Source organism: Scophthalmus maximus, chromosome 12 (genome assembly GCF_022379125.1).
Source record: "Scophthalmus maximus strain ysfricsl-2021 chromosome 12, ASM2237912v1, whole genome shotgun sequence".
NCBI lineage: Eukaryota > Metazoa > Chordata > Actinopteri > Pleuronectiformes > Scophthalmidae > Scophthalmus > Scophthalmus maximus.
The window spans coordinates 18,895,001-19,015,000 of NC_061526.1; the positions used below are offsets into that span (position 1 = coordinate 18,895,001).

At 43.5% G+C, this 120,000-nt stretch overlaps 5 protein-coding genes across 11 annotated transcripts; 3 read left to right on the top strand and 2 right to left on the bottom strand.

Moving 5' to 3' along the window:
• The first annotated feature begins 2,260 nt into the window (after nt 1-2,260).
• Nucleotides 2,261-51,194, top strand: col7a1l (collagen type VII alpha 1-like). Of its 4 annotated transcripts, none has more exons than XM_035610233.2 (109): nt 2,261-2,578; nt 7,030-7,230; nt 11,007-11,187; nt 11,509-11,668; nt 13,006-13,099; nt 14,880-15,053; nt 15,417-15,580; nt 16,205-16,334; nt 16,418-16,534; nt 16,675-16,830; nt 17,269-17,385; nt 17,498-17,644; nt 17,733-17,852; nt 18,361-18,519; nt 18,942-19,055; nt 19,225-19,374; nt 19,823-19,960; nt 20,383-20,529; nt 20,950-21,069; nt 21,729-21,875; nt 22,229-22,498; nt 22,631-22,770; nt 23,338-23,461; nt 23,735-23,878; nt 24,015-24,202; nt 24,543-24,623; nt 24,813-24,830; nt 24,915-24,941; nt 25,100-25,165; nt 26,127-26,207; nt 26,291-26,317; nt 26,585-26,629; nt 26,757-26,831; nt 26,923-27,018; nt 27,109-27,135; nt 27,301-27,354; nt 27,540-27,611; nt 27,703-27,762; nt 27,994-28,029; nt 28,123-28,167; nt 28,365-28,400; nt 28,524-28,568; nt 29,264-29,335; nt 29,429-29,461; nt 29,931-30,002; nt 30,137-30,196; nt 30,313-30,348; nt 30,775-30,855; nt 31,160-31,195; nt 31,369-31,413; nt 31,962-32,033; nt 32,260-32,295; nt 32,557-32,583; nt 32,775-32,813; nt 32,901-32,963; nt 33,219-33,248; nt 33,394-33,447; nt 33,550-33,582; nt 34,097-34,162; nt 34,350-34,394; nt 34,530-34,565; nt 34,652-34,678; nt 34,754-34,825; nt 35,023-35,085; nt 35,335-35,352; nt 35,442-35,477; nt 35,571-35,609; nt 35,704-35,739; nt 35,825-35,959; nt 36,162-36,260; nt 36,677-36,880; nt 37,365-37,472; nt 38,319-38,363; nt 38,803-38,874; nt 39,256-39,306; nt 39,451-39,552; nt 40,152-40,205; nt 40,330-40,380; nt 41,698-41,751; nt 41,835-41,888; nt 42,017-42,055; nt 42,125-42,646; nt 42,794-42,829; nt 43,469-43,495; nt 43,609-43,668; nt 44,024-44,149; nt 44,308-44,379; nt 44,527-44,562; nt 44,689-44,748; nt 44,879-44,923; nt 45,049-45,084; nt 45,600-45,635; nt 45,817-45,873; nt 46,306-46,377; nt 46,504-46,575; nt 46,680-46,715; nt 46,809-46,889; nt 46,990-47,043; nt 47,134-47,187; nt 47,310-47,372; nt 47,463-47,525; nt 47,664-47,780; nt 48,439-48,516; nt 48,793-48,846; nt 48,935-48,983; nt 49,411-49,644; nt 50,185-50,256; nt 50,738-50,911; nt 51,044-51,194. In XM_035610233.2, the coding sequence occupies exons 2-109, from the start codon at nt 7,155-7,157 to the stop codon at nt 51,061-51,063; spliced, it is 9,069 nt and encodes a 3,022-aa protein (XP_035466126.2). In that variant the 5' UTR covers nt 2,261-2,578; nt 7,030-7,154; the 3' UTR covers nt 51,064-51,194. The 4 variants fall into 4 exon arrangements, with proteins under 4 accessions (XP_035466126.2, XP_035466151.2, XP_047192447.1 ...); XM_047336491.1 differs by having other exon boundaries at nt 2,264-2,578; nt 50,735-50,911; XM_035610258.2 differs by lacking the exon at nt 35,335-35,352 and having other exon boundaries at nt 2,263-2,578; nt 50,735-50,911.
• Nucleotides 51,195-53,231: 2,037 nt separating this feature from the next.
• Nucleotides 53,232-55,205, top strand: ucn3l (urocortin 3, like). Its single transcript, XM_035610402.2, has 2 exons — nt 53,232-53,555; nt 53,798-55,205. The coding sequence occupies exon 2, from the start codon at nt 53,806-53,808 to the stop codon at nt 54,307-54,309; it is 504 nt and encodes a 167-aa protein (XP_035466295.2). The 5' UTR covers nt 53,232-53,555; nt 53,798-53,805; the 3' UTR covers nt 54,310-55,205.
• Nucleotides 55,206-56,780: 1,575 nt separating this feature from the next.
• copg2 (COPI coat complex subunit gamma 2) lies at nt 56,781-63,584 on the top strand. Its single transcript, XM_035610344.2, has 24 exons — nt 56,781-56,925; nt 57,459-57,511; nt 57,619-57,699; nt 57,817-57,888; nt 57,985-58,064; nt 58,371-58,446; nt 58,562-58,654; nt 58,813-58,899; nt 59,019-59,176; nt 59,287-59,420; nt 59,565-59,632; nt 59,741-59,929; nt 60,136-60,231; nt 60,397-60,640; nt 60,729-60,804; nt 61,023-61,126; nt 61,309-61,434; nt 61,523-61,591; nt 61,701-61,882; nt 61,981-62,110; nt 62,267-62,364; nt 62,507-62,645; nt 62,837-62,935; nt 63,198-63,584. Exons 1-24 carry the CDS (start codon nt 56,889-56,891, stop codon nt 63,326-63,328), a joined length of 2,622 nt encoding a protein of 873 aa, XP_035466237.2. The 5' UTR covers nt 56,781-56,888; the 3' UTR covers nt 63,329-63,584.
• On the bottom strand, nt 63,459-69,760 carry mest. Its single transcript, XM_035610387.2, has 11 exons — nt 69,110-69,760; nt 68,289-68,368; nt 68,112-68,189; nt 67,797-67,933; nt 67,620-67,678; nt 67,154-67,194; nt 66,940-67,010; nt 66,744-66,845; nt 66,546-66,622; nt 65,985-66,048; nt 63,459-64,126 (listed from the first exon to the last, which is right to left on the bottom strand). The coding sequence occupies exons 1-11, from the start codon at nt 69,261-69,263 to the stop codon at nt 64,009-64,011; spliced, it is 981 nt and encodes a 326-aa protein (XP_035466280.2). The 5' UTR covers nt 69,264-69,760; the 3' UTR covers nt 63,459-64,008.
• A 1,366-nt stretch (nt 69,761-71,126) lies between these two features.
• Nucleotides 71,127-112,692, bottom strand: atp2b1a (ATPase plasma membrane Ca2+ transporting 1a). Of its 4 annotated transcripts, none has more exons than XM_035610296.2 (22): nt 112,589-112,692; nt 95,498-96,004; nt 88,307-88,504; nt 87,808-88,065; nt 87,523-87,648; nt 86,502-86,666; nt 85,843-85,881; nt 83,961-84,116; nt 83,590-83,804; nt 83,054-83,296; nt 82,721-82,962; nt 81,859-82,096; nt 81,136-81,315; nt 80,964-81,051; nt 80,768-80,874; nt 80,443-80,634; nt 79,729-79,942; nt 79,414-79,625; nt 79,214-79,321; nt 77,885-78,073; nt 77,212-77,301; nt 71,127-74,475 (listed from the first exon to the last, which is right to left on the bottom strand). In XM_035610296.2, the coding sequence occupies exons 2-22, from the start codon at nt 95,688-95,690 to the stop codon at nt 74,053-74,055; spliced, it is 3,876 nt and encodes a 1,291-aa protein (XP_035466189.2). In that variant the 5' UTR covers nt 95,691-96,004; nt 112,589-112,692; the 3' UTR covers nt 71,127-74,052. The 4 variants fall into 4 exon arrangements, with proteins under 4 accessions (XP_035466189.2, XP_035466178.2, XP_035466199.2 ...); XM_035610285.2 differs by lacking the exon at nt 112,589-112,692 and adding an exon at nt 105,130-105,286; XM_035610315.2 differs by lacking the exon at nt 112,589-112,692 and adding an exon at nt 105,130-105,286 and having other exon boundaries at nt 74,289-74,475; nt 77,118-77,301.
• Nucleotides 112,693-120,000: the final 7,308 nt, after the last annotated feature.

Here is a 120,000-nt window from a genome sequence, read left to right on the forward strand (position 1 = left end):
GGGTGAGATTTATGTCGGCCCACTTGGAGTAAAGGTGCAATTAGCTGTGGCAGGGCTAGTTAATATTCCCTATCTGAGCACCCCCGACACATCCACAGCACCTTTTATATCTAATCACACCTGCTGCTAAAACACAGTCGGGACTCACTGGCCCGTGGCGAAATTGAGCTCAGGACGCTATCAAGACTGTAAATTGGTGAATGTTAGTCAAAGTTATGTCCCTCCCTACCCGCGAAGTGAAATCACGGTAGACGGCAGTGCGAGAGGGCTCTCTCGATGTCAAGGCCCATTTTACGGCATCGGGAGCAAATCACGATGTTCAGAAGGATACACGCCATCACCTTTGACTGTAGTGAGAATGGTCCTGATTGATGCATCCTCCTCAGTTTCCCCTCTAACATGTCGAGGTCAGTTGCAGGGCAGCGTGTTGCCCAGACAGGCCTGAGGCCAAACTCAGCATCACTAATGTCAGGATGCACCTCTCACGCCGATAGATTCCGCACGGAAGTCCCACGTTTTTTCTTACGTGACTGGCGCTGCGGTGGTGCCCCAACCGTCAAGAAGAAGACTCGACTGGGAAGAATCCTTCCACGTCGATGTCTGACATTCAATTTCACTCTGGCCACATGTAGTTTGCATTTACAACCCGACTGCTCTTTGACATGTTCTGCACTGCTCGGCTGCTGCCGACATCTCAACGTGCTTTGGTCACGTTCACATTAAATCACAACGTAAAACAGGACAGATAAGAAAAATGTGTGAAAAGGACATTTTGCCTGCACATTGTAAACCCATGAAAACAGAGAAATATCCCTGAGATCTTTCACGAGTGCACATTTGAAAACCAACATACTGCAGTGCTGCTGTTTTTGTAGGAAGTACAATATCTATAAATTGTTTAGACATTACTTTCCATTTTATGCAGATATATATTTAGAGGGAGTGGTGATGCATATTCATTTACCTGTGAAACTACTGTTTATTTTCTGCAATGTCTTTTGGAGCGTATACAGTATGTGTATATACACATTTAAACGGCTTGTTGTGTACATGTTCGCAGCCTTCTGCTCCAATGTCTCACCTAGTCCAAAAGGATTTGTTTGGGGGACGTACAATAGCAATGCTGATGTATTATATATTATTATATGTAAATGTTTATTTCGTGAGGCAGCAAATAACGGTTTCAGATGCTTTGGTGTAATTGCCTACGTACTAAATGTTGTTGTACCGTCTCCCTTTTCCAAACAGTCGTCCAAATCTACGCCTCAGTCAGTGTGTGTGTGTGTGTGTGTGTGTGTGTGTGTGTGTGTGTGTGTGTGTGTGTGTTTGTGTTGAGATATAACATGTCAAGACTGACAGCTGGCTAAACCCTATTAAACTGGTCACCACATTCCTGGGGTCCACCATTAAAAGGTGACCCAGTGGCCCTCAATACACACACACACACACACACACACACACACACACACACACACACACACACACACACACACACACACACACACACACACACACACCAACTGAGACGGTGCTTGTAAAACACAGCAGATTTATCCTCCTTCCTCTCCCTTCTGTTTGGAGTAGGTGTTTGCTCTACAAGCTATTTCGTTTGGGTTTATGTGCGTGTATTCAAACCTTTAATACAAAGGTATGTGTGGAATACAAGGGCACATGCTGCGACAAATTGACCGTGGCTGTGTTTGGTCTTTATTTGATGCTTTTCGTAATCTAACGTTGAATGAACTCAATATTGTGCGAAGGCAATTTAAACCGTTTTTTCTCTTTTCTTTTTTTGAAGCCAAACCTTTGTGTTACCATGTTAAACAGACACAGACAAACTGAACAAGCAGTAAAAGACCGGGACCTTGAATATTATTCGCACCGACATGCAGAGTTTGCATGTTGTGGCTGTTTTGTGGAGCCAAGAGAGTCTCGGCGCTGAGGGGAGATTCAGCTCACAGTTTGAGTGAATGAGGTGATGTCAGACTTGGCCTCGGACTATTTTACATCATTCTACTTCACTGCTTACTCCGTTACCCCGAGGTGAGAGCCTGCCTGTCTGTGTCTGCGCCCTGTGCACTACAGTACACACACACATGCGCACACACATCCGCTGTAGCACAGTAGTAATGCATTCCTTCGCAGGGTCAAAGTTCATCTGTAACCCCCACCTCTCTTTCTCTCTCTCTCTCTCTCTCTCTCTCTGAGCCAACAGGTTGCAGCAGCTTCACTCCCACTCCTCTCCCCAAACTTTTTTAGCACTTCGGCGGAGCCCAGAAAAAAAAACCCTGTCTGTGTCATTCAACCGCTCTTACACACACTCCAACACACCTACCTCCTCCTTTCCTCAGACGCTGACAACTGGATACACCCGTTGCTTCTCACGTACCTCTCCGAATTGCATCACTGATGAACACGCTCTCCAGCAAAAGTTTGATTCTTCTTTCTTTTCCTTTTTGCCTGGCTTGGATAAAACTTTCCTTTTTTTTTAATATTTAGGGATCATTTTTTCCCTCTCTCAGCCCCTGAAGGGATCGCCTGGACTGGGAAGATAACGATGATTCACTTGTCTGCGGTGGTAAGTGAGAATGTGTGGGCCCATTAAGGGCCAGAGTCAAAACCCATTACTTTAACTGCACTTTAATATGGTGCTTCATGGAAGAGTTTAGAATACTTGACCGTCCAGATACCCTTGTTGCCGCCTAAGTATCTGGACAAAGGCCAACACTTTTTATACCGGGCCGTTACTGCAGCTCCTTAAAGTACAATTTTTCCTGAAACAGCAATGCTTCTGTGATATTAGTTGTTGCTGACTGCTTCTCTTCTTGCTGTGTCTTGTTGCTTTCATGTGATAAAGTACAGTGATACCTGCAGCTGTACCATTCCATTCAGAGCATGCAGTCACAAATTTACACTGTGCAGTGCGGATATGCTGCAGTTGATGCAAAGATTTTACACCTCCAAATTCAAGAGGAGCATAAAAACAAGATGTCGTGCATTTTACATGCATGTCCGCTCATGTGTTTATGAATAATAAGAGCATACCAGGTTGTGTGTGAGAGAGCACTGTCCGGAGAGGCAACTATGCGGGATGAATTTTCATGAATGTCCCCCCCCTTGCGCAGACTTGTCTGACTTGGTTGATTGCAAATGCAAAGATATTAAGGCACAGCAGCCTTGCAGATCGTCAGCTGTGCGTGAGCGCATGTGCATGTGTTCGCAGTGCAGATGCTGATGTGTCAGTGAAAAAAGACCAACTATCATTCATTGTCATTCTGAACTGAGTGTTTGTGTCTGCCCGTGTGCCAGTTATCCCACCTAAAGGGATAATCCCCGCCTGTGAGGTGGTGAGGTGGAAAATATCCTCACGTAGAAATAGCTGACGTGCCTTCAGATTTGCAGAGCACACCATGTGTGAACGAGTGTGTGTGTGTGTGTGAGAAGAGGAGATAGGGAACAGAGTGGGACTATAAGGCCCGGAGACCGTTATCTTTACTGTGTTACATTATTTAATCCTCTTGGGGCAGCGATATATAAAGGCCTTGGACACAATAAACACTTTCTCCCTGATGATGCTGGCCAAAGAGCTTATGATCCCAGCATGGTGTTAGTGATGGATCCAGTCCTGTGCGTGTTGGTTCATCATCAGGTCAAATTTGTATATACCCAATAATTTGGTTTTTGACCAAATACCTCGCAGAACTCATTTCCCTCGTCCCCGGTTGCTGACACCTTTAACTAAGATGGTGACCATGGTAGCGTTTTAACTGCTAAACATGATTATGTCAGCATTGTCATTGTGATCTCAAAACACTACTTTGCCAAGGAATAGTCTGATAGAGCCACTCAAATAATAAATGATAATACATCCTTTTCTTGCAGGTGGGTCATGCTTTAACTTGCTTTAAATCTTTTTGGATAATTACAGAAACACATTTGGGGCCGAGCTTAAACCAAAACTGAATTATTTATGCGCATAGCTGAACTTCAGGATTCCCTGCTTGCCTCAGGAAACTTCTTTCACCTTTGGATAACACGAACAATAAAAGCTCCCCTAATTGTTTCTCAGTGAAGCGATCGTGAAAAAAACCCCTCAGTTTCTGCACACCTGCTGCGTTGCTGCTGAACATCGATGCAAACCCATTTGAAAATCCCGCTGTAGCGTAGCTACAAGATATTAACTGTGTACATCTGCACCGGCTGTCAGCCATGATGATAACACACATTTGAGGCGGTCCTCTTCTGCACTTGAGTAACGCCATGATACATGCAGAGACAGATCTCAGATCTGCATTGGTATGAGAGGAGGAGAATGTAGTCTAATGCCGTGTTGCATTAGAGTTCGAATCCAAATTGGTTTGCATTCATCTGCTTTATTTAGATGTCATTGTGATATGAATGTTATAGTTGAAATATGATCTCATAGGGAAACATTGGAGTATCGGTGAACAGCCTGATTAATGGAATGTGAATCATCGAAGGCCAAAGAAATCGCCTCTGTTTTCATCTCATGTAAAGCAGTCGTGGGAAGGCAGATCTCGCTTTGATGTGGGATGCTTATGAATTTGCAACACCACATGCCCGTACAGTACACACACACACGCGCGCACACACACACACACACTTGGTCACACATGCCCACTCGGTAGGGAGACGTGGGGGTTAGGAAAGTTAATGTAAAACATAAGAGCACGAACCATTTCCCCCGATCACAGTTAATGCGTTGAACATGTTGCTCTCGGATGGAAGTTCCTTCATTTGAAATGGGATAATCCGTTACCGCTGCACAACTCCTTTGCCGCCGCCGCCGATTTAAGTGCTTGATTTACTCTACATTAATTGCGCTCACTTAACTCAATGCTGTTGCGGCTGACCCCTTTTTTGTTGTTGGTACATTTCAGTGGCCATCATCGGAGTCTATACCTCCATGCTTGCTGTTTTGATGTCCCCATCCTAAGGTGCACGTCTCCGTGACAGATAATGTGCCAGTGAGGCGGCTGCGGCGTCTCCTTGGGACTGAATCGCCTCCTTTCAGTGCATTATGCCAAGTCAAACGCTGTAGCTCCGGGGGCTCACCTCTTTCATGCTTCTGTATCCCTGAGCGTTACTGTACCTCCATTTACTCTTGTGGACAGCTAATATGCTGCCTCCATCTAGATGCTCTCGCTCATCCGTCCGCATGTCCCCGTCCTGATGTTCTTTCTTAGAGACACCGCCGAAGATAATCTCCGTTCACCCGTCTCCTTCACAGCCACTGCTGATAATGTTTGTTCTGAAATATCCGTGGAGAGGAAGCCAAAGTACAGCACAAAGCGTCTTTATGTGTAGCCTAGAAACAATGCTTTAAAGATATACATGACCACTGTCAAGAAGAGATTCAAACAGCCAGATTTTGCACCACAGATAAAAGTCGTGTATTCGTGTAATTGTTTGAAGGATTCGCCCACATGCAAGGTGGCACAAGCATCCGATTCCCATGGTGCCTTTTCCTCGCACAATTTTGCAAGGGTGTCACGGTGCCCTGGTCGAACGTGAAACACCAAAAACAGACACACGTACACAAAACATAACAGAGGGCAGGTGGATTCTGTAATAAGACACACTTGGTGCCAGTATTGCAGATTTGCCATGGTGGTAGAAAGTCTCGGCCCACGCTTTGATTTTAATGTGACGTTAGAGATACGGGTTAATCCGATTAACCTTTCATTTTTGACACAAAGTTTGACTTTAAAGTGGCCCAGATAAAAGCATGGCAGCCCTTGTGATCTGTCATTTTCAAGTCAAGACGGAAGTGGCAGAAAACCATTCTGTGGAATGGCCAACAGAGGGCGACGCCACTGGTTGCAGAAGAAGTTCCATAGAAGTCTATGACAAAATGGTTCTGGTTCTCACTTGATTTATCATGTCAGTAAACCTTTTCCTGAGGAGTTTTTTGGTCTCATTGAGAGTAAAATAGACGATGAAGCGCGGCATTCATCGGGGCATGGATACAGTGTATCTTTGAGCTTATGAAGGACATTTCCATATTGACAATTTACTCTGTTCACATGTATAAACGTGCGTGTCTGTGGGGAAAACAACCCTGACAGTTTGTTCTTTGATTTGACTTTGGAGAAACGAGTGACTGAAATGGTTTGATCCCTTTTATAAAAAGGAAGCGTTCATATGTCTCTCTCAGACAAGGCATTGCGTCACAGAAAATAAATTACAATTTCCTTTACTGACAGGCGCCAGGTTCATAGATCTTTGAAGCCCACCTTTCATTGCACAAATGTACCGAGCGACAGAAATAAGGCAAAGCACTAAAGGTACCTTGAATTTCAATCGCCCATCTCTGCGATTGAAATTCAAGGAACCTTTAGTTCAGATCAATGAGCAGTCAGAACGATTTCAACAATACGCTGGGTGGCGTGCAGCCAGCCCAATCATCAGTTTGGGTTTGGAAGAGGCTCTACAATAGATAACTGGGGTATTTATTTTTAATGTCCACGTTTATTTACACTTTCCAATAACAGCTTTTAATAGCTGCCTTCACACTGGACAGTTTAAAAGCCTTTTTGATTATTTTATTTACTTGGTGTCATTGGAATCTTTTGTAAAGCTGCAACGATGGGAGCGAGTACAACATTGTGCCAACCCAGATATACTGGCTGCAATTAGACCCAAGAACCCAAGGTAGTAAAAGCATTGAAATTATATTCAACTGCTAGTGGATAGTAAACAATGCAGCTGTGTGACACTCCGTCCAAGTTGCATTAAAAAGTTTAATTTGTAATGTGTTATAAAAGTTGTTAACTTGGACAGAAATAAATTACATGTTAAGTGTGCTTTCAAGGTCCTGTTACCTGTTTACAAGTCCATAAAGGTTAGTCGGAGCTCTGAAGTGAGATGTGATAACCACCTTTGCATATTATTCGATTTAACAATGTGTTCCTGCAAAAACAAAATAGCCCATGTCTTTTTTTTTTTTTAAATCTTTAAGTGATTTTAACGACTTTTCCCATCCTCTGTTCACCTGTTTACTCTCAGATATAAGGGAAGAACAGTTGGAACTGATGATCGAAGAGAGGGATTGAGAAGAAGGGGGATTCGTGAAGAGAAGACTTGGGAGGAGGAGCGGGTGATTGACGGAGGAAGAGGAGGGGAGGAAGAGCATGGGCTGCTCCTCTGTGTGGATCTTTCTACTGTTCCTTTCTCTCTCCCATCAAAGAGTCACAGCACAAATTGAAGGTAATTGATAAGACTCCTACACCTAAATGACACACACACACACAGTTAATCAATGTGCGTCTAATGTTCTCTGTACAGCACCATCAAACTTTTCCCTACACTTTTTCACTTACTCGTTCACTTGCGTATTCATGTATTCAGTGAGTCACCTTTTTCCTCACTTTGTTCCGTGTTTTGCAGTCATCCCCTCTCCGGAGCGAGTGTCAAACACTACCTTCTGGCGCCGTCCGTTGCTTAATTCCGAGTCAGAACCATATGTCTGATTGTCAGAAATGTGCACGCGTCTATGAATTAGGCGACTCAGATGCTCGGGCCAAAGAAAGGGCAGATTCTCAACGAACACGGCCTGTGCGAGTGCTCCATCATTAAATCTCCACACCTGGATTGGTACACAGGGCAGACACTCGCCCAGCTCCGGCTACCATCCAGACTGTGTCTAGTCAGGGAATTCAAACATCTGCTCGCCTCATGTACAGCACAGCACTCTGTCTGCCAGCCTGTCAAACCCATCCCCTGGATACAGACCCTTCGCCTTCGGGTGCTATTGGATGTCACCGAAAGGTCAACGAGCCAATGAGAAGTTAGATTTGCCCCACCTGGAGAGTGGTTGGCAGAAAGTGATTGGCAAAGTTGTCGGGCAGAATAATGGACGGATAAAAATAGAACCACGGACGTATTTGAAGCTACAGCGCTTTGCCGCTGTTATATCGACAGCACTAATAAAAAATGGCATCATATGGTTTTCAATAGCGAGAAGGCGGGCCTGGTCCACTTTCAATCAGGACAACTGACAGCTTAAAGCTCCATTCATCAAGTTGTTTTTTTTATAGTAGAAATGACTCCAATGACAACTGTGCGGGACCCCCAGAGAATCATCAGAGCCGTGGAGCTTTTATAGCCTCTTTTGGGTCAGTGCTTTTTTTGCATTACCGCCCACAAGTTTATTCAGTCTGGGACACTTTCTTCAACCCCATTTCCAGAAGGAGCGAACAGCTCTTTTTTGCAAATATGCTCTGGCAAACCTGCAGTAAACAAGCAACACAGATGAAACGGGTGAGTAGCGGCTGAAAAAAGAGTCAGGTGACCAGTTAAAAGAGCCCAATATTTGGTGGCGACCAAAACAGAAGAAATGAATGAAACATGTTGCTCTGCATTATGCTGGAGTAAATGGGCAGTTGTTTGCTCCCATGTTAGCCAACAACAACTTTTACAAAGGCGGTGGGTTTGTCAGCTTGCTGTGGAGTTCTGCTGCTCCCAAGTGGCCTATAGAAATAATGGATATTCTTTAAAAAAACAAAACAACTTGAATATACTAACTTAAGAATGTATGAATGTTTCCACAAAGGCTGATTGTCAGAGGACCATGCACAGGGCCCATACGCAGGTTATGATTATTACAGTAGTGCATTTTTTTGTTGCGAGATAGAGCTTTCACATTTTTATATGACAATACAAGTTATTTTTTTCCAGCAGCTTTTGCTAAGTCTACTAAGATCAAACATGCATATGGCATGATTTGAATCATAATCAAACACTCCGGAGCCTGCCGTTTCTCAAAAAAACTTCACACAATAAACCAATAGTGTTCAAAAGAGAAAGGCGAAGTTTAGATCAAGAAATTCACCTTTGTGTCTATGTTGACAACTGTACACAACTGTACTGGGAATAATAATTCAAGAAGCACAAAACTATCTCAGTAAGTATCTCAGAAAGATTTTCTCAGTCAACTTTTTAAATCAAATCAACGATGATGAGACAGTACGGTATAAACCTTAAATATGCCTTTTCATAGTTCAGGCACAACATTTCAGAATCTGTCCCGCTGGTTTACCTTGTCTTACCCAGCCGAAGGCTAGTAGTAGAAAATTCTGTTTCTTTTATGTGCCTTAGTTTTTAACTAAATTGTAGACTGCATGACAGTCAAACCAGAAACACAACATTTGCCTGTTTACATCCACCGGCACCGACTGTCCCATGAAGGGAAGAGAGTGTGGCACTGGGGACGGATCCAGAGGGAATGTGCATTTGTCACATCCACATTGTCAATATTTGCTCTTTCTATCATTTAATATTTATGTGCTACTCCAAGAGTTTGTGCTTCTCAGCAAATGGCTGCAGTTTCTTTTCCCTCTTTCTTCATTTGTCTGGACATCTGAACCTGCCGGCCCCTTTGAGTTTCTCAGACTCTCTGATGGTTTACATCTTTTTTCCTCTTGATCTTGCTGGACCTAATTGCAGTCGTGCATCATTATTTCTGAGACCATTTCTCTCCTGGCAGACATTTCTGCAGCATACGCTGAAGCCACTGAGCTACATCTAATGCGTAAATCAATGGCGGCCTTGCACAGAGGTGCGCACAACCTTTGCGATATCAGCATAGATAACCTTCAAGAAAACCGTTCCTAATCCCTCAGCATGTGCTGCCGCCTTATCTTACGCATGTGGTTCTCACCTGCCAGCCCAGACAGACAAACTTCTGGATAATTGATCTTGTTTTCTCCCTCGGTCTGTGTCGGTCTGACAGAGACAAACCTCCAGCTGCTTCTTAGCTCAGAGTCTCAGCCATATTTTATGTGCTTTTACAGAAATCTCCGGAGGAGAAAATGTATCCCAGGAAATGGAACGGCCACATGTGCACGCCAGGGCGGTTGGCTGCCTACATTAGAATCAGCTCAAGATGGAAAATCAGGAACATTGTTGTATCCTGTGAATTGGCATCAGTGGTTTTAACCGTGTTCTTTGCATCAGTGGTGAATCTGAAATTGCTGAATATATGACACTGAAGCTTCCATGCAGGCAAAGATAGAAACTTTGCACCAGAGAAAGACCCAAGAAATTGAATTTGCGATGATATTTTGTTTCCTTGGTGCGTGGCCAGAGATGTATAGGTGTGTGAGGGGGAACATAACGTTAGGTCGCCACGGGCTGGAGACATATGTCGCCCGCAGTGAATCCTGGGATTGCGGCCAAAAGAGGGAGGGTGAGATAACGGAGGAGAGAAAGCCTGATAATGAAATAGACGACGGCGGGGAGCGTAGTTACCACTTACAGAACAATCAGCTGCGCCTATCTCTTATTCACCAGCCTAATCAATGCTGTCGTCACCGTGGTTTATTGCATATGCAATGCCAGAATATTGATTCTGTAGGCGTTTGCAGACACAGCAGATTTCTCTCTGGAGTGTATGTGTTGGAATGCATGCAGACATGTGCATCAGGGGATGCGAGAGCATATGTGTGTGTGTGTGTGTGTGTGTGTGTCTGACTTCTTCTTAACGCCATATTAAAAAAAGGCATCTGGATCCAAATGCGGCAGATCTTGATGTTAAACGTGTTTGTTTGCGTGAGCGAGGAGACTGACCCTGATTTTGAGTTTACCTTATTATTCTAAGCGTTCCTCATCGCTCTACTAAAGTTTTATTGCTGGAGTGCTCGGAATATTGATAGTCTCTCTGGCTCACTTGTGTCTCATTAAAAATGCATGAGGATTTGCGTGGTGCTGTGGCTACATGGCAGATGCAAATGAAAGGAGAGCCCCTGCACACGATGGAACAGGACTGCAATCTAGTGGCCGTTGTAGGAATAAAACATCTCTCTAAGTTAAGTTGCCAGCTGGATCCTTAAACCTTTAAAACCTTCCATTTGAATACCAAAGCAAATTCTGCATTTTAGTTTAGATTACATGCCTTTCAAAAACGCCCCAAAACAGGCATATCCTTGCTCCTCCCTTCTTTGTATCCATGCACACACTAATTCAAACCCTTCGTCTTCCCTCAGCATGCAGGACCGTGGTGCAGGCGGACATAGTTTTTCTGGTGGATGAGTCATGGAGCGTGGGTCAGAACAGCTTCTCCAGTGTCAAAGGCTTCATTTCCGCCATCATCTCCTCCTTCCAGGACAGTGTGCAGGGAGCCGAGGGGGTCCGCTTTGGCGTCACTGTCTTCGGGGATGTCCCGAGGTGAAGCACGCCGCATACACTTTTGTGATTCATCATTATTAAACCAGGCATTTTTTTAATAATGTACCTCAAGTCAAAAACTCAAATGAAATTATTTGCTCACTTTCTTTTTTCTATCAGGGGTATATATTTCTTGGTCTACAGTTTTTATGCCCACAATGTCTTCACCTATGTTCATTGAATCGCTGCATCCTCACAGAATTCTGCACTTCTCTATACCTGAAAATCCCTTGAACTGAAATGATCTGGGAGAGCAAATAGAGTAAGTTGCTCCATCGTTTCCACATGATCCAGTTTTCTCTCAAATCTTTTTCCGCGCAGGATGCGGATTGCTTTGACAGACTACAGTACACTGGAGGAGGTGCTCAGAGCCATCAGAGACCTGCCGTACGACGGCGGATCCAGGAGGCTCGGCGATGCCCTCAAGTTTCTGGTCGACCCCGTTTTCAGCCCTGCCATCAGTCGGGATCATGCCCCAAAGGTACAACCCTTCATCCAGTGAGGTGTGATAATGTGACAGACCCATCCGGGGGGGTAACTGCCTCCATTTGTCATACCGTGATAGTTCTGTGTCCAATAACTATCCACCACAAATCTTTTGTATGCGCCGAGAAAACCGAAGGGTTTTAATCTCACATGTTTGTGGACACACAGTCAACAGGGGAAACCACTGATTTGAGATTACAACCCACAAACACTTTCGCTTCCAGCTGGCCGGCAATATGCGTGTATCTTTCCCACTGCGAAAGCAAATGACTAGTCAGGAGTGTGTATTTGTGCTCCACAGGACATAATGGAAAAACAAACCAAACGAACTGGTCCCCTATTTTCACACTACTGTGAGTCTGATTTAACTATCTTGTTATGTAGTCGGAATACAAATGGAGAGTGTGTCCGATAGAAAGGTACAACAGATCTTGTTTGGGGATGACTTAAAAAAAAAGAAAAAGAATCCATTGCAGATTCAGTTGGCTGAATGGCTGTCGACAGGGGACGGCTTGTGCCAGACTCACTTTAAAAAAAACTGATGGTTAGGCACTGACTGACCTGCTTCGTCACTGGGTCTTCAGAATTAATGTGTGCGAATGAGTCAACAATAATCCAAAGGATATAGTCAGAATTCATCATCTCATATATGCCTCTCAAATATCCGAATGCACTTTTGTTTCCACAGCGTTCCGTTGCTCGCAGCCACAGTCCTCCGACAGTCTGCTGCTGTGGTGTGGTGTCAGTGTGACACAGCTGGTTAGCATTCCACTCGTCTCTCTATCGCCAAGTGTGCGAGCGAATCGTCTTGAAGCAGCACACTCGATGTGGGGAGGCGGAGAATTGAGGATTAGGGCCGAGATATTAAATTGTGCAACCAGAGCGCATGCCCCAAAAAAAACTGCCTCCTCCATTGACTGATCGGTGAACTTTCAGTGAACTGAGAAAAAGGTTCCTTGATGAGCAAAAAGATCTCTGGCATTCGCGAGCCAACATACTTGAATTTCCATTTGATCTTTGGTTTTGATTCATTTCAATTTTGTGTTTAATTATGAGCTTAACTATGTCGTACTATAGCATTACCATATCAGCATAAAAATGTTTGCCAGGGTGCTCCCTGCGATTGAATCCTCCAGTGGTGTTAACTATAGGGAAACCTGAGGTTAAAGGTGGAGACAAAGCTAGTAAAACTCACCCTGCTTATCATCTTGATATGTCAGGATTGCATATACACTACTGTATGATAGCGTCAGGAACATACACGTTGAATGTATATATTATGTTGAATGAATTCACTTACAGTGTGTACACTTCTGTGTCCTTTGTGCACAGATTGCTGTTTTGATCACCAACGGACGTTCGGACGACCAGGTGGATGCCGCGGCCAGAGCTGCAGCAGACAACGGGATTTCTCTCTTTGCAGTCGGTGAGTGCGCGGGAGGTGCTGGCATTGTGAATTCCTTCGCCATCCCCACTGCAGCCACCTCCTCAGATTTTATCTGCGCTCTGCTCTGGCTTATCTCCAGTGTTTGCAGCTCAAAATTCATGTCCTGTACATTTGAATTCATCGGATTCGGCGTGGGTATTTGTGAGTATGTATGAGATTATTGTTTTCCGAAGTGTCTGAGCTAAACTCATGCAGGTGTATGAACCAGAGTCTTGTATGTACTGTGGACCAATCTGATGCCAATTTTTAAGCGGGTACCACAAAAAAAAAGGGCTGACACAACCGTTCACACCTACAGGCCATTTAGAGTCGTCAACAAGGAGGAAGCTGGAGTAGCCGGAGAAAAAAAACACTCAGACACAAGGAGAACATGCAAAACTCCACCCAGAAGAGTCCCAGACGGTTGTCAGATGAAACCCCAAACCTTTCTAGTTGGTAAACTGGTAGATTGTTGGTCAATTTCCATTCGTAGTCGAGATTATTTTAAGGTTTCGCTTGACCCCGACCGGAACAAAGCATCTTTTGTCTACATTTCTGATTAGTCCATTTATGTATTAGGAGTATGTATGATATATCCGTGATAGGCCAATATCGGCTGATAAAATGTATAGACTCATATATTGGTCCGTCGTTGATTTTCACCGTATGCAAACATGAGCAAACATGACAGCATCTACTTAATATGAATGTAGGAATAAGCGAGTGATTAATTCAGTTCCTGTACTGTATATGTAAATGTGCACTTTGTGTCACTGTGTGTTGTATCAGCAGAGCGACTCCGGCGTACACCTTTCTCCCTGCTCATGAATACCTACGCTGCTTCACTTACCCATATCTTTCCCCCTCTTTCTCCTACACACACACACACACACACACACACGCATGAGCACGCGAGCCCGCGACACACTCCCCTCGACCGGGAGCAGTGCAATAATTACTGCTCATTAGCCGATGGTGTGCTAATTGCAGCCATCTTTCATCAGGCGATTCCGCGTGTCCCCCGTCTGCACCTCTGACACAGAGGCCTGCTCCTTTCGTTCATCATTCCCACGGAGAGGCTCCACGTGTATCTTGTGTACTAGTGTGAAACCAGTGCTTGTAGCGCCTGTGTAGCATGGAAGAAAAAACACAGAGTTTGAATATGTGTGCCTGCATGCATGTTATGTACGTACAAAAAAACCCAGCGAAAAGCACATTTATCTCATCCGGGGGCTGAGGCCAAATCACTTGCGAATAAGACTTGCAGCACATCTGTTTATGCTAACATTTCATCTTTATTAAACACAACCTTTCTTTATCTGGGGTCCACTTCCCCTCGCTGGGGCCTGACAAACACACACACACACACACACACACACACACACACACACAATAGCGTAACTTGAGATAAGAGCCAGGAGCCTTAGAGTTTGTATGACATGCATGTGCCTGGGTATCTTTCTACAGCTTTTCATGGTTTAAAAAATAAATCACTGAAAGTGAAACAGCTCCACCCAGTGATGTCCGTGGGAAAGTATGTGAAGAAAGAAAGAAAAAGGAAAGATTCCACTTTACTGTTGCACTGTAAATCGGTTGTCACATGGTTTATAGTGCATCGATCAAGTCAAATCAAGCCTTGTCACATTTTTGCTGCAGAGTACTCATTCTATTAGTCTTGACAGTTTATTTAGATATCAGTGGACAAATCATTTAAAGGTAACTTATAGCTGTGTCTTGCTTTGTCCCCCGTTGTCTCCTTCCTCGTCTGTCCTGTGGCCAGGCGTCCGGGGAGCTGACGAATCGGAGCTCAGGAGGATCGTGTCAGAGCCACACAATGAGCACTTGTTGCTGGGCACTGACTACTCTCTTCTGGAAAGCATCCTTCCCAAACTGTCCCGCAGAGTTTGTGTCACAGCTTCGGAGCCACCGCGTCCCGTGAAAACATCCCCCCCCGGTGAGTTGCTGCCCTCGGCCTGCACATGACGGGACCAACTTGCGTTCACAAAAAACTCGAGCTTGCTGATTGCTCTGGTCTTCGGGCTGAGCCGCCCTCATACTGATAGCTGTTTGCATTTTTATTCTGATGAATTGCATTTCATAAAGCATATAAAGTATTATAACAATGAATAATGGTTTCATTTTATTTCACACTACGCTGGAGCTTCCTCACCAAGATGGATTTATCTTTCAGACAAGCTTTATGTCCCGACCGACATTTGCATTTTTCTTTTCCCCTCTGCGTTTCCCTCGCTTAAACCTTCTTGTATATTTTGTTATATTTTCTCATCCCTCTTTCTTCGCCTTCTCCCACTTCCAGTTGAAGAGCGAGTCGTTGGCCCCAGAGACCTGCAGGTCAGTGAGTTGGCCCACAGCTCCCTCAGACTGACATGGAGCCAGGCCACAGGTGACGTCACCGGATATCGCCTCCTGGTCACCCCTCTCACCTCCAGGGGACACTTCCTCCCCCAACAGCAGAGACAGGTGAGGGACTGTGCAGATGCATGCTGGTAGTCGTGATCCTGTTGAGCTGGACTACAGCACAGCATGGAAGATGTAATCATTTTGGGGGCTTTATTCGTTTAACTATTTGTAGTGGGTTTGAGTATAGATACAGAATGACTTTTCATACAAACAAAAAAGAATATGTCAGATCCTATAACTTGCTATATTGACTGATATGGAATTTGAGGGTTTTATGGAGAGCCTGACACATCTATGATTCCTTCAATACTTTTTCTTTCCACTTGAGAAAGATTGATTGTGTTTGTGAGTGTCTGTGTTTGTGCTTGTATACGTGCACACAAGGAATATTTTTAGTTCCTGCATTATAAGGCTCCACTATGCCACGTGATATAAATATCAGGGAGAAGTGGGTATTGGTTAAACATAAGGATTCAGTTGGTTTAGAGAGGTAAACACTTATATGAGAAAGTGGGGAAGTAAATATATATTTGCTTAGGACAAGATCAATAATTTATTCAAGTACACTTTTCTGGAGAGTATGTCTGTGTCATTCCATTTCTTCTACTCTGATTCCATCCGTCTCTTGATCATCATATTCACTTTAAACTCCTCTTTCCCTGCCGTTTTCTGTGTGTGTGACAGATTGATCTGAAGTCAGATGTGAGCACAGCCCTTGTCACAGACCTGAGTCCTAACACAGACTATTCCTTTACCGTCTACGCCATCTACCCAAATCTCATCGGGGACTCTGTGACAATCACCACTCAGACAAGTAGGTGTCAGACATCATGCATGCTCGTGCACAAATATGCTATATGCATGCGCACATATATTTTCAAAGTCTCCCTCTTTTAGCCCTTTTGCCACAGGTGTCAAACTTCCGTGTTATTGAGGAGGGCTTGTTCTCTCTGCGCCTGGGTTGGACGCCTCCTTTAGGGAAGCTCAGCGGATTCAAGATCTTCATCCCAAGATGTAAGCAAACATCACACCGTGCAGCTTTTATTATCTCAGTTATCTTCAGTTGCTTTTTCACCACAGAACCGGAGAAACAATGTGTTTGAAAGGTATATTCTCCGGGTATTGATTTGTTTGGATCTATGGTTGTTTTGCAGCAAACCGACCAGGATTCACCTATGAGCAGCTGCTTCCCGGGGACACCTCTTCTCATGTGATTGACAGCCTGGAGGAGGATAAGAAGTACACTGTCAATATTTATGCTGTTTTCCCCGAGGGACCGAGCAAGCCGGTTTCAATAGTGGGCAAGACATGTAAGTGTATTGGCCTAAATCAAAATGCCATTATTATGTCATTTCACATAAAGAGGGATGCAGACCCAAGTTTTTCACAATTAAGCCCATTTATTTACAGATTGAAACATTTTCATACCTCAGAACAACATCCGCCATGTATCAGTATGAAACAAGATATAACTCAAGAAAGCCAAGGTGTAGTACCACAATGTGTCCACAGCAGGGTGATGTTGCAAAGGCTAGAAATACCAGTAAGCTATAGGTCCAGTCCGTTACATACAATAAAACATTAATTTATCACCATTTCTGAAGGCTGCGTTTTGATATGGACTGATAGAGATAGGTTCTATTCGATATTTCAAATAGTTGATCAAATATCAGGTAACGCAATATTGGTTTCTGTCACAACTGACAATTGGAAATAGTAAATTTGTGTGGCTGGTGTGTGTTCAACAGTAAAGCTGATACCAGTTCATCAGTTCCTGGTCCAAAACGCCACCACAGACACCGTCCAGGCGAGGTGGGCTTCGGTTAAAGGTGCTTCAGGATACCGTCTGACGTGGGCCTCCCCAGGTGCTGTGCAAAAATGTTTCGTCTGTGACCTCATAGTATGATACCATCAGACAGAAGGATGCGGCTAATTTATGGCGTGCATCCATCAAAAGTCTCTTGTTATGTCTTTTAGATGATCACATTGAGAACATCAACCTTGGGGACAACTTCAACTTCTACATGATCCAGGGCCTCCGCCCGGGCTCCGAGCACACCGTGACCATCAACCCCATCTTTGGAGACATCGAGGGGCCCGTCACCAGCGCCAAAGTCAAGACATGTAACTAGAGTGCTTTGAAGAAAATACATGTATGAGTGGTCAGGAGTATGAAAAGCAGAGGAGAAATGACCTTTGTCCCCTGTGACAGTGGAGAGCAGCGCAGTTCAGACACTGAAGGTTGCCGCTGTGACCACCAGTTCGGCCATCATCTCATGGAACAGTGTCCCAGGAGGCACGGGGCACAGACTCGCCTGGGGACCCACCCCAGGTAAATAATATCTCAGAATGTTATCTCGGTTTTGTCTGCAATTGCCAGAGAGAGTTTTTCTTTTCTTTTTAACTACCTCAGAGATAGAATCAGTGGGACTGAATTTGGGTGTCATCTTGGTAATAATGACAGCTATGTTATTATTTTGTCAAGTTGCAGAATAATGAGTAACCGTCAAAGAGAAGAAGAGTAAAGGGCATACGCGTGCTCTTCTTCTCTCATGTTGCCCAGCTCTTTTTTCTCCCAGTGACGGACTCACTCTGCCGAGAGCTTTTGAAATGACACTGCTTGTACAATGGACACATCTACTCCACCCGGCTGCCAGGAGGAAGTGACAGATGGCATGGGGTCTCACGTTGATGCAATACAAATGTTGGGAACAAAGCAGGGGGATGTTGAGTCCAGAGAAAGGGGGGAAGTGACGCCGAGCCAGAGTTCACATCGATTGCAGATCATTGGGGAATAATGAACTGCAACTTTATAATTCGTGTTGATATTGTGTTAACAGAGTTCACTGGTCGGGACCGTCCCAGGCAGTTGGCTCTGAATGGCAGCACCACGGAGTACCATCTGAAGAACGTAGCCTACGATACGGAGTATGTCCTGACTCTCTATGTGTTGTTTGGATCCCTGGTGGGGCCTGGCATCACTGCTACCTTCAGAACTTGTGAGTACTCGTAACCAGCAGAGATTTGAATGGACGATTGACAGTTTTCTTGTTCTTTCTGTATCGCGTAATGTCATTCAAACATGATGATGTACTGGTGAAGTTGTAGTGTTTCGCACCTCCGTGTTGACTTTGCTTGGTTGAGAAGTCATGTGCCCATATCAACCACCATCCCTGTTGCTGTCACTTTGTGCCAGTGAGCACGAGTTGAACAATAACAAAAATGTCCAGAAAAGCTTTTGTTTTGACTTACCTTCTGTGCCATAAAACTCAACAAGTGTAAAATACTACATCTCTTGCAATCAGAAAATGTCAATAAAAAAGTTTTTACATGTTTTGTTAAATGTGTCTGTATGCGTCTTATGGCATCGACAATGTATTTAGAAAAAGCAACTACAGGCTCTCGATGTTTCTCTTCTCAGCTCCTCTGGGCTATGTGTCCAACTTCAAGGTGACGTCCTACACCAGCACCTCCATAGATGTGGAGTGGAGTCCCATCGTAGGAGCCACTGAGTACAAACTCTCTTGGAACGCAGGTAGTGTGTTCGACCTTGTTTTCCTCTGATGCCCTTTCCAGGGCCTGTAAGTTTTAACAGGTCAATAAAACAAACATTCCCTCTGCCCCTTTAAAACCTTTATATGCACAATTTGCATTTAATACCAGTTAGGTTTATGCATGTGTCTCTGCAACCCCATGCTTTGCAGAGGACAGCAGCCCCCAGTCGCGTTACCTGGACCGCAGTGTTCTCTTTCACCGTCTAGAAGACCTGAACCCGCAGTCCACCTACACAATCAACATCTGTGCTGTGTACGGCAACTCGGAGGGACCAGACATCTCCTTGTCTCAGCTCACAGGTACGGAGCAGAAGTGAGGTCTCGCGGTTTTATTTTAAATATATCATGATTCATCTGAAGATGTAAATGGTTCTGTGCAGCTGTGCACCCCATGGTAATTAAATGGGTAGGGACAGCGGAGTTCCTCATCCCGTGCCGCGGCAGCCTTCTGGCATTTTTGTCTGACTGACAAGTCATGTACTTTGGTTTTCCCATTTTAACCACACTTCCTGTTGCTGTCACTTGTGGTATGTATCACTGAGTCCAAGTCAGCAGGGCTGCTATCATTTTATCACTGTCACCGTCAAAGTGTGTGTGCCAAGTTTATTACACTGACAAATGGTAGGGTGTGTGGGTAAGGCCACACCAGCTCAGACAGGTCTTCTTCTCCCTTGCAACATGCTTTAATGATGGATGAATATTATATCAACTGACAGCTTATATGGTGTGTGGTGGGTTTTTTTCCCAGCTGCTGTTTCAGACTCGGAGCCAATCCAGGCAGTGAGGGGGGTGAAGGTTGGGGACATTGGAGTCAACTTCTTTACCTTGTCCTGGAACAAAGCACCAAGGGCGTCTGGGTACAAAATCTCCTGGATCCCCTTCCTGGGTAAGCGACCACATACTGTTATATGCTTAACCATGTGCGCTTACAGCCTGGGAGTCACATACTCTACATGCATGTACACATGTTGGCGCATGCATTTACTGAAGCCATCTGCAGATGCCGAATTAAAGTTACAGAAAGACCAAGGTTGACTTTTCTCTTTATTCAACATAAATTGACATTACAACACTTTGACACATGTCGGATTACGTTATATTTATTTGTATTGTATTGTACCTCCTTGGATATTTGCATAACTTTTCAATTACAGCAGCTTTTTACTCCCATTTGCATAATAGGACAGTCTCTCAGCTCACTGTTTAAACACTTAAACTAAAAGGCTCTTTGTTTGTAAATGAGTGAACAACAGTGTTGTTTCACTCTCATTATGTCTACATGCTGGGTGACATTATTCCCTGCTGTAGGGGGTGATGAGAGGTCCCACGTGGTTTCTGCTGCCTCCACCACCTTCACCATCCGCAACCTGCGGGAGAGCGCAGCTTATAAGATCCAGGTGTCGTCCATGGTGGCCAACAGGGAGGGAAGCCCAGTCCTGGTCACTGCACGCACCTGTGAGTCCTGCCTGCACATGCAGACATTTTCCAACTCAAGCCAGGGAAAGCAAAAAAAACATTGTGTTTGTTGAGCAGCTAATGATTGCTATCAGCACGGATACAGACCTTATTAAGCCGACGGGTCGTCAGTCAAATGCAAAGGACCCTCATTGAAAACAGTTTCATAATCAGTATCATTATCAAATTCAGCGTCTCCTGTATTTGTTTGTGGCTGTAACAGAAAGCTGCATGCTCGATTTTTGGCTTCACATCACTCCCTGATCTCTTTTAACCTTACGTAGAAATAATCCCAATAATTTCCACATGACGTCGTTAAAAATTGTGACTGACATCGGTATCGGGAGAGAAAAAGTCGGAATGGTGCATCCCTAGTGTTCATGTTTAATGATTCCTAGTATGTTCATGTGTGTGTTTCAGTGGATCTCCCCAAAGTGAATGACTTTGCAGCTCTGAACACTACAGACAGCAGCACTGTTCTGAACTGGACACGGGTGGCAGGGGTCTCAGGTTACCTTCTCTCCTGGAGGCACATCTCAGGTCAGTGCTACACCACAACAACGTTTCACCTTTAATTACGTTAACATTCATGCAATTTCCAGCCCAAAAAAGTGTAATCTTCACGCTGTGGAGATTTGATTCCATTGTGTATTGAGCCCCGTAATGAGCGCTGATTTGTTTAAAGTGATATCGGTTTTAAAAAATCAATATTGATTTGGATAAATTCCAAGCACTGTTTGAGTGTAGTGGGTCTCCCAGGGTCTGAAGTGGAAAGAGCCCGACACGCGTTATTGCAATGCGCATTGAGTCTCAACATAAGCCCACTTTTGTAGAAAAGGGAAAATCATGCACAAACTACTATTCAAGTTTTATCATGCATGCAGAGTTTTTGCAAGCTCACATTTCTTTAACTGGGAAATGGCTGTAATTTTAGTAATGATGCCTGCGCTACAATGGCGATAGATGAAATAACTTGTTGCTGTGTTCACTTTGAGAACGTTCATAACTGAACCATCTTAATGCATAACATTTCTTCCTTTTCTCAAATTATTTGAAAATTGCTGTTTCCATTCTTTACTATTGAATAAAATGTATTTTAATAGGTAGGCATGTTTTCTCAATAGAATATTCCTGGGATCGTAATCAATAGAAATATGATTTCTCTGCAACATTACGTTCTTCTTCATGTGTCTTTTCAGTGCTGGAAACTAAAACAGAGACCCTGGGTCCTGGTTTTTCCTCCTACAAGATCAGCGATCTCTTGTATGGCAGAACATACATTTTCACCATCAGACCTTTGTATGGAGAAGTGGAGGGGCCTATAAGCGCTGTGTATCAAAAAATATGTAAGACGTCACTTCAAATCTTTAGAATTTTGAAGATATTAAGCAAATAACACAAACGCTAAATTTGCTACAGCTGTTCCCTCTCATTGTAAACTGAATTGAAAGCACATGCTTCTTTGTAAATGCATACATAAATAAAACAAAGAAATATTCAAATAATTGTCAGTTAAAATCAATACATCTTTGACACCTTAAAGTGTTGTTATTATTAGCTTTAATGGATAAGATATTCCTTAATCTTTAATGGCCCCAATAATTCAGGAAAGACCTTTCTCACAAAATTAGCAATGATAATAAAAAAATATGTTATTTAGGTTTTTTAATCACTTGTGTTATGGCTCTGTGCATCTCAGTGGGACCGAATCCTCCAGTTGTAACAGCCCAGTCCGTGCGAGCAACTGTGGCCCCCCATTTCCCCCGTATCACGACCGCCTCTCGGACGGCCTCCTTCAGGAACACTACCATCGCTAAGACAGCCAACAGGACCACACGGCAACCGATTGACGTGCCACCGATAATAACCATAACCACCGCAAAACCCCCAGCTCAGCCAGGTGACACAGAGGCCACAGCAGGGGTCCCCTCCACAATCAGTGCGGAGGCAACGACTTCCCCACGACCAGGTATTTCAAACAGAAGACCAAGCTGCCCTGTGGTTTATGCAATAGATATTCTTTTATAATTTAAAGTTATGTATAGTTATATGATCAGTGATGTTTACCTGTTTTTACGTGTTTTTTTGTGTGTTTTGTCAGTGTGTGGTAAGACCAAAGCAGACATAGTGTTCTTAGTGGACGAGTCCTCCAGCATCGGCGCTAATAACTTCATCAAGATGAAAGACTTCATATTCCGGGTGACCACCTACTTCCCTGTCATTGGGCCTCAGGGCACACAGGTTAGTCTTTCAGTGGAAACTTTTCTTGTTTTGGCTCAAGGTCTCTTTGGCCGGAGTGGCAGGAGAATTACAAATTCTACAGATTACAATGATTATGTAAATGATGCCTGTGAGGGACCAAACTGCACCAGTGGGTTGTCTGTGCAGCCCAGTTCTGTTAGCAGGAACACAGTGTGCATTTCTTGGTCTTTCTCAAACACTGGCAGAAAGGACAAACAAGGCACAATGCCACACGGCTTGTGATGAGACTAATGTTAGGTTTCAGGTAGTGGTTGGACTCCAAAGAGCGTAAACCAGGAAGCAGAGACAAAAATGAGCTTAATTAAAGATCTAGCAATAGGATCAGAATATGAATACAGAGGCTGCTTATTAATCCCAACAGCTGAGTAACAAGTGGCAGCTGAGGAATATGAAAAATGATGTGTAGTATCTCTAAAATGGATGAATGAAATTACAGTTTAAAGTTTCCTCACATTCAACTTTAAATCATTGTAACAGCTGTGATGATGATGATGATGATGATTATGTTAGAATAATGTGTATTTTTTTCCATCAATTTTCTCTCAGATAGCCGTGGTTCATTACAGTGATGAGCCTCGAATTGAATTCAACCTAAGTGACTACAAAGATAGAAACTCCGTGCTCAGGGCGCTCAGGGCGCTGCGCTACGGAGGTGGCAACACCAAAACAGGTTAGTGACGTTATCACTCACATCATAAAAATTTTGGGATATCATCGACAGGATGAAACAGGATGAAGTTGAGAAGAAAGGAATGCATTTGGTTGAACTTTTTCTTAATTTGGGAGCCTTCAGAGCTCACGAGACTTTGCTCCAAAACAAATTAGACTAGTTCACAAAAAGTGGGGGAAAAAACAAAACAGAGAAAAGCAGCAAATCTCCACGTTTGAGATGCCGCACACTTTTATTCAAATAATCATTTGTTTTTTCCCTGTATGTCCCTAGGAAAAGGCATCAGCTACGTTCTGCAGGAACTGTTCCAGCAGTCTCTTGGGATGAGGCAGGATGTGGCCCATGTTCTGGTTCTGATTACGGACGGCAGGGCCCAGGATGATGTGCTGCCACCCTCCAGAATTGCCCGTGCTCTTGGTCAGTCAGTGTTATCTTAAAGAATCCAAATAGTTAAGGAAGGAATTTTAGTGTATCTAAAATGTGGAATGGCAGTACACGTTCATCTATGTCCCGTCTGGATTATCATGTCTTGAATCTGTCTTTCTCTCTGTAGGTGTCAGCGTCTTGGCAGTTGGAGTCTCTAATGCAGACATGGATGAGCTGAATAAAATAGCAGCACCCACCAGCTACAAGAACATCTTCTTCTCCCCGACCTTCGATGACTTCCCCGCCATAGAGCGAGAATTCATCAAAAGCATCTGCAGTGAGGAACTGCTCTCTGAGTTCAAACAAGAGGATGAGGTAAGACAAAAACCAAAACCTCATTATCCTCTTTCTTTCCTATTTCATTGAGATATTGTTGTTCAGTCTGACTGAACTGTAATCAGTTAACCCATCACCCACACCACCTCTGCAGATGGTTGGGCATTCATGGTAACAATGTATTATATCCAAATTAAAGCAATCACTGTTTTAATCTGCACACACAGACTCAGTAGGAGGAAACGCTTCACCAGGTTTGACGTCAGCTGGCATCAAATCAGCTTCATTAGACAGCCTTCTCTGCTCCTACAGTGTATAATGTGTCAGTTGGCCAGTCCAAAATTTATATATGTTCCCTTTTTCTCGTTTCCATTTACAGTTTGCTCAGTTGGACACTCCCACCGAAGACCCCGAAGAGCTGCTTAAGCCTCAGGGTCCCTGCCCCTCCCAGTGTGTGAAGGTTGGTTCTTAAAGAATAAAATCCTAGACGTGAACATTTAAAGCAATGTGTCTTTTATTCATCTGCATCCTGGTTCACACTTCATCGATGGGTGCCAAAGTCAATCTGAACCTTTGACATACCCGCTTAATGACTTCTTCCCCTCACTAATAATTGGCTATTAATGATGTTAATCATTTGTTTTCACAGGGCCAGAAAGGTGAAAGGGTGAGTTAACTGAAACATGTTAAAGATTAAATGTATTCATAATATTCATCTAAAAACTGGACCAGTAATTCTCTTGTCTTTCAGGGGGATGGATCTGGTCTTGGGGGTCTGGTATGTTTGTTTTTTTATTTCTATGAACTCATAAAATAATAATCTGTTGGAAGAACCTTTCCATACATTGCCCACTGCCCTTTCTATGCCCTGCATCGTTAAATACAAATCACTTTATTATGTTTATTAATAACTAATGGTCTGTTTCATATATTTAGAAATTTAGACAAAGCCCTGGACAGTACGATCCTTTCACTTCTTCCAAAGGAGAAAGAGGAGAGAAGGTAAGAACACACACACGCACACACAAACACACATTTTATGCACTATCATCATTTACGTCTGCATCAATAGATTACGTTTGTTACTATTGCCTCACCTGTTGGTGCTGTTTTTAATGGTAACCGTACAGTCGTACCGCAGCATATAGTCTTAACAAAACACCACAGTTTATTACACAAATATTAACAAAGTAAACTCCAGTTTGTTAAGATCCACCCAGTGATTTCCAATTATTAAAGATACAATTACGTCCTGTTTTGCTTTAAAGCTCATTTAAATCTTCCAAGGTTACTTTTAAATGTTTTTTAAAAGTCCTTACTTTGATTAGATTCAAGGGATGGAGCAATGGGGCAGATGTGCTCAATTATATTTTTCTTTTTGTACATTTTCATGAACATAAAATATAAAAACAGAGGGAATAAACAATAACCATTAGACTCAACATAAGGAAAATGCAGTCATGCTAAAGCTAATGCCATAACAGCTCACGGTTTCCTGTTGTCATGTCAAAAATTAAAGGTTTATGAACGTCTCATAAATAAATGTAAGAATACAGCATCATCATCATCATTATTATCATCCTGCTGAAACATACATTTGTAACCCATGTTGACCGATGTTTTTTGATCTACAAACTTTGCCTGGGTTAGGGTTAGGGTTAGTGATTTGGATTAAGAGAGTGGATTTGTGTTGTTGCTGTGTTGTCGTTGTTCAGTTCTGAGGTTTATAGAAAAAAATACCAACAGTCTGTTAACTATTACTCATCCCTCTAATCAGATATAGCAAATGTTAGCGCAAAATGTCTTCATTCATTCTTTAATCTTCATTGGTCCTGTATATCAGATTACTATTATCTAATTATTACTCATAACCCTGCAGAGACTGTATGGGTCAGTGTGGCTTTGCTGTTTAGGTGTATTATTTTATTTTTCCGGCTCCGAACATGATATTTTAATTTGACAGGGACCTTCGGGAACAGATGGTGTTCCTGGGTTGCCTGGACGACCAGGGAGAACTGGACCCCCAGGTTCTGCCGGCCAGCGGGTAACTGAATTCAGAAAAAATAAACTTTATTTCATTTTTATTTGATTTTGAAAATAATATTAGTTGTATGTTTGTTTTTTCAGGGCTCTCCTGGCATTCCAGGTGACATGGTAAGATCAAAATGACAAATACATTCTCTAAAGTTAACCCTGTGACTCGTGCTTATGTACCTTTTGTACCTAAGTACCAGTTTCTTCTTCACTCTGTGGACCATCAAATAGCAAGAGTAGATTTATATATGTCAAAATTCACCTAAATTTAACGAAAAGGTCACATTAAAAGAAGACTGGAACATTTTAACATTGTGATCTATCAGAATTCTGATTTTTTCTGAGTTATTTGTATTTGTCTAATAATCAAATTTCTGTCCATGACAGGGTCGTCCTGGAACCACTGGTCCAAAGGGACAAAGAGGAGAGAGAGTAAGTCCAATCAAAACTGATCATTTCATTTTACCTGTAGACTCATTTCCTGTTCATTGTTGCAAAGAACAGGTCGAACTCCCCTATTGTGAATCCACCTTAAAAGTTTCTTCATGGTTTAATACAGGGAGAGCCTGGATATGTTATCGCTGGCACGGACGCAAATTTTGTCCCTGGACGAAAAGGAGAGCCAGGATCTTCTGTGAGTGCTTAGGAAATAACACACACACGGGGAGATTTTCAAAAATGTGGATTTTTGGACAAATTAAAAAATTATTTACTGCACGTTACAGGGTCCCCAGGGTCCTCCTGGTGTACCAGGGATCAATGGCGCTCCAGGCCTCCCCGGCCAGCCTGGACCTCCAGGGTCGCCTGGAATTTCAGTCAAGGTAATGTTCAAACTAAGCAGAAAAATAAACAATTTGTAATATGTTATTATTCAGGAAATGCATATATTTGGGCATTTTTTCCCTTTGTAGGGAGATCCTGGAGAGCTGGGAGCAAAAGTAAGTATGGAGGCTATCTTTAATGTACAGTAAGGAAACCCATGACAACTTACTTCAATTTTACTTTGACGAATTTTGTCCTCCTTTTTATTTCGGAATCAAATCTTTAGTTGTATAATATGCATTCATTTTGAATTTGATAATGCTTTCATTATTTTTGGAAAGGGTTTACGTGGGAAGCAGGGCGTGAACGGAGACAAAGGAGAGCCAGGAAAAGATGTGAGTGCAGAGTTGATAATATTCTCACTTGTGCCAAAGCACATTGCGATACACAAATAAAAGATTATTCATCATTGCCTTCTGAAAAAAATAATTTGCATATTCTTAAGTATTTTCCTTACTTCTTTGTTCTTTCTTTTATGTCTCCCACACATGCACACACAAACATATGCAAACTACTGTAGGGTGCTGCAGGTTTGCCTGGTCCCATTGGAATAGATGGGGTACCAGGATTATCGGGTCAGAAAGGAGAGAGGGTAACGTTTGCACTTGACCTTTCTGCTAAAAATACAAACAGACATCAAACAGAACCTGAAAATCTGACCTGATAAATTCCTTCTTTTGCAGGGTGAAGAGGGCATTGGCATTCAAGGTATTCAAGGTCGTCGTGGAGAGTCAGGAGAGAAGGTACATCACCTTAAATACAGAGTATAATCATTTTAATTAGAATAATAAAAACAGTCAAAAGCTCATGTCAGATAACCAGGACCTCAGACTGTGATGACAGGACTTCATTTTTGCTTATGGCCAGATGAATTTGAAGGCAGTCCCAAGTTTGTTCATGCTTTCAGCTACATTGTAGCATTAATGCCAAATCCCAATTTTTGTTTCATCATTTTTATCCGTTGTGTTATGCAGGGAGATATTGGCTTAACAGGACCAGTTGGCCTAAAGGTACCAAAAATTACTTTCAAAATAATGTATGAATTTGACCAAAAAAATAAGAGTTTTAGATGGATAATAATGTTATGCAATTCATCTTTTCAGGGTGATCATGGAGAACAGGGCGTCCCAGGGATCATTGGACCTCGGGTCGGCACTTTACCATTACCCCTACTTCAATAGCTTGCTAGTAGTTCCTGCATGCTATACTCTCCCCTCAAATGCATGTGAATTACATCCTGCTCAGGCTAATGAAATGAAATCAAACCTGTTTAACTGAGGCTGACTACTGTGTAGAAGTCAGTGATGAAAGGATTTTAGAGCCAGTGATTTATTTGTACCCGCAGGGAAAGAAGGGATTCAAAGGGGAGCAAGGAGACAAGGTGAGTTCATCCAACATGCGTGTCCACTCTCCCTTCAGTCTGAAAAGATTTGCCTTATTATTTATATGATAAAGTGAAAGAAATGGTCTGATTCAGACAAAAATATATATATTTTCTTTTTAGGGAGAACAAGGAGAGATGGGACCAATAGGACCACAAGGACCGACAGTGAGTGAGGATTACACAATATACAGTAATTATATATTTATACATTTTAGCCACTTAAGGCGCTGAGACAAAATATTGGAACACTGGGACACATGGGAATGTCTCACTAGCTTCCACTAGCTCACGTAAGCATATTAAAATCCATTCTCTAATGCGATAACTAAGGACGCCTGACGCGGATGCAATATTTTTATCTGGGATCAACTGTTTTCTTTCTGCATTCCGACATTTAGATTGATAAATGAACAAATGAGGAAGCCCTTTTGTTCCGTGTTCTCAAGATTAGGTTCTATCACAGATGGTTGTGATTACATACGACAGGGTGAGCCAAATTGTCAAGCCTCAGTGGGTGTATCTTTTGCAAATGGGCCATTCTTTTCTGCTTCATTGATTTTTAATTTCAGACTCCATAGAATCTTGGAGGAGATGATCACCAACAAAAAAGCGTCTTGAGAACCATCGTCCTGTCTTTTGTAATACAGGATTCATTATTTCAAATTCAAAAAAAGTTCGGCTTTGAGGATTACAGCGAATAAAGTACCAGTGTGTGGACGACAGCACAGTGTGATGGATAATGTTTTAGGATATTTTAGAAGTTATGATAGCTTACAGGCCATTATAGGCCATAATAGATAACTATCAGCCTCAGTCATAATAGAAATAGAAATATTTTATATTCCCCATGATTTTCCCAGGGATTCACAGGGCCTATGGGGTTGAAAGGAGATGATGGTCCAAGAGGAGCCCCTGGAGACCCCGCCAAGGGTGTAAGAAAATTGTTTTTACTCATTTAAACTCAAAAATAGCAACACATGATACTGTGCATTCAGTCCTCTTTCTCCCCCCCCCCATCACAACAGATACTAGGTCCAACTGGAAAAAAGGGTGTCAGGGTAAGTAACCAAAGGTAGTTTTATTTTCGAAAAATGACTGAAGTTTCCCCAGAGAGATGTAAACTAATATCACAACCAGGCTGTCGTGTCATCTTGTTAAAAGTTGTCACGTCCTCACATGTGTGTCTAAGTTGTTCTGGCTGCATTTATCTAAATTGGCTCAAACTAAGTCACTCAACCAAGGGGAAGTAATTCTCCTAATGATTTATTCGATGGAAACATTGTTAATTAATTGTTTGGGGTATTCTTGCACATTCAGACTCAGTCCTCAGGGTCTGCTTTTGTAACACAATTAAAAAAAAAATTCTCTCATTAGCCTTGTGGGACTGAATGCTTCCTTGAATGGCACATTTTGAATCCCAGTTCACAGGGCACTATTTAAAGTGAAGAGAGTTTTGTTTCGAAACCACTGACCGGAATCATTGACTGATCTTTCTGCGCATGCACGTGCATATTCTCTGTCTGTCAGGGAGACATCGGCCCAGTCGGCCCCACTGGCCCCCAGGGGATAAAAGGTGAACAAGGAGGCAAAGGAGAAAAGGTCATTAGTGAGGAATGCTGTACTGTACATCACACTTTAATTATTTTCTCATTCATTACAGCAGATAGCCTTGAAATACAGAAACAATTCATCTGAAGATAAGATGTGGCTATGGTTTGTTTTGATGTGTATAGGGAAGTCCTGGTTTTGGGATTCCAGGACAACAGGGGCCAAAAGGAGAGAATGGCGAGAGGGTGAGTCAACTGAAAAGTGAAATTACTCGTTTCACACTTAAACCCGTTGGTTGCTGTGATAGTGAAGCAGGGAACAGATGTCTGTTACAATTATATTTATGTTTCCTCATTTACAGGGAAATGTTGGTTTGTCTGGAAAACCAGGGCCAAAGGTGAGTGATAACCGATCAGTTTTTCTTAATCAATTATCATCTGACTTTGCAGTTCTTTGTCATTTTTTTTTTGGACCTTTTCCATTTCAAGTTCACACTCGCTGCTCAAGTAAATCCTCTGCACAATGTCTGCCTAGCTGATAAACAACACAGATGCACAAAGTTAGCAATTATCTAGTGAACATAGTGGAACATTTAGCAGCCAAAAAGCTACCAGGGGTTGTTAAAGACCAAAGCATAGCTAATGGTAACAGAGAAGAGAATACTAATGTTGCTTCATGGCCACTTTATGTGTAAATAGACAACTGATGGCCAACGCATACCACTTTGGTTGTGTAAAGGATGTTTTGGTATATTGTAGTGAATGTCCACAAAAACCTTTCACTGAGGTTGTCGATGTTACAATGACTTTTTTTTCTCATTCAGGGATATGATGGCTTTAAAGGTGACAAGGGGAATATTGGGTTACCTGGCAATCCTGGAGAACCAGGATTAAGAGGTAAAGATGTAAGTAAAGCCTGGGTGGTTGCCACAGTAACAATAGACATTTCCTGTAGCACAAGCATTTATTTATTTAAAAATGTATTTGAAATGAATAACATCAGAAGAATGAGCATAGTATGAATTACGACATGACAGGAAAATGCCAAGCTATGCCGATGACATTGCATTCAAATCCCTGTGAATATTAAATGTTAAAAAGTTTCTAGTCTTTTGAAAAATATATATTTTCTCTATGTGTTTGCACAGATGGCAAATTGTTTGTAATATTGTAATATTGGTGACAAACTTATGTTGGTTTTGTCTGTAGGGTGCACCTGGAACGATAGGAGGCCAAGGAATTAAGGCACAGTCAGCATGTTTACTTGATGCTTTTCGGGTTTTTTTGTTGGTCTGTGTTTGATCATTTTAACATGTTGCTTATGGAGTAAGCTGAGCAAAAAATGATAAATAATTATTACAGCCATGTGTAGTTTTAAAAACTAACTTTAAGTGATACATTTGTGTCGTCCTTCACAGGGTGATCAAGGTCCACCCGGAGAACCTGGTGACAGAGGAATCAGGGTATTTTAAAAATATTTTTCAAGATTATAATGCAGTAACAAAATCCAAAACAATTGATATATATAAAAAGGCCAAAAAAGCATAAAATAATTACCAAGAGGTTTAAGAGGCCGCCTAGACATGTGAGATAATGATAATGATAATGACATAATATTGTAAGAACAAAATTGAAACATCAGTTTGGTCAGAGACTTTGGCTGGATTGGTGCAATGAGATATAAGTTATATTTCCATGAGATTCACTGTCTGTTTATTAAGTATTTGTTTTATTCATATTGCATGTTGAGTCCCTCTCATTCAGTTTAAGAACTTTTACTCTGAATAATGCTGTTTAATCTCATTCTCAGTTTATACCTTAACCAGAATTTACAGGCTCCACTGTATTTGTGGACGTATGCTGAGAAACAATAAATCTTGCAATCATACACACATTTGCTCACTGCAGTGTTTCAGTCTGCCTATTTATAGTTCTATATTTTTTATGTTCTGTAAAACCCTAAAGCAAAAATATATATCCCCATATCAATTTCACTCTTATGGTTAATCAGGGTCCACTGGGGTTACCAGGACGACCAGGCGACCCAGGAGATAAAGGAGATACTGGTAAACCAGGGCTGGCAGTAAGTTCTTTGAATTTGCCCACATCTTGAAATAGATAGACTTAAACTATATATTTACTTTGTTCCCTATGCATAGTATTTCTCCATTGAACAAAACCTTACTGCTACATATGTGTGAAGGGAATCAGTAAGTTTTGTAGAATGGATATAACCTTAGAATGCTGCAATAATTCATCTTAAATTGCATTAATCAAAGATAAGGTGAGATTTCTTTCCTTTTTTTAAGGGCACTGATGGAAAGACAGGCGACAAAGGAGAGCCGGTATGTTTGCACTCATCTCTCTCATTGATGAGCATGTTTATTGTTTCTTCTGGTTGACCACCTTCTGATTATTCTTCTGTGACTTAAATAGTGTATTCAGTAATTAACTTTGGCTTTTGGTGTGTGCCAGCCCTCAGTGCCCCCCTGCTAATCCTCCTTTGTGTTGTAGATATGGGAAGTGTTTAGCAGTGTGACATTTTACCTTTTAACTGTTTTTATTTTTTGTGCTCCTCTTTCGAACCTGCTGTCGGCGTCTCAAAGGGAAAACCTGGACCTCCGGGAGCACAAGTAAACAAATCTTGATTGTCATTTCTGACAGCTTGTCATCAGTTCAGCCATGTTTGAAAGAGGCGTTTGTTGTCACAAAGATTATAAAGAAACTTCTCTCTCCCATAAGACATGAGGTGATTGATGTGTGTTCTCAATCAGATGAAATTGTTTTTTCTTTCGTTTTTCTCTTCATCATTTTGTTCCCCCAGATTGTGGCAGACAACAGTATACTGACCAGGGTGATAAAGGTAACCTTACAAATGACAAACAATATGTTTGACTTTTTTTCAGTTGTATTTTTATTAGGGAATTGAAATCCCTCTCCCCTCTTCCAGGGTGAACCAGGACAACCTGGTCAGCCTGGTTTGAGAGGAGACACAGGTCTGCCTGGACTACAAGTGAGTAGCCTGTTTCACATTAGTTATAAGTTAAAGATATTTTCCATGTAAACTTCTTCACAGACTAAACAATTAAACGTATAATTAAGAAGATCATCAGCACATTATCAAAAAATAAGGGAAATAATGATTTTATTATAGCATATTTAGTTGGTATTTTTGTACTTGGTCTGTTTCCAATCTCTCAACTAATCTGATTGGAGTTCCGGCTGCATGAAACTCTATTCCGTAATCTCAATATCTGTCTCTCCACAGGGTCCAGAAGGCAAACCAGGATTATCTCTGGTATGTGTGTATCTTTTGAATAAGTTCATTCGTTACAATTAGTGACTTTCAGTTCTTAATTTTTTTTTAAAATGTATTCATTTGGAAAATGCTTGAGTCCAAAGTGACGTGTGTATGTTGAAATATGAAACGTTGTTCTTTGCAGGGTGGATCTGGAAGAAGTGGACTTGATGGTCTACCAGGGAAAACAGGCGCGAAGGTTATAAAAACTATTTATGTGCCTCATTAAAAGTATCCTGTGTGAATGAAACTGTGTTTGAATTTAAGAGCTTACTCACAAGATGTTTTATAATAACTGCAGGGTGAACAGGGACAAAAGGGTGAGCCTGGTCCGGTGAGTGCATCAGAGATATTTCATAACAATGTACTGAATTCAATTATACTGTCTTATGCATAGTTAACAACTCATGTGGGGAAAACTGTTTAAACATGATAAACAAATCAAAAATAACTGATTATGAAGGTGACAGAACATAAAATCTTCTCATTACAAAGTCATGTGAATTATCTCACCGACACAAAAACATTTATGAAAAGAAAAGGAAAAGCAACAATGCTGTTGTGATCTTCTAATGTTTTCTTTATCAGTTGCACATGCACTTTAGACCTTTTATTTCTTTGTTGTGATGAGTTGTATATTCAGTCTGATGTAGTGTCCCTTCTATATTCTCGTCCTGAAGAAACATTTTTCTAATTTTCACTGAATTCTTGAGACAAGATATTGTCCGTGTTTAATGTGTGTGTGTGTGTGTGTGTGTGTGTGTGTGTGTGTGTGTGTGTGTGTGTGTGTGTGTGTGTGTGTGTGTGTGTGTGTCTGTGTGTGTGTGTGTGTGTATGTGTGTGAGCAGAGGGGAGAGAGAGGAGACCAAGGCCGGGTGGGGATTGCAGGAATGCCTGGTTTACCAGGAACTCCAGTGAGTATCAATTTGAATGACAGTGCTTATGGTTCAGACATTACGTCCTCGTCCTTATTCATTTCTTAAGGTGACAGGCAACATTAAAGCCACAATATAAAATATAGTGGCTTTTTATGTTGTTTCAGGAACATTTAGCATGAGCCTTCTGTTTTTTCAACGTAATGATCAATCCTCTGCTCTTTAGGGGAGAGCTGGCATCGATGGGAAGAGGGGCCTGCCAGGAACAGACGTGAGGAACACTTTCATCTAACATTTACAGCTGTGTGGCTGTGTGATACCAGCTGGATCACTACTACGCTAAATGTGCATCTTACTTACATTTGAAATATGTTTAGGCAAATGGATATGTATTTCCCTTTCACAGGGAGAAAGTGGATCAAGAGGAGAAGATGGCAAAAAGGTCCTTCAATTGAAAACATTTATTTTATATAATTAAAATATCTTTTCTGCTATTTTTCTTAATACATGTGTTATTCACAATTCCAGGGGGATAGGGGAGACCCAGGTGCAAATGTAAGTGGTTTTGATATTTAAAAAGAAAAAAAAATCTTGAGTTTGCAACTTCAAGTGTTTTTTGTTCTTTCACAGGGTAAAGACGGTGGTAAGGGGGAACCAGGACCTCCGGGTTTGCCTGGCAGACAAGTGCTTGTCACACCAGAGGTAAAAATATCCACCTGCATTTCATGTATGGTAAAAAGGTTTCTCATTTCTCAATCAAAAGCGTAAGGGGTAGATTAAGCAATCAACTCAGGGTTGGACCTTCCATAGTTATTACTACCTCTAACATTAAAATCATGTTCATCTTGACCTGCCTCGCCGTTTTAGCTTCACTGATTTTTAAATGGATCCATTCACAGGGCGCCACCATTGACGAGGTCCGACAAGCATTCCCGATCCCAATGGGTCCTCCAGGAGCTACCGTGAGTTTGATGCTAACTTGAAACATGCTTCTACATATTCATAACTCACGAATTATGGCGCCTCATTTCAGCTGTTGCGCGGTATAAGTTGTACTTTGCCTGCGTGGTGGCTGAGCCATTATTCAGTGATGGCTATAGTTCTTTAATCATAGGTTGCAGTGTGTTGTCAGAGAACAGATGTGGCAAGCTTAATGTCGTGAATGTAGGCGCATGTTCCAAAGTCTTTCTCTTCTCTTTCCTTGTGTTTAGGGTTCACCAGGAAAAAAGGTAAGGTGGCAATGACGGTTAAACTAGGGCAGATTCAAAAAAAAGCAAATTTATATATATATATATATATTTGCTTTTTTCTTTTGCAGGGTGATCAAGGAGAAAGAGGCCTGAAAGGAGAGAAGGTACAGTTGTGCTGATATGTAAAACCCCTTTAAAAAAAAAACACATGTATATTGAAATGTAAATTAAGTTAGTTTGCTTTCATGTTTTCCAAGGGTGATGGCGGAGCACCTGGAAAATCTATTGAGATGAAGGTGAATACAGGATTTAGTGATTCATCTCCCGGCATACATGTTCTCATTTTGTATTAATACGTCTTTGAGCAACATATTTTTTCTTCTTCTTTAGGACATTGAAATAATGTTTGAAGCCTACGGCATAAGGGTGAGTTCTGAGCAAAGCGCTGTATACACTTTGGAGTTGACAGAATTTGAATGTATTAGTAATAAAAACTTTTTCTTGTTCTCAGCTGCCCTTGCTGAAGGCTTTGATTGACAGGCTGCTGCAGGAGGGGATAGAGGAGCTGCTTCATGTGCTCGTCACCGCCAAGAACACAAAAGAAAACAAAGAAACTCACACATCTAACGTCATCACGGAGTACACGGTGCGTAAACTCCAGCGACAAAGTGCACGTGTTAGAGTTCATTAATAGCAAGTGATAAGTTCATGCAGTAGTTTTAGTGTGGGAAAGATGGATTTTAATAAACAGTAAACGAGGTAAAAACAAAGGTTTAGATGTTGGTCTCTCATCCCCGCACTTGAGAAACACAGGTTGTCAGAATTAAAAGAAGCTTGTGTTTCAACAGAGTTCAGTGCAGTTCGACCTCACCAGCCAGCCGCTGTTAGAGTTGGACACCACTGAAGACCCAGATACAGATGAGCAGCTTCCGGAGTCATTTTCAGTAGTAAGTGACCTTAAAATCCGGCTACAACAGTCTTAAATCCTAAATCGAGAGGAAAACGAATCATCCTGTGGAATGCGACTAATGAGTTTTTTAAATAATACAGTATTTTCTTGGATGGCATGTGAGTTTTGTGGTCATTTAGTCCTTTTTCATTTTTTTTTCTTTCATATATTCTTTCTATATTAACCTTTTTAAAGCGTATATCTTGAAGATTTTCCTTCAAGTTTCTTTTTATTGACAAATAAAAAGTGTTTCTTCTCCACGTGACTGTATCCGTGATGCCATCTGCATTTCTATACAACCCAGTGTGCACTGTATATTGACATTAACGTGCTTTAACCTAAAGTTGATGTTACTGCCCCAGAACTATGCTTTTTTCCCCCTCACGTCCACAAACTCTGTCTTTCGATACTCAGGAGCCTCTTAATGAAACTGCAGAGGTTCCATCTTTAAGGACCATCAGTGCACTGAACGAAGAGCAGGAGCTCGACAGGATCGAGACCAAGTCAAAGGGATCCACAGGGATGAAGATGATAGACGGGGACAGTGACAAAGTGTCCTCACTGAAAATGAATCTGACAAAAGTCAATTCCACTTTCAATTATACTACGGCCCAGGAGGTAAGGATGTCTCACAGTAAATAATGGCCACATCAAATTCGCAAGTCCACCAAACAGTTAAAAAAAACATGTTAAGCATGTAAGACATTTTTCTGCATGAGTTGATAACTGTCAGTGAACACAGTGGGATATCACAGTGCCTTATATTACTGATAACATCTTTCCTTGAAACGTGGTTTCAAGTCATTTTCTCTTTATCTTTTTTTAGTCATCCTCTCACAATGCCGCAGACATTTAAAAAGATTTTTAAAAGAATAGAGAATTAATTTCATTAAAAAGTCAATCTTTAATCTGTTGGAGCAACTGCCGATAACAATCCTTGCTGAGGGGCAAAGAGTGCAGCCACAAACTTGCTGGAAGTCAAAGGATTTGAGGTTGATTTTTGGCGGCTAAATATTGGAGGGTATTGGAAACTTGAAAATAATTGAAGTTTGAAGCCTTTTTATTTCAAATGTCCACAAACTCATTAAACTGCGGATGTCAGACGGTTTCAGGGCTAACGGAAACTGTGGTGGAGAAAGTTGTCCTCACTCAGGAGGACTCTCTGAAGAAGAATTCAGGAAAAAAGAAGAAAAACAGGGAACGTGGGAAGGTAAAGTTTCCGCGGTCAACTTTTTCGTATAACTTGGTTTGCCCCCTGACCGATTGAAGACGAGCATGAGTTTCCTTTTATTCATTAGATATAACACATTTTATATTATGGTTCTTGGTTGCCTTTGACATTAACTTACATTCATGTGATTAAAGGACCATACCAGCGGTTCACTCTCCATCTCCTCCAACTGATTTCAGTTCGGGCCACTAAAATATGAAAATTAACCTTCGGAGGCTTGTAATTTGCTTGACATAGACACAACAGCCTCGGTCCATTGTGATGGATTATCTCCCACAAAAAAAAGTCTTTATAAGCTTATTTTGATGTCTAATTTCCTTCTTATCATCACCATTATGTGGAAACAACAATTTCCTAAAGCAAAAGAAAACAGATTCTGCCATAATCCTGGATCACAGTCTTGGCAAAGAATTATATTCATATAGCACATTTGATTTTGGGTGAACTCAATTAGCTTTATATTAAAGTGCATACAGCATCCAGATAATAAATTAGAACATAAGGAATGAAATTTCCCCAAATTATCATAATTAATATAAAGTATATGCAGTTTCTAACAAATGGGTTGAAACATGCAAAACTGCCGGTGTGGTCCTATAAATACAAATAAACATTTATTTAAACACTAAGTGCTCTGAAACATCTTTATTTAAAGGTGCTGCATTAGTTTTTGATAATCATTAACTTCCCATTCCCCCTTTAAATATTTCCTCAAACTTACAGTATCATAACTCATAGTTTCATACTTGATCATCAACAACCTCTGAAGCATGGGAAACCTTTATGTTGTTGTTTTTTCTCTCTGACTGTGAACTTCTTAACCAGGGCAAAGGAAATAAAGGAAGACATAAGAGGCAGAGACACCGCCTGGTAAATGTCCTCGAAGGGGTCACGCTGGACCTGTCAAACGTCGCTTTTGCCCCCAACTTAACATAAACCAACTAACACAGCCGTGTCTCCCTGCAGAACTCTAACACTGGCTATCGCTAACATGACATTAACATATTATCTGTGTACAAATAACTGCTTTATTATTAAAATGTGTCATAAAAAAAACATTTATCAAAATATAAGAAACAGAATTAACCAGTTACTGTTTAGATGGTGTGGCTAGAAAGAATAAAAGCATGCATTTGTCTTATTGATGTTGACGACTGCTCTGATAAACTGGATGAATGGGCTGCTTTGTATTCGCTTTGCATTGTTGTCTTCCAGTCGTCCACGCAAAAATGATAAATGATGATCCTTGACAGTATCTTCCTGTAACAATTGTCCTTTCCCTTTTTCTTTCTTCGTTCTTTGTGTGAAGACAAGCGAAGAGCAAGGAGATGAAGAAGAGGATGAGTTTTATAACGGTGAAGAATACGGTGATGAATACGAGGTAGGCAGCTGCCGCGGTGAATGACTAATTCGTGCACTGTGGGAAACTTCAATTTCAGCGATGTTTGATGACATGGCGTTGTTATAGATTTGGAGCGTTGTGGGTGCCTTCCTGTTAACAGCCCTGTCAAATTGTCTGTTTTCCTTTTTTTTCTTGATAGCAGCATCTCAGGGGACTGAAATATATCTGTGCCCACATAAAACACTGGAGCGAGTTGATTATTAACACACCCACTACCTGAATTGATCATTAGGAATTAATTAGTTTGCCATTACAGTCCACTGCATCTGCTCCGCGCATCAAGGACTGAGTGTTTAAAAGTTATGATGACATTTTTTTTTCAAATACAATCTTTTTTTTTCTTTTTCTTTTTTGAAACAGGAAGAACTTTCCCCACATGGTAACTTGCAGGAGAGCAGAGACGACAGAGAGGTAATTTAGCCTCGTGCAGCATGACCTCATCTGTTTCAGCTGGATTGTGTATGAATGCTATGATTGATTCTTAACATAAAATATGTTTTTTTTTTATCACACTGAACATTTAACCGCCCCTTTGTGTTGTTTTCATTTGTGTAGGTGGAACTACTGCCCACGCACATTCCTGCCCAGTTAGAAACATCCTCAGACCCCTCCCGTCTTCATCTGACTCGCTTCTCAGAAAGAGAAACAGACGAACAGGTGACAGTGCACTTGACGTATGCAGCACAGTATTTGTCATACTAAAACAAATATGAAACACATAAATCCAAGTATTTGGTCCACTTAAGTGATCAGCAGTCGCAGCCCGACAGATGGGGAGTTTTGCCAATACCAATATTAGGGTCTGAAAAATTTCTGATACAGATATATCGGCCCATATATATGTTGCCAGTGATTTTTTAAATGTCATTACCAAACCCTCATGGCAAGGACATGTAAGGCTGAGGCTTGATATTGGTCTGTCAGCAATTCATATAAATTTGAACCTAGCACATGCCAAAACACCACCAAGAAAGAATCCAACTGATTAAAAACCCAGATAAATTCATCAATATACAATCCGACAAAAAAAGGGAAAAGAAAATCAAAAATCAACATAGCAATTGCTGTATCTCCAGTGCCCACAGCAGCCTCAGTGCAAATGTCCCTATAGCCGGAGACATTCCGGAGTATGATTTGGAAAAGGTAACCTCAGATTTATAATAAACTAGAGCTGGACGGATTGAATCCAAATGTACATTGTGTACATTTTCTCAGTTTTTCTAACCTCCCTCCGTGTGTGATTGTTCCCACTCTAGGCTGCGCGGACGACCACAGATCCTCCCTATCAACCGACGGGGGAGGTGGAGAAGGTACTGGAGGCCGGTGACCTCGTCTGTGCTCACTGGCAATGTCACATATAGCTGTTATTCTACTGAACGTTTGAAGCGGTGTTTTCACTTCGCATGCTTATCTGCCCTTTATTGTCCCGACCAGGGTGAAGTGTCACTGCCCACACCTCCCATCACAACGGAAGAACCGGACAAGGTAGAGTTTGGATTTTAATCTGTCCAGCCTTGAATCTTGCATGCTTGGGAATGCAATTCTCTTTTACTCGCACTTAACTCGAGAGCCCTGAAAGTGATGGACGAGTGCTTGAACAAAGTGAAGGATGGGCTTCACTTTTACCCTGTCGCACTATTGAGTATCCCTTGAATAAACCAAGGATGCGTTTAAATTAAATATAATAAGCACTTGGCATCACATTTCAAGACCTCATCTTCTGTCTGCTTCCTATGAAAATTTCACCAGTGCAAAACAGTGCGCATGTTTGTGTAAGACTAAAGCAAACACAATGGGGAAGATAACAAACCAACACAGTTTTCTTTTTTTAATTTGGGGGCATTGTCAAAGCATGCGACAGGACAATTTTTGAGCCGCATGCTTTGAGCATGATTTCTCCAAAGCTTGTCTGAATAAGAATGAGAAAAAGTGAATTACTGACCAAAAACAATTAAAAGAAAATACTTCTCTCTCTTTTTTTAAACAGGATTAATTCCCAAGGGACTGTGACTATAGCGTGTTAAGCATTCACAAGAAAGTGCACACACACACACACACACACACTACATGGACAGTGTGAGTAAACTGTGAACTGTGTTGCTGGCGGGGAGCCCTGAACCTGACCAATGTTTCATGAGCCGCGAGACGTTTTTCACTCAGCGACGATGTCACTCGCCCAAAAGCAATGGCCAAAGCTAAAATAGTTTTTCTTGTTCCCTCTAGTGGAGCTTTACAGAAAAACCGTTAAGATCTGAAAACTGTATTGAGATTGTTGTGATTCTCCAATGTGTTCAGTGTAAACACCAGTGTAGCCTCTACTTTTACTTACCTTGTCGGCAACTCCTTATTTATTTATGAAGACAAATATTTCTCTGTAACAAATAACAACAACAGTAAGCGCTCTCAAACACGTGCCGACACTCTAAATACATATTGCCTCGTGTCAAATTGTACTGAAGATTTATTTATTGAAATATGCAAAAAATGCTTTTGTTTTTTCCTTCAGCAAAAATACTGCCAGTGATATTATCCACAATACAACGGCACTATGAGCAGTTTCGTAGCCAAACACTCTTTTCACTGGTGAAGTTTTCCTCTGTGATCACATTGTTTTGTCTGTGTTTAATCACACTATGCATGTATCCTTCAGTAAAAAAAAAAAAAAAGTTACAAGAACCTTCTCAGCAAATCTGTGTCTTTCTTTCTTATCATTTTTTACCATCATACATATCAAACCCACACAAAAAATGTTCACAACTGTTGCACTAAACACGCTCGTGATCGCTCTGGGGCACTCAACAGGTGCCTCTATCTCAAATGAGGGTGAGAAGAGGCGCCCCCTGGTCTGACTCCATGGTAAGTGCCTGCTGGTGTTATAGAAGACAGATTGATGGTGATTTAAAAAAAAAATGTCAGTATAATAATTTGGTACGTTTCAGGCGTTCATGCCAGGTGCCCCGGGCAGAAGACATTGGTCCAAGGAGGTGCAAAAAGTAATAATTTCCACTAGATTTACCCTCTCACATGACTCACATTACACTTGATAAAATATAGAATAAAATAAAATGTCCTAGTCACTGTGAACCACATATAAAATTAAGCTCTTTGTTTTCAATTCCAGCATCACTCCTCTGGAGCTGCAGGTTACAACAGCTTCAATGTAAGTCTGCAGTATAATCAACAACACCGACAAAGACCACAGGCATTAATCCATATCCTTTTTTTCTAGAAGAAGCAAGAAAACGCTGATGTTCACACACACACCAGGAGGGAGAGGCAAGGAAGAAGAGACAGACAGACATACAGTGAGACGGAGGGAGGGATTCATCCAGAAATACAAGGTGGAGGAGACGAACAGACTGAAGCTGAAGGAGTTGAGGAGTGGGAGCAAGATGGATATACAGGAGCAGTCCCCGATCCGGTCTACGACGAGGAGGAGGGGAGCGGAGACTACGACTGGGATGCCGAGGAGGATGTGGATCGAGAGAGGGAAGCGGAGGAGGAGTTGGAGAACCTGGAGAGGGAGAGAGAGAGGGAGAGGTTGGAGATGGAGAGAGAGAGAGGGGAGCTGGAGAAGGAGAGGGAGGAGATGGAGAGAGAGAGGACGGGACAGGATGGGGAGAGAGACTTGGCCAGGGAGAGGGAGGAATGGGAGAGGAGGAGGATGGAGGTGGAGAGACGGAGAGAGGGGCATTATGATGAAGAAACTGGACAGCCATACCCATACCCTCCAGAGTATTTTTTACTGAAGGTGAGGACACATAAATAAGCACACCGTGTGATCTTAACACACTCATTATATATTAAAATACTCATTCACACTCACTCGCCTTTTGTTTCGCATGAATGTCCAGTTTGATTATCAAAAACATACAATACATTTCCCTGTATGTAACAGGGGCAACCGGGGGAGAACGGAAAACCAGGACAAAAGGTGACTCGACACGAAAATAAAAGTTAAACGTTCCATGTTTCCATTAGGGCTACTGTACATGTAGAAATAAGCACATACGGAAAATTACAAATTACATTTTCTTGATACTGGGGTTGAGGCAGATATCTAAAAAAAAAAAAAGTAAACACCTGGCCACGTAAAATCAAAACTCTCCATGGCAAGGTGAGAAAATATGTTTTGTTTTGTAATGTCCTGTGAACCGCTCCTTCCACAAGTACGACAGTCGCCATACACGAAATGTTGCCACCGGTTCATGAAAATATCATCGCCTCCCTCCCCACCCTACCCACGATGCATCAGTGGATGACATCAGAGCTCGGGGAGATCTTCTCTCTCGTCTCGCCTGTCAGCCAAGCCGGTCGAGTCCGGGGCCTTTGATGTCCCCTCCGCTCTATTTCGGTTTGACTGCCAGACAGTAGATTAAAGCAGACATTAATAATTCCCCTTGTTAAACATGCTGTCAAGTCGGCTGGCTGCTTCTCCGGTCTTTCTTTTTTTTTCATGTCAGACTCCTCTGTGTTTGTTTCGTCGTTTGACAAGAAAGAAAAGGTGTGTTGAGGTGCATTTCAACTCTCTGACGGATTTTTAATTTTTTTTTTTGTTGCCCTCACTTTTCAGGGTGAAATTGGTGAAAAGGGACAAAAGGTAAATGCAATGTTCACTCACAACTGAGCTGTGATCGACATGAATCTCTTAGTTCGGGGGTTGAGGTTTTATATTTTTTAATGTGTAGAATGACAGTTGTTTTGTGTGTTTAGGGAGAGCCAGGCATCGGCCACCGAGGGCCAGAAGGCCAGGCCGGTCCTCCAGGACACAAGGTGAAATGGGCCCCCTCCTTCCTCCTGATTCAAAAGTTAAACATTTTACTAAGCTTACTTATAACGTTCCCACTGAATCAATTAATCTCACAGTCTTTTCCATCCCATTCACTTTGATTGACATTGTTTCTCACTGCGGTTTTAATTTAGTGAATTTAATTGGCTCAGTGACTCAGTCGCTAATTTAAATTTTCGTTTGAGCGTTAACCACGACAAAAGGAAAAGGAAGGACGTTATTCGAAAGCAATTTATTCAAGAGTAATAGAAGTGCTGAGTAATGACATCACGCATAACAAGTGACCTTTAACTGAATGTTTGTCTTTCCAACTTTTTACTTCTCTCCTCTCTCCCTCAGGGTGAACCAGGTGAACCGGGGCCTCCAGGTGCTCAGGGCATCCAGGGTATCCTTGGTAACGCAGGCATCCAAGGTTCTCCGGGCCATAGGGGTCCTCCAGGGGACCCAGGGGAACCCGGCAGAGAGGTGCATCATCATGTATCATCTTTCAAATTGCCATTCAGCTCTCTTCGATCGAGTAAAATCAAGCGGCGAAAATCTGTGAAAAGATGCTTTGTGGTGCAGACACAGACATAGAAGATCATGTGTAAAGGAGACGTAAGATGTTTTGTGTGTTGATGCAGGGGGAGCGCGGTAAAAAGGGGAAGAATGGATCACCTGGAGCTCCTGGACCTCGAGGGGGACCAGGATCTCACGTGAGAAAATACAAATCATCTAAATGATCTTTAGCAAACATACTTCTAGAAGTATGAACTTTCCCACCTGCAGTGTTATTTTCCATATCTGATTGATTGCCTGACGGAGGTGATGGTTAATGATATTTCTATCGTCTCTCCATGAAGGGTCCTCCCGGTTTATCTGGAGTAAAAGGAGAAAAGGTGCAAATACTGAGTGTAATGTGATATTTGAGAAGCGCCTACTTTTATTGTGTTTGGTCCATGAATTCAACATTAGAAAAAAAAGAAGTTCATCATTACTTTATGAATTCTTTATTCTCTCTTCAGGGTGACAGGATTCCAGGAGAGCCCGGTGCCAGGGGCTTGGCTGGTGTCCCAGGCAGACGGGTGAGCTGAGCTCATATATGTCACATGTTAGATGTCTCAATCTGATGACACAGGTCAACCCCTTTAAACAACAACAATCAGTGATGTTGGTGGATTGTGTAGAAAACGTTGCATATTTCTTATCTTTCAGGGTGAAACGGGTCCTCCTGGTGTTAAAGGAACTCTGGGGCATATAGTAAACAACTTTTCAAAACCATACAACTGAGTATATAATTAAGTTCAAGATGATCACAGTTTTCACTTCTGTTCATGAGAAGAAAACAATCCTTTTCTTTTACTTCTTTATTTTTTTTTCACTAGGGCCACAAAGGCTTGCGGGGCAGCAAAGGTGAAAAGGTGAGGTGTTATTTACCTCCTTGCTTCATCTGCCTGTATGTCCAGAATCTTCATGGACATACACATGCCTGACCATTACGGTTGTTTGCGTCAACAGCGAGGTATGAGGTTTGAGTGAAGAGGCCGACGTTGACATTTGAATGTCGAGATGCTCTTGCAGACTCCTTTCATTTCTAAGATAGCGGTTTCCATTAATTTTTATGTGCCAGGACATGTCGATAGGAGCGATGTCAGTTGTCCTTCATATTTTTGTGTCTTCACAGCAGACTTGTCGCTGTGTGGTTTATTCATCACACACCTTGCTGTCAAATACCACTAAACCGGCCCTAGTTTCTTTCAACAGCCTTTCATTACGTCTTATCAAAGGTGGATCATGTTAAACTGGATTAAATTGTAATTGAAAGGATACAATAAAATGATGCGGCGGCATGGCAGCACGAGATATAAAGTAATCTTGTTGTAGTGTTGAAATAATCATGTTTGGAAAGTTGTTTTAAGATCATGTTTCTTTTCAGGGAGACCGCGGCTTACCTGGAGTCAGAGGAGAGAGGGTATGATCATTTTCATGTTGCTCCTTTGGAGAATCTGAAAGTATTTAGTCTTTGCACTGATTTGTCGCAGCTGATTTGGTACAACCGGGTATGTTTAGAAGTACACATGATTCGCAACTGTATAAGTATTTCCACATAAATCCACATAACGACTTATTTATTATTTAATTCCTTCCTCAAGGGGAGTGTGCTACAAATCCAAGGACCCCGTGGATTCAAGGGTTCCAAAGGAAATCCGGTGAGATAAATGAATGAATGAATTTAATTCTTTATTTTTTTTTTAAGACATTATACTGCAGGGCAGGCATTACATACATTACAAAAAATCATTGAGGATTAAATCAGGCTCATTTCCACTGTGGTCCTCTAGGGCAGTTAACACAGGACAAATTAACCAAAACAACAATTAGATAGAAACAAGTCAGATTACAGAAGACAGAAATAGCAGGCGCCAGGGTAGCTGAGACAACACACTCATATTTGATGAGTTGTTGTCATGCATCCTAATGCCAATCCAAAATGAAATGCTAAAACAATCAAAGGCTATAAATTCCAAAATCTACATTTGGAATTAGGAATAAATGCTTTAATAAACACAAATATATCTGTCTGAAAAGACACAAAGTAGACACACAAAGACAGACGAAGACGTGAGTACTCTCTTTTTCAGGGTGAGCGAGGTCCACCAGGATTTGATGGCGACAAAGGAGAAAAGGGCGAGGACGGTCCTCCTGGAGTCAAGGTAATAAAACCGCAGAGGGGAAGAATCATCAGCTTGCCTGATACTTAAATCTATGATAAATGGGACTGTATTTGTGAGGCTGAACCAAAATAAATCACTTTTATAATTTATTTATAAAATTTAAAGGGCTTAAAGGGTGATGCAGGCACCAAGGGTGCATTAGGACGGTTCGGAGCACGAGGACCCGTGGGCCAGAAGGTCTGTAATGTGTCATTTGAACATGTCGACACTGCAGCAACATTAGTTTTAACATGCAATACTTTATAAATAAACTCTACGCTACACTTCCTTCTTTCCTACAGGGAGATCCAGGGGAGCCAGGACTCAATGGAGTGATGGTAGAACAAACAAACATTCAGTCATTTTTAATGCACAACATTTTGGATGTAATGTTCAAGGGATCACAAATCACATGCACGATGTGATTTAAGGGTCGCAATGGGGATCACGGAGTGGATGGGGCCAAAGGGGACAAGGGAGATGTAGGAGAGCACGGTCAAAAGGGTGATCAGGTACACCGAAAAACATTGTAAAGGCAACAGTGATCATTTTCATTTAAAAAAATTAAATATCTTCCCTTTTTTTGTAATTTGTTTTTGGTATGTTTCACAGGGTGATGCAGGAGAATCAGGCTTACCAGGAGACGCAGGGGAGAAAGGAGAGAAGGTGGAGATCAGCTGTTGCACTGATTGTTTGTCCCTCGTGTTTGGTTTGTTGAGTTTCAGTCACATCCTGCTGTGTTGCCTCCTCTTCCAGGGTTTCAGGGGTTTACCTGGACGCATCGGGAGCTCAGGCCTGGACGGAGAACAGGTTCGGCCTTAGTTATATTCTGATTAGACCAAATAATAATAATAATAATGTCACCTGAAGAGATTGCATCAGTAATCTATATACCTCTATGCATGTGACATGGTTGTCATGGTGATATACAGGGAGATATGGGGTTACCCGGCGCCCCTGGTATACCTGGTCTGAATGGACTCACAGGGCGCAAGGTAACGTGTCCACACATTTCAAACATTTCCAAACATATTCAATGTTGTTTGTGTTTTTTGTTGGGGGTTTTTCATGATGTGAAATTTTAGGGTGACAAGGGAAAAGAAGGGACCAGTGGAGATGATGGTGATCCGGGAGTCAAGGGCGGAAAGGTGAGTATCACTTCTCATCAAACATTGAACTTGTACTTTTGCGTTGTTTTTATTCATTATTTTTATGTTTTTGTATCTTCCACTGCACACATCCACATCCATGTGTTTTTTATTTTATTTTATATTTGCTTAATTCAGGGTGAAGCAGGTTTCTCAGGTTTCCCGGGCTTTAAGGGTTCACCAGGGAGTCCAGGAAGGGATGGAGATGAGGGGCCACCAGGACCACCAGGTCCTCGTGGGGACACTGGGTCTAAGGTACAGTATGCCACACTTAGTCCATGGAATTCACATATCATTGATGGGTCAGAACAGCCCCCCTGTACAGAAATATGTACAGGATATATCTCTACAAACAAATTGAGTGAACCTCTCACTCACACTCCCTCGCACAAAATTACATTTTTGTATTCAAAACGTCCAACTAACGAGAAAGGGGGAGTGAAAATGTGACAGAACACGGAGAACAGAGGGACGAGCTGAGCCTGATTACAGTCATCACCACGTCTGTGTCTTGAGTGGCAGCATGCGGTCTGCACACTGCTGCAGAGGATTCACCACAGAGACGTGTCCTTAATTAACACACACACGCACGCACGCACGCACGCACGCACACACACACACACACACACACTAAGTTTATTTCTGGCTGCAGCTTTCAAGTAATATCTTACTCAATTAGCTCCTTTCAGCTGCAATTACCAGACTCAGTGTTGACAGACAGTGGCTGGAAAACCTCTAATGGGAGGATGTACCTAATTGGTCTGTCTTTCATACTCGTTAAGAACGTGATGAGATGAGCTGCCATGGATATGTATTTTTGATTCTTTCTTGTTGACGTAGAAGTGTCGTATGTAAGAGTTTCCGAACTCACAATGCGTTTGCTCTGCGTGCACGGTGATCCTTTGACCAACAGGGGGAGAGGGGCAGGAGAGGAAGAGTGAAGCCGTGTCTGAGGGGAGTGTCAGGAACACCGGGACAAAGAGGAGATAGTGTAAGTCTCACATCACCATTCAGCTCAATAAATACACTTCCCACAGCAACTTTCTGATAGTCACAAAATCTTTGTTTGAATTGCTTTTGTAAACATGAGGACGTCAGAGACGTCAGACCAATAGAGCTGACAGGAGACTCACTGAGATACCTATCAGACACAGTCTGTACACATCCACACAGTTCTGAGAAGATGTGCCATGAGTCAAAATAAGTAAATTCACCCGTGTGGGTGTACCGCAGATGAATGTTGATGTGTAAATGTGTTGCCTTATAGGGTCTGGTGGGAAGTTCAGGGGCAAAGGGGGAGAAGGGAGAGCCGGGACTGACCGTAAGTGTATATCACACAATCACACGCACACATATTTAAAGATATAGTGAATGGAATGTCTTTGAATCTCGTGTTTCCCTGTGTCAAGGCTGAAGACGTGAAGGAGCTAGTCACCCAAGAGGTGGCAGAAAAGTGTGGTAAGTGTGTGTGTGTGTGTGTGTGTGTGTGTGTGTGTGTGTGTGTGTGGGTGTGTGGGTGTGTGTGTGTGCGTGTGTTGTAGCACTCCTGTGGCAGGAGCAACATGGCACCCGTGTGTGTTGTGCCATCTTTTATGTTCTCTCAGAGGAACACACACCATGGCGCCAGCAACAGCCGAAGCCATTCACAAACACGAGACTGCAATTAAGTGGGACGACTCACCAAGAATACAGCGAATCCACGCGCTTTCCAGACACTCCGAGGATAAAATTGCGCTCATGGTCGAACTTCAGGGTCTTAAAAACAAATGGCTGCCAACTTTGTCACTGAATATTCAACAGTGTGTTGATGCAAAAACACAAAGAGAAAGAGAGCTCACATTAAAAACAATATTCTTGTGTGGTGTTCTTCCATAACCTTTTACAGGGTTAGAATATAAGTTCATGGTGAAATCTGTGGATCCAGATGGAACAGCCACAGTGACTGACAGTAAAAATGAGCCGGAAGATGTCGCGACGCCCCTCTCTCGCGACATCCATGAAGGGGCAGGGGAAGTCGGTGAACAGGTGGAAGAGGAAGAATATGGAGAGAGGGTGGAGGAAATGAGCAGCCCTGCCCCTGTGATCCTCGGAGGAGAAGGGATGTCACCGAACCGCACCGGTAAGAAAAAAAGGGGATTTCATACTTTTTCGAAAAATGTTCCAGTTCCAGTTAAACCCCCGACAGATTCGTAGGCTCTGACTCTGACCTAATGAGGTCATGGCTAAATTATAGTGGAGATTGGATAAGAATCTGCAGGTCACGATGCCCTTTTCTCTTCACTGCTCTGTACTCACTTGTGGTAAAATGTCCACCAAACCCTCGTTAATACGCCTTATTTAATACATATTGGACACATATCAGAGAACATTACAGTTTCCTTGGACACACATTTTCCTCCCCATGTGGCCACCGTCAACTCTGGTAAAAACAAAAACATGGTTGTTGAAATCTGTAGAAAAGAAATTGTTCTCTTCCCCGATTTTTCCCATTGTAATTTTTTTATCTTAATTCTCTCATACTTAGGTTGTAGATTTACGGTAAATTAAAAGACGTTTAAACGCATCTCAATGCCCGTAGCTTTCGGTCAGTGTTGGTCCTTCTTGGTCCTTGAATCTCCCGACCTATGAACGCTCTCAGCGCTTTTGTTCCTGGTTTCAGATTCTCCTGACAGAGAGACTGGGGAGTGGGGACGGAGAAAGAAAAGGAGGGTATTTGGAACAAACACTGCTGGTGAGTGGCCAAGACAAATGCTTTTCTTCTTCTTTTTTTTCTTATCTCCCTCTTCCTCCTCTCTTCTTGCCCCTTTGTTTACCCGCTCTGTATATCAAGACTCCGATTTATTTTTTCCCCTGGTCTACCGCTTCATATTTCATGTATCATCTATGAGTAATGAGTTGAAATCATTAAGAGCTCAAGGTGGGGGAGACAGATAAGACCAAAACTTAATCCGTGTCCGTTTGACTGTGCGAGATTTCTAGAGGCATTTTCATAAATAAAAATATGAAGTGGGAAAAAGATCTGAAGAGTCGCAGCGAATGTGGAGAATTAAAGCTTTTGCTTACCTCAGAATATATGTGAATAAATGAATAGCATGCAAGCAGCTCAGTTGATGGTTACTCATTATATCACATACTCAGTTCTGAAAACATAATAAATCTAAAGCATTTCAATTCACTGGACATCTATGACTTTTTGGCCTCACCTGCAGCAGACCGCTGCCTGGAGCCCTTGGCAGAAGGGGCCTGTTCAGAATACGTCCTGCTCTGGTACTTCCACCCTCGCTCTGGGGAGTGCAGGCCGTTTGTGTACGGCGGCTGTGGTGGCAACCGAAACCAATTCTCCTCGAGGCAGCAGTGCCAGACCTGCTGCGAGAAGGAGAATACAGGTAGATACACACATCAAATACACATTGTGTGTACGACATTGGTTCTAAGGTACATGTGTGCATGCGGAGATACAGTAGATGTACACGTTTCACAGAAAGATAATACTCTGTTCACCTTCCTCACTTTCACAGGCACTGAACCCTGGAGATGAAGCCAACAACCCCCCGAGAGAAGATGCTCATTTTTGTACATAACTGTGTTGATTTTGATCAATGTTAGAAAAATGTGAATGTCAAAAACATTGTTATTTTATGAAATATATAAAAATCCATCTTTACTGTTGTGGTTTGTCTTTGTCGTGCTTGTATCTTCGCTGCCCACGTGTCTCTATATCTTTTTATGTAACGCTCCCGTCACCTTTTCTTTTTTTTTATCATGTTTTGTCAGTTGCCCTGCATCGTGTGTGGTGTGAAAAAATAAGGAGCTGGTAGCTGCCTTGCCTATTGCCACCTCCACCGCTACATATGTTCCTTCGGCAGGGGGCGTCCTGGGTCAGGCTGGGAGCCAGACGAGAGGCCAACAGGGGCCCAGCGAGGGAGATCACGCGGGAACTGGTTTCCAGGTCTCTCCATCAGACCCGTGCCGCAGCGGCAGGGGATTCCTGCGTGGGCGTCGATGTGGGGGCAGCACGAGGAAGGGGTTTTGGTTTTTTTGTTGTTTTTTTTCCCTCTGGCAGTGCAACACGACACAACTAAGATTACCAGCTTTTCATTGAGGATGATGTTTTGAGAAAAATACTGTGGCGTGTCCTTTTAAGTTCAGTGTTTTCACATAGCACCAGCACCGCCTACGTCTATCAGACCCCAATGCTCTGGTGACAGGACGGTCGAAATCCAAGGACAAGTTCAGACATCCTTGTTTGTATGAAGTGAAAGTACCTCAGGCCACTGATAGATATTCTTTTACCTATCAAAAGTCAGAGTCTGCACCAGACCGAATTAAAATGTGCGGAGAAACAAATGAGTTCCTTCTCCCAAGTGACTAACAACAGCGTGATGAAGTGGAGGAGGAGCGAGTCGCTGCGAGACCGACTGCAGAGCAGGAGCCGAGTGGGAGGACGTCTCATCGCACAGTGTGTCACGCACTGTGACTGCTCCCGCTGTGAAGTCGCCTTAATCCCACGGTGAAGTCGCTCATTAGAGCCGGACCCACCACCCTTTGATCCCCTCGCTCCCTCCATGTCTCCATCTTCAGTTCGACATTGTTCTGTCCATCACTGCGGGTGGTTTCCACGCTGTCTGCGTTGAGTGTACAATCGGTTGTTCACTTTTAATTAAAAACACAATGTTCCCCGCATATCCTCAGATATCTGTCGTCTCTTGACGTAACTATATATCCGCCGTGAAAATCATACATACTGGGTACAGTCCTCAGACACAATTATCACGTGGTGTCATCAAAGTGGTACACTTTCCACAACTTTTTTACCATAAGGACCATTCTTTCTCTCTTCCACTCCATCACTATCTCCCGCCCTTTGTTTCACTGTGACAGCACCACACGTCCCTTCACCACGGACCTACGCACTACAGAGTCATTTAGATCTACTTAGTTTGAAATTAAATATTGTACAAATTACTATGCGGTCTTCATATTTCAGCTCAACGAAGCTGGGCTGTGTCGGTGGAAAGGGAGAGCAATGCAAAAGTTGTTGACGTCTTATCACTGCCGCATAAAGCCTTAGTATATTTCATCTTTATGAACCCGGCATACAAACACTTATCATAATGTACAACTGTATTGTCTGCAGTCGAAGGTAATAAGTTGAAATGGTTTTGACAAGGAAACGCATCACATCCTCACATTTGAGAAAATGATTGACACTGTTGCTTTAACGATGATTAACCATCAGTATACTTTAGATGCCAACTAATCGTTGTTTAGTTGGCAACAATCCTTCCCCTTAGTAATGTGGCCTCTTTTAAGTTCGCATACACAAGTGTATGCAACCTTTTTCTAACCACTGCACACTGCAATGTCACAATACATCATCTTTATAAAAACACATCTGGAATAAAGATCAACAAACGTGTCGGTTGACTGGAAGGGTGGAACTGTCCGTGGTCCTGAATGTGAGCTGTCCAGTCGTACAGTCCTGCAACGAAGCTTGTCTCTGATTTCAATATAATCTTGTGCGTGTGCGTGTGTGTGTGTGTGTGCGTGTGTGTGTGTGTGTGTGTTTGTGTGTGTGCGTGTGCGTGTGTGTGTGTGTGTGTTCCCCCGATAGGACGTCACATTTACCACCTTTTTTTTTTTTTACAGAATGTATCTATTCATTAATTAACTTCTGTACCACTACATCACTGCGTCGCAGCCAATGGGAGACGTTCACAGCGAACCAAAGTGCCCCACGGGATGACGTCGTCGCTGGCGCACGGGCTGCGGCGCGGTGCCTCGTACTAAATGGATGCGCGGGGAATGGACGAGCAAGACGCACAGCCGGTCAGACCGTCTCTCTCTCTCACACACACACACACACACACACACACACACACGCGGGATTTCTCATCATCACACTTTCACTCGTGAGGATTTTCTTTTTTGCCTGTTTGGGGTTTGTTTTTTTTTCTTTTTCTTTTTTCTTTGCAGGGATACGTGTTGTGTGACCTCTATAACTGTATTCTTTATTATAGGACTCGAGTGGTAAGTTGAACTAAGATTATTGCTTGTACACATTCGTGACACAATTGATGCTATTGTGGCCCAGAATGAAGACTAAACTTTCCAATGTAACGACCCCCCCCCCCCCCCCCTGAAAACAATATCTTAATCCAAAACTTGGAAGAGAGTGTGTTCGGCCGCATGATGGACACTTTGATACACTTGTGTCTTGAAGTAACCGTTTGTCTCCCCTGCTCCCCGTCCACCGGGGGCGGGTCCCACAGGACACAGCATGCTGTCATCCCTGAAGACCCTGCTGCTGCTCTCGGTCCTGTGCACGCCGACCTCCGGCCTGTGCCTCCGCCTCGACCACGCGCGCTCCGGCCTGCTGTGCGATGACCGGATGGCCGCCGACGAGGACGAGCGGGGCTTCTCCCCCGCGGACGGCTGGGGGTCGCTCCTGCAGTCCGCGGAGTACCTGGCGTCCTCCTCCTCCTCCTCCTCCTCATCCTCCACCTCCTCCTCATCATCATCCACCTCCTCCTCGTCCGCCGAGACCAGCCGAGAGAGAAGGACATCGAGTCCCGCGAACTACCGCTTCATGAGCCGGACGAAGCTCAGGGGGCAGATGCTCCGCAACAGCAGCAAGGGGGACCGGAGGAGCAGGCTGACCCTGTCGCTGGACGTCCCGACCAACATCATGAACGTCCTCTTCGAGGTGGCCAAGGCCAAAAACCTGCGCGCCAAGGCGGCGCAGAACGCGCGTCTCCTGGCGCAGATAGGACGCAGAAAGTGAACCTGCTGGACAAACTTTGGCCGCGCACGTGTTGGCCTCGTCACTCAGACAGTTATGAATTTCCTGTTCACTTTTAAAGTCGTTGTGTTGGTTTGTTTCTCCGGGACAACGGTGTTTAAGTATCCACTCCCGCTCCAGGTAAAAGAAGCATTTCTGTTATCGCGGTTTCTCAATTGCGCCAATGCGAAAGATTATTCATCATCCTCTTTGCTCCAATCAAAACACTGGGAAAACAAATCCGTCCATCAATCAGTTGACTTGTCCACGCTCTTTGCTGAAAAAGTTATTTAAGTTATTCGTCTTGAATCGAGACAAAAACAGGTCAAGAGCAACAAGGAAACATTTGAGTTATGACAAGAATGGATGAGAAGGTTTGCATTGTAAACAAGTAAAATTCTAGCACACTCTGGATGGTTCATATTTCTATAATTAATAGTATTGTTATCATAGTTATTGCAGTGCAGAAATACCATTTCTGTCAAATGAATGCTTAATGGGTTTAGTTTCCCCCAAAGTCATCCAATTTAAATCTTGGACTTGTGATTATCATTTTTGAAATTTCCTTTGCAAAGGACCAGTGAAATGTTTTTGAAACTGTTGCATTGTCATCACATTAGATTTGATATGATTACACTTATCTCCATGTTTTTTTTCTTGTCCTTGCTGCTTCATTTGCGACTTTATACAGATGGTTTTGTTGTTCCCGAGTTCACATGCAGGCGCCTGTGACGATTCCCCATTTCCTAGAGTGCATAAAACACAGACCAACTGCAAGCTGGTGATACATAGTAAAAATGCAAAATGCATGGGAATGTAAGTGCTCATCAGATGTCTGTTATTTTTATACAATTCAAAATAAAGGATTATTTTTCCTCAAATAAAGCAGATGGAACTAAGTGCAGTACACTTGCCTTTTCTATGCAGCATTATGAACAATGGGATATATAATTTTTTTTAATTAATTTACTATCCATAAAGCTTGAGCTTCACTTAAACACTGGCATTACCAATATTATCAGTTGAGATTGACTTATCATAGATATATTTCTATCGATATATATACAAGTACCACTTGGTCACCATTCTTCATGACCAAATTTAATTGATCCAAAAGTTAAATCATACAGTGTAATTATGTTGAACAAAAAACAAGTGATCCATATTGTAATTTATATCACTATTGCCTTATATATTACCTTATGATAAAAAGTTATGTTTACTCAAACAATCTTGCAGGTAAGGCAGCTTTGTGGTTCACAAAACACGACGATGTCGCCATCTTGTGGTCAGTTGGTATAACTACATTACAGTTTGTGAATCAGATCTGCAGGTGCAGCCCACAGGACCGAGTCGTGTTGAGGATTTGCTCTGTTGCCCTCGGGCATAGAGGCCAAATGTTCTGGGCTCCAAACAGCCAGGGGTTCACTGTGGCAATCAAAACTACTTGCATATTTGCCTGGCAATATAAAGCAGCACAATATAAACCTTAATGTACAAACATGATGGAGGCTACTTTACATTCCTCTGTCCTGTCATGTGTCAGGTTTGGGCCCACAATGAATTTGTGCTTTACTTGCATAAATTAAATGAGACAGCAAACCTGTGTCAGGGCTTTGTCTAGCATACTGCAACGGGCGTGGTTGTGGTCTGGAGCTTTCAATATAAGAAGGAAGCTAGATGCAACAGGAAACACATGACACAATATCAATAAAAGGTGCCTACACTGTGCGTCCTTTTCATCCTTGGCCCTGGAATATGAAAATATGTTGGTATTTTTACAATGCAAGAGAAAAGTTCAAGTCCTTTTTATTTTTGCTAAATATCTATTTAAACTGTGTAAACTTTTTTGATAAATGTAATTTTGGCTAAAGGACACTAAAGCTGCTCTGCGATGACCCTAAATATTTAGGACTCAGTTAGGATTTATGTATTTTGATTGCATAAAAAAGTTCCATTCGTTTGGATTACACAGATTTAACATTAACCAATAAACTACATGTTTGTTTTGCATTTTAAAACAAATTGGATTTATTGATATAATAAATCCAATTCATATAAATATACAAATCTGGTTATTGTGTATTATTTGAGCTTTTACATACATCCCACTCTTACTTGTTTAATTTATGTTTGACTGACAAATATGCATGACAATTATTTTATCGTTTTGTTTATGTTAAATCTGTGTAATGCAAAAGGATGGACATTTTATATGCAATTAAAATACATCAATCTTAAATATTAAGCCTAAATATTCTGGTGCCTGGTGAATAGACTGTGAGTGAGTAAGAAAACGTTTTAATAATTATTATAAATGCTAATAAAATACTTATACTATCTAATATTATTGATAAACTATAAGACATAATAAATACAAGTCTGCTGTACGTCTATAGTAAAGTAAATCAATTGTGATGCAGCAGCGCCCCCTGTCGGTTGTGGTACAGACATGTATGTTCCGTCGACGTGGACCTTCCAACCGGAAGTGAGTTTTCACTTCGGCTACGTGGAAGTAGCTTCTCCCGTCGCCGAGGCTGAGAGCATCTCCTGCCCTCATCCGTGTCTTTCACTCCGGAACAATGATTAAGAAGTTCGATAAGAAGGACGAGGAGTCCGGTGAGATCGCCACGTTATTATTTCTCGACCTCGAGTAGCGGTTGTTTGTCAGTGTAGAAGATGCTGACTCGGATTTGTGTTCGCTGTGCAAGCTAACGCGCTGCTAGCCAGTTAGCTTACCAGCTGTCAGGAGAAATTAACCTTAAATGTCCAGCGTGACTCACAGGTGAATTCATATTTATGCGGCATGTGTTTAGGCAAATTTGGTAGCAGAGTTGCCTTCGCAGTTCAACCATTGACAAAAATGTACATGTACCGCTCCACCAATGATTAGCTTTAGCTAGCTGTACTAGCATCGCAAGCTGGGAGGGCAGAGTCAGCTGGGTGTTGTGACCTGAGATATTCGATTCGTCAGCTCAGACATTAAGCTGTTTTTTAGTTCTTCTTTTTGCACCAAAGTCACCTACACGTGTGAAGCACGAGTCAGCAGACACCTTTGCGTCCCTTACGCGTGTTTGAATGCCAATTCAATGAAGTAATGGGTCAAAGGTGACGTTCACAGAAGTCTGACCCTGTTGCTTTTTCACATTTAGGAAGCGGGTCCAACCCTTTCCAACACCTGGAGAAGAGTGCCGTGTTGCAGGAGGTAGAGTAAAGTCCGCGTCCTGGTTTTTGCTGATCACATGTTTTGCACAGAGAAGTAGTCAAAGAGACAACACTCTAATCAGTATTGTCGACCCTTGTCGTTCACAGGCACGCATTTTCAACGAGACCCCCATCAACCCGAGAAGATGCCTCCACATCCTCACCAAGATCATCTACCTCCTCAACCAGGTGAAAAGCTCGATTGATTAAATGTGAAGTGGTTCCTTATTGGCACGTGTTGTGGTTGGTGTCAGTCCACCCATCTGAAAACAAGTCGGTCTCACTCCCTCGTCTTTGTTTACTCAGGGTGAGCATTTCGGGACCACGGAGGCTACCGAGGCCTTCTTTGCGATGACCAGGCTCTTTCAGTCCAATGACGTAAGATATCACTGTCATCTTTTTCATTTTCAGATTGCAGGTTCTGTTTTGTTATAACACAAGTATTGAAAGTTTGCTCTCTCGCTTCCCTCCTAGCAAACCCTGAGGAGGATGTGCTACCTTACCATCAAAGAGATGGCCAACATCTCGGAGGACGTCATCATCGTCACCAGCAGGTTTGTACCATGACGTGATCACATTTGCATGTAAAGAGTGATCTTTTTCTTGGCTGATTGAAAGGAGACAGTTTTCCCACAGTTTGTTCACATCTATTGTTTCAGTACAACTGTAATAATCCGGTAACACCAGGACACATAAAGTGACAAAAGTTCTTCTTTTGTAATCTAATCTGCATGTGCAAGGTGTGTTTGACTGTTCATATTATTACCACGGGGAGCAAGGCTTCGTGAGTGTTGTGATACGTTCACCTTTCTATTTGAGGTCACAGTGTTTTTGTCTTTTTTTTGTGTGGTACTTTACAGCCTGACCAAGGACATGACAGGGAAGGAAGACGTGTACCGCGGACCTGCTATCAGAGCCCTCTGCAGGATTACAGATGTCAGTACTTCTCACCCCATCTCGTCCTTTGCTTAGTCCACGACATACCAAGAACAACATGTATGTTCTCCAACTGTACAGCTCTTCTTATGTTTTCCCAATGCTTTCCCCACAGACCACCATGCTGCAGGCCATTGAGAGATACATGAAGCAGGCAATTGTTGACAAGGTGCCCAGTGTGTCCAGTTCTGCCCTGGTGTCCTCATTGGTAAGACACAGCATCAGATTTTAATTGAGTGTGTTTAATTTTTTTTTTTTAAATTGGGTCTAGATTTTGTTAGTATTGGTGTGTTCCTATATGATTTTCATTACGTTGTGTAACCAGTGTGTCATGGCTGATGATCCTTTTTGTTTGTTTGCGTTCAGCACATGGTAAAGATGAGCTACGATGTGGTGAAGCGCTGGGTGAACGAAGCCCAGGAAGCGGCTTCCAGTGACAATGTCATGGTCCAGGTGGGAAGGACAAACACACTCACACACGAAGACTTGGGAATTAATTGGACGTGTAGAGAGGTAGCTCAACTGTATTTTAAATCCTCTATCCTATATTTGTGTGTGCTGTCCCGCTGCAGTATCACGCGCTGGGCCTGTTGTATCACCTGAGGAAGAACGACCGCCTCGCCGTCACCAAGATGCTCAACAAGTTCACCAAGTCCGGTCTCAAGTCTCCCTTTGCCTATTGCATGCTCATCCGGATCGCCAGCAAGCTGCTGGATGAGACAGAGGGAGGGTGAGTGGACGTGCAGTCGTGTGATGTGCCAGTCGAGGCACACGGGGGAAAGTCTGGGTACTTGTACCGAACGGCTGATTCTGTAGTGACATGTTATCTTATATTTACAGTCACGACAGCCCCTTGTTTGACTTCATCGAGAGCTGCCTGAGGAACAAGAATGAGATGGTGGTGTACGAGGCCGCTTCTGCCATTGTCCATATGCCCAACTGTACTGCCAGAGAGCTGGCTCCTGCTGTGTCGGGTCGGTAGTCCACTCGCATCTCAGTCACTCTCTCTGATTCACAGCAAATTTCTTCTATCCACTTAAGTGATGTGCGGACAGAGTCCAATGATGTTTGTGTGATATTTTAATGTGTGATAATATTGATTTTTTGTCCACCTGCAGTGCTGCAGCTCTTCTGCAGTTCTCCTAAAGCTGCCCTGAGATATGCTGCAGTCAGGACCCTCAACAAGGTAAAGTTTTACTCTCCATCCCTCCGCCGCGTGGCTTGTCTTATAACGTATGCGTCATTATTCAGTTATTGCATATACTTCACTGACTTTTCCTTTGTTGTCCCGAAGGTGGCGATGAAGCATCCCTCAGCTGTCACGGCGTGTAATCTGGACCTGGAAAACCTGATCACGGACTCGAACCGCAGCATCGCAACGCTGGCAATCACCACTCTGCTCAAGACTGGCAGCGAGAGCAGCGTGGACCGACTCATGAAGCAGATCTCCTCGTTCGTTTCTGAGATCTCGGACGAGTTCAAGGTCGGGCATCTTTTCTTTTTATAAATTCTGTATAAGATTCAAAAGTTCTTGAAAATCGGTAAGTAATAGAAATGATCTCTCAGGATTTCAGCCTCTGTGGCCTCGCAACATTCATTTCTAAAATGAATTTCCATGCTTGTTACCCATTTTTTAAAATCCTGTTATTTTTGTTCCTGAACGTGTCCCTGATTTACTGTTTACTCCAGGTGGTGGTGGTGCAGGCCATCAGCGCTCTGTGTCAGAAGTATCCCAGGAAGCACAGCGTCATGATGAACTTCCTGTCCAACATGCTCAGAGATGATGTAAGTCCATCATTAACAGACCACCGGCTTTCTTCTCTTTTCAGTTCAGGAGCTTCCTTGAGAGTTTTCATCACCTAATCAGAAAAAAAATTCCTCAAAAGATAAATAAGAGATGAGTCTGTCTGTTTGTGGCTAGTGTCCTGACCGCCTGTCCCCTCCCTGCAGGGCGGCTTTGACTACAAGCGGGCCATCGTGGACTGCATCATCAGCATCATCGAGGAGAACCCCGAGAGCAAAGAGACGGGCCTGGCCCACCTGTGCGAGTTCATTGAGGACTGCGAGCACACAGTGCTGGCCACCAAGATCCTGCACCTGCTGGGCAAAGAGGGCCCGCGCACACCACAGCCCTCCAAGTACATCCGCTTCATCTTCAACCGCGTGGTGCTGGAGAGCGAGGCCGTTCGCGCAGGTGAGGAAAAAGGGCACAGCTCAGAATTTCAAATGCTAAAGACATTTAGAAGTAGCCTAAAATATTTTGTTTCTCCCTCCGCCTTCAGCTGCCGTCAGTGCTCTGGCTAAATTCGGAGCTCAGAATGATGACCTGCTGCCGAGTGTCCTGGTTCTTATGCAAAGGTATTAATTAACGTTCTTTTGTAGTTGTTGTTTTTTTTGTCATGTGCGACTGAATACCCCGCAGTTCTCTTTGGAAAAGACCCACTTTCCTTAAATATTTATGCTACAGCCTTTACAACCCTGAGAAATTCAGACCTTTTTTACTCAGTAGGAGTCTAAAATTCTTACTATGTCATGTTGTGGTGAATACGTGGGGTAACATACCTTGTCCGTTGCAGGTGCATGATGGACAGTGATGATGAGGTGCGTGACAGAGCTACTTTCTACATGAATGTGCTGCAGCAGAAGCAGAAGGCACTGAATGCTGCCTACATCTTCAACGGTAAGAGACACACAAACACACACACGCAGGCACACACACACACACACACACACACACACACACTCTGTTCTCTATGTTTAACAGTCATTGATTTTAGTTGGAAATATTCCCAAGTCATAATTTGCCAAAAAAATGAAGCAGAAATGTTGAGCGTTAACTTTTTGTATGCTTGTCACACTCAGGTCTGTCGGTTTCCATCCCCGGCCTGGAGAAGTCCCTCCACCAGTACACTCTGGAGCCCCTGGAGAAACCTTTCGACATGAAGACCGTCCCCCTGGCCACCACTCCCATCTCAGAACAGAAGACAGGTACAACCACACAGCTGTTCACTTACACGCTCGAGGAGAATCAGTTCCTGAGGAGTGTCTTGTTAAACTTTATTTGTTTTCCTCCCAGATATCGCCCCTGTCGCTACCAGCAAACTGCCAGAGAGGTTGGCCCCCTCACGCCAGGACATTTACCAGGGTATGATTGTAAACACCACAGCTGTTCTTCACGGGATTCAAGAAGCGATGAAATAAAGAGTAGGATGAGGAAGTTTCAATTTGCCCTCTGCTTGTCGTCCCTCTCACAGAGCAACTGGCGGCCGTCCCGGAGTTCCACGGGCTCGGCCCGCTCTTCAAGTCCTCGGAGCCGGTGCAGCTGACGGAGGCTGAGACGGAATACGTGGTGCGCTGCATCAAGCACACCTTCGCCAGGCACATGGTGTTCCAGTTCGACTGCACAAACACACTTAACGACCAGCTCTTGCAAAAGGTGCCAGCGGTTCCCCTGCTCCGTTTCATCATCACTTTTATTTCATCACCTTTTTTTTTTTAGATGTCTCATTAAAATGGTGTGGTTCCTCGTTGCAGGTCCTAGTACAGATGGAGCCGTCGGAATCCTACGAGGTGATTCACTACATCCCAGCCGCCACCCTTCCCTACAGTCAGCCCGGGTCCTCCTACACTCTGGTCCGCCTGCCCGACGACGACCCCACTGCCGGTAGGAACTCTGAGACTTAATGGAGGTTAACGGGCAGTGATGTAAAAAGAAGGTTTCGGATTACTGGTCAAAGAAACTTTTAGTCATGCAGCAGCCAAAAAGTGCAAAAAATTGCTCAAAGTGACTGTTTTCAATGTTGTCGATGTGTTTCCACAGTGTCTTGCACGTTCAGCTGCACAATGAAGTACCTCGTCAAAGACTGCGACCCCAACACGGGAGAGCCTGATGACGATGGTTATGACGACGAATATGTGGTACGTAGTAGGGTACAAACTAGGAGAATGAGCTTTGCGTATTTTCATCAATAATCTTATTCTTATGTTTTTCTTTTCCCCATTTTCCCCAACTCATCCCTCATCGTCCCTCGACCGCTCCCGTGTGTCGTGTCCTCTGCAGCTGGAGGATCTGGAGGTGACTGTTGCCGACCACATCCAGAAGGTTTTGAAACCAAATTTCGCAGCAGCGTGGGAAGAAGTGGGAGACGAATTTGAGAAGGAAGAGACCTTCGCCCTGGCGTCTGTACGGACTCTAGACGGTACGCAGAGGTCATACATCAAGGCCAAAATCAATAATGCCCTTATTTTTAAATTCAGAGGTAAATTTCTTCAAGTAGAAGGAAGGAAGTTTTCTCGTCGAGTGTGAGGTTTCTGTACTTTTACACAGTTTGTTGAGGCATGTTGTTTTTTTTTCTTTTGTATTTACTGACTGTCGTGTTTTTGTGTACAGAGGCGGTGGGTAACATCATCAGCTTCCTGGGAATGCAGCCATGTGAGCGCTCTGACAAAGTTCCTGAAAACAAGAATTCGCACGTCCTCTTCCTGGCTGGTAGGTGTTGGGAATCAGGGTGGTGGTCCATTTCTTTTTCTTTTTTTAAAAATCATATCACTTGCTTCCTCAGAAGTGCAAGCATGTCGTCTCTTATGTAACTTCAAATATAAATGTCATAACTACAAATAGCATATTGAATTTAGCTTATAGTTGATTTATGGTTAAAGAAAATGCTTTTTTTGTACACGTAGTTGATTCAGACTGTTATTGACATCATCAGCTGTTTAACTCTCGGTTCTCTCTCTCCTCCTCCTCTCAGGCGTGTTCCGTGGCGGTCACGACGTGCTGGTCCGTGCCCGCCTGGCGCTGGCCGACGGCGTCACCATGCAGGTGACGGTTCGCAGCGGAGAAGAGACGGTCGTCGACGTCATCCTCGCCTCTGTGGGCTGAAGTGCCAACGCAATCACGAGAGCTTTTTGCGTCTGCACGGCAAACTGTCTGAAATGTCTTTTTCTTTTCTTTCTTCACAGCTCTAAAATTAAAGATATCATGCTGTTGTAATTACTATGCCGACACCATCCACACCTGAATAAATGTTTTATTACTTCAAAGACACAAACTTTAAAAGTGTTTCTTCTATGTTTTGTTTTTACCGTCTGCTCCTGGTTCTGTCAAATCTACAATAAAGTCTCGACTGTCAAAATAACCAAAAGTATCTTTGTATTTTTATTTTAGAAAACTAGGTTTATTTGAAGAAAGGTAAGACTCATTGAGAAGAGAAATGTAGAAAATCATCAAAAATTCATTCAGAATGCAGCCGATTGCAAGACTCATCAAACGAAAGAATATGCAGGGAATCAAAACTGTTGCACAGATATGTTCAAAGGTCACATGACCAACCCTAACTGACAGTATCATGATTCCTCACATAAGTCAGTCTGTTGCATTAAGTACAACTTTTTTTTTTAGCTCACATTTTATGTCGTCTATTTCAGTAATTGACATCTCAGGGAATAATACTGGTGAATTAACACCTCAGATTAATGCAGCATTTCTTCTGGTTACTATCATCAGGAAAAAAGTTTTCGTTTTTGAATCGCTCTTTAACTACAGTGTGGCTGTCGCATTTTTCAGAAAGAGTGAATAAAATTGAAATATGCATTGAGGAAGCCGGTGGGATCTTCCAGCTGAGGGTAGTGGCTGATGTGTTCGTCCAAAACGGTGACCGTCGACCTCTGGACCAGCTGCCTGCAGAGACAGAACACAAGATCAATAATCTATAGAAGACACACAAAAAAGCCCAAAGCTGCGTGTTTGGACAAGTCAGTTCATGAAAGTGACAACTAGGAGTAACGAATCTCAGATGTGGATATTCTCAGTAGTCCAGTGGTTTATGGACATGACTTCATACCATTTAGTACCAGGTTCAAATCCTCACTTATCCATCTTTCTGAAAAATGTTGAATAAATCCTTTAAGAATATATCTTTCATGTCTTTGCATTATATTTAATGCAGGCCCTGACATTTAAACTTATTTCTGGGTGAACATGTTGAACATGAACTCTGTAGCAGTGTTTTCATTTACATAAATCACACAAAACACAAACAGGTTGACTAAAAACTTTAGCAGTTTGTCTTCTTGACTGCCGACAGCAGCTTTAAGATGAAGAAACAGGATCAACAGTTCTGAAGAGGACGGTGGTGTAGTGGTAAGATTTTGGGATCTTCTTTAAAAGGTCGTCAGATCAAATCCCACTAGTGAGAGTTTTGTGAATCGATTCAAACAAGACATACATTTAAACTTATTTCTGAGTGAAGAGGTTGAACATGAACTCTGTAGCAGTGTTTTCATTTACATAAATCACACAAAACACAAACAGGTTGACTGAAACTTTAGCAGTTTGTCTTCTTGACTGCGACAGCAGCTTTCAGATGAAGAAACAGGACCTATGTGTTTAAGCAGGATGGTGGTGCAGTGGTAAGATTTTGGACTCTCGTGTGAAAGGTCGTCAGATCAAATCCCACTGGAGAGAGTTTTGTGAATCAATTCACACAAAACAAAACATACAAATCTCGGGAAAATACTTCAGTTTGTATAATATTCTGTGGCGTAGAGGATAAGATACAGATATTATATCATCAAAGTTCTTGGTTCGACTCCAACCTACGACAAATTTTGCAATTTGTCCTCTTGCATGTCTGCTGAGAGATTCATGAGAACAAACTGGACCGAAGAATAGTGTGAAAGATGGTGGGCGAGCGGTAAGACGAGTGTCTCTGGTGCAAAAGGCCCAGAGTTCAATTCTGAGAGCAGAGTCCCTGAGGAAAGACTCAAACATGTAAGGACGAGATTCCTAAAAATGAAACACGGACTTGATATTCCATTAACTCTGCGAGATTCCCTAAAATACATAATGGGCGGGAGGACCATGCAGCGACGGATGACCTACTGGTGAGAGGTCTGTGACACTGGTTGAGGGGCAAACCAGGAGCAGGCGGAGCTAATGGACAGTGACACCAGGAGTGGGCGGAGTCAACGGACAATGACACCAGGAGTGGGCGGAGTTAATGGACAGTGACACTCAGAGGGGGAGTGGCTAGACAAGTGTGTCATCAGGAGGGGGAGTGGCTAGAGGACAGTAGCATTAAAGGTGGAAGAATTAAAGAGAAAAAATAAACAAATTTTTTTTTTTGGGCCAAAACCACTAAAAAGCAAAAAATGTAATCCTATTTCACTTCCTAGCTTTGCCTTGACCAGGGTTTGACCCATCAACCCTGCACTTTGCAGCCACTCACTCTGCCCCTGCACCAACGGGCTACACATAATGAACAGGTTCGAACTAATATTTATCAGATGACCTCACAGGAACCCGATTAAAAAAAAAAAGAAAACTACAACTAAAAGTACATTACAAGACATGGACTAATCTGCATAATTAAAGACAAAAAATTAAAACATAAATGAATATCACAAGCCTTTACTTTCTCAGGCACATTTTTTTTTTTAAACTTGTTTACACAGCTAGGGTCAAGTGTGAACAGCAGAAAGGGTAAAAAAAAGATTTGAATTTAAGGATCAGAGGTGGAAGGTTGGAGGTCACTCACTGGTAAAGACGGATGAACTGCGGATGAGGGTTGACGGGGTCCAGGGGTCCGTAGATCATGTGCACTGCAAGACAAGACGGAGGAGAGAAGAGGGTCACGGTGGAAGAGGTCGAGGCCTGATGGGCTCCAGGATTAAATACCACATGTGAGTTAACACAGTCAAGAAGGGAAATATGTGATCAATAATTTCATAAATGCAAGCGTTTCCTGATTTTCCTTTTCTTTGCAGCCACATGAGCGGCTGTGCGAGGCTGTACGTATGTCAGAATGCTCACGATGACAATGCAAACAAGGCGTTTTTTGCTGCATCTCACATGACGTCTGTCACTACCGCACACACACACACACACACACACACACACACGCACGTCCCAACCCCCTCCCTCCTGAGCTCGGGATCACAGATGGGACTACGAGGCCGCTCCCCACGGGGTTAAGCAGCTTAGCATCAGCTGCTTACCCTGGGCCCAATACACCTTAAGGAAATGTTTGGCCGACCCGCTGACGACAACATCGCACACGCACGCGGTCGGTCGTCTCGTGCGACTGCACAGAACTCACGTGGGACGAAGGTGGAAGTGAGCGCGCCCACCCATCGCTCTCTGTGTTTCAACCTCTGGTTGATGTACTGCAGAATACTGACAAAAAAAGAGAGGACAGGTCCGCAAGTGAGTGCGCAGAACACAAAGTGTGAACACAACGTGAGCGGACAAACACACACACACACACACACACACACACACACACACACACACCTACCTGTCCAAAACTAGGTTGCCATCATTGTAGCGCAGGCCCGTCCACATGTCCCAGAACTCGGCGTCCGTGGGCTGCGTGTACGGGCCGAACACTTCTCCGACTCTGAGAACAGAAAAACACAGAGACGACTTCATAAAAAAAAACCCGCTGGTGCATAAATCCACTGTATTGATCTTGTGTTTGTTAACACACTCACCCTGTTTGGAAGATCATGTAGTTGGTGAGACGCATCAGGACGGGAGCCAGGAAACTGGAGTCCTTCAGGAGCTTTTGGGGACAAACACAAACATCTCAGGGCGCATAGACGTCAACCCCCGAAATCCTCCGGCTCACTCTCACCCTTTCTTCTTAAAACAATTACACTGATCTTTGCTGAAAAAGTGGCTCGGAGAGGAACGGAGGTGACTCACCGTCTGCAGCAGCCGTGGGTAGTGTGTTTCTGGGAATAATCCTGTTGTAGGAAAAAAACAAACAAATAAAACACAAGAGCTGTGAGCGCCGCCCGTCACAGCAGAGGAATCCAACTGCAGCACGGGAGGTGACGTCGTCACATTGCTCGTACATGGTTTGTTTACAAGGTGACAACAGGAAACCAGTTGAAAGCCAGAAAATGTGGCTTGTTTCTTTTTTTTCAGTTGGTTTCCGAGTGTCACTGAGCTGCTGTGGAAAGCCACAGAACAGGAAAGATTCAACCGGACAATGTTTCTGTCTGACATGCGTTAAAAAAACAGAAAAAAACTTTGAAATGCAAATCTTGTTTGAATGATGTTCTTGTTAAGAACGACTTATTCTTCTTCTACCTCCCTGATCACAGGATGTTACATTTCCGTTGTTGGTGCAAAAAAAGCACAGTGGGAAAAATAAAAACCGGCGTACCTCCATTGGAAAGACAGAGGCTGTTTAAGGTCAGGTGACCTGTGCGATTCTGGTCGCTCCTGGTGTAAACACAAACAAGAGAGACGTTATGATTTTACTCTGTGTTGGACCATTTCCTTTCACTCACACACATACACACACACACACACACACACAGACTCAAACACACACACACACCTGTAGAGCAGCTCCAGGGCCACGGTGTCTCCGTAGTCGTGGGACACCAGGTTGACTCGCTGGCTGCCCAGGCCCAAGTGGGCCACCAGGGCCTCCACCACACTGGCCTGCTCGAAGATGGAGTACCTGTGTGGCCGCTGGGATGTCCGGGAGAAAAAAGGGTTCTCAGACAGAATCATACAGGGAATATATATATCTAAAAACAACAGATTTTAGAGCATTAATCTATGACATAAATGGATTTGTCACAGTAACATGCTTTCCTCTGCCGCACGACATTTAAACAAGATATTTAAAGACAGAATTTTTACTCACCGGTTTGTCACTGAAGCCAAACCCGAGGAAGTCCAGTGCAATGACTCGATGGAAGCGCTGAGTGAGAGGCTCCCAGATCTGTGACCACAGCATTAAATGCATAAATAAAAGCATCTATATTTTGTTCTAAAGACTTTGTCATCGTCGATTTAGCTACAGAGCGCGTGCAGTGGGCACCTTGTTCCAGTCGTAGCTGGAGGTGGGGAAGCCGTGGAGCAGAATGATGACATCAGAGCTCCCCAAAGCCCCGTAGGAGTCTGGTTAGAGGAGAGAAGAGCCCAATTATTAATACATATCATAATAAGTATAGAGGTAAATATGTTGTTTTTTTATTTAAAAAAGGAAATCAAAACATTTGCAATTCAAACGTAATGGCCGGCAAGTCCACCTACTGATGAAGATCAGGCGTTATGGCTAAAGCATGATTGATTTATTATTTCGGATATAGTGTAAATCGAATGATCAGTTATAATTATTGTGTGAAGATAATTCCTCACAAGTGAACACCAGAGAGCCTGTGCCGACATCTTACACGACAGTAGGTCTGTCGCAATATCACAATAATCATAATATATTTTTTAAATGAATTATTGATATTGTGTTAATCATACGTTTCTTATATGATTTCCTTTTTTTCCCATCAATGTGGGAGACGCAGACGTGAAACTAAAGCAACTATTACGAATAATAATAATTTAAAATATCAATGTGGAAAAGGGTCTAACCATGGGATCATCACCTCTTTGCTTAACCCTGGCATGTATTAGTTAATATTAACATTCATATCAGTATAGAATTTTTGAGAACGATGAATTTGCAAAAACACAACAAACAATGCTGAAGATGAAAATGACAGATTTTCCATTATGATTGTTATTCACACTCTTTCTATAAATATCGCGATAATGTCATGGTGATTTTCTTTTAGTGGCCACGACCATCGTGTGAGTGACCATGTGATGTCCGACATGACAGTGATCGACGTGAGCGGCTCTTGCCTCTGTAGAAGACCTCGCGGCCCCTGAAGCGGAACACCTCCCCGGCGCCGTGCCACTTGTGCAGGGCGGGCGACAGCTGCGGCGGCGGGATGTGCAGGTAGACGGCGACCAGCGGGACGCAGATCAGGGCCACGTGGATCCACCACTCCCTCATCGTGAGCACATTCCGGCCTGGAGGAAGACAAGGGCAGGGCTCAGTGTCCTGGAGTGTCCCCCAACCCCCTGCTGCTGCTGCTGCTGCTGCTGCTGCTGCTGCGTGCAACCGCCCCCTGCACCGTAAACACTGATGCACTGCTGCGCGCACACGATCGTCCGCCGTGCAGAGGTACCACACGTGAGAACCAGCGACAGGACGATCAGAGCTCCTCCGCTCCAGCCCCGCCCTGACTCCGGGTCTAGACGTCGGGACCTTGTCTTCAACACACCTCCAGCCGGTGTCCGGGATCCATTACCGGGGAGCGAAGTCCTGCGGAGCGGAAAGGAGCCGTGGTGCTGAGGGAGAGGAGAAGGAGGAGGAGGCGGACCAGTCGCCGAGGTCTCACTCTGCTCGTAATTCCGGGTCCTCACTGATCTGGTCAGACCGGGGGGGATCTCAACGTAGCGGTCGGTTGTGGTTGACTGTCAACCGTCAAGGACGCCGAGTAATTCATCGTATGCATACACGATCTTCGAGGAGTGGACAGGTTAAAAACAAAGTGTTAAAAGAAGAGGACTGGAGAGAAGTCCACTGCCCTCTGCTGGTCTGGATGTGCAATAACACATTGTCTTCTAAAACCCTTGCTTTTTTGTCTTAATATATTCGTTTGTTTACGATTATTCTTTGAAAAAAAAATACATTTAAAAAACAAAATTATGCATATTTCTTTTGGTTTTGTTCTTATTCAATTACATTTTTCTTCCATATTCAAAGACCACTTTTCATTTTTACTTACTAATATAAAGGCTAGCTATAATCCAATATTTTCTAGTGTGTGTTATTCCAGTGTCTGGAATCAAACCTTTTTATTTGAATGTGAATATGAATGTTTCCCGGCTTTTTTTCTCTCAGTATTTTATGATTATAAATTTGGGTTGTTGTTTGTTTGTTTTTTGACCAGATTGCAATTTCAATTCTTTGGCACCAGCACCTCATCCCATCCCTCCCCCACACAAACTTAGGTTAACCTGTTGCATATTTTTGAAGAACTGTTGAAAAATTTAACTAAGTTTATTTACACTTCACTTTGACTCCTGCACATCTTTTGGTTGTTGCGTTGCTCTCCTTTTCTTTTAAAGAGGGGAACACACACACACACACACACACACACACACACACACACACACACACATTTAATTGATTTGCACATCACTTTCATTAAACAACATTAAAGTTGGAGGAAACATGTTATTTCTCAGAATAAACAAATGGATAAGAAATGGTTGATCTGTATATTTGTTCATTTATGACAAAACATAAACCACCAAAACTAAAAAAAGCCTCCAAATTGCTGAGTTGTTGTTGTGCACTGTAAACAAGCTTCACCTGCTCCACCTCTGCACAGAAGAAGTAGCCCTCCCAAATCCTCCTTGTTGGAGCAGAGACAGCTGCGGAAAAACATTGACAACAAATCATCCACTGCACAATATTATATTCAATCACTGACTCTAAACTCTTGTCATCATAACCCAGTGTTGCCTTTACCCCACTGCTCACAAAGACAGTAGCTATACTACCATCCGCCATCTCTATAATTATTCAGAGCTGATTGTCGAGCACGTGTCCTTAGACCAAACTAATCACATAATTCATGAATAAACTGGGAAAATGCTAGTATTTGTTTACATAGACTTTTCCAGCGTATACTTTATGTATTTCACCCTCCTCTGTTGGTCATCTACAATCTACTGGTTTTCATACATTTGGAAATTGTTCAGTTGTGGAGAAAAGCAGCTCTTCGCTCAAACGACTGCCACTTTTGCAGGATTTCCACTCCACTCCCGGAAACACTGCGTGACAAAAGAGAACACGGCCCTGCAGTTAGGCTAAATACAATTTTTTATTTTTAAAAACCATACACATTACTCGACAAGTTTCAAATGTAAATCCAATCACGATATCCATTTAAAATGCTCAAGATAAACAGACATGAAGTACTTTTTATTTCCAAATGTTAAAAGATAAAAAAAATAAAACAGATGGAAAAAAAAAAAAACATTCATTCCCATTACAGGAAGAAGCTACAGAACAAACTCCTCATGTGGATTCCCGCTCGTCTATTTTTTTCTTTTAAAATTTCTCACTTTCTTTGCAATCCTAGCTGCTGTTTTGTCGTCTGTAAAACAAGGGAAACAAACCATTTCCTCGGAGAACGCTGCGATTTAACATTTTCATCCCCCTCCCCATCCCCTCCCCTCCCCCCCGTCCACGGCCCCTTCAGCCAGGAGGCTGCAGGAACAATCTGCAGCCTGCGGCCGGAGCCGTCCCGTGTGTTTCGACAACCACCGACCCAAACATTGAATTAAGCGACAAACTAAAAGAAGCCTGTTCTCTTTCACACCATTTGCACCCTGAGATGAATATTTCCAGAACAACAACACGTTTTTTTTAGTGGCCAAACCCCCTCACCCATAGAACGTGATTGGTGTCAAATCATCCAAAATCGCCTTAGTGCGATGACAGGTATCATCAGTATTGTCATAAAAATACAAAGGTACATCTCTTATTTCTGATTTGTATCAAAATTATTTTTACTCCTCCCCGCCGCAACGCTATGGAATAAAAGTACCCTGTGCTGATCGATACCAGTGTATGCCTATAGTCTTTATTCTTGAAAAATGCTCATGTCCAATTCTTTAGCAATTCCAGTACATCAGGTGTCAAAAATACTTTACAAACAGATCAAATGCAGCAACATTTATTCGTGTTGAAAGGAGTCGTGTGGACTGGGCTGAAAAAACAAAGAAACAAAAAAACAATAAAATTTTTTCCCTGTTTTTAATTTTTAAAAAGATCAACAAACAAGAACTCGGAGGATGAAATTAAGTTGTTTTTTTGTTCTTCCCCTAAAGCATTATCTTAAAGACTGAATGAAATATGAAAGTAATTCACCTGCTTTTTGACCAAGACAATGTTTGACTATTTAAATACACAAAGGCTGATGTTAAATGGTCGTTTATTTTTCTTCCTTTATGGATTTCTTTTAAGTTAAATACTTTTTTCTATGCCTGAGTAAACAAATGTCAGTATTGTACATTGGCAGGGGGCTGACGTTTTGCTGGAAAAAACACTAACCTTTTTTTTAAAGAAATAAAATGCACCAATTTGAAATAACGATGAACCAGGATCCATATCTGTCAAGCATCCAGAGGCAGGAGATCCGTCCCGACAGGCCCAGAACTTTCAGAATGAGGCTTGTGTGGTTCTACTGTTATCTGCAAGGAGTTTTCTGGAGGTGGTAAACGACGGGACCAAGCACTCGTCTAAATTATTATTATTATTATAGCCAAGGCACATTCATGTTTACTCTATATGAACTTCTGATTCCAAAAATAAATAGGCGCACTGGTTGAACAGCGCTAGTTTCAACTGGTGAGTTTTGGCAAATTGTTTTTAGCCTTAATGTGCATAAATTATTTGTCTTTTTCCGCCATTTAATCATCTACATCAGCCTCTTCTGGATGTAACTAACTAACTAATAACAACAACAACAAGAACAACTAGTAAAACCACAAAAATCTAAAAGGAAAAACTCTGAACCTCCTGCTGAACGTGACCGTCGGAGGCTTCTTCGCGACCTCGCGTCCGACTCTTGAGGTAAGACTTTTGTTTCCCCAGTCCAAACTTCCTGCTCCCGTGCTCGGGATGCTTGCTAAATACGGGGCCCGGGCCTTTTTATTTTTTCTCCTAAAAAAATCCCTTTAAATGAGTGAACCTTTCAACATGTGGAAATCCTCGAACACAACGTAATGAATGAAAAGAGAATCCAGAGCTCCAGAAGGTTTTGTGCACATGAAAACTATCGAAGAAATGGAAGAAGTAAATATTTATAGCGATGTTAGTGTACAGAGGCCCGAATCGTCTGTCCCATCCCGTCTCCTGTGAGAAGCACCTCGCCCCGGTAAACCTCTTTCTATACAAGCCTTAGTGTTTAACGGTTTGGCTAGAGGTTTTTCTATATATATCTACAAATATATAACAAATAAAACTTGCAGGCAAAAATAGTTAAGTTTCAATAGAAACACCCCTTTTTTCCTGAAAATACAGCAGTATCTGAAATAATCCTCTCATTCGTTTGTTTTCTTCTGTCCCAGTTTTCTGCATCATACATCAGGAAGCTCTTTTGCCTACAAACAGAAAAAAAAAAAGTATCTACAAACTTTGTAAACAGACCTGCTTTTTCCAAAAAACATAAATAACTCAAAAATATTAACAGCCAATGGAGCAGAAATACGTTTTGAATGAGCAAAAGGGCCAGAGAGATAAATATACAACACCATTCAGATAAAAGAGAAGCTAAAAGGTTCGTTCAGAATTCTTACAGACGATCTTCAAGCCGGGAGGACGACGCCCCCCCCTTCTCAATTAAAATAATAATAATATTAATAATAATAGAATAATAAAAACAGGTCACTTTCAATCTGAGTTTATAATCACCCCTTTGTTTACCGAGAAAAAACAAAAGTTGTCGAGAAGGGAGGGTCGGAGTCCTTGTGTTGCGGCGGGGGTATTTAATAAGAACCAAAAATGAAAAGAAGAACAAAGCGTCCACACCAAGCCGTACATTCCTCTGAATGTCTGCTGTTCTGTGAGTCCAACGCCAGCCGAGCTCACGCGAGACTCCGCCCCCCTCCCGGCCCTCCGCCTCTCCTCTCCGAGTGTTCCTTCGTTCTGTCGAGCTCCGTGGCGGCGGGTAGAATTGTGGTGGTGATGTGCAGAGCAGAGGAGGGGGGGAGGGGGGGTCAGATCAAAGGGAGGTCTCCAAGCTGTGTAGGGGGCTCCCCGGGGCCGAGGGGGTTCCTGATTTGGGGCCCTCCGGGAGGAGGTGGTTGCTGCTGCTCTCCACAGCGTTATTGTTCTGGTTTGGGGAGGGCGAGACCGGCGTGGTGGGGGCGGCGTTGTTGTTGACGGGCGTGGGCGTGGGCGTGGGCGAGGGCGACGGTGAGGGCGAGGGCGGCGTGGGCGTGGCGTTGCGGGGGCTGGCCGAGTTGCGCTTGGTGGGAGCGTCGTCCTCCGCGTCCGTGTCGTCTATGAGGGGGATGTGGGGCTCGGAGTCCTCTATCCGGAACTCGGGGTGGTTCATGAAGTTGTGGATCGATGATCGCGACTCGGGCTTCCCCAGCCCCTCATAGAGGGAGATGGAGCTGCGGAATGCATTCACCACCCGGATCTGGAGGGAGGGAGAAGGGACAGGGAGCGGGACAGGCACATTTTTAGTCACATTCAGTAATGATACAGGTGTTATCATTTTTAATATAACCACAGATTTTTTTTAAAAAAGCCTAGGACGCAGGTTTTACAGGGTCATTTATAGGTGAGTTTTAGGGGCAAAAAACTTATCGGTGAGGGGGGACACTCTCGGAGACACGTGCAGGTGTGCAGTTATTTCTAGTAGTCAAATGACAACTTGTAAAACCAGTTAAGTGTAAGTTGTTCTTACTCATTTTCCTACACTGCGTTAGCCTCAAAACCACCGTTAAAAGTCCTCACTAGTTAAAGTGTAAACAGGAGCAGCCAAAATCCTTCGGTTCAATTCAGTCCGTCTCCGAGCCACTTCCTGTTTCTGCACGTCGGCCTCTGTCCCGCCAACGGATTCATTCTCGAGTACAGAATGAACGGTAAATTACAACGCCGCCGATTTAAAGCCTTTCCACGGGCAACAACCTCATGCTAACGCATCACAACCAGACGGCCTGAGATAGAGTCGAGGCACTGAAAAGGCGTTAGGGTTTCAGTAATGATTGACAGACTGGACTGTGAGCCTGTGCAAATCACAGGAGAGATAGAAAAACTTTGAGTTTCATCCAGCGAAGACCAACCTGACACTTGACTCTGGGCTTCACAAAAACTATTAATTTGAAAAAACAGGCGAGGGTACAAACCAGTGTAAAACTCAATGCAATGTATGCTTTTTTTCCCATTTTCTTTTAGGAGTGGTAGTATTTCACAAAACACTTTGCTGAGGTGGATGTCTGATTAATCAAAATGCAGAAGTGGAATGCTGTTCTTTCGACAAGAACACATCCAGAGGCCGGACACATGTTTACTGTTGTTGGACATGCTTAGGACAGACTAGAGAGAGAGACAGACGAGTAGAGACAGAAAGAAAGAGAAGAAAGATCTAAGAGTGGTCAGTTACAGCTTATGTTTGTGGAGTCAAAACAACAAAAAAGCTGCGGCAGCCAAGCATTTGTCTACGAGCTGGTGTAACATGTCAAAAACAGCACAAAGAGAAAACTCACAAACGAGACCAGAGACTTTGAACCCATGCAGAGCGCGGCGCTACCTTTGTGTTCAATGGTAGTAAACCTTTGAGTATAGCCCATGACACATTTCACAGAATCTAAAGGAGAATATGTGGGGAGTCAGTGGTATTCATTTTCTTTAAGGGTGCTTTTTTTTTTTTTTTTTTGGCAACACACTTCTCTGCCAACAAACAAACAAACAAACTAACGGGAAAAAAAAACTGGAGGAGAAGTCGGTCCGACTCTTTCACGAGCACCTGAAAGAGGGGAAAAACAGTTCAGAGTTTAATATTGAAGCGACAAGTCGGCTCCTAAAGGTTGGGGGTCAGAGAGAGAGACCTATTATTACATCACTTCTCAGTTTGCCCCGGGGAAACACAACACTGGACTTTGCTGTTAATGTGTCTTGGAAAAAAAAAAAAAATACAAATAACTCCCACATGTTTACATTCAAGAGCACAGTCATTTATTCCTTTAAGAAGTTTTTTCGTGACATCTGTTAGACATTTAAAATCCACTGTTGGTGGGAAGATCTAGAAGAGAGAAAGAGTCGTTGTCAACACGGACACACACACACGCACACACACACACGCACACACACACACGCACAAGCACACACACACACACACACACGCACACACACGCACACACACGCACACACACACCGACACACACGCACACACGCGGACACGCACACACACAAACATTCCTTTGTGAGCGCACAGTCACAAGGAGGGGAGGCCGCTGGGGAATACCGCCGTGAAATGATCTGCGTCTCCCCTCCACGACCTCCATCTTCCTCCACATCTTGGCGTCTGAGGCTGCCAGACAGTCCAAACTTTTGGCACAACCAACAAACTAGTGTCATGTGAGCTGCGGCTGATTGTCCGCTAAATGGCCTTTTTGTAGCCTCTCCCCTGCCACCGCGCCGCCTCCCGCCTCTCCCCCTCTCCCAGAAAAGAGAAAAACAGATGAAGAAGGGGAAGTCACTGTTTCACCACTGACTGACAGAGACGTGTCACCGACGTCACGGTTCGACTGTGTCTCTATTGTTTTGGGCCGTGATCATGATTCATGGGCATATACTCAAAACATTTACCCGGCGGGTGACTAGAGAGCTGCGACACAGACCCATGGGCGCTACAGGGGGCACAAAGCAGACTGAGGATGGTTTCGTTAAATATTTAACAATTATTAAATGCAAATCACCTCCTCTGAGATAACAGTAAAACTTTTTTTTTCTGAGACCAAAGCAGAAGCAGAACAGAAAACATGATGACACAGGAAAAACACCTTGACGCCAGAAGCGACCTGGTTACAGGGTACATATATACATGTATATATATATATATACAGCAGTGTTATTGAAGCAATATGGAAGATGTTGTATATTTGGTGTCTTTTTTTTGGGGGGGGGGGTAAGAAACATTTGGAGAAGCATGAGAGAGTCAAAGTGTCAACGTTAGGCGAGAAGAAGAAGAGTGGAGGAGGAAGATGTTAGAAAGAACAGAAGAAAATAATAATGAAAATAAAAGGTCTCATGCACTAGAGGAGAACACGCACTCACACCCCACAGTGGCAGAAGCGGTGTTGGCGGCAGTGGCAGTAGTGGTAGTAGTGGTGGAAAAGGCTACATGTGTAGGGCTAGAAACATTGGTTACATCGTGCTGCTGTTGGCTGGAGTTGGAGGCCTGCCGCCTTAGAGCCCCCTGAAAGGAAGTTCCACTCTGGAACGCACTCACTACATCCATCTGCAAAGAATCAGACAGTGTGACAGGAGAAAGCCCAGAGGAAATAAAACAACAACACAGGCCAGAGGAGAGAGAGAAGAATAAAGAAAAGCACCAGTAACCATAGACAAAAAATGTCACGTGGAAATTGGATTTAGGCGTTGTAGTTAAAGAGGGAGGAGGAAGGGTTTGAAGGCACTGATCGGAGGGAGCTCGGACCTCGACCTCTCACTCTTTCCTTCTGCCGAATCCCTCCATACTTACAGCCGCGCTTTTCCCATCCCATCCAATTCACTTGCTTCTCATCAGTACCTTCAAAACTAGTGGTGTTTTAGCAGATAGATTCAGACTGAGTCAGAAATGGGCACAGGTATACTGCTTTTAGCTCAGAAGCAGAACAGAAAAAAATGAGAGGAAGGGGCTTTAGTTTTTTTTCGGGGCACAAGCCATTCTTTAACAAAGCCGAGAGAGACAGAAAGAGAGAACAAAACATAGATTTTCAAGCTGGAGGAGCAATAAGAGTTGAAGGGGTTTATGGCTTTTGATTCCCTTGGTGTCGGGGTGCGCTGTTCGGTGTCACGTGGGTCGGTCGGCGGATCGTTACCTGAGTCTGGATGCGATTGAGGCCCCGGAACCAGAGGATCTGGCCTCTGCGCAGCTCCCGCTCAGCGTGGTCGATCTCCTCCATGTCGTCCAGCTCGTCCAGCTCCTCGTCGGGGATCTCCTCCTTCTGGGTGCCGTGGCCCGCCGTCTTCAAGAACTTTAAGCGGCTGGTGGGTACGGTGGAGATCACCTGGAACACATTGGGATTTTTATGTGAGAAGCACTGACGGGAAAGGGACATTTCATTATGGCAGGATGATTGGTACGTCACAGACGTTAAGCAGCCAGTGACCCGGAAAATTAGCAGCCGTGCCAAAGGGGGTCGGTGTGAGACCGTCAGTTTGACGTCATCCGGTTTTCCCAGTTAAGTGACACACTTGGATGACGACGTTCTCCGGAGATAGTCACAAAAAGCAGAAAGTGATTGTGTTGTAACCAAAGTGTTTAATCATTTCAACTGCCACTGACGAGCAGCTAATAGTCTGGTGATAAACACTTCAGAGTCAGTCATTATCATTTAGTCATTTTACACCAAATATATTTGGCTTTCGGAGAATTGATGAGTTACTACAGGTTCTATAAAGTCGTCAGCTTGGCCTCATGTGACAAAAAAATTTCAGGCTCATTTCCCCCCCTGCCATAGACAAAATTATAGAAAAAATAATTACTTAAATTGGGGAAATGATCTGCAGTTATCTAAAAAAAATCACTGTAAGGGGCATCATATTTTAAAATGACTCCAGCAACTATGGCCAAATTATAAAAGTGTATACCCTGGGGGAGAATATATATATGTGGATATAAAGATGTAAAAATAAATACATCACATTTAAAAGCACAGACAATGGCAGGAGAACCTTCCTTTGACCAAGAGTGGATAATGACATGTTGTGAGCGCTGTACTCACAAATGAATGTGGGCAATAAGAAAGCCAACTACAATTACTACAGAAAAACATTGCGACTCCGAGGAATCTCAACCCTCTCACAAGAATCAATAACACCAACAAACTCCTAAAGTGTACTCTGAGTAATGATCTAAAAATGTATAAGTATGTTTTTTTCAAAGGAAAAAGGAGGCATAGATTTCCCATTCAGGTTGATGCATGGAAATTTAAGCTTGATTAAGCGATGGACTTTTATTATACCATACGAGTTGTTTCCAAGTGTGTTCAATTTCGTTTTAGACTGGAACAGTACCTGTCCCCTTCACAGGAATCTGTCACACCCTCTTTAATGAGTCAGTTCCAACACTGGGGGGCAGTGTAATACCACAGCTATTCTTAACTGGCCAAGTTAAGGTGGAGCTGATCAGAACTGAAGCGTCATACCTGTCCCCATAGTAGAGAGCCAAAGCCTAAGAAGGTGCACCACAGCCACTGGTCGATGGTCAGCGCCACGCAACTGAATGGCTTCCCTCCAAACTGCACTATGACAATCTGGAGGAGCAGGACGAGAGGTGGAATTCATTAGAGAGCAAACGTTTAGATTTAATATTTACAGGTTAGCAGAAGCCTCCAGTCTACTTTACCTGGATGATGAAGGTACCAAAGACAATACTACAGAAGATGAGGTTGTTGAAGATGCCGTCAAAGACGTTCCTCTCCCCGTGGATCTTGCGGGCATTGATCTCGTTGAAGAGCTGCATCAGCACAAATGTGTTGAAGACGATGGTGTAGTGTTCGGAGGGCGGGGCGTGGAGGGGCGCGTTCCTGCCGCTGTCGATATCAAATATTTTCTCGCCTGTGGAAACGGTTGAGAGAGAATTCGTTGACGTGAGCGGATCTTGAGACTTCACTGGCTCCAAGCACGAAGAAGAAGAACCATGCCCGTCGTGTTTTCTTACCAGCAAAGAGCAGGGAGAAAATGATGATGAGCTGGTACACTCCCTGGCCAAGAATGTTCTTCATCATGGTGCGGGAGATGAGGGGCTTGTTGCGGCCGTATGGCTTCCTTAGCAGCAGGGCTTCTGTGGGGGGCTCTGTGGCCAAAGCTAGAGAGGCGAAGGTGTCCATGATCAGGTTGACCCACAGCATCTGGACTGCTTTCAGTGGAGAGTCCTGGTGGAGGAGAGAGGACACCGAATTAGGGTTTTACATTTTTTATAATAACTCAAATACCATGGAAATGTGGAGCATCTATTGGAGACATTTAAATTGAACCAAAACTAATGTTTAGAAGCTGTGTGGGGCATGAACATCGAGAGAAATTACATTTTGGTTTCTATGCTTTCTGTGCTTCTGTGATTCTTTTGGAAATCAAAAAAATGAATGAGAAAGATATTTAATATTGAAAGTAAATCTGCGGTCTTTTAGTGGAGACACCTGAAACTCCATTAGGCTGCAGAACACACACAGCCCATGTCGACTACAAAAAGACAGATATAAAAAAATTATTAAGGAACTTCAGAGGTGCTTATAATTGCTAATGCATGAGGAAATTAAATGAATATGGCTCATTAGAAACAAAATACGACAAATGAGACAGTTTTAAGGTGAACGGAATATATTTCTATATCAGACTCTGCGTTTCCCCCCCTTTGATTTGATCCAAGTCGAACCTGTGTGATGCAGGCGCCGGTGAAAGCGACGATGACGGCCACCACGTTGACGGTGAGCTGGAACTGGAGGAACTTGGAGATGCTGTCGTAGACATTGCGTCCCCACATGACGGCTTTGACGATGCTGGAGAAGTTGTCGTCGGTCAGGATGATGTCAGATGCCTCCTTGGCTACGTCTGTGCCAGCGATACCCTGGAGACAAAAAAGAGAAGACGATCAAGGATCTGCCTGCATTTGTCCACTTAACATATTTAATATTGTGTATCTGACCCATTTTCTTTTCAGAATTAACTGCTGTAGCTGTGTTAGTTAACAGAAAACTTACCATGGCGAAGCCAACATCAGCTTTCTTCAAGGCAGGACCATCATTTGTACCATCTCCCGTCACTGCCACTACTTGTCGTTGTTCTATCACTGTGCTGTCTATAATACCTGGAAAAGTAAAACAAGAAGATTTTAAATGAAACCTCTAAAGCACCAGAAAAAATTTAAATAATTCCAAACCAGAAAAACATAACTACCTTTCACTAAGGTGTGTTTGTCTGTGGGTGACGAACGAGCCAGTACTCGTAGTTTGGGCCAGATCTTGTCAATGCGTTCTTGCTCAATCTAGAAACATGAGACAAAACCTAATAGAATCCCAACAGTACATCTGCAACAGTCTCTGAGGTACAGTATAGTGCTGCTGCCCACCTCTCCTTTTTCGTTGCGTATCCTTCGGTTGAACTCTTTGCCCTCAATGCAGAGGAAGTCGTCGCCGGGTTGTAGGATGCCGCACTTGGAAGCGATGGCTCGGGCCGTGTTGATGTTGTCCCCAGTCACCATTCGCACCGTGATGCCGGCGCGCTGGCATTTCCTGATGGCGTCTGGGACCTGGAGGGGAGCGGAAACACAATTAAGGAGGGACATGTAGGTTGTTTTTTGCCGGCATCACTTGGGATTTAAAAAATAAAAGCTCGGCTGAGCTTTTTGTTTTGGATTTAAACACACACACGCACACAAAAAGATTCCTAGTGTTGTGAAGCGATCAAAGACCAAAGCAAATGAGTGACGGAAGAAGAAGCTGAGCATTTAGCAAACTAATGAACCCAGTTCTCTTTCATCTAGTTGTGTCTTTCAAAAACCTGAATATCCCAATTGCTGTATTGGTTTAGCATTTGTTTCTTGTTGTGTTTGAAAATTATTCAAATTCCACCATTATGCTTCTTCAGAAATCTTGTTGGACCATTAAATATTATGGGTGTAGTGTTCCAATAAACAAGTATTACTTCTGTTATGTAATAATTAATCCAGGACAGGCAAATTATTTTCGTTTATGAATCAAATTCTCTCTACCAGTATAAATGGAGACAATGATGGTTATGTAAACCCCAGGCAGAGTGTTTTTTTTTTTGTCCTCTGTAAGTAGCTGCTCACCTCAAGTCTCACGGGGTCTTCGATGCCCACCACGCAGAGGCAGGTCAGTCCGCTGAGGATATCGTTTTCATTGTCCCAGTCAGGCTCGCCCTCCGACATGGGGAAATCTCTGTACGCGAGGCAGATGGTCCTCAGGCCCTCTGAGGCCATGGGCTCGATCACCTTCTTAACCATGTCATCTCTGTCCCGTGGGCGAAACACCTTAGACTCGCCGTTTGCTGTCAGGATTTTATAGCACCTGGGGTGAGGTAAAAGGGGGAAATATTCATATGCAAGTGAATATATATATAAGTGTTGAGAAGACGGTAAACAGACACGTGTAGAGCAGGTAAAATATCCAGTGGGACGAGGCATTGAAGGTAGATGGATTGCAGAATGAATGCGGAAGACAGATACTGAATTGATAAAAGAGAAGAAAATGTAGATGAGACAAAGGAGGAAAAGGGAAGAGGACAAGACAAAGCACTTGAAGGATGAGCTGCAGTGGTAAGAAGTCACACTAAGCCCTGTGGGTTAAAAAGAAGCCTGCTCGGTTAAGAGGCTTACAGAGTTGTTACCGGCTCATTTTCTCAGCCCCTGTTTTTAAGTTGCAAAGTAAGGGGCTTGGGTGGGATGCACTTGAACTTCTTAGCTGCTTAGACCACAACACATATCATTCACTGCAGGGTCTGGCCAGCTGGAACAAGTAAACACCTACAGGAGGATAACTTCTCGTCCAGCATATTCATTTATGTGGAGAGATTTGATCACACTTCAGTGCATGTCTCTACACACTGATATAAAGATGAGCTTAAAGAGAAGCAATCCAATGTACAAAAGACAAACTGCATTTTATTTTGATGATTAAAAACGGTTGTCTTACTTTTTTAGGAGGATTTCCGAGGCTCCTTTGCTGAACATGCGGTAGCTGCCATCAGCCATCTTCAACACTGTGCTCATGGACTTGCGGACCGAGTTGAAGGTGTAGACTTTGTACAGTTTCTCTTCGGGTATCTCGTTGCGGATGGTCTGGTAGTCGCGCTTCAGGTCATTAGAAAAGCCGAGCAGGGAACATTCCGTCTTGTTACCCACTTGCCGCGGCAGGCCTCCTTCTTTCTCTGGAGGCTGAGGAAGAAATTGAGGAGACAGTCGGTATTTTCCTCAAGGCAATATTCAGGGTAATACATTGCATATTTTACACATTTCTGAAGCCTACCATGATCTTGGTGGTGTAGGCGCAGTTGACTGCAATACCCAGGATGAGGAGATCCAAAATGGAAGGGGCGATGTTCTCTGGTTCGGGGACTTTCCTGTAGTACTTGTCCGCGATGTAGGCCTGCACCACAGTCATGCGGTTCATGGTGAGGGTGCCGGTCTTGTCAGAGCAGATGGCTGTGGCGTTGCCCATTGTCTCACAGGCATCCAAGTGACGCACCAGGTTGTTGTCTTTCATCATTTTCTGTAGGACGATAAACAATGCATCAAATTATTACAGACAGCTACTGAAAAATCACTTTTACAAGCAGAATAGTTTATTTTGCAAAACACAATTTTTACTTATATGTATAATTGAACTGAATAGCTCCTTGATAGGATAAAGTCCTCTACTGGCAGACATGTTCAGCAGATGGGATCATTGCTCTGCTTTCAAGTATCAGTGAGCAAAGTCCTCGTCTCCACAGCGTGGCCAGCCAGTTTTAATAGGCTAAAGTTCAAGCTAGTCAGCACAGAGCACAGGTCACATGAGTTTACCTTCACGGAATACGCCAGGGAAATCGTCACGGCGAGTGGCAGGCCCTCGGGAACAGCCACCACCAGGACAGTGACGCCAATGATGAAGAATTTCACAAAGAACTGGATGTAAATGGGAGTGCAGTCCTTGTCCCAGGGCAGATTCTGGATCCAGAAGGTGTCCACGACAAACAGCACCACCAGGATGATAACAGTGATGGCCGACATAACCAGCCCTGGGAGGAACGAGGGAGAAAAGGGTGGGAAAAAAAGAGGATGATCAATGAATGCTTCAGATATCTTTTTACAATTATTAGTTATAACTGAGAAATCAGGAAGAGGGGATTAAAGGAGCATGGCTACACAGCTACAGCTGTATTTGTCCAACTCACCTGCTTTGCCGATCTGCACAGCCAGTTTGGTCAGTTTGCCCTGGAGAACAGACTTCTCCTTCTTTGGCAGGTTGGCTTTCTTTTTCTCCTCTGCATCCGCCCCCTCGTCACTGTTCAGAGGCTGCATTTCCATCGCAGCACCGTCCTGAGCTTTAGCTGCAGCGAAGACAAGCAGAACTAGCCGTTAAGTGAAATGCCCTCTAATACAAAATTTTAGGGTTAGGGATTTTCCAAGCAGCTTACATTTGCAAGACGAGCAACAGAAACTAACTTTACGCCAGTGAATGAAGAAACGTAATGATTCATTTCAGAATTAAGTAATTTCATGTCAGCTTTAATATCTAGGAAATCTTTACATTCCATAACATAAGATTTTAAATGCAAGTTATTTGATTAATTGATCTTGCAGGTAATATGTATGTGACAAAAATACTGGCTTATGGGAATATTTCACGTGTAAGACAACGTGACACTCAATTTAACAATACCTCAATAAATGTTTTTTTTATTGCTTCTCTTTTATTCATGGAACTTTAGTGACCTGACTGCACACTAATTAGCTGAAATATTGAGAAAAGGTAATTATCATCCTTCCACTAAAGAGATTTAAAGAACAGGTTAACCAGCTGGTAGCACTGGGATCTGCCTGAGGAGCCACCTCCGTTTTCGACAGAAACCACCAAGCAGTTGTTGCCAGTTAAATTCCCATAAATCTCTTTTTATCTCTTCCTCAAAAAACCCCTCTGGACACCCCCGACACCCCCCCCCCCACCCCAACCCCTCCCACGCCCGCACAACAGACAGGAATCCCAAACCCACATCTAACCAGGTAACCTTGGAGACGCAAAGCCTCAAAAGGCAAAGGGGGGAGGCAGCCGGCGGGCCAGCAGGGGGCCAGTCTCTGTCGTGTCACTCACCATGATAAAATTATTAGTATTGCCGGACACGGACGCTAAAGGAAAACTTACATCTTTCCAATGTCTCTGTCAACTTTTGCTTTAATAACTACAATTCATTATGTGGGTGTCTTGTGTAATATCTGCAGTCTTGCCTCTGGTGTCTAATGGTCAATGCTAAGAGCTCTATTTACTGCGGTATGGACAGTGGCATGGCGCTGTGGGTGAATGTATGCGGCGGGAAGAGGAGGGGCATTAACACTGAGCTACTGCAGCTGCTGTGGACTGTGGCTTGTTCTGCACTTACATGGCCTGTGTAATCTCAGTCTAAAGGATTACTGTTGATTCCTGGCAGGCAGAGGGAATCTGTGCAACAGGGACTAGCGCCAGGGTTGTGTTCATAGACCCAAGCAATACCGATCATGGCGTCCCAGGAGGACAACAAGCCCGGGTGGCTGGTTGCGTTTCCACCGAACAGCCTCATTATCTTTATTGTCGGCCCGACGTTGCCCCAGTGCGAGTCTTACGGTTCGACTCTGAACAGTTCAGATTGGGGCGTGAATAGAAAAATCAAAGTGTGGGTGCCAGGGAGGGAGAGAGTGAGATGGGTGGGAAAGCAGATGTTCTGGCCCCAGAATTGTTGCGTGGCTTTAATCTCCTCATCACTAATCGCTATAACTGGATTCAGTAGCACCTGCTGCTCAAAGCGCAATGTGCCAGGGAAGGACGAGAGAAGAGGAGAGAGACAAACAGAAGGGAGGCTCGGACAGTACAATGGATGGGCAGGAACATCCCGTACCAAGTATGCGCCGACATGGGGACATGCAGAGATATCCAACTCCTCTTTACTTGCATAAAACCACTGTAGCCAATTATTAACAGATTGAGGCTTTAACCTACATCCAGCGCTGTTAAAGGGAGAAGTAGACACTGATTAAGCTAAAGGCTCAGACATAAATGCTGAAGTGCAGTTATGTGCAACTTACCTTTCTTGCGATTTTCCACAGACCCCTCCTGCTTTTTTACTGTGGAAACATAAACCATGGAGTGAGCACGACCGAGTTAATAACGGGTGGGCCATACAGTTACTGTATCATTTACCACTGTGGCAAAGTATCATTATGTATGCATGTCATGTATAAAGTTATTATAATTCTCTGATTTAAAAAAAAAAAGGCAACATGACAATTCCTGCAGAGCATTTATGACAAACAAAATATTTTCTTTATACAAAAATCCATCCAAAGTATCATAACCTAGACACAATGTCCATAAGTAGAGGTACAACTGTCCATCAATCATTTCATTGACAGCATATTGACAAATTCTTCAGCAACTTTTGTGATTTTTGTTTGTGAAAAACCAAATGTTTACTGGTTTAACTTTCCCAAATGTGATGATCTCAGTATCTTCTTTGAGGTTTTGGACTAATGGACTGAACTTGGATTGTGGGAAATTACACAAACTATGACACACACACTGTACTAGAGACAAAAATGATTTATCAAGAAAATGTACGGCAGATTATTGGAAACTGAAATAACCATTAGCTGTGAGTAGCAGCAGAGCCTCTGACAGCTCAGCACTGTACCTTAAATCTTCTGCTCGCTCTACAGGACGAAGGCCAGTCTCCTACTCTACTCACTTTTCCTCTGTTTCTTCTTCTCCTCCTTTTCCTTTTTCTTTTCCTCTTCATCCTCGTCGTCGTCATCTTCGCTGGCCCCGAGTAGAGTGAAGATAATTCCAGTTTGAGAGTTGACACCCACAGCAGTGACCAGCATTTTCCCTGAGCCTTCCATTACATGGGTGCCTTCAGACAGAAGAGGGAAAATAAAATGTGAGTCAATAAGGAAAGGGTGGGAGAGGCTATGTACAGAATTGGACTAAATGATACATGCAATGTTTCCCCCTCTGTTTCCAAGACTACATACAGTGTGCCCTGTTTCTGTTTGTGCTTAAGCAAATATACATTTCTAACTTATTTGTCAGACTTAATGTTGAGCAGGATTCCTTTGCTTACTGAGAAGGTGGTTTAGCCGCGCTTTCAAGTGGCATTTTCAGCTCAACACAAGAAGGAAAAGTAACTGTAGGTTTTTAAGATGCAGGCGACGAATACAAAAGGAAACGGTGCACTTGCGAGTAAAAAGACAAAAGACACACTGATGCAAAACCCTTCAGCCCTTTAATCAACAGCCTTTAATCAAAAGCCAATTGTCAGTCTGGGTGAATTAAACCAAGTCTCACATGGCTTCTCCACAGTTTAATATCTATGGCTGGGAGGACACGGGAAAGACAGAAAAAGAAGGGCGGAAAACTAGCTACAGGCAAGATTGAAACGAGTGTGAAACACACCGAGAGAGCAAGAGAAAAGGTAGAAAGCATCCAAAAGCTCGCTCATGCCCTTTGTTAATTAGGAGGATGCTCTTCTTTCATTAGTGAGAGTGACGGCAAAAGTGATACAGCCCGTGCTAAGGGGAATCAAAAGGCAGTGGTGGAGCAGTGTGTACACTGACACACACACACACTGAACTGGACTGCTGATCGTTTTAGTAAGAGCTATGTGTTTTCAATAACATCATCATGTACAACCCTTTATTGTTTTCTGGTGACAGTCAGCAAGGAGACAACATTTGATAAATTGAAATACAAGGGTGGCTTGGCGTTACCTGATAACAGCATTGGATCTTTTTCTTGTGTTTTCTTGACATGGTCCGACTCCCCTGTGAGTGAACTCTCATCAATCTTCAGATCGTTGCCTTGGATTAAGACGCCGTCAGAAGGTAGAAGATCACCTGAAACACACACACACACACACACACATATTACAAAAGGAGAACTTTTATTTTTGAAAGAATTTTGCATGGTATTTTACCACAAGCGTTCTTAATTGATAGATTTATCTACTCTCCATTTAACTAAATGGCCTAATTAAAAGGCCGCTCCGCTCTTACCATATTTTATTTGTGCAATGTCGCCGACCACGATCTCAGCCACGGGAATTTGGATAACTTGTCCTCCACGGACGACTGTGAATTTCTGCTCTTGCTCAATGCGGTTCTGGAGGCCCCTGAACTGCTTCTCTTTACTCCAGTCGTTGAACGCCGTCACCAGCACCACACAGATGACCGAAAGAAGAATCGCCACCCCCTCGATCCAGCCCGCCTCCGACTCGGTTTCGTCCTCCACTCCTCCAGCAGCCCTTCCACAGTCTGCAAAGGGACAGTGGCATAGCTAAATATCAAAACGCTTCCTTTACAGCCTTCACAGTGAGTTTCCCCCAGATTATCATCATCCCATCATCCAGGCACATTGAAATGCACAAACTGAGACAAATAAATGCTGCGTAAAACACCAAGAGAACAGGGAATAAAATTAAAAAAAGACTAATATCCATTAACAGCAGCATGCATCAATAGAGTACAGGGAATAGAAATGTAATGAAGCGCTTACTTTCTCTTTTGGCATCTGGAGGTTTATAAAAAGAAAGGCCTAGTGAAACTATGGCTGCCACTTCTAGGATAATCAGAGTGACATCCTGTAGCGCCTCCCACACTAACTGTAAGAAAGTTTTGGGCTTTTTGGGTGGTATCAAATTTTGCCCAAACACTGTTTTCCGCTTCTCGATGTCTGCAGGCTGTCCACTTAGACCTGGGGATGTGGAAAAAAAGAGAACAACAGCATTTCATTAATAAGATTTGAATAAACAAATTATGTTCACACCAGAAAAAGAAAAAGCCTCAATCATGTGCCAACATATCTGTGACTGTTAAGTTCACAGGAGGAGAGCTTCACTGGGACGTCGAAACCAACTGGTAATATATATATATATATATATATATATATATTTTTTTTTAAAGGTCACTGAACAATGACACATTCTGTGAGCATGTCAACCATTTTCAGGGATGCCAGAGAAAAAATCTAATCCCATAAACTGACCCTTCTCTTTTCTTTCTTTTTTAAATACAATGACTGATCGAGTAGAGAGGTTGAATCAGCTGCACACTCACATACCACTGTCCCGTTATAGAGTCATCTCTTTTACACATCGCATGTCTGGTTGGCCAGAGAGCCATTCATCCATGTGCACAGGGAGCATTCCGCAGCCACCCATTCAAATGCCCCCACATTCAAGGCACAGTCATATATTCAAAAGGGCCTTCGCACATTTGATGATGCATGACAGTTTTTCAGCTCTATTCATGCCGACTGACTGACTGTGCGTGGGTGGCTGTGCAGACTGGATGGAGCTGTGTGTGTATGTGTGTGTGAGAGTGTGTGTGTTTGTGTGTGTGTGTGTGTGCGGGGCTCAGAGGAGGTGGAGCAAAATTAGAGGCCAGGGAAGAGTGACTGTGTGAAACTGCTACTGACAGACAGATGGGGGTGGGAGGGCGGGGGTCGGGGTTGAGGGTGCAAAGGGACTGAGGCTATTAAAGAATAAAGCTACTGACGGGCGGAAGGGAAGCTGCACTGAGAATAGCAGCGTCTTGATAGGGAAGGAGATCACGACGGTCAGAGTGAGGACAGACAGATAGACAGAAGGACGGACACACGCACACACGTAGCCTAGAGGTACAATACAAATCATGACACCACTCCCTGTGCGCAGGGAGTGACAGATATTGCTCATCTGGGCCCGAGACAATTTTCCACCTCATGTGCACAAAAACACGCAGCCAAATGAAAAATAAATTACTTTCGATTGTTTCAGACAAAAGAAAACAGATTTCACTACATCGAGGCAAAGTGAGAAAGACGGATGTACGACCACTTTATGAAGAGCTGCCTGTTGTAACAGTTGAAACAAATGTATTTATTCATTTTTCGAACAAAACTTAAAGACCTCTGTGCGTGTTCCTGCCATCTCATGGTATAAACATGTAGACATAACATCAGTGTCCCGATCATGCTCATTTCCTTTTCACTAAAATGTCTTGCCATTTTAGAACATTGAAAATAACCAGTCAGTAAATATAACCAGTATCAACTCTAATACTAAATATTAAAAAAAGGTCAACCAAACATTACGAAGAGGCAGCTGTGACGCATTTGAGAACCTATAACCAATACTATATAAAATATGTTTAATCAAACTGTTTTAATAATTACTCCTTTACTCCCAAGTATGTGACAACTATAAAATGTGAGATATTGTGGTTTAGGAAAATGAGAGTTGAATCAGGTTTTTCCCTGCAGATCATCACTGTTTAATAATTAAATTGTCAGATCAATGACAATTGGACTGTACTTTGCTCCTAATTCTATTTAAATGAGGAGGGAATGCTTAAGCAGACTGGTGCATGTCATCTATTATCATGGGCTGTAGATCTGACTCAATTAAAACATGGCTTCTTTCACATTTATCACTTTTAACAAGTTTGGTCTAAAGAAGAAAATGTGTCGCCACATGGTGATTTGACATTACAACCTCACACTCACACATGCTTTTCTGAAAGGGAGGTGAGGAGAACAGCGGTGACTCACCAGCACAGCACATTAAAAAAGGGTTCAGGGTTTATCCTGCATAGCTGCCTGCCGCTGCTGCCTGGCCGTCTCTCACCGTCTGCTTTGATTCTCCACGCATCTAATGAAAACATGCTGACAGCTTATACCCCATTCAATTTATACACCACGTTTTCCCTCATCATTAGAGCAATAAATACAAGTGACACGGGATGATCGGCGCGCCGGCCCGTTCCATTGGCTACACAAACAGAAAATAGGTTGGCCTCGGCCCCCCCTTATATCAGTCTAGCACCCGGAGTGCGTCTCAAGTCAAACGGCTAATCATTAACCATTTAATTTGGGTGCCTGTCCCCGGCTGACCCCTCAGGGTGCTGTCATTTCAACCACTCCAGAGGGGGTCAAGGTAGGCCTTCAGTGTCAGCCTGTCACAATCAGATGACCCCCCCCCCCCCCTGCCGGTGCCAACACACTGTCCAGTACAATGAGACAAATCCCTCGATGGACAAGCTGTTTGAAAGAAACCTTCATTCAGAGACCCTTCATCTGGACCCTTGAACTGGACCCACTGTGTGGATATCTGCTCTTTTCTCCTACACATAGTCCCAGTCTGAATGACTGTGAATATGTAAAGCTCATATAAAAAAAAGAAGATGCGACAGCATATTTACATTGTGCCATTTAGTTCGCATAAAGGCATTTTAGATTAATTCGCTAAACGAGTGAGCTATTTTCGGATTAATGCTATAAGTGTCCTTTGTAACACATGAAACTATGGGATTCCTGTCAGCTCTGGTCAAGTTATAGAATTTTTTATCAAGTAAATACCAGATTTTTAGGGTTTACACAAATGGTACCCACTGGCAATGGACACATTATGAAAACCTTTTCTAGAAAATTGTTCCTTTGGAATGGAGTGGAACAACAACAACAACAGCAACGACAACAACAACAACAACAACAACAACAACAAAAGGCCATATAAAATGACTCTGATGCCAAAAGATTAAAGGAGCCAAGCCTTTCGCTGTTCCTTAAATCTTATAAAAAATTACATGGTGAGTGTAACACCAGCTAAAAAGCTCGCTGTGGTTGTTTTTTCTCCAACTTCTATTTACTTTCCTTTGAGCATTCACTTCCCATGGCTTCTTTGCCGTTTTTCAAGCGGTCAGGTTCATTTCGGGTGTTGTTGCACATAAGCAGATTCCGTGCCAATGAGCGGGGCTTTGCTTAGAGAATGGAGCAGCAGTACCACTTTCTCCATTATTAAGGCATGATCGTTCCACTTCCAAAAGAGCGTATTAAATGGATACGTCAAAGCAATTTCATCACAGAATACAGAATAACTCCTTTGCTAACATATTTTCGTCTGCTGTACTCAGGACCAGAAAAGGAGTTCCTGTTCTACCTGACAATGCATACTGGAGAATCAAGACTAGACTTTCAAATTTCAGGTTTCAACTGTTATCTACTTCACAGATTAAGGTTCTGAAATCAACAAAATTAATTCCACAGACGAGGACACACGTCCTTCATCACTGAAGGTTGACCAATTGTCGTCACACCATACCTTGTTCTAAATACAAAGAGCAGAGTTTGGCCATATGCATTTACTCATCGGCAAAAGCCCATCTAAGCAGATCCTGTTGAATTCAGACATGACGACATGCTGTGCCAGCCCCCCCCCAAGTCACGACAAAGTGTAAACTATCATTTAACAGCCTGAGCCTTCCTGTTGAACGAGGGGGGTGGCGGAGTCTGGGATGACTGATACAGAGAGCCTGTCAATGTTTGAACTTCAGTCCAATTGCGGAAGCCTCTCAGCCCGGTCGATCGGATCAATAGACCAAATATTGGACTCCACTAAAATAGCAATCAACAGGGGAAAAAATGGGGGAACACTGTCAATTACATTGATGTAAAGTGGCCGTGTCCATTTTATAAGTCTTATTACGCAGAGGGACCAGACAATCCCATAGGGGGTAAAGAAACGCTGCAGCGTGAGTAGAAGAGCTAAAAAATATATTGATGCTACAGTGTGAGTTTTTAATTTTTTTTTATTACAAATGGAAGTGACAGACACTTCCAACACCTGCCCACGTCCCACAATTCCCTCCTGGGCGTCGACTGATACTCAAGTTGACCAAACCACATACTGCTCTTGAATAACAACTGATTTGGGTGCACATAAGAAAGCGACTCCAAGCACAAATGCAGACATCTGGTTAAGGTACACCCCCGACAACAATACTATGACCCTGAAGCTGTCAAATTCAATGCTGAGAAAAACAGGGGGGGGGGGGGAAAGCTGGGAATTTGGTAATAACAGGACTCCAGTGATTTAATATTGCTCTCATACACCGCTGGACGTCCCGAGAGAGACGGATTACATAAAAAAAACAGAAAAAACTAGAATGTCACAACTGATGCAGAAGAGGCACAGATGGCCTGACTATTCAAGCAAGGCCATGGAAAATAAGTAGAACCCACACAGCAGCATCACTTCCCTGTACAAGTCCGCCAGCTCAGCCTGCCTAGCAGGGTCTAATTCCAGCATTTAAACTTCCCATAATGCACTTTTCGATGGACCCCTGCCTGGTAAAGGCTGAAGTCTTCTACGCGTTGTGCCCCATGCAAGTGATGCACACTGTGCCCAAGCCAAGGTAACACTAGCATCACTGGCGTTAATTCCTCAACTCCTCCCACAAGAGCCACAGAGAACACTTCACATCTATTTTAATAATTTGAACACCGATTCCCATAATGGGTAAAAAAAAAAAAAAAAAATTAAGAGAAAAACAGAGAACGAGTGAGGCAAAACTGAAACTGAACACAATTTCACTGTGTTTAGCAACAGAATAAACACTTTGCAAGCAGAGGAAATGAACTCATACAAATAAGAGCAACTGACCAACCGCCAGAGCTTCAGGTATTGATGAGCTCTCAAACACACGCACACGCACACGCACACACACACACACACAGAAATCCTCATCACTATGGAGACAGAGTTTTCTTTGTCAATTTCAGTTTATGTGGAAGAAAAAAAAATATCAATGTAGTTTGTTATAAAATCTCAAAAATTTGTTTTGATGTGTTCTATCTGTGGTTGCTGCACCTGCTATTTCATTACACTGCGGCACATCGACTGGGTTAATGGTTCACCGACAGACGTAACATTTGAATAAAGTCGTGCTCATTGTCACAGTTTGGAAAGTACATTGTACAGTGAGCATAATTAACTCTTTTCCATCTCTGAATTGGTATGTTAATCAGTTTGAATCGCAGCCCAATGAATTGAAACCTAAGTGAAATGGGAGAACTTGGAGACATCGAGACTTATGCGGCAACATGGAAAATTAAATAGCATTAGAATCCAAACAAGCCTTACCTCTAAATGTTAAGATTTTGAAAACTAGCTAACGTTCATGCACAGCTGCTACTCCAAAGTTCAGTCAAACTTCCTTGGGTGGTGAAAAAGAAAAAAGAAAAAAAAAAGGCATGGAAATGTGGAGGATTAGCAGAGGATTGTCTTAAGAAGTTCCAGAAATGACCAACCAACTAATGAGAAATACCCTTTTTGATTGTCAAAACGCTCCCGTAATCTTAAATGATGGCTTAATTTCACAAGCCGGTGACGAATGAGCCTATGGCAAGTATCAAAACTCGGTGGCTGCGAACCAAGTCGGACGGCAACTGCTGCGGAGGGGAACAAACGTGGGCCTAGTCGAACTCACCAGTGAAGAATGAAAATCCAAAATATCTAATATTTGTTTCTATTAGAAATCATGGAGCATAAAGTCTCACAGTCTTAGAGTCAGATTTGATAATCTGAAAATGAAGATGGCTGATGTTGAATACGAATGCAGAATAAAATTGAAGTTTAAAATTACTGCTTAGTATGAAAGCAGTTTGATAGTCACCAACTTGAAATAGCCACACACACGTTTAGGTAACTCTGTCGCTCTCCGAACAGACAAATACCAATTCAGCACTTTCTTCACAGGAAAGACAATGGCCTGTAAAACTCACTGTGACAGCAGCTACAGAGACTGCGTGGTTTTCATCCCCTGACCATACCGTCAATAAATGAAAAGGTCAAGAATCAAACGCCGTAGCGATTCTTGAATAAGAGATGCTTTTGTGCTGTATTACAGCATTTGTGGCATTCATTTTGGTTAGGAAATGTATGTTTTTCTCCCTTGCTTTGAGACAATGCATACAGGGGACTGTTGCTGCTTCAGTGAATATGCGGTGCCGTTTTAATCTGGGATCAAACTGAAAATCCCCTCCCATAAGAGTTCAGTCAAGGTCATGCTGGCGATTAGGCAGACTGTCTATGGAGGGACAAACTGAGACAGAGAGAATGAGTAGTAAAAAAACTAAAAACAAAAAAATGGTGAGAGAGGTACTGACAACCGCCTAACTGGAAATGTTTCCATAACTATTAGCATGGTCCGTTCTTAATTTTGACGGCCTTGGATGTCCGCTGCATGTGGGATATATCGACCTGTCCAGCACCACAGCACCAACCTGCCTCTGTGTCCCTGCCAGACAGCTGGTCTGTCTGAAGTCTACGCAGAGACACACTCTCTCACTCTCTCACACTCACTCTCACACACACACTCTCACACACACTCTCACACACACACTCTCACACACACACACACACACACACACACACACACACACACACACACACACACACACACACACACACACACACACACACACACACACACACACACACACACACACACACACACACACACACACACACACACACACACACACACACACACACACACAAACACACACACACACACACACACACACACACACACACACACACACACACACACACACACAGAGGTGAGAAGGAAGAGAGGGAGGGAGGGAGGGTGTGGGGGACATATCCACAGGCCTTGAAATAGAGCAGGACAGGCCCAGGTCAGAGCCAGCCGCCTGGCCACCTGTCTGGCATATAAGTTTTCCAAGGAAGTGATGTCAAGGTATCCACAATGTGGATGACACAGCCAATGACATGCCTCCCGAACTATGTGTGCAACCACATTAGCGATCCGACAAGCGCTCGCTACTCTGTGAAAACATCCTGTATTTGATCCAGTCAAACAAGAGCCATCAAGTTGAGTAGTGGAGTGGAAAACGTTAGCCTACCATCTACAGGTGAAGTTTTTAACCGGCCGCAGAGTCCTTGAACATCCCCGTAAGATTCCCCAATTTTGCTTATCGCCTCGGCGCCCCTCAGTTCCATAAGGGAGCGCAGGTCTTTGAGTGTGCAGCCAAACTCTCCATCGTGGTTGGCCTCCACCATGGAGTTCTTCACCCCACTGTACGAGTTGTTTGCCATTGTCTCAGCGCCTCCCCACTCTATTGCAAAGCGTTGTTGCGTTGGGCTCGACAGCGGGGGGTAAAAATAACGCGCGCAAAAAAAGAAGAAGGGGGAGGGTTGTCCTGGAAAAAGCTTAAATCCTCAACAGTGCAAACCAAGTAGTAGTTCCCATAAACAGCTGACAGGCCCTTCACAGGCAGCTGGAGTCATACGCCAGGTAGCAGGGCAGGGATGATAGAAAACAAGCCATTCCCCCTTGGAGAGCTGAGTGCCTAGTCTTTCATGGTGACTGAGGATCACCCACAGAGCCGGAGATCACCATGGATGTAGATCTGAAAGAGAAGAGCAAACGCATACAAAGATTATCTTTAGTGACACCATCAAGTGTTATTTCATGCACGGCGGCAGCAGGGTTTTGGTTTCCCCATACAGTTACTGATATCACATGCACAAAAAAAACAAACTTATGTTTGGGCAAAGTGTGCAGTATCACCTGCTGCGATACCAAATGATGGTGTTCATGCGGGCCTGCACGGCTTATTTTCAAAAATGAACCGGCTGCAAAACAACAACAGTATCCCAAGGACAAATAGAAGGAACAGACATTTTGAAAAGCATCAAATATGCCTTCACCTTTTTTGAGGCACAGGTGTACTTTTCATAAAATTTCATTGAATAAATTGAGGTCAAACAAGCAAGCCAACAAGGTTAAGAAGCCGATTCCCGGTGTCCTAAAAAACAGATCGAAGCAAGATTTCTACAGATATCACAAACGGATATTTCCACTTAATTGCAATATCATCATCTGTTTTTCATCAGTTTCTTCTTAACCGTGTCAACATATTACTGTGCATATTGACTATGACACAAGGTGCATTTTCCCGGCTTCGACCTGGGATGCTTGTGATTACTTATACTGTATTTTAAATGATATGTTGATGTCACGGTTTCTTTAGATCTGTTGTGCAGCTAAATTTTATTAAAACCTTTTATTGCCACATTACAAGAAACATGCGGGCCCTTACACAAATCCACTTGCCGCTGGGACAAGTAGCTAAAAAATTAGCCAAACTGCCAAGAGCCACTGCCAAGATTGTGATTAGCTGTACTTAAGATCTATAAAAATAATAATCATTTTGTCATCCAGACAGAAATCTAATGTGCACTCTTCTGCTTTGTCAGAGTATGCAAGTAGAATGGAGCATTAGTATTCAATAATCACTGCGCTCCGAGCTGCTCCCTGGTTTTCTCCTGCATTGACAACTCAAACGCCCCCTCTACAATGTTCATCTACAGTTGAAACAAAGTCAACTCTTCTTGCAGATGTTTCAGGGTGAAGGTTTTTTCTAGCAACATTTGTCAGATTTGAAATCGACCATGTTTGGTCTCATTCATTTGCTGATTTTCCGACCGGCTGAAGGATGCGTGTTAAAACTACTTAATGCACATGAGACACAAGCTTAATCACTTGCCAAAATGTGTTTGCTGGCCAGTTGTTGGTAACCTACTCGTAGACAGTCACAAGCCCAGTAAACCACGAGATTAAATTCTGCCTGCAGAACAAAAACAAGCAGTCTTATTTCAAATTTCCGTTTTCAAAAAGGGGTTTCTTTTCTTGGAGAAATGGCGAGGTGGAACTGGTACTTAAAAGTTTCATTAACTGCTGGTTGTCGAGTCGTGAAGAAACAATCAGGAAGCAAATGCGGGTGACAGTTTTTGCCCGTCCATACTACAGCGCAGTGTTCAAACTAAAACTGGGGGCGAGCAACGTTTCCAAACTTCTCAGTTTTTGGCGCTCGAAAAACTCCAGAGTAGTGTGGAAGGCAGGCGTTAACATAGCAGTAGTGCGTTTTAAAAGGAACTTTACAATCTGCATAACAAAGAACAGTGGCTTCCTTTTCACAAGTGACCAGATTTCAAGTAATGCATTACAGTCCATGATTGCATTATGTAATGTTACATGAGTGCCCTGCCATGTCAAACACATATAAATACAGTGGGTTTGACAAGAGGAGAAACTTAAATCAAAGGCAGAAAAAAAAAAAGCCACGAGCTTCCCTGCAGTGTAACTGGTGGGGCGACGTGGTGAACAGGCACCGACTGACTGATTACCTTAGGAAAAGCCTTGTGTTTAATCTAATTAAGACTATCTGTGGCATCAGGGAGCTCCATGGTGCTCTACATGGGGGAGTCCATTCTAATGAGGGGTTGCTGTCCATTCAAGCTATAATCAGCCTAACACAGTGAGGCTGATTCATTCATGTGGGATTGGATTTATTCGAAAGATTTCGACAAGATGGGGCTGATTACTGGGCCTGAAAATAATTTGTGAAACACTATACTGTACTTTGAGGAAGAAAGCCACATTAGCATATAATCTGCCTTGAAGGGGAACCTGGGCTTTGCCATGTGATACATAAAGAAATGCACCAGTGAAGACAGACATGGATGTTCTTCGTACGCTCGGAAAGAACTGCACTTACCCTCAGCAGGGGAGTTTTTTCTCACTTTCTGAATATCTGGCTGTAACGCAGAGATCGGAACATGTTTACGAGAACACAATTCATGTGTCTTTATACCCAAACAGGACTTCCAAGCATGCAAATCCAAACAAACTCCAAAATATGTCAGAACTTTAAACTGGGTCGCGCATGCAAGGAGAGAGAAATGCAGCCTTTATCATTGCTCACTGCACAAACCAACGCTCGCAGCTTATTCCACTGAGATTCTTGGAAACTATTCTGTCACATGTTGAGATTCTATTTGGAGCCATCTGCTGTGGAAAACGGGACAGAATTTATTATTTATTACACAGCATAATTGCAGGGCCGGTTGTATCGCTGGGGTGGGAGAGATCGCAGAAATCCCCGTTTTGAGGAGGAAGCACACCTCGTTTGCACATCCTACACTCACCACAGATAGGGGGTCTGCAAATGTCCATTAAGCAATCATTTTGGACTTTTAATGACAACATGCAAACTGCTGTCTTGCCTAATAACGTCATAGGACATACATTAATATTCGCACCACAGTTTTGATTTCCATGAAAAATTGTTAGATCAATTGACCCTTAGGCAAGTTACACCTCACACAGGGTGTCAATCATTAGACGTGTCAGTTAAGCATCATCTTGGTAACAACCAGGGACTGTAGAGTGTCTTGTAGCTCATCCACAGTCTCCAACAAGTGAACATTGCATATGGCTTTTGAAATGTGTGAATGAATTATGCGGTGCAGTGGCAGCAGTGCTCATGTGCAACAGCCTATGGCGATGAATGTAATCCTCTGCCCTTTCCATTTCCCCGTCTTCGTGTCTTTACTCGACGAGCCCTCTCCAGCAGTCACACTCCCCTCGCCCCACGAGCAGCAGCAACAACGCCGGGCCGAAGGAGGTGCCAACATTTGCTGTGCTGCGACAGTTTCGGGTTTCGGAGCAGGTCACATGTCACAACAGTGGAAAATCATTGTGATTGGATCTCCAAGCCAACAGCTGGCATCGTATGGTTGAATGACAGAGGCTAAGGTTAACCCTTTGTGGGCAGCCGCAGCAAACCCCCGTAGCTCAGCACGAATATGTGCCGTTTCACCCAAGGACCAGAGACTAAAGAAGATCATAAGGCTCTTCCCTACCCAAGCTATTTAGGGCTGCCATCACACATTAGTTTCACACCAAATCCTCTGCCCAGAAGGGCCGAGGCGGGTGAAAATAAGCAGATAACGACGAAGGAGGTGGTGATCTCAGAAATGTACTCATGTCTTTGTTTCCACGCTAAGGAAACCCTCTGGCAGTTTGAACACCTCTACGTGCCAACAACTCGATGCAAGTCGAGGATAGCAATTCTAGGGATCCCTCTGCAATGGAGCCGCCTAATGCGAGAGGTGGTATTTTTAGCTTCCCCCAGACTGCCCCTCCCCCCACCGCTAGCCATTGCTGAACTGGGTCAGGCCATGTAAATGTGGAGGGTACACAGCAGAGACACCCAGCCCTCCTTGTGCTACATGGCTCGCGGCTGAGGGCGTTTCTTCACCCCACAGACTGGAACCTCAAACGCTGTCAGTCTGCCAGTTCATAAGAACGCACAGTCAGAGGCATCACCGTCAACACACACTTTACCTCTCCAGCTCTTCTTACTGCATCACGTATTAGGGACATGAGATGGTCTCTAAAATGAAAATAAACCATAATCTTTTTGACCTGGATTAAAGGTGTGGCAATTCATTAGGAATGAGATGTTTACAGGACATGTTGTCGCTGTGGAAGTCTGTTTACTTCTTTATCAAATAGATACTTCAGGGGAAATTGCTCAATTTATATTAAGTTATAGTTATTTATCTATAAATTGGTCATTCAAATTAATATTCATTTATCTTCTTTCATTTAACTCCGCAGCTGTTTTTTGCTACTGAATAAAGCAATGCCACTCTGTTGTGCAAATTCAATAGCTTAACACAAATACAGTACATCCATGATTGAAATGTACAAGAGGAAATATTAGATTGATTAAATACAGGCTCATTACAACTGCTACTCCATGAAGCCAAGGTTGATGGATTTGCCCAAAGTTTGCGAGTATTGAGTGGCATTCAGTTGTACTTTTTCCAGTCAGAGAAATCTCGAAAAACTATTTGTCTGGAATGCCTTCACAAAATGAAGTGCACACTAGCCTGAAAGTGGGGCAGGAAATTGGCCCCTTACAGCCAGAGCAGAACGCGTTTCCAAGCATTTGATCCACAAAAATTCCCAAACATTTGCAGTATGAAGGCATTTAAATACCTCAAGAATGATCGGCAGGTGGCTGCAGAGCGCTTATAGTTACATTTGGGTCGGTACAAACACACAAACACGCTCAAGTAAAGATCTCATTCAATCCCCACATGCTCGGGGCTTAAGTAAAGGTTCTTAATAAATGTTACTTACAATCAATAAAATGCGGCTGATGTCAAAGCAAGCATCTACTAATTACCGTGCCATTTTTTCACATTATTACAACTTCTAATCATTGTGAACACGTCTGTGCAAATGGTAAGAGGTCATATTGTAGAATCATTTACTTCTCATTTGCTCAATTAGTATTTCGAAGCATTGCTGTGCCCTGAAAGACGATATTGACGTAAGGGTTTAATCGATTCTGACACGTCTTTCACTTCATTAAAGAAAAATACACTTTCTTTGAAGACCCAGTGTGCAAATTAAAAAGTTCAACGACTCAAAATACATTTTGTTTGTCCCCAATCTGATGCAGCCCTTTTCTGTATTAATATTGCAACTACATGTCTAAGACGTGACAGTGGAAGTGGACAATGGAATTTTCAGAGATAAGAAAAAACAGGAAGGACGGTTTTATTTATCCATTGAGTCGAGTCCTTCAACTCAATAGGATGGAAAATATTCTCGAATGAAGCGTCTTTCATCGAGACACTTTGAAGATGAGAAGCCCTCCGCGAGCTTTGTTACATGCGATGCGACGTAGCAGCTCAGAGCGGGCTGAGGTCCAGCCATTTTCATGCCACAGTCTGACCTTGCTGTCCTTACAGTTTCAGGACGCAACCGGTGTTGAGCATTAAACTAATTTTAGCCCAGTTTGTGGCAGGGAATGCAATTAGTGATAGACAAACATATGTACCGAATGCTATTACAGACTAATACAGGGAAGAGGGTGGAAGCAAATGAAGTCTGAGAGCTACCACTACTAGGTTGCTACACGGCACTTCCACATCCATCCAGTGCTGGTCGGCCAAAACTGGTAATGTTAACATTTTTTTCTTCCCCTTTCAAAAGGCAAAGTCATAGTAAATATCAGAGTGGTGTTGTAAGACTGTTTGACATACATACACTTTAATCCAGGAGGGTTTCAAGCCAACCATCCGTGCTTTCGCTATCAGTGAAACTACCCTTCAGTGTGACTAAGCCTGCTTTAATGGGAACATCACTCCACAGAGCAGGACAGACATCCGCAGGTGAATTAGTCTATAGACGGTCAAAATGTGTCCTGAAGATGAGAAACTGGAAATGTGTTTTTTTTTATATATATATATTTTGAGTCACCAAGATCATAACATTAGTATTACTATACTATAAAATAACTCACAAGATGGACTTACAGTAAAAAACATTTAAGGAGACTTATTGCGCTGTACCCGCTTGACATGGTTGCCACTGGTGTAGTCTCCAATGGCCTGAAAAACAAGGTTTCGAAATCTTTCAGAAAACTGATCCAATGACAGTTTGGATGTGTGGAGAAGATTACGCCATAGCAAAGTGATAGTGTCCAATTCAACCAGCAATGTTTTTATACTGAAACAAGTCTGAAGTCCAGCCGTATGGTTAACTACTAAGTTAAATAAAAATGGTTATTTTTAATTCCACAAAGACACCCTCTAACTAATAAGAAGGCTTAACATTCTTTTCAGAAATGCCAAAACTAACATAAATGCCCAGTAGACTGTCTTGTAGTATAGTCTTCATTACTAATTCATGATATTTTGCAGTGTGTGTGTGTCTAGAGTGCAGGATCAGAGTTTATCAAATTGGTTTTGCCAGTTTTATAATTATATTCCACTCAGTCTCCCTGCAAATATAACATCACCCCAATATTCTTAAAACAGCAGAATAAATTAAGTCAGCTTGCTTTGTTAGGCCATAAGAATGAATGATTCAAACTCTGTGTAACCCAAAACTTCGGCATGGAATAAACTTGACCTTACAATCAAAACAGAAAAAGAAAGATCACCATAACTCCATCATAAATAAATAATAGCACAAATACATACTTAATGGTGCAAAACCAGACTATATTTAGCTTTTCATGCCAGTTTACATGAGTCTCAAAGTCACCTTAGATCAATGACCTACAGTGGCTTGCTCTTTATATAAAGGTTTAGACTGGGAAATTTTTTTATTGAGACTGAACTGAGGAAAAGCATTAGCTGCTATTGAATATATATATATATATATATATATATATATATATATATATATATATACTATATTTCCTTTAGCCTGTGTCTGTATTTGACTTGAGTGCAGAGCATGACAATGAAATGAGTGGACATATCAAGCAGCTGTAAGGGGAACTCATGCGTGATGAGTTAGGGACAGACGTGACAGGCGGTAACTGCCTGGAAGAAAAGTGTACAGGGTGTACTGCATTACTTCACAGTGACTATCGCTCTGAGGGCCACGAGCAGCATTTACTTTAACGGCAAAGCTATAAGGTGAGATTCATAGAAGTCACATCATCGCCAGCGTGGGAGCAAAGCCAAGAGTCTTCCAAAGGATGCCGGTCAACAAAAATGTAAGTAAGGAAAAGACTGTCCAGCAGCCGAGGAAGACAAGTGATCCTGCTGCTGAGAAAAACAAAACGAGTATAAAAGCTACTGACTCATATCCTCTGGTTGTGGTGAGCGGAACCCGACGATACCCCCCATCCCCTCTCCCCATTATGAAAAAGCGTGGTACAGCAAGGAATAAGAAAGGGTATTTCTGTCATTCTTGAGTGACAGCAACAGACCGAGTTCAAAGGGCTCAGACACAGCGACAGATTGTGTTACTGATGGTTTGAGTGAATCATTAAACAGACTCTGAATCTCTCTATAGGCTGTGCTGAGTTAGACAGCGAACATGAAATATATATCACCCATTCGGCTGATCGAGAAAATATTCTCTGATGTAGCAAAAACTAGAAAAATGAAAAATGAATTCCACCAATAGCGCCTGGGTTGTTAGCGCAGCTGTCATTACATTATGTAATGTGGCCACAGATGGCCTTACTACAATGACTAGCCCACCTTGTATGACTGAAATCTTTTTTTCCTTCTTCTATGTATCTAACAATTCTCCTTGCAAACACGCGGAAGGGATCACGAGTTACTGCATACAAACACACACCGGAGAAGAGAAGAAGACACTCTGCTGGCGCTGGCCTCAGCCAGCCCCGGTGCGGGTTTAATTGGATGAGGAGTGATCCCTTCAACTGGAGACACCAAAAGGTGCTCGGCCTGGACACCGGCAGGTGATGTTGGCGAGAGAGAGTCACAAAGTGTAACGTTGACATACACAAATCAGGTGGAAAGGGTTATGAAATATATATAACTATATAGATATGTATATCTATATCTATATCTATATATATAACTATATAGATATGTATATCTATATATACACACACACACATATATATAACTATATATACATATATAACTATATATATATATAACTACATATGTATATATAACACCGTTATACACGTTAATGGCAATCTTAAGCGAAATGCTGCGTTCAATGTCGCGGGATAACCCAACATCAGTTGCTGCGCGAAGTAAGGTCTTGAGGTTAACAGACAGGCGGGGTGAGGTGCTGGTTTCCTGCAGAGGCGCACTCCGCGGCGAGGGGCTTGTGATGTGGTTCGAACATCGACAGGTTGATGTTTTTAAGTGATGTATTCGGGGCAAGAGTTATGGGCGACGCGAAGTCGACACGACGACGCCGGATTTGTGCAACTTTTGACAGAACGGCGTCTGCCGATCGCCGGATGACTCTGATGTGCCCGCACCAGGGGGGGCCCCCTCTCCGGGGCGGTCCGCTCCAGGAGCCGCACTGCGCGGGGACAATATCTCGGAGCAGTGTCTCTCCGGGGCCGGTGGATTTTTTGGGGGGTTTTTTTGTTTGTAACCTCCTCTAACGTCAAGATCACTCCCATTATCTTTCTGAGTAGAATTTTAAAAATAGCAGGCTGCGTAAAAACCTTAAAACAGGTTGAATGACAAGTCGGGATTAAAAAAAAAAAAAAAAAACTCCTGAGGTTTCTCTGTTAGAATGAAAATGCAGGCAACTTTCTCCACACCTTGATACGAGCTCCACATTGTTTCAATATCCACCGTTATTACGGAGCGATGCAGGCACCGAGCGTCTGCACACCCACGACTCTTTTATAACAGAAATTAATAAAAACACAAATCCAGGCTAACGCACTGTGTTAGCCAACTTAGCCCCCCGAGCGTTAGCTTACGCTGATTGTGAAGAAGCGGAGGAACAGACTGAACGCTGCTTCGGCAAGTGGGAGGGAGGGGGGGGGGGGAGGCTTCGCCCAGGGTTACTGCGGGAGTCTCGGGGGACCGAGAACAAGCACAAGGAACCTGGCAGCATCCTGTCCGGAGTATCTGCCGGTGTCGGAGAGCGGGACGCCCCGTTGTCAAGTGCCTTTTTGCCCGAGATGTAACGTCAAGCTAACGACGTTAGCTCGCTGGGAAGCTAACCACCCAGGGCGAGCTACCGATGCTGCTGATCTACTGCACACACAGAACATGCGGACGCGACCAGTCGGGGGGTTGAACTGCAGCGTCTTCAACACTTTGGGAGCAAGCCGGTATCTTGCGGCATTTTTTTTTTTTTTTCACGCAAGCCCCGGGAAAATATAACCCCCCCGACAAAAAGGAGGGGGAGAAAGAAATAACTTACCCCGTTCTCTGAAGAGCACCCCCGGTCCCTTTCTCTCTTCCACTCACCCTCAGTCTCGCCAAAGACTGAACTCTCTCCCCTGATCGGAGGTAAGGTCCCGCCCACTGCGCCGTGTCACAGCCAAAGTCTCCGGCCTCAACCCGATCAAGATGGTTCCCGTCCCTCCAGCCCGCGGTGGCCCTACGTCCACATGACCGGAAACCACAGGACGCACGCGTACAAGCGTGCGCAGTCCATTGTAATAGACGTTCACAAGGATAACGGTGCCGCAACTAATGCACCTAGTTGCAAAAATGACACAGATGAAATCCCAAAATGTCCCAGTTATGGGACGAATAAAGGATTATCTCATTTTATGAAATCATTAAGAAGGGATCACGTCATCATAAAACAGGTGCAGACCGAGAGCACTTGCTTTTCCCCCGTGCTAATACACATAAATGTATGCGTCTCATGGCGCCATCATCCATTTTCTAAGGTCATGAGTCTTAAAAATGTAAGTGGAAATATATATCAGACATCATGTAGGACCCGACCTGACAGATATAAAGCGGTTCTGCTTCTCTAGTGCAGATGTCGGCGAACGCGGAAGTACGCAAGAGGTGAACCATCTTGCCTCGCACGGCTCCTCTCTGTCGCCACACGGCCGGGGACGTGTGATGCGCGTCAAAAGGAGGATGGGTACGGACCGCTGGTGTGGATTCCCATTGGCCAAGCCTGCATATCAGTCGCCTATGGAAACGGTTACGTCATGATCCCCTCCGTACTCCCTCGTTGCATCCGTGTTGCTTTATAATAGCAGGATTATTCACCCCCCCCCCCCCAAAAAAAACCCCATAACATATGATGCAGCCTGCAAAAAGTACGCACCCGAAAAACCTCACTGCCGCATCGTTTCTGATTTCTGAACTCCACCTCGGGCTGAACGAGGCTCTCTTCCCTCGGCGCCTAATAAGACCTGACGTCATTCTTTCCATGACGTAGTGCTTTTTTTTCTTCTTCTTCTGCTTCTCCCTCGGATTCAATGCCTGTATTCTTTGCAAGCCCTGTTGAGAACGAGTGGCACAATCAACAATCAGCCAGTCTACCCTAATATTGGGGACAAGTGTCTGTGAAATTCCCATAGACCTCTTGCTTATGCTAGAGAAATTTACCAGCACATTTATGATAGACATATTATGCACAGAATATGATTCACAGTTATGGTGCATCATTAAATCCCCCATGATAACCTGACAGGCTATTTATTTGCAATATAATACACAGGGGCACATACAGAATATATCAACTTTATTATTTATGACAGACCAATGAGGGGTATAAGGCGCCATGTTCCAGCAGCTGAACAAGTAAATTTATTCGAAATACAAAGTGCATGATACAGAGTGTTCAATTTGTGCACAGGGGGAGTTAAAACAAAAAAGGTGAATATCTTGTCTTTGCACCGGAATAGTAACCATTTGTAGACCAACCACTATCTGACCGTGCTGGACCCTTGGTTTAAAAAAGATAAGTGGTGGTAGATGATAAACTAAAAAAACAACCCCAGCAAAGGTCAAACCTCAGTGTAATATACTTGCTGCCTTGACATAATGGGATTTATCATTAACGCGACAACGTCCCTACGTGCACAGAGGAGTTTACTTCCTCAGAACTTGTAAACAACGAAAAGGTCAACGTGTTTACGCCCGTACGCAATTTCAAAGTTTGGTAAATGTTGTTCCAGAACTTCTGAGTCAGATCAACGCGGAGGGGGAGTGACGAGATTTGGGAGGAAAAAGAGGAAGAGGTGCATAAGGCTGGGAGAAAAACAACAATCTTGATTTATGTAAGTTGACTTGTGCAATCACTTTAAAGCATAAAGAGGAACAATTAGTCAAGATGCATAGGCAGAAAAAAAATCTTATAAGATAGATCCCCACCAAATGTATTATATCAGTGACTGTTTTCAGCATCTGTTATACCACCCGACATCCAACCAAAATGTCTCTCCGACGGCACTGAGGCGGCAGGAGCGCCAACCTGCAGATGGGACGTGACAGATCCTTTTTATTAGTCTGCATGGCAACTCAGCTGGATTGGTTTTTTTGGGGGGGCTCTTCTGCACACATGGTAACTTTATTCAGTTGTGGGTCTTTCATTGGGCTACGCAACACTCATGGACTGTACAGGAAACGTCTTGTTGAAAACAAAGGGGGGGGGGGGGGATGAAGCCGGGATGCTGGTGCAAATGGCAGTGACTATCATATACATAACCTTTAACCCTGGATATGATCTCCTTTTGGGTTAGATCAAGTGTCCTTGTGACATTTCGAGATTGGAAGAAGTAACACGGGAAGAATTTGCGCCAATGTTTGCAAAAGCAGCCATCACATGAGATCATGCAATCACTTGTGTCTGAGTGTCACATACGCCCCCCCCCCCCCCCCCCCCCCCACACACACACACACACACAAACCCTTCACACATTTTCCGCTGTCAATCTCCGGCTCTCTTCAAACTAGGGCTGTTAGCACAGCAGCGCTTTCCTTTCGATGTTGATGTTTTCCTTGTGCACGGAGCAGTAACACGGGCCTCAGCTGAGCTAGTGCTGGCAAACGGGCTCTGCTCTGCGGACGCTCCAACCCCGTAGTGCCGAGGCAGAGAGACGAGACCTATTTTCATGCCAGTTCTCTGTGGTATTGGAGGCTTCTTGTTTGGCAGCCTGCAGGGCTTTGTGTTTTGGCCAACCCTGAGCAGATGTCCCGAACATGACACTGACCATGTCCATTTTTTCCCCCGCTCTCTGTCCATCAGAGTCTGTGCATCTCCTTCATCTCTCTCTAAAGATAAGAGCAGGATCCAGGGCACACACAGGAATCTAATGGTGGGACACTAATATAATCTCAATCGACTACCAACGACTAAATAAGGTCAAGAACCCAGGTCAGTACAACATACCTAATGTGAACAGTGCCTTCGATGGTTTGAACAACAGGGAAACTGCAGATTCTCCAAGTGAGTTATTTCTATTATTGAAGAAATAGTTTGACTTGCTGGAAAATAAGCTTAATCGCTTCCCTAATGGCGAGGTAGATGAGAAGATACCACTCACGGCCAGCACTCGGCCAATTTAGCTCACCACAAAGACTGCCGAAGGAAATACTACCTGTTTCCAGTCTTTGTGCTAAGCTAAGATAACCAGCTGCTTTATATTGAATGGACATTTATGTGATTGTGGTGGTTCTAATCTAAATAGAAAGGAGTATTTTTCTTTTAATCACGCAAACATGAAAAGAAACACATTCAGAGACGCTCTGTATTTCACCATAAGCCGTTAGAGGGTTCTTACAAATGTAGGTGTATTGAGAGTGAACAGAATTCTTTATGCAAAACTCATCAACTATCCATGATATTTTTCCTTTACAATTTGTGGCTTTCGTCTGTCTTTTCTTCACCTAAATATGACGGACGATAAACTGGATTTTTCGCCTCTTGTCACTGCAAGACTGTTTATTCAGTTGAAACCACTTAACCTCGGCTTCGATCCATTTAAACACTTTGGGACCACAGAAGTGAGCGAGGATGGCGAAACCCCACACGAAGGGCCTTTTAGCTGTATACACAACAATCTGGAAGCTGTTTGGTCATTTGACTTGTTAATGGAGGCCGCAGATTTACTATTAGATCTAAGAATGCTTGTATTTGCGTGCAGCAGTAATCTCAGAAATTTAGGGAGGGGGTGTGATTTTCCCCTCAGCTGTTCTTTCTGCCTTGCTGTTGATTCAGTTTCTTGGTGGAAATTTGCCACATGCTCGGGAGCATCTTGTGAACTACAGCAAATGTCAAGTGTCGTTCGCCTTTGTGCATGCAAATGTGTTGTTTACAGGCTATCTGGGTAGACATTAATGATGAGGCGTACCAAAACTCTCCCCAAAAATGGGGACGTTGCTTTCAGGGGTGACTTTTGCATTAATCAAAAACACACTCAGAGAGAACCACATTGTTCATTTTAGGTGGAAAGACAACACAGTAAGAAGTTGCAGGAAACAAAGTTGGGCTGAAGTGTTGTCACAATTGGGAATGAAAAAGAAAGCTGTGGTTGTTCTGTGTGTTTGTGTGTGTGTGTGTGTGTGTGTTCATCCCAACATAGAACTTAAATTACTGGGGTAGAGCTCTACACACCATGAGACGAGATAGCTTGACAAATAATTGTAGGTTCAGTCCAAGAGTGTCTAGCAACTGGCACCTCGCGAACGTGTCTGCAGCTCCAACAGAGGGGAACTTAGTTGCCGACTCGGCGTCTTATCACATTTTCAGATAGCACGATGCTGTGAGCTGATAGAGACATTTGCACAAGCGGCGATTCAAAAATGGAACGAGCCAACGGGGAATGGAAAAAATAAATCACAAGCCACAGTGAGATTAGCAGTAATTTCCTAAACATTTTTAAAATAAACATATGACTGCGGTGGAAACGCCTCTGGTGCACTTCAGAGATCACGTGCCCCCCCTCAGCCGAGGAGACAAGTGGAAAATGCGACCATGACGATGTCTCATTAGACCACTTGCACAAGCAGGTCCCTATCAGGGAGGACACGCTGTATGAATATTGCTTCCTTTGGTCAACCGATCTTTCTACACCACTTTGTTTCCCGAGCAGATGTCGGATTTTCCACTGGCTCAGCACATTGGCGAAGATTTAGACGCGGAGGGGGGTGGGAGGTGAGGAGGGGGAGCTTCCTCCTTTTGAAGAGGAAGAGGAAAAAGTGTGCTGCATACTTTGGAGAAAGACTGCTGATCTGCTGACCGGGTTAGATGGTGTGTGAGAAATTTCCAATTGCAGATGAATCAGAAGTCCAGGTTTTCTGTTTGCATTTGTCGGTTCTCAGACGGATGCATTAATAATTAGACCGCTGAGACCTGTTATTCAAGCAGGACAGTAGCTTTATCAGTCAGACAAAGTTTATATCAGGGATGGGTCCCGCACATTGTAATGACAAACCTTCCTCGTCTAACGCGTCATTAGTCTGCCACGATTACTGTAATCACATTTTTTCCTGAAATCCACACGAGTCCAAACATTGGTCTGTGTCTAGTGGACGGGTCACCAATTATGCGATTAACAGCCACACACTGTTGACGGGCAACAGAAGTGGAGACAGACACATGAATTATACAGGTAAGCGTCAGCGAGAAGATCTGAAGTGAGACGTTGTGAAGCGGTCTCACACACACACACACACACACACACACACACACAAAGGCCCCTTTTGTGGAGGGAAAACTGAGAGAGAGGTGGTGGGTAGGTGCGGTGGTTGTAAAGGAGGGGTCTATCGTGACTGGGCTGCTTGCTCGAGGCTTGTGCATGTTTGTGTTTCCAACTACCTCTGGAATTTACTGCAGCCACTGGCGAGGGCAGCCACAGAGAGGTGAATGGCCCGCAGGATAAAGGCCAGAGTTGTTGGGAAAAGAGAGTGAGTGAGGGGAAATAGAGAAACGAGGAAACTGGGGTTGTGGACGGAGAAAGGGGAGGAAGGCGGAGCAAATGGCACATTCAGACGAGGAGTTGTTGTAAAAGGCAAAGAGTCAGCAAATCCGTGTGAAATGGAAATTGAGATGGCAAAACACAAGTGTGAGTGTGTGAGTGTGTGTGTGGGTGAGTGTGTGTGCACGCGCAGGGAAGGAGACAGTGGTCTTACTCAGCCCTGAGCCAGCAGCACTGAGATTATCAGGCCAAGTTTCCACTCGCAAACAATAATTCACCTCAAGTGCCCATTGAGGCCGGACTTTGTCAGGACAGCGACCCACCCAGGCCTATATGTGTGTGTGTGTGTGTGTGTGTGTGTGTGTAAGAGACTGTGTATGGTTATAGTATGCCATCACCATATAATGTGTGTGTGAAGACGTAGGAGGGTGTTGGCGGGGGTTCTGCGTGGTCGTGCCACTGCCCTCCAGGACATGTTTTCCATCGTCTGTTTTCCGTCGATATCTCCTGTGTTTACATTTGGCTCGGCCAGCGGTGGGGCTGGAAAGTGTATTTCATTCAGGCCAGCGAACATTTACATGTCATAAAATGTAGGGCATATAAATAGACTTGATTCATTTACCTCCCCCAAGGCGGAGAAAAAAACACCTGAGATTACACTTTTAGAGACGTGGAACATGTTGCCAATCCAAAAAATCAGAGCGAAAGTGGAAATCAAAACAAACAAGGCGCAAAATATTGCAGAATCAAACACGAGCTCTGTGCGTTTGTGCTGATAGAAGAAACAAACTTCAAAGCTTTGACGGTGAGGGCTAGTTAGCTTTCTGGCAGAGGTGACTTTGGGTAAATTAGCGGCGACAGCCAGTAATTAAGAATCACTTTCACTGTGTTTAGTTGTTCAGTTAGGCGTGGAGCCCATCAGCCCCGCAAATCTGCTGTTCTCTTCCCCCCCCCAATAGTCTGTGGGTGCCAACAGGGACCAGGCAAAACAATTAATGGGGATTTAATTACAGAGCCACATCAGAATTTTTGTTTAACCCGCAGTGTGTGCGGAGAGCGAGAGTAGCCGGCGCAGAGCCCTCGCAGTGTCCAAAGCAGGAGTGGCATAGACTGGGCACAGATGGGGCACAGAGGAGTGGATCCAGTGGGAACTCGGTGCCCTTTACACCCCATTTCTTCCATTTCGCATGGGGGCTTTTCCCCTGGGAGGGAAAATAAGGCACGAGGAGGAGGAGGAGGAGAGGCAGGGTTACAGGCTAGGTCCTATATGCTTCTTGGTGCAAAAAGAGCATGTGTGTGTACACAATGAACACACACACACACACACACACACACACACACACACACCTTGCCCTGCAGTGCGTAGTGGCCTTGACCTTCCCTCCATAGGGAGAACAACTGGACATGTGTGTGTGTGCGTCGTAGGGAGGGGGGGAGGTGGAAGCGGCTGTGTGTGATGTGAGAGACAGAGTGGAATAAATCCACCTTGTGTTCAACAGGTCGCATCTGAGGCTGAGCTGCAAAAGTGACAAATATACTGTATATAATATAAAATCGAGTTGAATTGATGCTCACTAAGCCACGATGCATTCAAAATGTGGAGGATTTGTCATGTGACCAACAACAGACACGATCCATAAAGAAAACGGTCATACATTTAGGATTAAAGGATTTTGAAGAATCTCAACTGTCTTTTTCATATTGCGGATCAAAACCAGGCCACTAAATGTGGGAAAAAATCATAGACCCGCTTAGTTACCGAGCGGTGACCGAACCCCCGTGATTACATGTCATGGCCCCATCATCATTACCACCGGCACACCCCTTACCCCCGATTTAGAGTCAGTCAGAGGCAGATCCAGCATGATCCTACCGTAGCAGATGGATATGTCAGATATGCCTGCTTGGGCTTATGGATATGCTTAGTGGTAAATGTAATGACCTGTGTGGGTTTGTGTGTGTCCGTGTGTGTGTGTGTGTGTGTGTGCCTACCCCTCCACTCTTCCAATTACCCAGGGTCTGTCTGGGGACAACTCGGCCACTTTGCTGTGACAGAAAGGCGGGACAGAGCCAGTGATAACTTAGATTCTCCATTCCTGGTTGAGAGAGCAGGGAGAGAGAGAGAGACGTTTTGTCAGTATGAGAGTGTAACACGCCACAGACAAAAGTTTTGTTTAACGAGATAACAGAGCGGAAACATAACTATAAAGTGTCCGCTGCCGAAAAAACTGTTGAAGGTCACAGCAAACTGTGTTCGTCTCATGGAGCGTCAGCAACCAAGTGACTGACATGTAAACATATGTGTGAAATTTGAGGTTCGGACGAGGACGACTCCTCTTCAGACGCCTCACGCAGGAGGAAGCTCAAACTCATCAGCCGCCCTGACGGTGGTGACCTGGTTCACTGCGATTCAGGAACAGAGACGGGTCGGTTTTAAAAAGAACAGTGCGCCCCGCAAATAGATGACAGAGGTTCAACAAGGTACTCTGAACACACGATGCTGTCGTTTTTCAAAAGAGACATTTGTTGATTTCAAGACTTTCCGTGCGGCTCTTCATTAACCCCGATGAAACACCGTCACGAGGTTGAGGAAGGATGCGGAGGAGAATCAATGAGAGGAGTTAGGAAAGGAGGACTGCAGTGCGAAGAAACGTACACTTTATTTATTACGGAAGATAGGTACAGTGACAAACTGTGTGCAGTGTGTCTGCCTACAATTCTGTGGAAAATATAATCACACCTCCTCGGAAAATATGTTTTCAGTTATATACAGAGGGGCCATCAGTAACTCACAGGAAGTAACAACAAAAAAATGGGGATTAGTGAAAATAATATGACCACAACAAATAGGACTGAAATGTAATAACACAATATCGTGAAAGTAATAAATGTGAAGGCCTTTTTAATCCATCCTTTCCAGGCATGTTTACCTCTGGTTACTTCCAGATTACATATCTTACTCTATTCCAACACAATCTCACTCAGAGCCGTTGCAGTGAATCTCCCCTCGCTCTCTCTCTCTCTCTCTCTCTCTCTCTCTCTCTCTCGTCCTCCAGCCTCCCCTCTCCCCCAAAGTCAGAACCTCCGGCCGCTCTCCAGCGGTTAATGGAAACTTTCCTCCTGTTAGTGTGTCATGCGAAGGGCAAGGCAGCAAGTTTTCCGACGCCCCGTGCCGCCAGAGAAACACCCGTCATCCGTGTGAAGCGTCGGGGAGCCTGGAGAAAAAGGAGGGCATGTTTGTTGAATCTCTTCTGGTGGGCTTCCTGTTTTGACCTGCAGGAGGGAAAGGCTTTCTGTGAGTGCATTGTGTTCGGGAAGGAGGTGTTCGGGGCTCTCCACGGCACCAGATGCAGGTTCTCTGAAGACGTTTGCCCCCCCCCCCGCCCCCCTCCGCGCCGCCTATACATCCCAAACTGACGACACCTCAGTTTCACTAATGAGCATCGCGGTGGCACACGCAATACTTTATAGAATGTCGGCGCGGAGCGGCTCACGCGTGAATTTGCTCTCTCCATCATCCTACCTCTCCTTGGTATTTGTTAAATGTCGGCGGGTGCAGCCGATCCATTAGCCTCGTCTGTGTAAAAATTCCACTTAGATCTCCAGTATGTGAGGAACCATAGAAACAGACTGGCCTTTGTTTCTTGCGCCTCGGGAAATGCTGCTGTGGCAGATGACTGGCCCACTCACACACATTCAGTGTCAAAGAAAAAAATCAGCATCGATAAAAGGTGTGACAAAATGAAGAGCTGAGCGTGATTTTTCCCATCACCTCTACTTTCTGATCAATTCTGGCAGAGACTCTTTGTGCCAGTCAGAGGCACGAATTGCGATGTTCTCGAAAAAACGTGCAAGTTCGTGATAAGCACTCTCTCTCAGCACAGTGTCTAGTCTCGCACTGCTTTGTAGTCTGTCACGGAAATGTTTCGCCGGCTCGGACACAGCTTAGATGAACAGATCAAAGTTTGGATAGATAATCATTTGCTTTCTTGTTGAGGGTTGGACGAGAAGATCTATATGATGGTTTTTGTTAGTATAGATATTGGAAACAAAATCAGCACATCCAGCACAGAGAAACCTCACTAATTGATACTTTACGTCTTTGTTTGTTTGGTCTGGATATAAAAAAAAGATTTCATGGACGGGACCAGTTGCCAGGCAACCGGTAGAGATGTACTCAGCTACTGGTACCGGCCAACAAGTACTGTAGTCCCGCACTTTGTCGTCGGTCTGCACACTGGACTTCATGCGACTGGAAAAGACAAAAACAGGACATACATATAGTATAGACAAACAAACAAAAAATCTATTTCATAATGTTTAAATTTGCTGTAAAAAATATATAAGGCATAATATAAGGCAACACTACACTAAATTTAATAGAGCAAAGTTTATAGACACAATTTTGACCCCACACAAGTTTAAGGAAATAACTTTATATATCATCAATAAAATCCTAATAAATAAATGTTATAAATGAGTAACACATTTGTCAAAAATGTCTCTTATGCCAAAATCCTCATCAAGACAGATTGAGAGACGTTGTATAAAGAAAATAGATTTGTTTTAACCCTAACCCTCAACTATTGGCAAGAAAGCAAATAAACACACGTCAAACTATCCTCCTCAACAATTTAAACAAGACCACAGTTAGATTCACTTTTTTGGGGAAATGGACTTCAGCCTCATTAGAGTAGCCAGACCACAAGAGGCCTAGTTGTAGTGGTCCGTACGTACGTAGCCTAGTTAGGGGCTACCCTAGTTTCAGCTCCCGTAGCCCAGTTACAAAAACACCCAGAAGAGTAAAATAAGTAATGGCAACTCTGAGCCAACGCTGCAGCTACATTGCCTTGAAATAGAGAGGGCGGATTGGACCGAGTTGTAGCACAGAGCCAGAACTGGGGGGATGGGGGAATATATTACATTAATATTTCAGGCATCTATCAGATAACTTTTTTCGTCAGTGACTTACAGGGATCTTGCTCAAGGAAGCCTTAACAAGACACAGGGCACCGACTGTAGTCGGAGAGAACAGACCTGTTTTCCTCCAACGACTAAAAACTGTACCATAGCTTGGCTGAACTCAAGCACTAGAAAATCTTACAGAGAAAACAACTTAAACGAGGCCTTGTTATTTTTTGTTGTATGACTTGATTAAAATATCAAGACTTTTGTCATTCCATGTGCAAAATATTCTGCAAAGCGTAGTTCGAAAGCTCTCTCTTTAACAGCAGCACATCCAGACGTGTTCAAGGTCTAGCTGGCAAACGTGAGCCAAGACTGTTGATGTGCTCCAGGCTGGAACGAAACATGGGTTCTTTCCAGTTTACTTCCCAATGTCAAACAAGTGCCTCTCGACTGTCAAATGCGGAGGGAGCAGTGACTAAATACATTCCCCAGAGCAGCGGCCTTGAGGATCTCCTTTGCTATAAAAGGGAAAAAACGGGACAGAGAGCCATCATTAACGGTGTTATCTGGGACCTGGGAAGTGTTGGATGTGCTGCGAGCGGGCGCAGGGCCAGTCCTTGTAGATGCTAACTGCTCTCACTGTGGACAGACTGTTTGCTCAAGGTACAAACTATGGTGCGCTGGAGTGAAATGGAAACGATCAACTGATAGGAACTCCAAGCGAGATCAAACTAAGCGGGAGGTCTTGTTTTGAGAGTCTCATATCACCATCATCATCTTTATTTTGATGTTCTCCCTCTCTTCCTTTGTATTTACGGTATTATCGCCATCCTGGTGAATCGCTGCTCTGCGCTATCTCAAATCCTCCTGGGCGTCTTTGCCGTGTGTTTTCTGTCACACGCCGTCCCGTTTCCCTGCTCCTCGCTTCAGGTCACAGCCCAGAGACTTGATGAAGAAGCCTCGAGGGTGGTGGACGTATCTGGCGGGACGGTGGTAGTGGGTGTTAGGGGTTGAAAGGGAGAGCAATGGGACCGTTGGTTCCGGAGCCATGTGGCATTGTACCTGCTAATCCATTATGGATGACGGGCCAGCAATAATGGATGAGGCTGGTGAGTAACCTGAGGATGCGGTGGGACATGGAGACTTTTTCCTCCTCCTCCTCCGGTTGTCCGCCAACGAGCTCTTTTTCAGAAAGCACGGAACACGATGCTAGGCCGAACAGCGCTGCATTGAAAACAAACATGGCTGCACTCAAATAAATCCATATTAGCACTCCAGCGTAACAAGCTGTCCAGAGATACATTTAGTTCCAACTGGACTAATTGTTAACATACAATATTTGTTATTTCTTCACTGAAATAAAACATGCACATTTACTTTGAATCTCATTCTCCAGCTACATATCGTAAAAAACAAACCAACCCTGAACTGAATTAAAGGTGTAGTCCAACAATTTTACAATGAGGACTGTAAAAGTGATAAAAAAGTGATCACTGCTGCTTCAAATTTGTTTTAGCTGTTGTGAGTCCCCACACTTCATTGAAGAGCAATGCCACCGTCCCCAGAGAACCCCCTTTGAAGGCGGCGTTTAATTTAACCAATGCCCTGCGCATAATTTGAACTGGATGGGATGAATCAGCCGGTGATCCAACGGCTAAGTATTAACTGTCCGTGATGAGATCTTTGAGTCAGCTGGCCCCCACAAAGGGAGCACTGTACCCAAACAGCTGCCACCGCCGACACTGGCCCCATAGTTTACTGCAGCCGCTCGAAATTCAATACGGCAGGGCCCAACCCACCTTACAGTAGCAATCAATGACCAGCACATTTGACAGGCGAACTGCTGTCTGCTGAGTCGCGGGTGACAGATGGGGAACAGGGATGACTCTGTGCGTGTGCCAGTGCGTGCGCTGTGTGTGAATGTGTGTGTGTGTGTGTGTGTGTGTGTGTGTGTGTGACTAATTGTGTGTGGGATGGAGGATGGTGGGACTAGTGAGCTAGTGAACTAGCTCATCCTCAGTCACATTGACAATGGCATGCTTAGTCACACATCTGATGGACTGTGACAAAGAGTGTGTGTGTGTGTGTGTGTGTGTGTGTGTGTGTGTGTGTGTGTGTGTGTGTGTGTGTGTGTGTGTGTGTGTGTGTGTGTGTGTGTGTGTGTGTGTGTCTGTGTCCAGGACTTGGGGTGTTTAAGAGGGCGACTGAGTCACGGCTTCGCCGAGACCGGGGTCCCGGTACAACAAAGCCCAGTGCCCTCAGCGGCTGCTCTTCACTTCTCTTCTCTCATCTGCCTTGTCCCCCTTTTTCCCCAAACTCCGGCAACGCTGTGCTCCATTTATTTAATTAGATTCTCCCTCACTTCTGAGTGGCTGCCGATTGATTTCCGCAGAAACACAAAGGCGGCAGGCGATGTCACCGGTGAGTGGGCCGAGAACTGACGAAACCTTGATGTGCAAAAGTAAAAAGGTTTTCCGACATACTTTGTTTGATTGCATTTCAATGGCTGTGGGGTGTGTGGGCACAAATTTGCCAGAAAATTGATCAGGTACTGGCAACTTAATACCATGTGTGCATACGAATCACGAGTCAGTCAGAAACTGCCGTTGGCGCAGGGTGAATGCGACGATCAGGGAAAATGAGCAAGGCGCGGCAGATACTTTTACAGCTCAGTGGATAAAAAGAAAACTGTAACAATGGGAGGGTAATTGACAAAAAGCCTGTGATGTTCGGCAGAGGAAGCTGTGGAGGACGACTGAGACATCCAAGGCATGTGGCTGAGACTAAAGCATTCACAACCCCGATGGTTTAACTTACTGTCAAATGTAGACTAGGTGTGCATGTCAATGTGCTACAGGTTTCATAACCCCAAGTCAAATACGTGGTGGAGGATTTAACCCAAATTTGACAATAGACTGCTGATTAGTTCCTCAGCAAATATACAATTTATATTTGTCATGCAGGCACCACAGCATATATTACAAGGTGCACTTGAATACAGTCCTAGGCTGAAAAATACTAGCGTTGGCAGCCAAAATATTAATATCAAACACAGCCAGAGAAATGACCGACCCTGATTTCCAACGCCGCCAGCTCCACCTTTCTATATAATTGCAATGAAAACAGAAATCATCTCGGTAAACCACAGTTTATATCCCTCTGAAGATTGCAGTTGTTGCTGCACATGATGAGCCCATGTGGCACGACTATAATAAAGTGTTCCTTCCCGCTCTTTCAGCATGCATGAGTGCTTAAGGGCCATATGCGCTTCTCAAACACATGGGATGCTCTGAAAGTCAAGGAAAGGTCGACAAACAATATGAACAGCAAACGTCACCGGCAGCAGCAACACTATAAACTTCATATTCCTGGCAATAGGGAATAAAAATAAAAAAAACAGCTATGATAATGCAAGGCAATCAAGTCTCACTTCCATTTGACACCTCAGATTTCTCATTCAGTGTCGAATCTGGGAAATTATTTCTGTAAATCCATTTCCCAAATCTGCAGTGACAAATTGTGTGGCACCTCGATGGCTGATGAGGCACTTCATGACTTTTCTGCAGCCAAATCACAAACTAACTATTCTGTCACACAATACTGCAATGCAGACACCAAAAATCCATCAAATTCATCATGTGTTGATGTGATTCGACAGTTTGGAAGCTTCTTTCAATTTCCGCTGTCGGGGTATCTACGTTTTAATCCAATACTTGGCTTGATTAAGACCTTTGTCATTGATCAGTCACCAGTTCAGAATTAAATGTAAAGTGTCTGTGTATATATTAACCTGGGACATTACAACAACTACTACTTCCTTTTCCCAACCTGCCAGTGACGATTTGTAGTCAGGGTCGTGACAAGGGACTTTGGGGGCCCCAGGCAAAAGGGACCTGGGGGCCCTACATCGAACCGGGGGCCTGGTTGGCGCATTTCAAACCATGGTGTCGTTGTGTCTGCTGTACATAGCCGACTATAGAATTTAAGGTGGTTCTCACGATAATGTTATTGCTGTGGACTAATGTAATCAGCCATTCTTTTGTAACGCCCCTGTTTGTAGTAGTAGTGTGTACGATATGAGAATCATCAGTAACTGACAACATCAATCAGATGATGCAAACAAACGTGGCTATTAAAGAATTTATTACGTGGGCTGTAAGACTTGTTCGGCCCCCGAAGAGATGAAATATATTTTGGTAGGACACCTGGAGTCTGATTAAACAGGAAGATTCCTGCCATCAATCCAATTGGATGTGGCAGTGGCAAGGTCCCTCTGATTGGATGTTTAACCACTGACAGTGACTGATGAGTCATCATCAGGCAGAGTCACCCACCCTCGGGTCGATTCCTCCTCCGATGGAAACACCAGCTGAATTGTGGGCAGACACGGACGGGACCACCAGCCGTGGCGATAAATTTGAAGTGGGCACCGAATTTGTTTAAGGCCATATCTTTCTTTAAATGTATGAATGGAACACGGCGGCAGCTCTGACGTT

What these genes read in the sequence shown, in the direction of transcription:
- ucn3l (XM_035610402.2), top strand. Translation starts at nt 53,806, where the DNA reads ATGCTGTCATCCCTGAAGACCCTGCTGCTGCTCTCGGTCCTGTGCACG.
- copg2 (XM_035610344.2), top strand. Translation starts at nt 56,889, where the DNA reads ATGATTAAGAAGTTCGATAAGAAGGACGAGGAGTCCG. An exon ending in TAAGAAGGACGAGGAGTCCG is followed by an intron (nt 56,926 to 57,458) that starts GTGAGATCGCCA and finishes TTTCACATTTAG; the next exon opens with GAAGCGGGTCCAACCCTTTC. An exon ending in AGATCTCGGACGAGTTCAAG is followed by an intron (nt 59,930 to 60,135) that starts GTCGGGCATCTT and finishes TGTTTACTCCAG; the next exon opens with GTGGTGGTGGTGCAGGCCAT.
- col7a1l (XM_047336491.1), top strand. Translation starts at nt 7,155, where the DNA reads ATGGGCTGCTCCTCTGTGTGGATCTTTCTACTGTTCCTTTCTCTCTCC. An exon ending in CAGGACCAGTTGGCCTAAAG is followed by an intron (nt 28,030 to 28,122) that starts GTACCAAAAATT and finishes TCATCTTTTCAG; the next exon opens with GGTGATCATGGAGAACAGGG. An exon ending in AAGGGGAGCAAGGAGACAAG is followed by an intron (nt 28,401 to 28,523) that starts GTGAGTTCATCC and finishes TTTTCTTTTTAG; the next exon opens with GGAGAACAAGGAGAGATGGG.
- mest (XM_035610387.2), bottom strand. Translation starts at nt 69,263, where the DNA reads ATGAGGGAGTGGTGGATCCACGTGGCCCTGATCTGCGTCCCGCTGGTC. An exon ending in TACATGATCTTCCAAACAGG is followed by an intron (nt 66,846 to 66,939) that starts GTGAGTGTGTTA and finishes TTCTGTTCTCAG; the next exon opens with AGTCGGAGAAGTGTTCGGCC. An exon ending in CACTTCCACCTTCGTCCCAC is followed by an intron (nt 66,049 to 66,545) that starts GTGAGTTCTGTG and finishes CTTGTCTTGCAG; the next exon opens with TGCACATGATCTACGGACCC.
- atp2b1a (XM_035610296.2), bottom strand. Translation starts at nt 95,690, where the DNA reads ATGGCAAACAACTCGTACAGTGGGGTGAAGAACTCCATGGTGGAGGCC. An exon ending in CTGATGTTGGCTTCGCCATG is followed by an intron (nt 80,635 to 80,767) that starts GTAAGTTTTCTG and finishes TTTTGTCTCCAG; the next exon opens with GGTATCGCTGGCACAGACGT. An exon ending in TTGGTACCTTCATCATCCAG is followed by an intron (nt 79,322 to 79,413) that starts GTAAAGTAGACT and finishes CTGCTCCTCCAG; the next exon opens with ATTGTCATAGTGCAGTTTGG.